Source organism: Coregonus lavaretus (assembly GCF_964263955.1).
Source record: "Coregonus lavaretus genome assembly, chromosome: 25".
NCBI classification, from domain to species: Eukaryota; Metazoa; Chordata; class Actinopteri; order Salmoniformes; family Salmonidae; genus Coregonus; species Coregonus lavaretus.
The window spans coordinates 36,792,095-36,936,273 of NC_140012.1; the positions used below are offsets into that span (position 1 = coordinate 36,792,095).

Genomic DNA, 144,179 nt, shown 5'->3' on the forward strand with positions numbered 1-144,179 from the left:
CACTGTCGGAACTAGAAGCACAAGCATTTCGCTACACTCGCAATAACATCTGCTAACCATGTGTATGTGACCAATACATTTGATTTTGATTTGGTGAGGTGTGAGTGTCATGGTAACTTAATGGCATGTCTCAGGCTGGACACATTGGCAGTCAGGATCTCTAGTCTCTACCGGGTGTTGTTAACACCTTATCCAACAGTCGGTGGAGAAACCAGCTTTTGAGTGTTCAGAGATAAAACACCTTAGTTCTTCCGACTGGCATGGAAGTGGCTAGAGACTTCAGAGGTGTAAGGATCATTAGCAGTCTGAAACTAGGGGATTTGGTGCCGTGTGCTCACTTAATGGCTCCAGGAGGAAACCTTTTCAATCGAAGGTCAACGGTGCATTTTGACTAAATGAGAAAAAGACAGTGGGTGCGTTTCATTTAGTTTGCCTGGCGCTTCAGCTTGGCAGAGTTCACAAAATCAAACTTGACTTTAGGTTAACAGATTTTTGTTGGTTATAAAACAAATCAAGATTACATCAAATATTTCTAGCTTTTTCAATCATTACAGGTGTACAAAGGCCTACATTGGCTTCTCCCAAATGTTTGTTTTAAATACTGAAAATGATGACATTTAAAATACCCCTATTGAAAAGTCTATACAGAACTTACAATGGCTTTCTCTCCTTTTGAAATAGTGCCTTTAACGGCTCTTTGAGTTTTCAGTTCTGAGAGCATCCCTGGGACTGTGAGAGTAAGAGAAGTGCCAGCAAAGGCATTTTAAAGAGTCAAGTATCCTACGTGTGCGGTAGCACAATCTCAGTGGGATATGATGAATAAAGGCTTCATATTTCTTCTGGTAGACCTTATTTATTGATCTAAACCGTTCTGCATTTAAGATGCCATCTGAGGGATCAAACACTTAAGCTATTGATTCTTTATTTAGATGTGGTTCTTCTCACTAATGTGTTGGGTAACACAATCTGGTGTTGTTCACAGAGAGTGACAGTAGACTCATTTCCTACAGCAAGTCTAGGTTGAAAAAATACTTTCGACATAGCAGCAAGTTTCTCCCAGTGAGTATTTGTTGTTGTTGTATCCAAATACAACGTGATGTATGAGTAGCCCTCTGATATATGGCTCTAGCTGCTCCTTCCAACTAATTTGCACTTCAAAACAATTTGTATCTCAGAATCAATCGCACATTTTCTCAACAGAACCTTTCATAGCACCTGCTTGCAATTCATTCTATTGCATTTTTTGTGAGTAATAAGATAAATAGTAAACTACAACAGCAAATGGGATTTGCTGATGCTATTGATCTATGCTGTATTGATGTTGTTAAAGTCATGATATTGATCAGGCTATCCAGCTTTCCATCCCTTAGTTTTCCATTTTTCATCATGCATGAGCAAGGAGGTTGTACACTATTAGAAAAAAGGATTCCAAAGGGGGTTCTTCGGCTCTCCCCATAGGAGAATCGCTTTTTGGTTCCAGGTAGAACCTTTTTTGGTTCCAGGTAGAACCCTTTAAGGTTCCACATAGAACCCTCTGTGGAAAAGATGGAGCCCAAAAGGGTTATACGGTACCTGGAACCAAAAGGGTTCTTCAAAGGGTTATCCTATGGGGACAGCTGAAGAACCCTTTTAGGATCTAGATAGTATCTTTTTTTCTAAGGGTGTATGGGCTCAGGCTCACTATGGCATTTCATTGAAATCATTGTGTAAGAAACTGAAAGCGAATCATGAATCATTGTGTCAAGATGAAGAATACAAAGGAACTGCAAGTGCGAGATACAGCACAGTTATTATGGAAACATTTTGAACCTTCAATGCACAACATCTGTACCCAGGCCACTATGAAATATGTGAAGTAGAGATTAGATAGTGTTCACCTTTTGGTTACTGTACCTTGCCTCTATGTTGTTATACTGTATACCACACACTTTGTTTGATGAACACACAAAATAGTTAAAATGATGAATGAACATCACATGTTAACTGTTCTTCAGCTCTTCTTCAGAGTCATCACAAACACACTGCTTCTTGAAAGGATAACAACATACCAATATTTTTCTATTTTCCCATGGCGTTCTTGTTGCTTTTCATTTCCGTGAAATTATCATTGGTGTGCTTTCAAACTTTTTCTTAACACGTATGTTTCATGTCGGTATGAGCAGAGATGTTTGGCCTTCGTACCCTAGATGGACAGATAGAGGATAAACTATGACGCTGATTACTATGATTGTTTACGCTGTAGAAGTCAGTGAGGATCATACATTCCAGGGAACCAAGTGGTCAGATAAATTAATTTAACTTCTCAATGCAGGGCTAAACTGTATCTCCATTAACCTTTATAACTAGCACAGAACAGCCTTGAAACAGTCATACCTAATTTCATAGCAGCACTAACAACACATGATTGAGTTATACACTTAAAATGTGTTTTAGAGTGTCACAAATCACATTCTAACTGCTGCATTCATATACACTATATAGACAAAAGTATATGGACACCCATTCAAATTAGTGGATTCAGCTATTTCAGCCACACCCGTTGCTGACAGGTGTATAAAATCGAGCACACAGCCATGCAATGTCCATAGACAAACATTGGCAGTAGAATGGCCTCACTGAAGAGCTCAGTGACATTCAACGTGGCACCGTCATAGGATGCCACATTTGCAACAAGTCAGTTCGTCATATTTCTGCCCTGGCCAACTGTAAGTGCTGTTATTGTGAAGTGGAAACGTCTAGGAACAACAACCTCTCAGCCTCGAAGTGGTAGGCCACACAAGCTCACAGAACAGGACCGGAACTACCGAGTTCCAAACTGCCTCTGGAAGCAACGTCAGCACAAGACCTGTTCGTCGAGAGCTTAATGAAATGGGTTTCCATGGCTGAGCAGCCGCACACAAGCCTAACATCACCATGCGCAATGCCAAGTGTCGGCTGGAGTGGTGTAAAGCTCGCCATCATTGGACTCTGGAGCAGTGGAAACGCATTCTCACCATCTGGCAGTCCTCGGGACGAATCTGGGGTTGGCGGATGCCAGGAGAACGCTTCCTGCCCCAATGCATAGAGCCAACTGTAAAGTTTGGTGGAGGAGGAATAATGGTTTGGGGCTGTTTTTCATGGTTCGGGCTAGGCCCCAGTGAAGGGAAATCTTAACGCTACAGCATTCAATGACATTCTAAATGATTCTGTGCTTCCAACTTTGTGGCAACAGTTTGGGGAAGGCCCTTTCCTGTTTCAGCATGACAATACCCCTGTGCACAAGGCAAGATCCATACAGAAATGGTTTGTTGAGATCGGTGTGGAAGAACTTGACTGGCCTGCACAAAGCCCTGACCTCAACCCCATCGAACACCTTTGGGATGAATTGGAACACCGACTGTGAGCCAGGCCTAATTGCCCAACATCAGTGCCCGACCTCACTAATGTTCTTCTGGCTGAATGGAAGTCCCCGCAGCAATGTTCCAACATCTAGTGGAAAGCCTTCCCAGAAGAGTGTAGGCTGTTAAAGCAGCAAAGGGGGGAACAACTCCATATTAATGCCCATGATTTTGGAATGAGATGTTCGACGAGCAGGTGTCCACATATTTTTGGTCATGTAGTGTACTTCTCCGAAAGGGAGGCACTGTTTAACTTAGTTTTACTGACAAAATAAGACATCTTCATTTTATTTTTCATCCCCTGATGCTTTATACAACAATAAACTGGGTAACGCACTGAGCCCTTTCCATCTACCGCTTATATGTCAGTTATATTAGACAGCATATGGGTTGGCTTTGAACAGAGTGTTTGTATATCAGTAGCTAACTGGTTTGCACACAGAAAATGTGAAAAACAATTATGCTTTAGGAAACAATGCCTTATCAAATTCCCTTGCAAGGCAAGGTGTTACCTTTCCTTCTCTTAGCTGTTTCTTTTTTTTATTGCTTCAAAGGAGAAATAATTTAACACAAAACAAGATACACAGCTTTTCAATGAGTAAATAGAACATGGGAAATGTTTTTGCCCTTGAATGTTTTGCCATAAATGGATGGACCATGGTCCATAGTGACTGCTGATATGCAATGTAGCGCTCTGAAGTAATAAACATTTGAATTTCAATTATCTCTGTGAGGTCTAATATCCTATTATATCCACATTTTCTTTCTTACCAGAGGCAATTATTAAACTCACTTTTACCAGGTAGCTAGCGCTGAAAATGATTGCGGGTCACAAAGGGCATTGGCTGGTCTGATTCCTGCAAGGCTGCACTCCCACTACAGCTGGTGGTGTTGGCACTTTTAGCCAAGAGCAACAGCAGGGATTATTAGCCCAAGCCTGTACTCTGAACCAGCCTAGATGCAGAAGTATAGCCCTGGCTCTTGACCATGTTGCTGTGATTCACAGCCCTATACAATGTAGGCTAGTCCCATTAAAACACCAGCGGAGACAGTGAGGAGCTTGATCGGTATACTGAAGTCTGTTACATTTCATATCACTTGGTGTGGCAAATACATTTATTTCATTGCAATGATTGAGTTGCAAAACATTAGCCATTGGTAGCTTACCCTGGATACTAATTGTACAATGCTGTTGATACAATACCTTAGTTCACTCCAGAAACCACCTCAGTGATTTAATCAAATCAAATCAAATATTATTTGTCACATGCTTTGTAAACCACAGGTGTAGACTAACAGTGAAATGTTTATGGGCCCTTCCCAATAACGCAGAGAGGAAAAAATTGAAATAATAAATAAATAAATAACACAAGGAATAAATACAGTTGACGTCGGAAGTTTACATACACTTAGGTTGTTTCTTGTTAACAAACTATAGTTTTGGCAAGTCGGTTAGGACATCTACTTTGTGCATGACACAAGTAATTTTTCCAACAATTGTTTACAGACAGATTATTTCACTTATAATTCACTGTATTCCAATTCCAAGCTTACATACACTAAGTTGACAGTGCCTTTAAACAGCTTGGAAAATTCCAGAAAATGATGTCATGGCTTTAGAAGCTTCTGATAGGCTAATTGACATCATTTGAGTCAATTGGAGGTGTACCTGTGGATGTATTTCAAGGCCTACCTTCAAACTCAGTGCCTCTTTGCTTGACATCATGGGAAAATCAAAAGAAATCAGCCAAGACCTCAGAAAAAAAATGGTAGACCTCCACAAGTCTGGTTCATCCTTGGGAGCAATTTCCAAACGCCTGAAGATACCACGTTCATCTGTACAAACAATAGTACGCAAGTATAAACACCATGGGACCACGCAGCTGTCATACTGCTCAGGAAGGAGACACGTTCTGTCTCCTAGAGATGAACATACTTTGGTGCGAAAAGTGCAAATCAATCCCAGAACAACAGCAAAGGACCTTGTTAAGATGCTGGAGGAAACAGGTACAAAAGTATCTATATCCACAGTAAAACGAGTCCTATATTGACATAACCTGAAAGGCCGCTCAGCAAGGAAGAAGCCACTGCTCCAAAACCGCCATAAAAAAGCCAGACTACGATTTGCAACTGCACATGGGGACAAATATCTTACTTTTTGGAGAAATTTCCTTGGGTCTGATGAAACAAAAATAGTACTGTTTGGCCATAATGACCATTGTTATGTTTGGAGAAAAAAGGGGGGACTTGCAAGCCGAAGAACACCATCCCAACCGTGAAGCATGGGGGGTGGCAGCATCATGCTGTGGGGTTGCTTTACTGCAGGAGGGACTGGTGCACTTCACAAAATAGATGGCATCATGAGGAAGGAAAATGATGTGGATATATTGAAGCAACATCTCAAGACATCAGTCAGGAAGTTAAAGCTTGGTCGCAAATGTGTCTTCCAAATGGACAATGACCCCAAGCATACTTACAAAGTTGTGGCAAAATGTCTTAAGGACAACAAAGTCAAGGTATTGGAGTGGCCATCACAAAGCCCTGACCTCAATCCTATAGAAAGTTTATGGGCAGAACTGAAAAAGTGTGTGTGAGCAAGGAGGCCTACAAACCTAACTCAGTTAAACCAGCTCTGTCAGGAGGAATGGGCCAAAATTCACCCAACTTATTGTGGGAAGCTTGTGGAAGACTATCCGAAACGTTTGACCCAAGTTAAACAATTTAAAGGCAATGCTACCAAATACTAATTGTATGTAAACTTCTGACCCACTGGGAATGTGATGAAATAAATATTCTCTCTACTATTATTCTGACATATCACAATCTTAAAATAAAGTGGTGATCCTAACTGACCTAAGACAGGGAATCCCCCATATGTTTTTTTCTCTCACAAATAGATCTATCTATCTCTTAACACCATCCATATTGGACTTCTATTTGCCATATATTTTTCACTCGTAGAAAAAAAGGTTCAAAAGGGTTCTTCCCCATAGTTGCGGTGAAGAGGTCAATGGAACTCGACCCAGACAATGGAAATGCATGGGGGAAAGATGCCGAATCTCCTCATTGCCCCCCAGCAAAATTACCCTACATTTAGGCTATTGTTTATATGTGTATTTCACACTATGTTGAGGTAAAAATCGGAGTATAATGCTTGTATGGATGTCAACCCCAATACAAGTTCTTGTCATTGTCACTAATCAACTTTGCAGTTAAAAATTACTTTGACTACCCTACCATCACTGATTTATGTATGCTAGTTATATTACTCGCTTATACTGTACGAACGGTAGTCAGCATTTAGCAGTCACTTCTTCTAGACCTGAAAAGGAACCACTTCTAAATGTTATGCAGTGAAAACAGCTAAATATATCCAAATAGGACTTACTAACCACATTGTGGGCCTTTTACAATACATAAATCATGACGGAGTTGACGAATATCCACTTTGTTAGATCAGATTTGTTGAATGGGCGCCAATCCGGCATCCTTCTTCTATCCCCCACGGTCTGCATTCCATTGACCTCTTTACTGCATCTATAGGATAACCCTTTTTGATTCCATGGTAGAACCCTTTTTGGTTCTAGATGGAACCCTTTTGGGTTCCATATAGAACTCTCTGTGAAAAGGTTCCTACATGGAACCCAAAAGGGTTCTACCTGGAACGAAAAAGGGTTCTTCAAAGGGTTATCCTATGGGGACTGCTGAAGAACTCTTTTAGGTTCTAGATAGCAAATTTTTTTCTAAGAGTGTAGGAGAGCCATTTGGTCTCACATTGACCATACCTTAATATTACCTTTCCTTCACTGAACCATTCTAGTTAATAATTCACACACAGGGATATTGGATTTCCACATTCTGGGTCCCTGCTAAAATAACAAATTCATCATCTCCTTTTCTGTTACATTCACACTGGATTTTTCATACACACTTAAAGTAGCACCAGGCTGCACCTACCCAGTGAGAGCGTTATGACATTACAGAGGATATAGTTATACTTCCAGATCTCATTATAAAATGTCATTTTGCAGTGCTTGTGATCATTTGAAATCTGCTTTGACATTTTTAAAAGTGTGCCATTTTGTATTTGCAATGACAGCAGATTTAATGTGAGGTGTCTTTTATATAATATAATGGAAATAAAATATGTGTTGAATCAGTTCATAATGTTCAGCTAATAGTAAAAAAAATTGGTTTGTCAAAGCAAATTTAAAATGATTTCAAGCACTGCAAAATGACATCTTATAATGAGATCTGGCGGTATAACTATAATACTGCAAAGAGGGGAAATGTCTTTCATGACAGTTTTAAAAGTGTGCCATTTTGTATTTGCAATAACAGTGGACTTTAATGTGAGGTGTCTTTTCTACAATATAATGAAAATACAAGATGTGTTGAATCAGTTCATAATGTTCAGCTAATAGTAAAAAAAATAGTAATTTGGTTTGTGATTTCAAAAATTCGCTGCTGACATGGTTCAGAGCTGTTAGTGCTGTAATTGCAGGCCACAAATGCATAAACTGCCTGTTTCTGAATCTTATTGACAATATAAATGCAAATCATCAATCAATGTGGACTGTCTGTCATGTTTGGACTCTGAATATGCAGTGTAATGTTTTGGCCACTAGAGAGCTGTAAGAATCCATCCATTTCATATCACTATGCAGCTGTGGCAAACAAAAAAATTACATAAATGCATTTAAGACTGTGGCAGTGTGAGTGATTTGTCCCATACTTTCATTATCTTATTCTTGGAATAACATCCATTAAAAAGTGTTTTTAAAGATAAAGTTTAACTTTAGTAAAGTATTTGCAATATGTCTGCAACCTCCCTGCCTGCCTGGGGCGGCAGGTAGCTTAGTGGTTAAGAGCGTAGTGCCAGTAACCGAAAGGTCGCTGGTTCTAATCCCCGAGCCGACTAGGTGAAAAATCTGTCGATGTGCCCTTGAGCAAGGCACTTAACCCTAATTGCTCCTGTAAGTCGCTCTGGATAAGAGCGTCTGCTAAATGACTAAAATGTAAATGTATGCCTAACCGGCATTTGAGGACACCACTGGAATGCTGAGATCATTGTTATACCTTGTGAAAGTTGCACCATAGCAAACCCTTTCAAGTATTGTGCTTTGAAAAAGGAGCACTCAATGTATTGTCTGATCAAAGTTCAAATAAATTCTTCATAAATGGGTGTTTTTCCTACTCAGAGATGGCTGTTATGGTCCCTTTTGCAATACTAGACCCTTTCCTCTAGTCTATGCATTCGTAAAGACCCAGTGCAGTCAAAAACGTTAGTTTCCGGTGTTTTATATATATTTCCACACTATGAGGTTGGAATAATACCAAATTATGATAATGCCATTTTAATGTAAGTAAGAGCTGTTTGAAAAGACCACCTGAAATTTCAGTCTGTTCTGGTGGGATGGAGTTTTGGCCTGCCTGGTGATGTCACCAGGTTAATAGACCAATAAGACAGAGAGTTCCAAACCCCTCTGCCAATAACAGATCATTTTCAGTTTTCCCCTCCCTTCTCAGACCACTCCCAGACAGTCCTAGCAAAATTCTTACTTGAGAAATTGTTCTTTGCTAAGAAGCTACAGTATTTTTGTTTATTTTTTGACCATTTGATTTGAAAACAATCACAGTAAGGTACTTCATTGTTACCCAGAAATTATTTGATATTGAGATAAAAACAGCTGCATTGGACCTTTTAATATATGTTGGTTCTGTTATTCACATGGTCATACATGTTTTAAAATTGAACATTATATCCCTCCTAACATATATCGTATCACTCTGTCTTTGGACTATACAACCAAGCAGATATTACACAGGGGAACCAATCAGAGAAAACATATCAATGTACTGTATATGACAGTGATATAGCATTAAGATTCCTCTTTCACTGGATCAATGACATGTAATCAGCTCATCTTCAAATTAATTAAAGCCTAAACGTTATTTGTCACAGACTACTGTCCGTACCATCAAAGTTTGAAAGAAAGCTTTGTTGTTCATGCACCATGAAGAAGATACCTCCTAAGTAAAGCTTCATTTTGTGAAGCCTTAATGTGAGAGAGACTGAGAGTGACCACTATTAGAGCTGGGACGATAAACCGAAAAGTATCGGCACCGACCATACAGGTCACCTATCGCATGCATTTTACTTATCGGTCATTACGATAAGTAGCCTATACTAGAAATGTAATGAGCTTGCTAATATGGGTGATTGTTAATGTAACAATTGATGTCTACAACCATCAAACTAGTACTAGTAGTTTAAAGGCTAATAAAACAAAAACTGTGGTGCACATTAAGGTTATAAACGTATCATTCTATTTATTGTTGTTATCGCATCAATTCAGGCAATTTATTGCGATATGGATTTCTGTCCTTATCGCCAGGCTCTAATCAGTACAATCTCAGCAGTCATCTCACAAAATCTTCATTTTTGAATGATGCTGACCATTATTCCTAACAGAATGTTAATTCCCTCAATCCCACCTGTGGATAATTCTAGAAATCACCAAATTGGCTATTTGTCTGCCTCCTTTGATGATCCTATCCACCAAACACAGAGCATCAACCAATATTCTAAACTTCTTAAGTTGCATGAGTCTGTCAGTAAAAACAGAATTGTTAATGTACAGTATTTCTCAGACAGGCAAGTCGGCATTCTGGTTCAGAAAGCATACAGCTTACAGTTTATACCGAAAAATGAAGATCAGTTGGGAAAAAACAACCAGTATTTTGTCAGTGCATTGAAAGACTGTTATCATTATAACAACAATGCAGGTTGCTACAGTATTTGTTTTACACAGGAGTATACAAACTACATAACAAATCGACTTAGTCTTGTCGTGCAAATACACATGATAACACTCACACTCTACACGCTTACACATGGATATTGTATTGTAGATGTGTGGTAGTAGAGTAGTGGCCTGAGGGCACACACTTAATGTGTTGTGAAAAGTGTTATGAAATGTAATGTCATGTAATATTTTTAATTGAATATAACTGCCTTAATGTTGCTGGACCCCAGGAAGAGTAGCTGCTGCTTTGGCAGTAGCTCATGGGGCTCCTTAATAAATACAAAATACACAATCTCAGACTCAAGGTGAATCTGCTCTATGTGTAAATGGTTGCTCTGTGTAGCCGTATGCTTTGTACTAAAGCTCTCACTAAGCTATGAGATCACAGAACCTTTGTGTTTTAGTGGGGATGTCTTTGTCCTTGGGTTATGGAACGTTCTCTCTTCCCCTCAGCCTCCCAGAGAGAGCACATCACGTCAAGAAACCAAATCCATTACGACTGAGCCCATCTTGTAATGGACATTGATATAAGCTGCTGTATATGTGTCCTTGTGGAGGACATGGATAGCTGTTGAAACACTAATGCTTCTACCATTTAGAATGTCTCTAAGTGTATCCTTTATTCTAAGAACCTGTAGGAGTATTTAGAATGTTTCATACTAGAAGAGTTGAAATGATATGACACAATATAAGTCAATATTAAGTGATTATGCTCAGTTACGTTCATGACACGCAGGTCTGTAATCTATTCAGTCATTAATGAAACGAGCTGGATTTATACACTGACTTAAGTGTGTGTGTGTGTGTGTGTGTGTGTGTGTGTGTGTGTGTGTGTGTGTGTGTGTGTGTGTGTGTGTGTGTGTGTGTGTGTGTGTGTGTGTGTGTGTGTGTGTGTGTGTGTGCGTGCGTGCGTGTGTGCGTGTGTGCGTGCCTGTGTGCATGTGATCTTTCTGTAGACTGGTTGTCACCACATTCTAATCCAACTTGGCAAGTAGAAGCTCGCAACAAATCCATTGATTAGTATTCACAGTCATACCAAAATAAGCTCACTCAAACCACAAGGCAGGCTTGAGGGAATGTTACATGCAACATTATTTTTCACGTCCTTCCCACACACTTAGAAAATAAAGTGCTATCTAGAACACAAAGGGGTTCTTCAGCTATCCCCATAGGAGAATCCTTTGAAGAACCCTTTTGGTTCCAGGTAGAACCCTGTTGGGTTCCATGTAGAACTAAAAAAGGGTTCTCCAATGGGGACAGCTGAAGAACTCTTTTGGAACCCTTTTTTTCTAAGAGTGTACGGATTGACAAAACAACTTTACCCAAATGTGTGCAGTATTTGGCCAGCATGTCCCGAGTATTTATGATATTTTCACAAATAGAATGGAGATGAAAACAAACACCTCTTCTCACTTTAGTGTTTCACTGCATTGGAACAAAACAAAAGTCACATTACTATTGTGACAATCAACTGTAATGGCTCGTTTATATTGTGTAAATTAATATCAGGAATGCCTTGAGATGTTTGATCTGTACCATTTCATTTATTTCTCTTTCAGACCAATTTGTGTAAAATGGCTCTTGCCTTACAGAAATTCAACCGAATTCCAGATTGACAGTTCTCACCTGCCACAAACGTATTGTCAAAATACTTTATGTCTAGTAAAAGGAATAGAGTAGTGACAATACATGGGCACTAATACATGGTAGCCTAAGATATGGCATTTCATTCATATTAAACAGGTGTATTGGTTGCCTAGCTATCTTCACTCTATCTGTGGGGCGGCAGGTAGCTTAGTGGTTAAGAGCGTTGTGCCAGTAACCGAAAGGTCGCTGGTTCTAATCCCTGAGCCGACTAGGTGAAAAATCTGTCGATGTGCCCTTGAGCAAGGCACTTAACCCTAATTGCTCCTGTAAGTCGCTCTGGATAAGAGCGTCTGCTAAATGACTAAACATGTAAATGTAAATCTGTGTCCCGTGTGGCTCAGTTGGTAGAGTACGGCACTTGCTAACGCCAGGATTGTGGGTTCGATTCCCATGGGCGACCAGTATGAACAAATATGAAAATGTATGAACTCACTACTGTAAGTCGCTCTGGATAAGGTCGTCTGCTAAATTACTAAAATGAATCTGCTTGCTTCCACATGTAAGAGATTTTCAGCACCAAGGACAGCGGCTGAGGGAGGAAAATATTCGCTGTAGCCTACTACAACATCTCATTATGATAACAGTGTTGAGATTTGTTGTTTGCGAATAGTCTGTCTGATATGACCAATCGTGTTTCAGAGGGGCGGGGAGCGCCACGCAGTCTCTCTTGCTAAGGTGGCCGATTCTCCAGGAGGGAGTCGCGATTGAGCGGGATTTGGAGAGATGTGTTTATAGCCCAGAATTCCTTTCAGTTCTCAGTCAAGCATTACGTGTAATTGGAGAGATTCCTTACGGCTTTTCTTGCGGTAGCCTACCTATAAAGATAATTACCAAGTGGAAGCGAGACGCGCATTCCGACGCTCATCACTTTTCTCGTCTCACCTGCACAAGCGGTGAACAGGAGAGATACCTTATCATGGATCAGGAGAAATGCTTACCGGAGCTGATGGCCGAGAAAGATACGCTGGACTCCTCATTTGTTCATGCAATGCGTCTGCTTGCCGAAGGTAACGTGTCATTGTGTTGGCCGGTCTTTATCGCTACAATTATCAATGAGTTGTAGATTATTTTATCGGTTTTGTCTACAAGTCCATTGTGTTCACAGGCATCACACACTGTATGTTGGGAGATGAAGGGGTGGAGACCTTTACTGATTAGCTACTGCGGGTTATTACGCACGAGACTGAAAAGTGCGGATTCACTGGTTCAAATTAATCAGACTAATGTAACCAAAGGTGCGTTAAAATACATTAAACCGAGCTATATAACTTATTTATTCAAAGGTTCCTCGTTGGTGTTGGCAGTGCCACCCAAGAGGAAATACAGGACACTTGAATCATAGCATGTGTTACTGGATTTGTAAGGGAGACCGATAGTCAGAGAAACTTTCCCCAATTAAATTCAGCCTCGAACTCAACTCCATTTTACTAAATAGTAGGCTACAAAAAAAAAAATCTAAAATAATGTGCCTGCTTGTCACTTCGTGTCAGACTATCATCACAGACACTCAGATGAAGATAAGACAGGCAATCGCATGCACACACACACACACACACACACACACACACACACACAAACAATAACCAATATTTAGAGATTTGACTGTTTGAAAAGCAGGTCAGGGTGTTCTTATAACTTTAAAGGGTGTTCCTACACAAAGCAAATATGACCTTGGTGATTCCTTTATAGTGGGGCTTTGCCATCCTACATTCCCATCCATGAGACCTGAAATAGCCTAACTATTGCCCCCAATCATGGAAGCCAAGCTTTTATGGTTCAGTGGTGCTGATGGTTAACTTTGGTATGCAGATAGCTGGTGGGAGAACAAATTATCTGTTTTAAACTAAATGGAATCGAAGAACATTTACAGAAATATATCAGGAGAGCTTCAGGACTGTATTTTACAGAGTGGTTTTGACTTCAGTGAAACCGGGCAAGAGGCCAACAAAAAAACTATTCAGCTTGTTCAGCAATTTAAAGGTGCACTATGCAGAAATCGCTCCACCATTTCCTGGTTTCTAAAATTCTAATAGTTTGCCTGTTCTGTTTAAACAAGCAAGTATAGTGTAGAGAATTATTGTACCAACCAAACCGCTGTGAAATATATTTTCCATAACCAAAAATATTGTATTTTCAGCTGTTTGAAGCTGGAGTACAAAGCCGAAAGAAAAATATGCAAAAACTAAATGGAAGCGTAGAAATAGCACACATAGAACATATCTACCTATTCTTCGACTTGCTTTCAATGAGAATGACAGATCTATAACTCACATTTCTATGTGAATTTGGTCAGGTCGCCCAAAAAAGTACATAATCAGACAAAAAAAGTTGATGCAATTCAGAAGCTGACAGCCAGACCTCTAAGCCGTGTGTCATTACTGGCTTTAAAAAAGGTAATGCCTCAGTTAACCATGGTACAAACGTGCTATTGCCTCCACTGCTACCACTGTACCAGAAAGCTGCCGCTGCTGCTATAACTGCACCACACCATAACCACAGCTGCCAATACGACTGAAATTATACCAATGATATCACTTATTCCTCTTCAGTTAGATGTTTTGCTTACATTTGTGTAATGTATGCATTACGAGTATGTGTAAATCATGTAAATCATTGCACATTTTTTTTAAATGCATGCCTCGTCTGAATAATCTATGGGAATTTTTATATTAGACTAGCTATTACTAATGTCTGAAGGGGAGAAAATAGTCCATATGTGTGTGTAAATAGCTAATTCCCATTAACTGGTAGAAATAATTAGCTAGTGATTGAGATGATATCTCTTCCCAAGTTGTAGTAATTTAAGGAATTCCACAAGGGTTCTAATCAGTAATTTAATTAAATTGGCTATGGACATTTGTCTTAAGGTGCATGTGATAAGAGTATATCTCATCATAATGTTTTTAAAGTTTTACTCAAAGGGATGTAGACATGTAGGGTTATCTGCTGGTGGAGTTGTTGCGTAGAGTACCTTAAAGGGTTGGTTTTGTTGTGCATGTCAGGTAATGGTAGATACTAGTGTCCTACAGATGAGAAAGCTGTTGCTTACCTGCCATGTATGTAGGATGGCTTTTCACCTGGACTGGTTCTGTATCAATGCTCACCAGTATTCTTCAGTATAGTCATAGATCTTGTGTGGTATACTTGTACTGTATCTAACTGTAAGTCGCTCTGGATAATAGCGTCTGCTAAATGACTAAAATGTAAATGTAAATGTAAATGTAATGTAAATGTATCTGTAACGGCCAGAGCCCTTGAGAAAATTAGCACTCACGTTGAGAGAGCCAATGTGCACTGTCAATTTCACATTCTCAGGCAAGAGGTCACCTACCTCTCACTGATGCAGCAAGTGTTTCTATGTTCTTAGCAGAGGACCTGGGGATAGTGTGACGAGTTATAGTGTATTGAGTGCACAGGAGGCTGGTGATGGGGAGGACGGCTCATAATAATGGCTGGAATGGAGTGAATGGAGGGGTATCAAACACATGGAAACTTTGGCTGCATTTATAGTGGTTGGCTGGCCTGGCATTCAACCCTTTGTGCCCCTATAGACGATAACAAACATAGTGAACCTCAATTACTTAAGGTGTAATATATGATAGTAAAAGTAATGATATGAATAACACTGTAGAGGTCAAAAGGGGAGCTTGCTGTGGTTCATGGGATGCTACTGGTGTGCATTTCTATGAATTAATAATACCAATTTAGTATTAATTATTGCATATTACCGTGTCGTTTAACACTATTATACATGTTTACAGTTATATGCATCATGCCAGGAGCTGCCGTTCCCTTTAGTTTGGTGGTCAATGTTTCAAAGAATTGTTGGAAAATGTATCGAGGAATTATTTACATTTTAGCAGACACTCTTATCCATTTACATTTACATCATTTAGAAGACGCTCTTATCCAGAGCGACTTACAAATTGGTGCATTCAACTTATGATAGCCAGTGGGACAACCACTTTCTTTTCCTTTTTTTTAAATGGGGGGGTGGGGGAGGGGGAGGGGGGGTAGAAGGATTACTTTATACTATTCCAGGTATTCCTTAAAGAGGTAGGGTTTCAAGTATCTCCAGAAGGTGGTCAGTGACTCCGCTGTCCTGGCATCGTGGGGGAGCTTGTTCCACCATTGGGGTGCCAGAGAAGCAAATTGCGGGAACTGTGCTTCCGTAGAGGTAGGGGAGCTAGCAGGCCAAAGGTGGATGAACGTAGTGCCCTCGTTTGGGTGTAGGGTCTGATCAGAGCCTGAAGGTAAGGACGTGCCGTTCCCCTCACAGCTCTGTAGGCAAGCACCATGGTCTTGTAGTAGATGCGAGCCTCAACTGGAAGCCAGTGGAGTGTGCGGAGGAGCGGGGTGACATGAGAGAACTTGGGAAGGTCGAACACCAGACGGGCTGCAGCATTCTGGATAAGTTGTAGGGGTTTAATGGCACAGACAGGGAGCCCAGCCAACAGCGAGTTGCAGTAATCCAGACGGGAGATGACAAGTGCCTGGATTAGTACCTGTGCCGTTTTCTGTGTAAGGTAGGGTCGTACTCTGCGAATGTTGTAGAGCATGAACCTGCAGGATCGGGACACCGCTTTGATGTTAGCGGAGAACGACAGGGTGTTGTCCAGGGTCACGCCAAGGTTCTTTGCACTCTGGGAGGAGGACACAATGGAGTTGTCAACCGTGATGGCGAGATCATGGAGCGGGCAGTCCTTCCCCGGGAGGAAGAGCAGCTCCGTCTTGCCGAGGTTCAGCTTGAGGTGGTGATCCGACATCCACACGGATATGTCTACCAGACATGCAGAGATGCGATTCACCACCTGGTTATCAGAAGGGGGAAAGGAGAAAATTAAATGTGTGTCGTCTGCATAGCAATGATAGGAGAGACCATGTGAGGATATGACAGAGCCAAGTGACTTGGTGTATAGAGAGAATAGGAGAGGGCCTAGAACTGAGCCCTGGGGGACACCAGTGGTGAAAGCATGTGGTGCGGAGACAGATTCTCGCCACGCCACCTGGTAGGAGCGACCTGTCAGGTATGACGCAATCCAAGAGTGAGCAGCGCCGGAGATGCCCAACTCGGAGAGGGTGGAGAGGAGGATCTGATGGTTCACAGTATCAAAGGCAGCGGATAGGTCTAGAAGGATAAGAGCAGAGGAGAGAGAGTTAGCTTTAGCAGTGCGGAGAGCCTCAGTGACACAGAGAAGAGCAGTCTCAGTTGAATGACCAGTCTTGAAACCTGACTTGTTTGGATCAAGAAGGTCATTCTGAGAGAGAAAGCAGGAGAATTGGCTAGAGACGGCACGCTCAAGAGTTTTGGAGAGGAAAGAAAGAAGGGATACTGGTCTGTAGTTGTTGACATCGGAGGGATCGAGTGTAGGTTTTTTGAGGAGGGGTGCAACTCTCGCTCTCTTGAAGACGGAAGGGACATGGCCAGCGGTCAAGGATGAGTTGATGAGTGAGGTGAGGTGAGGGAGAAGGTCTCCGGAAATGGTCTGGAGAAGAGAGGAGGGGATAGGGTCAAGCGGGCAGGTTGTTGAGCGGCCGGCCGTCACAAGTCGCAAGATTTCATCTGGAGAGAGAGGGGAGAAAGAAGTCAAAGCATAGGGTGTGAGCAGGACCAGCGTGAGCAGGACCAGCGGTGTCATTTGACTTAATAAATGAGGATCGGATGTCGTCAACCTTCTTTTCAAAATTGTTGACAAAGTCATCCACAGAGAGGGAGGAGGGAGGGGGAGGAGGAGGATTCAGCAGGGATGAGAAGGTGGCAAAGAGCTTCCTAGGGTTAGAGGCAGAGGCTTGAAATTCAGAGTGGTAGAAAGTGGCTTTAGCAGCGGAAACAGAGGAAGAGAATGTAGAGAGGAGGGAGTGAAAAGATGACAGGTCCGCAGGGAGTTTAGTTTTCCTCCATTTCCGCTCGGCTGCCCGGAGCCCTCTTCTGTGAGCTCGTAATGAGTTGTCAAGCCACGGAGCAGGAGGGGAGGACCGAGCCGGCCGGGAGGATAGGAGACATAGAGAGTCAAAAGATGCAGAAAGGGAGGAGAGGAGGGTTGAGGAGGCAGAATCAGGAGATCGGAGGGAGAAGGATTTAGCAGAGGGAAGAGATGATAGGATGGAAGAGGAGAGACTAGAGGGAGAGAGAGCGAAGGTTGCGACGGCACATTACCATCTGATTAGGGGCAGAGTGAGAGAGAAAAGGATACAAAGTAGTGGTCGGAGACTTGGAGGGGAGTTTCAATGAGATTAGTAGAAGAACAGCATCTAGTAAAGATGAGGTCAAGCGTATTGCCTGCCTTGTGAGTAGTAGGGGGGGACGGTGAGAGGATGAGGTCAAAAGAGGAAAGGAGTGGAAAGAAGGAGGCAGAGAGAAATTAGTCAAAGGCAGACATAGGGAGGTTAAAGTCACCCAGAACTGTGAGGGGTGAGCCATCCTCAGGAAAGGAACTTATCAAGGCGTCAAGCTCATTGATGAACTCTCCAAGGGAACCTGGAGGGCGATAAATGACAAGGATGTTAAGCTTGAATGGGCTAGTGACTGTGACAGCATGGAATTTAAATGAGGAGATAGACAGATGGGTCAGGAGAAAAAGAGAGAATGTCCACTTGGGAGAGATGAGGATTCCTGTGCCACCGCCACACTGACCAGATGCTCTCGGGCATAATTACAGGTACTCTTAAGCGTGAAATAACATTGGAAACAACTATCCACAGTTGCTAATATTTACCAGTAGCTACCCGCTAGCTAGCTAGCTAGCTAGTTTTATTGGTCCAGGTAGTGAGTTAGCTAGCCTCTTGCTTCACCGGGCTCAGCCGAATACAATAACCTACAATAACTACCTAGATAAACGACCTACAATACCTACCTACCTACCTACAATCTAAATACATGGTTTAAGCTTTACTCGACACCATATAAGCCAAGCTTACCTCCCGCCAGAGCAACTTACAGTAGTGAGTGCGTACATTTTCATACTCCCCCCCCCCATGGGAATCAAACCCACCACCCTGGCGTTGCAAGCGCCATGCTCTACCAACTGAGCCACACAGGACCGCAAGTTAAAGTACATAGGCCTTCATAGTAACTACCATACAGGAAATGAGTCAGGATCATTGTGAAATATGTCATTACAAACACTTTGATCTTTCATCTGACTCATGACATCAAGGCTGACGAGGTTTGATTATATTAACATGTTGTAACGGCAGAGAGAAATAGAGAACTGCACCTTCAGAGAAAACAGAGAACGGTCTGAAAGTGATGGATATTGATGCTAATTTTGGATGTGCATTTCTCAGGATTAGGAATATTAACCAAAGATCATTGGCATCCTGTCATTTGAGTGTTAGTAATCTGCATTTCTGCGTGACTATTATATTGTTGCAGGGAAAATGAAGGCGCAGCTTACCAGTAGCCAGTAATTATTGTACAACATTTGTATCAATTGAGGTATTAGCTGAATAATGCACTGTAATATTATCACCAGTCAATTGAAAGTGATAGCCAAGGAAATCATTGTAAGAAATAGTCAACAAACACCTCTAATGTTAAAGAGCACACATCATCTTTACATTAAAAAACAAAGAGGCATTATGGGTTTTCAACATAGACTCATATCCTTGTCACGACTTTAGTATGCTAACGTTTCAAGTCATAGTCTACCAATGTGTGAGCTGTATGTGCAGTAAACACTGTAGTATGAGAGGTTGTATTGTGCAACCTTGTTCATTTCCTCTGATCTGTAGCTAACTGCTTCAGTAAGAATACTGTAACTGGAGAAAGTTGTTGGTGCTCCATTTGGTCGACTGTGCATTATGGATTCAACGGGCGACTAGGAGTTATGATAGTCTGTTAAATATTCTGTATTTTGTTTAATTTAGTCTATATCTGCAGTGAAGATTAATCACTATGCTCCAGTGATACGATCCAGCAATTTTGTAATGCAGCATATTTTAGCAAACCATGCAGAATAATGATCATGTTTTGGGCCAAATTCACTTTCAGGTCCATAATTGTATAGAATGAGTCAGTGGTAAATTACAATCACTCAAATGTATGGAGTAGAAGGTACATGCTTTTCTTTAGGAATGTAGTGGAGTAAAAGTAAAAGTTGTCAAAAATATAAATATTAAAGTAAAGAAGAGATACCCCAAAAAACGACGTAGGTAGTACTTACTTAAGTGCTTTACACCACTGCTATAGGCTAGATGAAAATGTCACGTCCCTCCCGTTGCTCCCCTCTACTGAGCCACCGGTCTGAGCGCACCACCTCGGCAACACCAGAATGGAAACCCAACGCACCCTAATCACCTCCAGCGCACCTGCACCTCATCATCTCATCACCACCCCTATTTAGCCCTGGAATGTTCTGGATGATGTTGTGTGTGATTGTTTAGCTTCGTGTCGTTTACTCTATGTTTGTTATTTCTCTTGCTCATTGTTTAAGTAAACCTTGACCTTGTTAATTCCTGCGTCCTGCCTCTTTGTATACTCAGTACTCGTCACAGAAAATGAGATGAATAAGAATCCTCAGTAGTTAATTCACATTTGCACAACCACAAGTGGAATCACAACACCTGCCTCTCTAAAAGCAACAAAAAAAACAACACCCCAGACATACCCAGCCATCACTGTCGTCTTAAGATGTCTTGAGATGTCTTAAGACATACACTACCGGTCAAAAGTTTTAGAACACCTATTCATTCAAGGGTTTTTCTTTATTTTTACTATTTTCTACATTGTAGAATAATAGTGAAGACATCAAAACTATGAAATAACACATATGAAATCATGTAGTAACCAATAAAGTGTTAAACACATTTATATTTGAGATTCCTCAAATAGCCACCCTTTGCCTTTATGACAGCTTTGCACACTCTTGGCATTCTCTCAACTAGCTTCACCTGGAATGCTTTTCCAACAGTCTTGAAGGAGTTCCCACATATGCTGAACACTTGTTGGCTGCTTTTCCTTCACTCTGCAGTCCGACTCATTCCAAACCATCTCAATTTGGTTGAGGTCGGGGGATTGTGGAGGCCAGGTCATCTGATGCAGCACTCCATCACTCTACTTCTTAGTCAAATTGCCCTTACACAGCCTGGAGGTGTATTGGGTCATTGTCCTGTTGAAAAACAAATTATAGTCCCACTAAGCCCAAACCAGATGGGATGGCGTATCGCTGCAGAATGCTGTGGTAGCCATGCTGGTTAAGTGTGCCTTGAATTCTAAATAAATCACAGACAGTGTCACCAGCAAAGCACCCCCACACCATAACACCTCCTCCTCCATGCTTTACGGTGGGAACTACACATGCGGAGATCATCCGTTCACCCACACCGCGTCTCACAAAGACACGGCGGTTGGAACCAAAAATCTCCAATTTGGACACATTCCACCGGGCTAATGTCCACTGCTCATGTTTCTTGGCCCAAGCAAGTCTCTTCTTCTTATTGGTGTCCTTTAGTAGTGGTTTCTTTGCAGCAATTCCACCATGAAGGCCTGATTCACACAGTCTCCTCTGAACAGTTGATGTTGAGATGTGTCTGTTACTAGAACTCTGTGAAGCATTTATTTGGGCTGCTATTTCTGAGGCTTGTAACTCTAATGAATTTATCCTCTGCAGCAGAGGTAACTCTGGGTCTTCCATTCCTGTGGCGGTCCTCATGAGAGCTAGTTTCATCATAGCGCTTGATGGCTTTTGCGACTGCACTTGAAGAAACGTTCAAAGTTCTTGAAATGTTCCGTATTGACTGACCTTCATGTCTTAAAGTAATGATGGACTATTGTTTCTCTTTGCTTATTTGATCTGTTCTTGCCATAAGATGTACTTGGTATTTTACCAAATAGTTATATATTCTCTATGTATGTATGTATGTATGTATGTATGTATGTATGTTAGAATGTATTACAAATCAAAACATATAGCCCAACGTTTGTAGAATAACTAAAGTTACATGAATGGTCCTCTGTAGCTCAGCTGGTAGAGCACGGCGCTTGTAACGCCAAGGTAGTGGGTTCGATCCCCGCGACCACCCATACACAAAAAAAATGTATGCACGCATGACTGTAAGTCGCTTTGGATAAAAGCGTCTGCTAAATGGCATATTATTATTATTATAAATCGTTTGGAGAAAATATCCTTTATATTTTATTCAGCTTTGTTCAATTGTATTCTTCACACTATAAAATAATATAAAATAATGCCATGGATTTCTAACCAAATCTTTTCTGCTAAATGAACTAGTGTAGCCGACAGCCATATGGCATAGCCAGATCAGGGCCTAACATAAGGACAACTCAGAGTATGCTATTCTGTTCTTCTGAAATAGACTACATTTTCTTCATATCATGTTTCTTAAGACCGGTCCAAAATAAATAATGGATTTATTGTGATGGTGTAGGCAATATTGTGATGGTGTAGCTCAGTTGGTAGAGCATGGCGCTTACAACTCCAGGGTTGTGGGTTCGATTCCCACGTGGGGCCAGTATGAAAAATGTATGCACTCACTAACTGTAAGTAACTCTGGATAAGAGTGTCTGCTAAAATGTAAATTACATGGATTTATTAGACTTTTTTAAATGTAGATGTTCCAAAGTCCTGCATCAGTGGCTTGTAGGTTATGCGTAGAAGCCAGGAGATGCTAAATGTTTTTATGTTAATTAACGGTAAATTACCGTGAGACCGACAGTTATTTGCTTGACAGTCACCGGCTGACGAAATCTCATGACCACCACAGCCCTACTCATCACACAGGTGTGGTTCATCGAACCACCTCCGCTACACTTCCTTACCTGAAAATATAGTATAGTAGATATTGGAACTTGTCCACTGAAGCATGGCTCATGTTGCACATAGTGTTGCACCTATTGACGTGTATAGCCTACTGTTGAGAGGAAAGTTTTTTTTGTTCAGAGCTAAATATCATATGTTTTTCTGTAGTTTTTTCCTCTGCTACATAACAATGGTTGTATCAGATATTCATCAGGCCAGGAAGACCGCTCTTAGGATGTGTTCCTGCGTTGTTAAATAAATTATACAGCCGTAATGATAGAAGCTGTACACTGAAATCACACAGGAAAATCTGATCAACTGTCACACCCTGGCTCTGGGACTCATTATGTTGAGCCAGGGTGTGTTCATTTCTATGTGTGTATTTCTATGTTGGAAATTCTGTTGTGTTTAATTCTATGTTTGCCTGAGTGACTCCCAATCAGAGGCAACGAGTGTCAGCTGTTGGCTGGTTGTCTCTGATTGGGAGCCATATTTAACTGTATGTTTTCCCTTTGTGGTGGTGGGTTTTTGTTCCGTGTTCGGTCATTGATACCGTGGACGTCACGAGTCGTGTTTTGTTTTGTATTTTGACGCTTTAACTAATTAAAGTCATGTTTGTTCATCACGCTGCGCCTTGGTCTACTCCTTACCTCGACCTTGACAGAAAAACCCACCATGCAACGACCAAGCAGCGTGTCCAGGGGCAGTTCTTGGGCTGGACATGGGAGGAAGCGCCGGGAGAAGAGACGGTGGAGGCGCGCCGTAGAAAGGAGCTACGGCGTGATCAGGGTCGTCGTCGGACGGTCGTGAGGCAACCCCAGAAAATTTTTAGGGGGGGGCACACGGCATGGACGACGGGGCTGACAGAGGAGAAAAGGGGGCGAATCCAGAAGGCCACCAGGCCAGGGGTTCACCGCCCTGTACGTCCTGTGCGGATGCCTCACACAGAGTTTGTGAGGGTAGGCATTCAGCCAGGACGGGTGGTGGCCGCTCTTCACTCCAGGCCTCCTATCCATCTCCACAGCCCGGTTCGGCCTGTCCCTGCTCCACGCACCAAGCCTACGGTGTGCGTCGACAGCCCAGCCCGGCCTGTCCCTGCTCCACGCACCAAGCCTACGGTGAGCGTCGAATGCCCAGCCCGGCCTGTCCCTGCTCCACGCACCAAGCCTACGGTGTGCGTCGACAGCCCAGCCCGGCCTGTCCCTGCTTCACGCACTAAACCTACGGTGCGCGTCGCCAGCCCGGTCCGGCCTGTTCCTGCCACTCGCACCAAACCTACGGTGCGCGTCGCCAGCCCGGTCTGGCCTGTTCCTGCCACTCGCACTAAGCCAGGGGTGCGAGAAGTCAGCCTGGTAAGGCCCGTCCCTCTTCCACGCACCAAGCCAGGGGTGCGAGTCGTCAGCCTGGTAAGGCCCGTCCCTCTTCCACGCACCAAGCCAGGGGTGCGAGTCGTCAGCCTGGTAAGGCCCGTTCCTCCTCCACGCACAAAGCCAGGGGTGCGCATCGTCAGCCTGGTAAGGCCCGTCCCTCCTCCACGCACCAAGCCAGGGGTGCGAGTCGTCAGCCTGGTAAGGCCCGTTCCTCCTCCACGCACCAAGCCAGGGGTGCGAGTCGACAGCCTGGTAAGGATCGCTCCTGTTAAGTCCAGTCCGGCTCCAGCCGGCGGGGCCAGACTGGACCAGGGGCACTATGGGGGGTGTATTGGAGGGTGGTGGTCAAGGCCGGAGCCAGAACCGCCGCCGAGGAGGTATGCCCGCCCAGCCCTCCCCTGTTTTGTTTAGTTGAGGCGCGGTCGCAGTCCGCGCCTTTAGGGGGGGGGTACTGTCACACCCTGGCTCTGGGACTCATTATGTTGAGCCAGGGTGTGTTCATTCTATGTGTGTATTTCTATGTTGGTTATTCTGTTGTGTTTAATTCTATGTTTGCCTGAGTGACTCCCAGTCAGAGGCAACGAGTGTCAGCTGTTGGCTGGTTGTCTCTGATTGGGAGCCATATTTAAACTGTATGTTTTTCCCTTTGGGTTTGTGGGTTTTTGTTCCGTGTTCGGTCATTGATACCGTGGACGTCACGAGTCGTGTTTTGTTTTGTATTTTGACGCTTTAACTAATTAAAGTCATGTTTGTTCATCACGCTGCGCCTTGGTCTACTCCTTACCTCGACCTTGACATCAACGATGATGACAAACTCCCTGGATGTCCTTCCTACAGAAAGTAAAACACATTATGATCGATTCACTGTCTCTTTTGTTATAAAATACATGTACTGTTTGATATGAATGAATGGGAGGTAAATGAGACAATACTACCTCTACCGCTCCAATTGTTCAGAAAAGTGGTGTTTAGACCAAGATCCCCAAGCCAAAGGGTTCTTTGGCTGTCCCCATAGGAGAACCCTTTTTGTTTCCACGTAGAACCCTTTTGGGTTCCATGTAGAACGCTCTGTGGAAATGGTCCTACATGGGACCTAAAAGGGTTCTATCTGGAACCCTTTTAGGTTCTAGATAGCATCTTTTTCCGAAGTGTGTAGAACATTTTAACGTCGATATGTGAAGTTGCTGAAGTCAATTCACAGCAACTGAAAAGCTTTAGTAAGTGGATTAACAATATTGTTTGCTGAAAGCAGTGACTGAGTTTGCAGATTGCACAATTAAGATAATTATGAATTTTGAGAGATTTTTCATCCTCTGGTAAGCTACTGAACGGGAGAAAACAATGGACAGGGCCACATTTAAATGTTTCCAAGAGGAAAAATATGAGGAGCATATGCATAACCATGGTAGCAATTGAAAGGGAACAATTAGAAGATTATGGGGAAATTCTCAGAACAAAGGTGAGGACACAACAGTTCACCTGAAACAAGACCGAATTCAAACATTACACTGTTGATCTTATGTGCATTTTACCTTTACTGTACTTTCCGCAGCCATTTGTTGATTACGAAATCTGGAAATGTGGGGTAGATACAACATAAGACAAAACAATTACAAGGGCTTGAGCGAGTGGTCTAACTGATGTTTCTAAGTGGCCACCCACCTCTCCAAAGTGTGCACACTGCACAGCTCCTAAGTCATGTCAATACACTTGACTCAGTGAAAGGGCGTTCAACTATTAAGTGCTTTTTGGAGCGCTCTTGGCTTGTCCTTTGGAGGAACTGAAGCAAACTAATTTATAAAATACGATATTACAGTGATAGGCTTTCACAAGCCACTCCGGGTAAACATATTTTAATTTTGGTGCACATAGAAAGAATGTCATGAGTGAATTCAGTTGCGTCTTCCATGGCTAGTTTTCTTCTCTATATGGTAAACATAAGCTCATTCTGCTCAGAACAACCCTGTGTATGATGCCATGTCATCATTGTAACTGTGCACCAAACAAAGCTATAATAAACATTGATACTGTAAATTACATTAGTTTTATAATATGGAAATGTGAATTGCACATTTGGGCTAAGCGGGTGTGTACTTTGAATGTGAGTTTAAAGGAATATAGTACTTGGGGTAAGCAAATTGGCTTGTTCCAGTAGTGACCCAGTAGAGTTGTAGTGACATGTTTTGGGGATTTAGAGATATCTATTATTTTGAAAGCTAGAAAGTAAGCGAAAGTATTCAAAATATTGTATAAATTAATAAAAACATAATTATTTTCACTAGTATAAAGTCTGTCCCTAAGTTTTATGTCATTGGTGTTACCATCTTGAAAATCAGTCATTACAAAGATACAAGAACCGTGAAGATTTCCTCCAGTGGCAAACTGTTATCGGGGAGGGGTCTTTATTGAATAAAATTATTAGCTAATCATACCCTTTTAATATGTCATAGATTTGAGGATTCCATTGATAATTTGTTGTGTCTAAATACAAAGTGTAATTGGTGATCCTCAGTTTAAATGAAGGGAAATTACATTGTGAGCAAAATGATTAATCATATCACTTAAATAACATATTTTTAAAGGGTTAATGACCTTAGATTTGAGCATCTGTGGCCTCCATTTAAGAAAATCCTCAATTACCTAAAATGTGTCATTGGTGTTACCATCATTGGTCTTACTACTACTGGTGGCACAATGTCATCATAATGGTAAAGATAATTTAAAGTCATTAAGCTGACATATTTCAATGTACTCAATTACACTTAAATAACATAACAAATAGAATAATTAATAAAGTGCCATGCACAAATGCCATCGCAATTCAAGAACGACCCATAGATAATATTGTCCTAATGGTACGATATCTATCCCACCCAATAGCTTAGCACGTAAATCTGACTGACTAACATCATTAATTGTGGTAACTTGTGTTAATGAAACACCTGACTAATGTGTTGATAAAACACCAGAATATTCCTAATTTCAATTAAGAATGTCAGTTCCGATTTGATTTGATTTGAGATAATAATATATGTGATTTAGCAAACGCTTTTATCCAAAGCGGCTTGCTTTCATGAGTGCACAATGTTTTTCACATGGGTGGCTCTCAGAATCAAACCCACAATCCTGGCATTGCAAGCCCCACACCCTACCAACTGAACCATACAGGACCACCCAGGACCATAATTTGTCAACAACAGCTCCCTTTGCCAAATTTAGGCAAGGCTGTTTCATACGGAAGAGTGAGATCACACCCGTAGATAATGGTATCCTAATGGTGCTGCATATCTACCCCACCCAATAGCTTAGCACTTACAGTTGAAGTTGGAGGTTTACATACATTTAGGTTGGAGTCATTAAAACTTGTTTTTCAACCACTCCACAAATTTCTTGTTAACAAACTATAGTTTTGGCAAGTCGGTTAGGACATCTACTTTGTGCATGACAGAAGTAATTTTCCCAACAATTGTTTACAGACAGATTATTTCACTTATAATTCACTGTATCACAATTCTAGTCGGTCAGAAGTTTACATACTCTAAGTTGACTGTGCCTTTTAAACAGCTTGGAAAATTCCAGAAAATGATGTCATGGCTTCAGAAGCTTCTGATAGGCTAATTGACATCATTTGAGTCAATTAGAGGTGTACCTGTGGATGTATTTCAAGGCCTACCTTCAAATTCGGTGCCTCTTTGCTTGACATCATGGGAAAATCAAAACAAATCAGCCAAGACCTCAGAAAAACAATTGTAGACCTCCACATGTCTGGTTAATCCTTGGGAGCAATTTCCAAACGCCTGAAGGTATCACGTTCATCTGTACAAACAATAGTACGCAAGTATAAACACCATGGGACCACGCAGCCGTCATACCGCTCAGGAAGGAGACGCGTTCTGTCTCCTAGAGATTAACGTACTTTGGTGCGAAAAGTGCAAATCAATCCCAGAACAACAGCAAAGGACCTTGTTAAAATGCTGTAGGAAACAGGTACGAAAGTATCTATACCCACAGTAAAACGAGTGATATATCGACATAACCTGAAAGGTCGCTCAGCAAGGAAGAAGCCACTGCTCCAAAACCGCCATAAAAAAGCCAGACTACGGTTTGCAACTGCACATGGGGACAAAGATCGTACTTTTTGGAGAAATGTCCTTGGGTCTGATGAAACATAAATATAACTGTTTGGCCATAATGACCATCGTTATGTTTGGAGGAAAAAGGGGGATGCTAGCCGAAATACACCATCCCAAACGTGAAGCACGAGGGTGGCAGCATCATGCTGTGGGGGTGCTTTGCTGCAGGAGGGACTGGTGCACTTCACAAAATAGATGGCATCATGAGGAAGGAAAATGATGTGGATATATTGAAGCAACATCTCAAGACATCAGTCAGGAAGTTAAAGCTTGGTCGCAAATGTGTCTTCCAAATGGACAATGACCCCAAGCATACTTACAAAGTTGTGGCAAAATGGCTTAAGGTCAACAAAGTCAAGGTATTGGAGTGGCCATCACAAAGCCCTGACCTCAATCCTATAGAAAGTTTATGGGCAGAACTGAAAAAGTGTGTGTGAGCAAGGAGGCCTACAAACCTAACTCAGTTAAACCAGCTCTGTCAGGAGGAATGGGCCAAAATTCACCCAACTTATTGTGGGAAACTTGTGGAAGGCTACCCGAAACGTTTGACCGAAGTTAAACAATTTAAAGGCCATGCTACCAAATACTAATTGAGTGTATGTAAACTTCTGACCCACTGGGAATGTGATGAAAGAAGTAAAAGGTGAAATAAATCATTCTCTCTACTATTATTCTGACATTTCATATTCTTAAAATAAAGTGGGGATCCTAACTGACCTAAAACAGGGAATCTTTACTAGGATTAAATGTCAGGAATTGTGAAAAACTGAGTTTAAATGTATTTGGCTAAGGTGTATGTAAACTTCCAACTTCAACTGTACATCTGATTTACTAACAGAAGTAATGCTCCACTACCCCGTTTCGTTCCATTTTAATGTTATTGAATTCAAATTTGGATAGATTGTTATTAAATATCATACACTACCGGTCAAAAGTTTTAGAACACCTACTCATTCAAGGGTTTTTCTTTATTTTTACTATTTTCTACATTGTAGAATAATAGTAAAGACATCAAAACTAGGAAATAACATATATGGAATCATGTAGTAACCCAAAAATTGTTAAACAAAACAAAATATATGTAATATTTGAGATTCTTCAAATAGCCACCCTTTGCCTTGATGACAGCTTTGCACACTCTTGGCATTCTCTCAACCAGCTTCACCTGGAATGCTTTTCCAACAGTCTTCAAGGAGTTCCCACATATGCTGAGCACTTGTTGGCTGCTTTTCCTTCACTCTGCAGTCCGACTCATCCCAAACCATCTCAATTTGGTTGAGGTCGGGGGATTGTGGAGGCCAGGTCATCTGATGCAGCACTCCATCACTCTCCTTCTTGGTCAACTTGCCCTTACACAGCCTGGAGGTGTGTTGGGTCATTGTCCTGTTGAAAAACAAATGATAGTCCCACTAAGCCCAAACCAGATGAGATGGCGTATCGCTGCAGAATGCTGTGGTAGCCATGCTGGTTAAGTGTTCCTTGAATTCTAAATAAATCACAGACCGTGTCACCAGCAAAGCACCCCCACACCATAACACCTCCTCCTCCATGCATTATGGTGGGAAATACACATGCGGAGATCATCCGTTCACCCACACGGTGTCTCACAAAGAAACGGCGGTTGGAACCAAAAATCTCCAATTTGGACTCCAGACCAAAGGACAAAATTCCACCGGTCTAATGTCCATTGCTCGTGTTTCTTGGCCCAAGCAAGTCTCTTCTTCTCATTGGTGTCCTTTAATAGTGGTTTCTTTGCAGCAATTCGACCATGAAGGCCTGATTCACACAGTCTCCTCTGAACAGTTGATGTTGAGATGTGTCTGTTACTTTAACTGTGTGAAGCATTTATTTGGGCTGCAATTTCTGAGGCTGGTAACTCTAATGAACTTATCCTCTGCAGCAGAGGTAACTCTGGGTCTTCCATTCCTGTGGCGGTCCCCATGAGAGCCAGTTTCATCATAGCGCTTGATGAATTTTTGCTACTCCGCTTGAAGAAATTTTCAAAGTTCTTGAAGTTTTCCGTATTGACTGACCTTCATGTCTTAAAGTAATTTTGGACTGTCATTACTCTTTGCTTATTTGAGCTGTTCTTGCCATAATATGGACTTGGTCCTTTGTATGCCCCCCTCCCCCCTCCCTACCTTGTCACAACACAACTGATTGGCGCAAACACATTAAGAAGGAAAGAAATTCCACAAATTAACTTTTAAGAAGCACATCTGTAAATTGACATGCATTCCAAGGTGACTACCTCATGAAGCTGGTTGAGAGAATGCCAAGAGTGTGCAAAGCTGTCATCAAGGCAAAGGGTGGCTATTTGAAGAATCTCAAATATAAAATATATTTTGATTTGTTTAACACTTTTTTGGTTACTACATGATTCCATATGTATTATTTCATAGTTGTGATGTCTTCACTATTATTCTACAATGTAGAAAATAGTAAAAATAAAGAAAAACCCTTGAATGAGTAGGTGTCTAAAACTTTTGACCAGTAGTGTATATCTTACGTTGCCTGTAGATCAAAAGAGTCCGGTGGACAAATAGCAGTGTTTGATTTTTAACTTCAGTCTATTTAATTTATCTGTCAAAAATATGAATACATGGTTTGGATGAAATGTCAGTTCCGTTTTGTTTAATGGTTAAATGATGTTACAGAACTCTCACTGTGGTTAATGTAGCTGCTGGTGGAGTTATGAAACCAGGAAATTAAAGTGTGGATGTGGCTGTAACCTCACATCTGACAGGGGTACCACCTTGGATGGCTCTGGGCTGCAGGCTACTTCTAGGCATAACATAAGGCTCAGTAAAGCAGAGGCCACAGTAGAGATGTCTGCTGTGCAACACAGCCGGTTGTACGCTTAAATCCCTTAGCATGGTAATTTACCTCCAGGAGTATGACAGCTGCATATATCCCTCCCATCACCCATTCTCAGAGTGAAGCCCAAGGCAATGGTTCAATTAAGGAATTGTATTAACATGAAGGAAACTATTAGCTATTGTTGGAGATAGAATATAATGCTTTAAGTGGTATATGATATTATATGATTTGTTGTTATTCTTTGTCATACTTATGCAATATCGTGATTACATGAGTAGACATCCTATATTTATTTAAGTGTTGTGATGTATTCATATCAAAGCAGGTGTAATTTACAATTAAATCCAATCCAATATTGGCATCTACATTAAATGGTATATAATCAATGCTTATAAATCTGCACACCTCTACTTACATGCAAGGTAAATAAAATGCTTCAATGGCCTGTTGAATGATAATGCTCATTTGTAAGACAATTAACATATCAGGAGTTATATCTGAATAGAAGCGAGGGAGGGAGGCAGGGAGAGAGAGAGAGAGAGGGAAAGAGGGAGAGAGGGTGAGAGGTAACTCACATAAGATACATTTTCCACCCACAATAATGTCAAATTAATTATGCAGTATCTTGTTTATGTTGTACATAACTATTGCACGCACAGGTACAGTAATTCACTCAAGTCACCTTATTAGGGTTACTGAGGTTGTATTTACTGTATACTTTGACAAATTCATTTTGACCATGAATTGCTTCATTGTTGGTTTGGTGATCTGTTTTAGTGTGGATTCTTTCGTGAGACATAAAAAATAAAAATAAAAACCTGCATGCGTTTGACTTGTTCTGGCTGTGTTTGATGCATTAAGGCTGGTCAGATACCATTCCCTTGGGGTCAATTACATCGATTCAGTAACACGCACAAAAGACGTAGCACCATAATAAAAAATGACCTCCAGTAGGTAGGAGAGATCAGAAGGACGATACGACACTTTAATATGCAGCACAGTGGAACAGTAAGGTGAACTCTCCCTGTCGTCTGAAATAGATATTAGATTATACATATTCATGATTGGGGAAAGAGACTCTTAGTCAGACACTCACACACATGCCAAATGATTCACAGTTTTCCCAGTGAACATAGGAAGGATGCTTCAAGTGAGAAGAACTGTCAAACACACTATGGGTCTCCATTCTGACTGGTTACAGCTTAGTGTGTTTCTAATGCACATGTCAGTACTATGTCTGCAGTTCTATATTATAATGGTTAAGACGGAAATGGTAGATTGGAAATTGAGTAACTATCTGGCCTTCTGTCTGGTTTGGTGATTGGACTTATTATCTACAAAGATTGTAACGTTAATCCAGCATTTATTTTCACATTTGACACATGTAACTGCTGCACATGACCTTGTTTTATAAAAAGAACAGTGCAAGGCTTATTTGTGACAGTAACAGTTTGTTGCGTTCACATTGTGCTTTAAAAAGAGAATAGAGAGGCTACAATATTGTACATTCAGAACTAATCCATGTTAGGGTTGCACAATATATGATCGATATCGCAATGGTTGATGGTAAAGTTGTTTTCTATAAAACCAATATGACTCAAGAGGGTGGGTGTCCTTGTGTTTATTGTCGTTCAATTCAATGGCTCATATTCAATGGTTGTTCAATTCAATGGCTCATATTCAATGGTTGTTCAATTCAATGGCTCATAGGCAGTTAAAAGCAGTCATTGTTTTGACATTTTTCTTTTTCAGAGGGGGGTTACAGGTACAAAAACAATCAAATTAAATGCATACAAAGGTAACCCCGACCCATAAACCCGCCCGCATCCTCCCTCCCCACCCAGAAATCATGCTTCCCACCACACCTGGGTATATAGATTGTCCCTGCCCTCTTGCCGTCTAAGCATGCTTTTTCAATAATTTCAAAAGTTTGATTTCTGTGCGAGACCTTCCTGCCAGCGTGCTGGGGTCACCTGGCTACTTTACTGCATCCTCTAGAGAAGGCAGGTGTCACCGGGCCAGCCAGAGCATATGCAGTCAGCAGATGGTAGCGTTAAAGGGGCTAGAGAGGTCTTGGAGCAGTTCACCTGGGGGGGGGGAGGTCAGTAAAGAATCTGAGGGGTACAGACTGGCAGGTGTTGGAGTGTTCTGATTTCACTTAGCAGTGGGTTGCTCTATTCAGAGTCAGAAAGATTGGTGAGCAGGATGATGAAATCACTATCCTCCCTGTTCAAGGCTTTTCAACTAGGCCTCTGTACGTGTGTGCAAGTGGAGAGGAGGTGATTTAAAGTTTTTTTTACTGGGTACCTCAGCGCAATTTCATTTTTGTGGAAATTATCCTATGTGAGTCCCTAGCACAATAGAATTTTCACGGTGTTTAGAAATAATATTATGGACATGTCCCACTCCAAAGTAGAAAAGCTCTCTAAACCCTATTCAGTTGATACCTAAAGGCAGTTTATAATTGTGGTGTTTGCTGGAGCCTCAACACTCCTACAACTTGACACTAGCTTCACTGAATCAAATTCATAACATCATTATTAAGTGGCGTTTTCAAAGCGGCGCACACTGGAAGTGTCTCATTCTGAGTTCAGTTTAGCTCCTTTATGTGAGACAGTTAAAAGGAGTGAGATTGTGGGAACAAGACAGCACTGGCAGTGTGTTCCAATCCAAAGAATCTCAAAGGGATTCTGTCATGTTTGAAAGAACCATGCAGTTCAATCTGCTGAAAACCTCCCTGAATCAACCACGTTACTGGGACTTTTCTGTCAGTCTGGGAAACTCACTATCTGCAATGTCGGATAAATGCATTCAACTAAAATCTAAGTATTACCTACATTAAATCCACCCTGAATCCAGCCCTTGGTACATAGATGTAAAGCAACATCAGTATTTTTCAGAGGGCATTGATGACTGTAAAGGATCAAGGACTGAGGCAAAATGTAAGGATCATTAAGCCAGGATGTTTAATATGCAGGAAAGACATCAAGGAAACCCAACTTCCTTGGGACCAGTAGCTGGAAACAAATTGGACCATAATGAGTTGATTACTTTACAGCCAGACTCTTGAAATTCCATGTGGTTCCTTCTTCACACAGGGAACTGCGTAGCCTGAACTGGAGCCAATATTCCAGACTTTGTAAGCTTAGCTTGGCTGTCTCTATGGAGACACAATGTACAGCGCTCCCCAAAATACTGTTACACTCCCTAACAGTTAGGGCCACAAGAGGCGCAATTCAATCAAACTTGTTTTGCAGAATGTATGCAGTGCCATGCCCCGTGGTCAAACAAAATTACATTTTGAGAACACAACTAGGCACAGGTGCTTCTACTTTGTGTGTGTGCTGTGGGCACAGGTAGTTTGTGAACATTGGTACTGCATAGCATGACAGAGGCTTTGATTGAATCCATCCCACATGGTCATGCGGTACATGCTGTATTCCTCTCATGACCGTTGTTGTACCCTTACAAGCTGGTAGCCTAGCGGTTAAGAGCACTGGACCAATAACCAAAAGGTTGCTGGTTTGAATCCCAGAGCTGACTAGTTGAAAAAAGCTGTTGCTGTGCCCTTGAGCAAGGCGCTTAACCCTAATTGCTCCAGTAAGTCACTCTGGATAAGAATGTCTGCTAAATGACTATTTTACTTTGGGTATTATAACTATCATCCTACACAGAGTCTTAAGGCCTGAATGGAATGTAGAATGGGAGCAACTTTCTGTTGGAGAATTCCTGGAGTTCATTGAGAAGGAACAAAGCCTTTCAGGTTCGTCTGTAACTGAGACAAACACAGCAGCACATACATAACCAACCAACAGCCCCCTGCTGGGAAGCTCTGCCAACAGGATGCACTTTACCCTCGTCTTACTCACACCTTTGTTTGTCATAATGGTGTATAACTAGATGGAGCTGAATCGCTCTAGATCAGAACTGTTGAGGAGGAGAGGAGGGGGAGGGGGATCTCCGAGTGAGAAATCACCTCCCCCCCATGCTGCCTGGCTCTCTGAGTGAGAGATCACCTCCCCCCCATGCTGCCTGGCTCTCTGAGTGAGAGATCACCTCCACCCCATGCTGCCTGGCTCTCTGAGTGAGATATCACCTCCACCCCGTGCTGCCTGGCTCTCTGAGTGAGATATCACCTCCACCCCATGCTGCCTGGCTCTCTGAGTGAGAGATCACCTCCACCCCATGCTGCCTGGCTCTCTGAGTGAGAGATCACCTCCACCCCATGCTGCCTGGCTCTCTGAGTGAGAGATCACCTCCACCCCGTGCTGCCTGGCTCTCTGAGTGAGAGATCACCTCCACCCTGCGCTGCCTGGCTTTCTGAGTGAGAGATCACCTCCACCCCATGCTGCCTGGCTCTCTGAGTGAGAGATCACCTCCACCCGTGCTGCCTGGCTCTCTGAGTGAGAGATCACCTCCACCCGTGCTGCCTGGCTCTCTGAGTGAGAGATCACGTCCACCCCGTGCTGCCTGGCTCTCTGAGTGAGAGATCACCTCCACCCCATGCTACCTGGCTCTCTGAGTGAGAGATCACCTCCACCCCATGCTGCCTGGCTCTCTGAGTGAGAGATCACGTCCACCCCGTGCTGCCTGGCTCTCTGAGTGAGAGATCACCTCCACCCCATGCTACCTGGCTCTCTGAGTGAGAGATCACCTCCACCCCATGCTGCCTGGCTCTCTGAGTGAGAGATCACGTCCACCCCGTGCTGCCTGGCTCTCTGAGTGAGAGATCACCTCCACCCCGTGCTGCCTGGCTCTCTGAGTGAGAGATCACCTCCACCCCATGCTGCCTGGCTCTCTGAGTGAGAGATCACCTCCACCCCATGCTGCCTGGCTCTCTGAGTGATAGATCACCTCCACCCCATGCTGCCTGGCTCTCTGAGTGAGAGATCACCTCCACCCCATGCTGCCTGGCTCTCTGAGTGAGAGATCACCTCCACCTCATGCTGCCTGGCTCTCTGAGTGAGAGATCACCTCCACCCCATGCTGCCTGGCTCTCTGAGTGAGACATCACCTCCACCCCATGCTGCCTGTCTTCCTATCTCTCCCATACCCAGGTCTCTCTAGTATTGTTCTACAAGAGTGGTGCAGGTTCATAATTCTTAATTCTGCAGAGCATTAATTTGCCAGTGACAGAGGGGGATCCCCAGAGACGACAGGTGACAGCTTCATTGCCAGCTCCTTAATGTTTCGTGGCTGTATGCCTTTCAGTCAACTCTCCCAAGTGCTATAAAATGTATCAATCAACAAATATCACTGTTCGGCGCAGTGGGTCTCCAACTCATGACTGTTTCGTATGCTTGACCTGACAGCTCATGTCAACTACTCCTCTCACCATTTAGACACTATAAATAACTTTGATGATGATGTAAGGTATGCTTAGGGACTGAATTATCCTGATTACTCTGTCACAGACCTGGGTTCATATCATATTATGAATAAATGAACTGCACTAGATTGAGCTTGCCAGGCACACTACGCTCTTAGTAAAAAAAGGTGCTATCTAAAACCTTAAAGGGTTCTTCGGCTGTCCCCATAAGAAAACCCTTTGAATAACCCTTTTTGGTTGCAGATAGAACCCTTTTGGTTCCAGGTAGAACCCTTTTGGGTTACATGTAGAACCCTTTTGGGTTACATGTATGTAGAACCCTTTCTACAGAGGGTTCTACATGGAACCCAAAAGGGTTCTCCTATGGGGAGAGCCGAAAAACCATTTTTACTGAGAGTGTAGAACCACTGAAACAGTCCAATAAGAAAACAAATAAGCTAGCATATAAAACCGGATCTTCTCTGTCAATGATGAGGATGTTGAGGAACGTTGGTTAACCTTTCCGTTGAAGTTCTGTTTGCATATCTAATCATTTATTCTTGAATACCTTTTCCTACAGAAATCGAAAAGTATGAGGGGGATGAGTTGAGAAAAGACGGTGACGTGAAGAAATACCTCGATGTCATCAGTAACAAAAACATCAAGCTCTCGGAAAGAGTACTCATCCCAGTTCAACAGTACCCAAAGGTAAGACAACCACACCTGTACTGTTTTATTTATTAATCAAATTAAAACTGCAAACAAATAAAGAATACCGATGCTTTAAAGAAACACTAAATGCATATTTGTTAAAAACTCTATACAACATCAACATGGGGTCTTGGCAGTGGAAAGACACAGATGGAATTGGGACCATATCGGCCATCTTGGGGGCTGGCTGTGCTGTGGGATTGACTGGCCAGTGTGTGTGTGTGTTGATGATCACATTGCAGTCTTCTGTTAGGAGGAGTGGGACAGGGAAAAGCTCCAGGGTCTGATCCACCGTGTCCAGCCCCAGATGTTGGGTTTGTTAGGCACGGTGAGAGGAGCATATGATTGCAGCTGACTCATATGGGATCAGGGTGGTTCCTGCCTGCTTCCCTCTCCGCTGTCTGGTGCTGGAAAATAGAGCTCACTGACTGGGAGACATGCTGAGGCTATTCATTCATGAGTCATCATCATGTTTGTTTGTCGGTTATTGTGTGCTCACCCACAGGCATCATTAGTGTGCCGCTGAAAGGCATCGCTTCAGAGATAATGTTGAGAATTGATGTATCTGAGTCAGGGCCGGCTCTAGCCTTTTGGGGGCCCCCACACCAAGCAGGCACATTTTATTAGTGGCTCTTGACTGAAAATGTATGTTTTAAAGTACATTTCCTACAATTCTACACATTTTGCCATGGGGCATAGAGAAGATATTGCAGTTTTAAAGCAAGTTTTCTGACCACTTATGTCTCTTATGGGCTTATGCCCTGATTAGAGTTATGGTTTTAATCCCTTGATATGCATTTATTGTGTATTCAGCTGTGCATTTTTTGGGTAGAATATTGTCTATGCTATGGTCTATTAGAAACACTCAAGCCTTAGTGTTAATTGGGGAACAAAGAAGAATGAAAGTCAAACCCTGAAAACTGTGATCGCAGTCTGAAGTAAATTGGGATTTCGTTTTTTTGTTTTGTTTTGTTTGGCAAAGGATAAACCAACAATTTTAAAAGAACATCTTTGTTCTGATGTGCCACTTTGAGTCTCTGACAAAGAGATATCAGTGTAGTTACATAGCGCCTTTATGTTTAAAACATTCCAATCCTGCCCTACTTTTCATCTGTAGCTCAGCTCACCGGAATTTGCTGAAATAAGGCCCTACAGATGTAGGATCTTAATCCGATCAAACTTGTAGTGTATTTCAGTAAAAAGGCTTTTCAAGTTTGTTATTTCCACTTTTAAATGTCAGACTTGATTTTCCCTAATTATTATTTCATAATAATTAACATTTAATGTTGCTGCTGGATTATTTTATAACTGGCTGAAATTAAGATCCTACATGTGTATTATTTTGTGAAATTCATAGATTTGTACCATGGCAACTGTACATGCTGCACAGTATCAATACTCTAGCTTACATCAATGCACTCTCTACATATACTAAACAGTACATTTTTTAAAGTTGAAAATAGTAATTATTATACTTAAGTAGTTTGCTGACCATGATACATGCTTTTATGCTACTCTTCCAATATAGAATGAAAGGTAGAGGTGCTAAATGGTCACAGATTGGAAATAGAATTGATGCTATGAACCATTTTGACCATATCTTTAAGGACACCAGACAAAACAGCTTTACTTTCATGCTTTTCTTTGTCTGCAACCTGTGACCTGTGACTAAGGGGCCCTCATTCAACCAACTTCTGGGAACTACTGTAGCTGCTGGCAACCAAGATCTTAACCGACTGAAATGAGATTGAGAGGGGTGCATTGTGGGTTATCATTCTGTTGCACGTCTTGAAGGTAACTGTATTGAGAATTAAATAAGAAAATCCATAGAAAATGGCAATGATTGATGTTTTCCCTAAATTGAATAAATTCTGCATGGCGAATAAGGAGGAATAAATTACAACTTGTCCTTTATCATGTTGTATTTATCAAATTATGTCTTACTATAACTAACATCTTTCAAAATCGTGTATCAACCCATTTTAATTACCACAAGTCATTGAGCAATCTGTTGCCCTAAGGGTATGCACCTGCGCCTAGTTTTTCAAAGGTTATCTGGATTCCGCCTATCGGATAGGATTAAATGCATAGAAATCAGTGGCGGTCAATGCCGTTTAAGATGAGAGAGGATGATATATTTTTTAATGGGCATGGCCTTATTTCTATTATAGCATATTGGATGACTGTCATTCATATTCCATTCACCCAGTTCAATGTAACAGTGATACGTTTAGGCTACTACTACATTATACTCAAATTTTCACCTGTACCCATCATGAGGTTGCTACAACCTAGCCTATGAATGAAAGTTTACAAGGTGACAGACAGTGACACATGGACAGACAGTGACACATTCAATACCGCCTTGCATACTCTTGCCTGCATCTAGCTGATATAGGGTGTAATCATTAGTCCAACAGTTGCAAACAAGAGTTTCTATTGGACAAATTCAGGTATGTTTATCCCCGTTTTGTTCTTTTTGCTTCTGTTTAAGAAACGTTTTTCAACAGAATCGGCAGAATAAATACACCCGATTGCGCGTAAACACAGTTCACTTTCATAGCAGCCACATTGTATTTCTTCTCTGCACTCTCCTCCTCTCACCTTTTCCCTTCGCTTGTGGACTTCAATGTACAACACATCAGCTGTATGTAGCCAACCATATCATAACCGCTGTACACAGCCTACATCGTTGTCACCATATTAGCTAAAGTAACATCATAGTCATCATAGCTAATAGAACTAACGGTCTAGTAAACCCGCTACAATCATGCAGTAACGTTACAGTGTACAGTCAGTAAGCAGTTTAGCACTTACACCGGTGGGCCACGGTGGCAATAAATTAGTAAAACAAAATCTTACCTTGAATTGGAAGAGTTCCGAGTGTTGTGTTGAATAGTCATGCTAGCTAGCTAACATAGCATCCCTCTGTTTGAGCAGGGTGTTTGAGAAGGCTAAACTAGCTAGCTGCATTTGCTCGCTAAGTAAGTGAAACTGAAAAAAATACAATCTTTCTCTCTATCTCTCTCTTGCTTCCCCTTCATTTAGAAGACATTTATTTGTTCATGTCACGACTTCCGCCGAGGCTGCCTCCCCTCCTTGTTCGGGCAGGCTTCGGCATTCGTCGTCACCGGCTTACTATCCACTGCCGTTCCATATATCATTCCATTTGTCTTGTCTTGTCAATTACACACACTTGGTTCATATCCCCTCATTAGTCCGTGTATAAGTGTCCCTCTGCCCCCTTGTCCTTGTGGCTGATTGTTTTATGTGAAGATGAGTGTAGCTCGGTTGAGCTACCCGTACTTTGTATTGCCGGGATAATTTCTCCCCGTGTGCCTGTATTGTGTTCCAGTGCGCCTGTATTACGCCCTGTGTTGTTGACGCTATCCAGCGTAACTGTGTACTACGGAATAAACTCTGTATTCGGTGATTTACCCTCCTGCGCCTGACTCCTTCAAATCACATTCTCACAGATCAAAACTGTTCAACTATTGTCTTTCTCTCTCTTTGAGTCAACTACTCACCAATTTTTGCACTGCAGTGCTGGCTAGCTGTAGCTTATGCTGCAAGAGCTCTGATAGGTTGGAGGACGTCCTCCGGAACTTGCCATAATTTCTGTGTAAGTCTATGGAAGGGGGTGAGAACCATGAGCCTCCTAGGTTTTGTATTGGAGTCAATGTACCCAGAGGAGGACGGAAGCTAGCTGTCCTCCAGCTAAACCATGGTGCTAGCCTACAGAGTGCTGTTGAGGCTACTGTATACCTTCATTGCAAAGTAGTGTGTTTTAATCAATTATTTGGTCAAATGGGATTATATTTAGTATAGTTATATCTAAAAAGGACAACTTTAAATGTTTAACCATTTTTATTTTTATCAAATTCACTGAGGATGGTCCTCCCCTTCCTCCTCTGAGGAGCCTCCACTGATAGAAATGGAATGAATAGAATGGACGAATCATTTACTTGAATTGGGACTCTTGAAAAACTAGGCCCAGGTGATTTATGTTAAATTATACTGACTAACTGGAGCCAAAAATTATATTCCAAAACCATTGGCTCAATGACGTCAAAACGACATAGTGTAGATAGTAGTAGTGTTAGCATATGGCTCATCTATATTAGACACGGTGTCCTGCTATCCAAATCACTGGACCAGCTATTCAATTACCACACAGTTCACCTCTCTAATAGGGGAAACATTTATCAAAAACATTTATCAGTCTGAAGAATGGGAATATCATGCAGTAATAAAACACTGCATGATATGTAGGCCTATTGATAGGATTGACAATTAAAGCTGCTGGTGAAATATATTGAAATGTGTGGGTTAGGTTTTGAATAACTTGAAAACGTGCAGGGTCTAAATTATTATTTTCAATCAGTTCTGTGGAGTTGACAGTTGGGGCAGCTGACTAGCAGATCTCTATACTATCCTGACAGGGTGGCTCCTGCAGAGAAGAGGTAACGCTGTAGGACTGACCTGGCTCAGTGCTGCTGCTGGGGTCCTGCTCTCTTCTAGATAATTGGTGCCGCGAGACAGAGACAGGTGCTGAGGTGAAGAGGGGGAGGGAGAGACCCAGAGACAGCCAAGTGACCATCAAACACACACACACACACACGCACACACACACACACACACACACACACACACACATGCATGCAAGAACACACACACAGGCAGGCATGAATTCACACACACGATAAGGTGTATTTTTGCTGCATCGTAAGTCTCAACATTTGACACACTCAACAGCTGCTGGTTAATAATGTCCCTTCTTGCTTCCATCCTTGTGATAGTGCTTGAGTATTCCTTGAATGCTTTAAGGAGAGGCTTGACTGCAAATACTGTTATTAAAGAACATTATGGGTGATCCATTTAAACATAATGCGTATCCAGTAGATGGTTAAGGGGCCTTTTCGGAGTTACTTGGAATGTAATTGGTCAATGTATACAACATATGAATGGCTTTTTAGACCATGGGTTGATTTGCTTGGTGTGAGACCTTACAGTAACACAATCATGACTTAGTATAGATGCAGTGTTTCTCATCTTTGGGTTGATCATCTGTGAGAAAGTAAATTTTGGCTTGCTCAGGAACTCCTCTCTATTTAAACGAGTCTCAAATCTCTAGGAGTGGGATCGAAGTGGCCCTCTCTCAGGAAGTGTAAAATAGAGCGGGCTGTGGAGCAGGCTCTCTCTGGTTCGCAGTCAGCGACTCAGGCAGCGCTCCAGTTGCATGGGGACACTTCCTTTGATGTCCTCATTAAAGTAGGTTGATTTTAATTTGTGCATTTGCATAAAGTAGTGCAGGCTGTTCTTGTTCGGGACCCCATCTGAGATGTGCCAAACTGACCAGCTCCCCCACACTGTATTGTATTTCTGGACAGCTGTTTCCACTGAGACATCTTGACTAATTCAATTTAAAACGTCAGCTCTTTCGTTTTGTCCTTTCATTCATATTATATTACATAAAGGTGATAAACATAGCTTTAACATAAAGCATTTATACTCTTCACAAGCTGTATAATACTGTAGCTGTACAGATGTAGGATCTTAATTTGACCATAATGTTGCTTGATCGGTTATTAGGCTATTACATTGCCAAAAGTAGGCTACATGAAAAGTGCAATACTGTTAATATAACCGTGTGTTAGTGTGGGTTTTCAGTGAATATTATGTAAATCACAAAGCTCATCCGCATTTCCTGCGGTGCAGGAAAATTCTCAGCAACAAAAGAGTGATCAAATTAAGATCCGACACCTGTACATTGGAATCTCTGGAAAATAAGGTGGGATCAGATAGGCAATACATTGATGAGCTATTCACTAAATCCCAGACTGTCTCGAGTTACAGTGGAAAAGGAAATCATTTTGAGAATTATAAGTATTCCAATCATCTTGGCCAATGGCCAATCCTGCAGTAGATTTACACTCAGAATGAGATAATACAGAATGAATTGTCTGTCCTTACCTCCCTCTAAAGTAATCTGAACAGAAGCCCAAAGGAGGAATATGACAAGCCACTCAATACTAAACAGTAGCACAATATCAAATTACTGCCTCCCATTCACCGGCCACAATAGAAGATCAGATCTGACTTATTTTTTAACATCCCTCTTTAGCAGCAGCTAGTGTTAGGCTACTATTGCATGTTTTTTGCAGCAGTCTATCTTTCTAAGAATCCCCAAGAAGAATTCTAAGAATTTCTAAGAATTTGTGGTATGCCACCATCAGACCCTGCTCGCTACCACTGGAAAAGACGGTCCCTGCTGACACAGGCTCATATGGCCTCAGAGGACTTTGAGCAGAGATATAAGTAAAGGGGAAAGCTTTCCCTTAGAGCAGAAATATAAGCTTTCCTTTAGACTAAAACTGGGGCTGAGAAACGAATTGGGCGCACAAACAACTATCTAGTAATTTCAAGAGATAGGGTTTCCATGGAAACACCCATATTACGCTTGGAGATTTAAGAGTGTGTAAGGGGCATGGGGGCGTGGGGGAGAATCTATCAATCACTGGAGAAGTTCTTGAATATCTCAGTATTTTAGCCAAATTGTTTTATTGTATCGCGGTTTATCTCAATCCAGGGAAATGAATCTCCATTGGTCACAGTCAGTCGTCATATTTTCTGTGTGGGAGATAATTATCTATTTCACTTGTTTTGGCAATGTAAGCATAGTTTCCCATGCCAATAAAGCCCTTTGAATTGAATTGAATTGAATTGATTATGGGGAATCTCATTTTATGAACTAATTGCCATACTGTTATATGTGCCCTGATTGGTCGAGTGATAGAGTGATATAGAGTCTGGAGTATTTAAATGTATTAAGATTATTATGATACTGCAAGACACCACCACAAATGGAATTTGAGAGAGATTTTAGAACGTTATCTTTGGCAGTAGGGGTGGCATCAAAGATAACTGGGTGCCATCTATCACAATGGCTGCGTGTAGACAGGCAGCCCAATTCTGATATGTTTTACACTAATTGGTCTTTTGACCAATCACATCAGATCTTTTCACTGATCTGATAGGTCAAAAAAACAATAAGGGAAAAAAGATCAGAATTGGGCTGCCTATCTAAACGCAGCCATAGTCTCATCAGCTGTGTCGTGTTGAAAGAATTGTTCAAACATTCCCCATTACTCATTTTGTTAATGTTAGAATACATAATCAACCCTGATGGATAAAGTAGCATACAGTTCCTTCAGAAAGTATTCACACCCCCTGATTTTTTCCACAGTACAGTAAGTGTTGTTCCACAACTCTTCCGCAGTACAGTAATTGTTGCAAGACAACTCTTCCTCAATACAGTAATTGTTGTTAGACAATTCTATCAAGTGATCAGTCCCCTTGTAATGCACTGTGCTTGCTTACTTTAGGGACAGTAACTTTTTCTGCTTGGGCTTAGATATAATTCAGATGGTATTTTCAAGACTTACATAGCCTTCAGAAAGTATGAATACCCCTTGACTTATTCCACATGTTGTTGTGTTACAGCCTGAATTCAAAATGGATTAACCCTCCCGTTGTCCTAGGGTCAAAATGACCCGCCACTGTGTTGAACCAACTTTATTTAATTGTTATATTTTGGGGATCATTTGTGAGAAGGAGACAGTGAGACTTTAAAGAAAGTATCACTGCCTCCTCACAAATGATCCAAAAAATATAAAAATTAAATAAAGTTGGTTCAACACAGTGGCGGGTCATTTTGACCCTAGGACAACGGGAGGGTTAAATATAATTTGTGTAAAAGTTGTCTAACAACAATTGCTGTACTGCGGAAGAGTTGTCTAACAACAATTACTGTACTGTGGAAGAGTTGTCTAACAACAATGACTGTACTGCGGAAGAGTTGTCTAGTCAGGATATCAACTAACTTGCTGTACTGCAGCACTTTAAACATTTCTTCCTTGATGTCATAGTTTGAGATTGTTCATATCTCATCACTTCTCAGATTACTGTGAATATTTTGAAAGCAATCAATAGCTGTGGAAAGAGAGTGTTGTATTGACCTTTATCGCATCACCATCAAACCAATTGTTTTCAGAGGCCTTCCACATGATTGGCCAAGCTGTCAGATACACAGCGTGATCAACCCAAAGCCTTTGTAGCTAACGTAGTATGTTATTTCTTTCCACAACCTTCCCGCACAACAGCGAGAAACAATTATAATGTCAGTGTTTGACAGTCAATCTTCAGCGCGTGAACGGACCAAAATCGACAAATGAAGCACTTTTCTGTTCCACAAGTGACATCAGTCTGGGTCTTTGAGAGAAATGAATGACCACGTTAGCGACCCCTGATTGATTCACTGAAAGCCTATCTATAAGCCTATGGACAGAACTCCCTGAAGATTATGAAAAATAATACATCAATTTTACAAGCTGCGTCAGGCATAGCAGGCTTGTTTGACTCCTTTGCTGATGCTGCACGTTCCACTAATAAAGCCGCTGTAACTTTCTCATGAAATGTGCAGTCTTTTTACACGTCCCCGAGAGCCAATCCGTCCCATTTGTGAAGCGCTTTTTATTTGTCTTTTCTCTCCTCCCTGCTGGCTGTCGTCCAATCGTTTTACAGCACGCCCAGATGGGAGGATGAAGCTTAGGCTTTAATGCTGCAGTGCAACAAACAGTCACCACGTACAGATGCTCAGGGCTCTGTCTACACCGCATACCTTTGCCATGATTATTCAACAGCTCACTGGGCTTAAATACATTTTGAATGTTGATTATTTATTTCTACCATTGCTTGAATTGAGTTTGTTTTTATTTCCCTTCGCTGTCTTAATGAGATTTAATTGATTGACATCAAATACCCCCTGGGCTTGGAATAGATGTTCAGGGGCTCTGCTTTCCAAGAAATGCTCGATTCCTTATTGTTTTCTGCAGACAGGAAGAACACACAAACCTTGTCTGTCAAACCTAGTGTGACATAATATGCATGAAATAATTATGATTTTAAACACAATTTATTAATCAAATGTGGATAAATACAGTAAAACAACTGACAAGCGATCTGTATATCTATTTCCTCTCGGATTCAAAGTTGTAATAAACCCGTGGAGTTTTACTGTCATCCTGTATGCACTTTACATCACAGCAAGATCATCATAATACACTGTTAGCCTAATTGATACCATAGAAACTCATCATAACACACTGTTAGACTCATTGATACCATAGAAACTCATCATAACACACTGTTAGCCTCATTGATACCATAGAAACTCATCATAATACACTGTTAGCCTCATTGATACCATAGAAACTCATCATAATACACTGTTAGCCTCATTGTCATACACACTGCTTATTCTTCTCCATGTCTGTTCGGCTGGTTTATAATTGGCTTAAAAGTGCATATTCCTGCTTAGAAACATTCCATTGTAGAGAAATAGAATTATACTGCAGATTAAAAGACGGAAAACCTGCAATATCAACAAACGTAGTAGTAGTGATAAAACTGTAACAGCTTATTTCCCTTAAAGTTGTCACGCCCTGGCCTTGAGAGGCCGGTTGTCTTTAGTTGGTTTGGTCAGGGCGTGAGAATCTATGCTAGAAATTATATGTTTATGTTCTAGGTATTGTATTTCTATGTTTGGCCGGGTGTGATTCCCAATCAGAGACAGCTGTCGCTCGTTGTCTCTGATTGGGGATCATACTTAAGTAGCCTGTTTGCCTACCTTAGTTTTGGGATCTTGTTCCGTGTTAGGCTTGTATGTGTTTAGCCTGAGGACTTCACATTACGTTGTTTCTTGTTTTGTTTATGTTTAATTGAGTTACATAAACATGTTCGCATACCACGCTGCACCTTGGTCTGACCCGTCTCTCAACGATCGTGACAAAAGTATTCCCAGTCATGTGTTTTTGGCTTTTAAAGAGCCTTTAAAAGGGGCTATCTGCAGTTGCTACATCCATTTTTGGACATAAATTAATTATACATACCAATTGATTCTTGAAGAATATAACTAATAAATGCCTCACGAGCTTAGTTCAACTGGTTTTACTCCAATGTTTGTAAATGTAAACAATGTAAATATAAACAAACACTATAAAGCCTCAAAACCTGGTTAAAACTATAATTTTGATATCATTGATGGTCAGTCCTTGCATCCATAGCCCTGTCTGTGGATTTGAGAGTGTTTGCATTTATCCAGGCACATCCCTCAGCTTTATACCAAAACAGAGGCGGGGTGCCCACTTTGGTATTGTTTCAATTAAGGATTCTAGCTTTAAAAGACGTCAAACCTGCAATATAAACAAATGTGGTAGTAGTGATAAAAATTTAACATATTTTCTAAAAATTACCTGTGTGCCCTGATAAACAAAACCCCAGCTTCTTGCCATTAAAGTATTCCCAGTCATGTGTTTGGCTTAAAGAGCCTTTGAGGTCTTTTCCAAAGGAAAAGTCTCCCTCCAGGTACACATGCAATGACATTTGGTCCTGTGAGCCTCACTCATTCAGGCTTATCAGTCTTCAGTTCGTGTGACCTTTACATAGCAGTGTATCTGTACTTTGCACATAGAATAATCCCATTGTTGTCTTGCCAAAGAAATCCATTGTCCCAAAGGAGGACCGACCTTGTTGAAAGGTGTTAAACATAGATAAGGCCCTGAATAGGACCTTACAACACATTGTATGAAAAGTTAAGTGGATGTAAGATGGTATCTTCGGTTCTGCTTTGGAAACCTGCTGAGACAGACCTGTTGGTTACTTTGTTTTACACAGAGTTGTTTATTAGATAGTATACAAACGTAGTGCTAAAATGTTTTTTGCTTGCTGCAGAGAGGCTTCAGGCGTAAATTGTTTTCCTCCGAGAGCAAAGCAGAGGTCTTGAGTGTTTGCTTCTTCCTCCTAGTTTGTAGATAGCTCAGTTGAACATCTGCCTCCGGCGGAAAACTTGTACGCCCCCAAACATTCTGATCCATGGAGAAGGGTTGAACTGCAGAGTGTTATGTTTTGACACTGCGTAGGATGAATCATTAGTAATAGCCAGGCAGCTCTTTCTGGATACTAACAGCTTGTCAAAGAACTAGGGTTGCAAAGCTACTGGTAATTTGCCAAAGTTATTAACATAAAATCTATGGCAATCTATCATAACTTTGGTCATTTATACTTGAATAACTATTTTTTAAAATTCATATAAAGTATTCATTTATTATACCTGTAGCTCAGTTGGTAGAGCAAGGCGCTTGCAACGCCAGGGTTGTGGGTTCGATTCCCACGGGGGGCCAGTATGTAAAAGAAATTATGCACTCACTAACTGTAAGTCACTCTGGATAAGAGCGTCTGCTAAATGACTAAAAATTTAAAAATATTATCCATGAGTTTCTAGTAGATAGACCACATGGGTCAAGAAAAAATTGCCTAATTAATGAAAAATGTATCTAAATCAACAATGGAATTATTTTCAGTTAACTCTTCCATCTATTGACTTTTTGTCACGCCCTGGCTCTGGGGACACTGTTATGTTGAGCCAGGGTGTGTAGATCAATGTGGTTTTGTTTCTATGGGTGCTATTTCTATGTTGGCCAGAGTGGCTCCCAATCAGAGGCAACGAGTGTCAGGTGTTGCTGGCTGTCTCTGATTGGGAGCCATATTTATACAGTCTGTTTTTCATTCGTGTTTGTGGGATTTTGTTTCTAGTCTGTTTATGGTAGACCGTGAACTGTCACGTATCGTTTGTTGTTTTGATCGTGTCTCGTAATAAAGAGTATGTTTGCCTGCAACGCTGCGCCTTGGTCCTCATCTATTCCTGACGATCGTGACACTTTTGTCACAACTGCCACCAGTTTGACAACAAAACATTGACAACCAATACATATTGACATATTGAATAAATAAACATTTATTTTAAAAAAATATGAAGGATATTTAATGCTGAAACCCTCATATTAAACATCAATGGTATTCACAAAGTTGATGGTTTATATTTAGGATAATGTTTTACAGCTTTGTCATTCCATTTTTTTTAAATTAAAATGATCTTATTAAATATATATATATATATATATATATATATTTGACATGTGATAAGGCCACACAGTGGGCCAGAGATAATTACAGACACCTGTGATAATCTGAAGGACCCAGAAGGGCCACTAGATGTCTTATGATAGATTACATAAAATCCTTGAAAGATACCAAAATACTGGTAGTTTACTGGTAAAATTCAAAGGTTTCCAGTAATATACTTTCCCCTTACAACCCTACAAAGAACTAGCAAATATACCCAAATGTTGTGATAGAACAACAATTTATAGACACACATTTCATCATTGTGTTTTTTATTTATCTTTCAGAAAACTGTGTGACTGACTGCTGATCTTAAGACGTCATGCTTGACTCTGTTTCACGGTCCAGATTAATTTAGTCCAGTCAGACCGGGAGGCAGCAGCATTCACTGTTGGGTTGTTGAGTCTCATTTGTACGGATAATGGCTTTAATAACCTGTCAGCTTTTCTCCTTCACAGGAAGCAGTCCCAATGTCCTGTTTGTTTACACAACATCTGTGCTGCTTGCCCCCTGTACCAAGGCTCCATGTCTATATCTGTGCTGCTAGCCCCCTGTACCAAGGCTCCATGTCTATATCTGTGCTGCTGGCCCCCTGTATGTTAATGCACCAGATTCATCACAAACTTTTTCCTGCTGTGGCTGCATCTTTACATCCCTGTTTCATTGGGGAATGATGTGAGAAAACGCAGTATCCCCTGAATGTTAAACCACGCAAACACACACACACACACACAAAATCCCCATGATTGTTTAGTTTTTTCCATATGTTTTCCAAGGTCAGGATGAAAGGTCATTGCATGTCATTGATTTTCATGATTATTACTTGCACTAAGCATTACTTGAGGCGTTTCCAGGTGGCTTTTCTTAGTTGTCTGCAAATGGTTCTGTTGATAGAATTTAGCCTACAGTCGTGGTCAAAGGTTTTGAGAATGACACAAGTATTGGTCTTCACAATGTTCGCTGCTTCAGTGTTATGAGATATTTTTGTCAGATGTTACTATGGTATACTGAAGTATAATTACAAGCATTCCATAAATGTCAAAGGCTTTTATTGACAATTACATTAAGTTTATGCAAAGAGTCAATATTTGCGGTGTTGACGCTTCTTTTTCAAGACCTCTGCAATCCGCCCTGGCATGCTGTCAATTAACTTCTGGGCCACATCCTGACTGATGGCAGCCCATTCTTGCATAATCAATGCTTGGAGTTTGTCAGAATTTGTGGGTTTTTGTTTGTCCGCCCGCCTCTTGAGGATCAACCACAAGTTCTCAATGGGATGAAGGTCTGGGGAGTTTCCTGGCCATGGACCCAAAGTTTTGATATTTTGTTCCCCGAGCCACTTAGTTATCACTTTTGCCTTATGGCAAGGTGCTCCATCATGCTGGAAAAGGCATTGGTCGTCACCAAACTGTTCTTGGATGGTTGGGAGAAGTTGCTCTCGGAGGATGTGTTGGTACCATTCTTTATTCATGGCTGTGTTCTTAGGCAAAATTGTGAGTGAGCCCACTCCCTTGGCTGAGAAGCAACCCCACACATGAATGGTCTCAGGATGCCTTACTGTTGGCATGACACAGGACTGATGGTAGTGCTCACCTTGTCTTCTCCGGACAAGGTATTTTCCGGATGCCCCAGGCAATCGAAAAGGGTTTTCATCAGAGAAAATGACTTTACCTCAGTCCTCAGCAGTCCAATCCCTGTATCTTTTGCAGAATATCAGTCTGTCCCTGATGTTTTTCCTGGAGAGATGTGGCTTCTTTGCTGCCCTTCTTGACACCAGGCCATCCTCCAAAAGACTTCGCCTCACTGTGCGTGCAGATGCACTCACACCTGCCTGCTGCCATTCCTGAGCAAGCTCTGCACTGGTGGTGCCCCGATCCCACAGCTGAATCAACTTTAGGAGACAGTCCTGGCGCTTGCTGGACTTTCTTGGGCACCCTGACACCTTCTTCACAACAATTGAACCTCTCTCCTTGAAGTTCTTGATGATCCGATAAATGGTTGATTTAGGTGCAATCTTACTAGCAGCAATATCCTTGCCTGTGAAGCCCTTTTTGTGCAAAGCAATGATGACGGCACATGTTTCCTTGCAGGTAACCATGGTTAACAGAGGAAGAACAATGATTTCAAGTACCACCCTCCTTTTAAAGCTTCCAGTCTGTTATTCTAACTCAATCAGCATGACAGAGTGTAAAAGCCTTGGTTTCTTGCATGTTAACATCAGAAGCCTCCTCCCCAAGTTTGAGTTATTCACTGCGTTAGCACACTCTGCCAACCCTGATGTTCTAGCAGTGTCTGAATCTTGGCTTGGAAGGCCATCAAAAATTCAGAAATGTCCATCCCGAACTACAACATTTTCCATCTAGATAGAACTGCCAAAGGGGGCGGAGTTGCAATCTACTGTAGAGATCTATCATACTATCCAGGTCTGTGCCCAAACAGTTTGAGCTTCTACTTCTAAAAATCCACCTTTCCAGAAATAAGTCTCTCACTGTTGCCGCTTGCTACAGCCCCCCCTCAGCCCCCAGTTGTGCCCTGGACACCATATGGGAATTGCTTGCCACCCATCTATCCTCAGAGTTCGGCCAGCTTGGTTACCTAAACTGGGATATGCTTAACACCCCGGCCGTCCTACAATCTAAACTAGATGCCCTCAATCTCACACAATTTATCAAGGAACCTACCAGGTACAACCCTAAATCCGTAAACATGGGCACCCTCATAGATATCATCCTGACTAATTTACCCTCTAAATACACCTCCGGTGTCTTCAACCAGGATCTCAGCGATCACTGCCTCATTGCCTGTGTCCGTAATGGGTCCGCGGTCAAACGACCACCCCTCATCACTGTCAAACGCTCCCTAAAACACTTCAGCGAGCAGGCCTTTCAAATTGACCTGGCCCGGGTATCCTGGATGGATATTAACCTCATTCCGTCAGTAGAGGATGCCTGGATGTTCTTCAAAAGTGCTTTCCTCTCCATCTTAAATAAGCATGCCCCATTCAAAAAATTCAGAACTAAGAACAGATATAGCCCCTGGTTCAGCCCAGACTTGACTGCCCTTGACCAGCACAAAAACATCCTGTGGCGTACTGCATTAGCATCGAACAGCCCCCGCGATATGCAACTTTTCAGGGAAGTCAGGAACCAATATACACAATCAGTTAGGAAAGCAAAGGCTAGCTTTTTCAAACAGAAATTTACATCCTGTAGCACTAACTCCAAAAAGTTTTGGGACACTGTAAAGTCCATGGAGAATAAGAGCACCTCCTCCCAGCTACCCACTGCACTGAGGCTAGGAAACACTGTCACCACCAATAAATCTATGATAATCGAGAATTTCAATATGCATTTTGCTACGGCTTGCCATGCTTTTCACCTGGCTACCCCTACCCTTGCCACCAGCTCTGCACCCTCTGCTGCAACTTGCCCATGCCCCGCCGCTTCTCTTTCACCCAAATTCAGATAGCAGATGTCCTGAAAGAGCTGCTAAATCTGGACCCTACAAATCAGCTGGGCTAGACAATCTGGACCCTTTCTTTCTAAAATTAGCCGCCAAAATTGTCGCAACTCCTATTACTAGCCTGTTCAACCTCTCTTTCGTATCGTCTGAGATCCCCAGAGATTGGAAAGCTGCCGCGGTCATCTCCCTCTTCAAAGGGGGTGACACTCTAGATCCAAACTGTTACAGACCTATATCCATCCTGCCCTGCCTTTCGAAAGTATTTGAAAGCCAAGTTAACAAACAGATCACCGACCATTTCAAATCCCACCGTACCTTCTCCGCTTTGCAATCTGGTTTCCGAGCTGGTCATGGGTGCACCTCAGCCACGCTCAAGGTCCTAAATGATATAATAACCGCGATCGATAAAAGACAGTACTGTGCAGCCGTCTTCATCGACCTGGCCAAGGCTTTTGACTCTGTCAATCACCGCATTCTTATTGGCAGACTAAATAGCCTTGGTTTCTCAAATGACTGCCTCGCCTGGTTCACCAACTACTTCTCAGATAGAGTTCAATGTGTCAAATCAGAGGGCCTGTTGTCTGGACCTCTGGTAGTCTCTTTGGGGGTGCCACAGGGTTCAAATCTCGGGCCGACTCTATTCTCTGTGTATATCAATGATGTCGCTCTTGCTGCTGGTGACTCTCAGATCCACCTCTACGCAGACGACACCATTTTGATACATCTGGCCCTTCACTGGACACTGTGTTAACAAACCTCCAAACAAGCTTCAATGCCATACAACACTCCTTCCGTGGCCTCCAACTTCTCTTAAACGCTAGTAAAACTAAATGCATGCTCTTCAATCGAACGCTGCTTGCACCCGCCTGCCTGACTAGAATCACTACTCTCGGTGGGTCTGACTTAGAATATGTGGACAACTACAAATACCTAGGTGTCTGGTTAGACCGTAAACTCTCCTTCCAGACTCACATTAAGCATCTCCAATCCAAAGTTAAATCTAGAATTGGCTTCCTTTTTCGCAACAAAGCCTCCTTCACTCATGCTGCTAAACATGCCCTCGTAAAACTGACAATCCTACTGATCCTTGACTTCGGCGATGTCATTTACATAATAGCTTCCAACACTCTACTCAGCAAATTGGATGTAGTCTATCACAGTGCCATCCGTTTTGTCTCCAAAGCACCATACACTACCCACCACTGTGACCTGTACGCTCTTGTTGGCTGGTCCTCACTACATGTTCGTCGTCAAACCCACTGGCTCCAGGCCATCTATAAATCACTGCTAGGCAAATCCCCGCCTTATCTTAGCTCATTGGTCACCATAGCAGCACCCACCCGTAGTCTGCGCTCCAGCAGGTATATCTCACTGGTCATTCCCAAAGCCAACACCTCCTTTGGCCGCCATTCCTTCCAGTTCTCTGCTGCCAATGACTGGAACGAATTGCAAAAATCTCTGAAGCTGGAGACTCTTATCTCCCTCAATAACTTTAAGCATCAGTTGTCAGAGCACCTTACCGATCACTGCACCTGTACACAGCCCATCTGAAATTAGCCCACCCAACTACCTCATCCCTATATTGTTATTTATTTTGCTCTTTTGCACCCCAGTATCTCTATTTGCACATAATCTCTTGCACATCTAGCATTCCAGTGTTAATACTATTGTAATTATTCTGCACTATAGCCTATTTATTGCCTTACCTCCATAACTTGCTACATTTGCACACACTGTATATATATTTTCTGTTGTATTTCTGACTTTATGTTTTTTACCCCATATGTAACTCTGTGTTGTTTTTATTGCACTACTTTTCTTTATCTTGGCCAGGTCGCAGTTGTAAATGAGAACCTGTTCTCAACTGGCTTACCTGGTTAAATAAAGGTGAAATAAAAAAATAAAAAAATAAAATAAAATGACTGGAACGAACTGCAAAAATCTCTGAAGCTGGAGACACTTATCTCCCTCACTAACTTTAAGCATCAGTTGTCAGAGCAGCTTACCGATCACTGCACCTGTACACAGCCCATCTGTAATTAGCCCACCCAACTACCTCATCCCCATATTGTTATTTACATTGTTATTTATTTTGCTCATTTGCACCCCAGTATCTCTATTTGCACATCACCTTCTGCACATCTATCACTCCAGTGTTAATACTAAATTGTAATTATTTAGCACCATGGCCTATTTATTGCCTTACCTCCATAACTTACTACATTTGCACACACTGTATATAGATTTTCTATTGTTTTATTGACTGTACGTTTTGTTTATTCCATATGTAACTCTGTGTTGTTGTTGTTTTTATCGCACTGCTTTGCTTTATCTTGGCCAGGTCGCAGTTGTAAATGAGAACTTGTTCTCAACTGGCTTACTTGGTTAAATAAAGGTAAAAAAAATAATAAAGAGTGCTCTCCAGCCTTGTCCTCGTCAACACTCTCACCTGTGTTAACGAGAGATTCACTGACATGATGGCAGCTATTCCTTTTGTGGCAGGGCTGAAATGGAGTGGAAATGTTTTTGGGGGATTAAGTTCATTTTCATGGTGTCACGACCGTTTAAGGACGGGTCAGACCAAGGCGCAGCGTGAAAGGCATACATGTTTATTATAAAGATAAACACACGAACAAAACAACAAACTAACGAAACGTGAAGTCCTAAGGCTAAACACAATACAAGCCTCTAAACACGGAACAAGATCCCACAACTAATGATACAAACAGGCTGCCTAAGTATGATCCCCAATCAGAGACAACGAGTGACAGCTGTCTCTGATTGGGAATCACACCCGGCCAAACATAGAATTACAACACCTAGACTGAGAACATAGAAAATACAACATAGAACTCCACACCCTGACTCAACATACAAGAGTCCCATGAGTCAGGGCGTGACACATGGCAAAGAGGGACTTTGCAATTAATTGCAATTCATCTGATCACTCTTCATGACATTCTGGAGTATATGCAAATTGCCATCATCAAAACTGAGGCAGCAGACTTTGTGAAAATGAGTATTTGTGTCATTCTCAAAACTTTTGACCACGACTGTACAACTCTCCTTTCCAAATGAATTCCAAGTATACATTTCAAATATCGAATTGCAGATGCTCCTTTAAAATGTTTACTCATATTCACGATGAGATCAAGCATTTATACTGTCAAGAGTCTTCAGCTCAAGACAGCCATTGACACACTGGAGAAGCACTGATGGTATTCACTCCAATTAATTACTCATCGTCTACACCAAAGATATTTGCTCTTGTTTGTTTTTCTCTATTGGTCTTTACATGCCTCACGATATGTACATAGATTCATTTTTCTTGGAATAAACTGGCCATCTTTACGGCAGGTTGACCCTTTATTGTCATGAGTCTTGTCCTGGAGGCAGAACTGAACGATTTCCCCTTAGATAGGCCAGCTGCAAAGTCAAAATTGTCTATGTTGTAAAAATGAATGAAAACAAAAATGTAGTCATCCTCATTAGGGTTAGCAGTGTGGTTAGGGTTAGGTAAGAAATCTTTTTTTTATTTTTTTATTTTTTTATTTTATGACTTTGTGTCTGAGCCAGCTAGTGACCACTCTGCAGAGCTGCCTCCAGTACATGATTCCAGACTCCAATGTCTGCAGCATTACCTTGTGGTATTGAGTAAATAGGGTAATTACTGAATTTGTGGATAAAAGCTCATCAGACTGACATTCCTCAATCCCAAGACATTTCTTCCTGGAGGCTCATTAGCCCCGTAGCCTCAGCCATCTCTTCCTGGCCTCCACTTAGCAGAGTGCTTTAGTCTCTACCTCTATCTCTATCTCTCTATCTCTCTATCTCTCTATCTCTCTATCTCTCTATCTATCTATCTATCTATCTATCTATCTATCTATCTATCTATCTATCTATCTATCTATCTATCTATCTATCTATCTATCTATCTATCTATCTATCTATCTATCTATCTATCTATCTATCTATCTATCTATCTCTCTCTCTGTCTCTCTCTGTCTCTCTCTGTCTCTCTATTCTATTCAATTTAAGGGCTTTATTGGAATGGGAAACATATGTTAACATTGCCAAAGCAAGTGAAGTAGATAGTTAACAAAAGTGAAATAAACAATCAATATTAACAGTAAACATTACACTCAGAAGTTTCAAAAGAATAAAGACATTTCAAATTTCATATTATGTATATATACAGTGTTGTAACAATGTGCAAAGAGTTAAAGTACAAATGGGAAAATAAATAAACATAAATATGGGTTGTATTTACAATGGTGTTTGTTCTTCACTGGTTGCCCTTTTCTTGTGGCAACAGGTCACACATATTGCAGCTGTGATGACACACTGTGGTTTTTCACCCAGTAGATAAGGGAGTTTATCAAATTTGGGTTTGTTTTCGAATTCTTTGTGGATCGCTGTAATCTGAGGGAAATATGTGTCTCTAATATGGTCATACATTTGGCAGGAGGTTAGGAAGTGCAGCTCAGTTTCCACCTCATTTTGTGGGCAGTGTGCACATAGCCTGTCTTCTCTTGAGAGCCAGGTCTGCCTACGGCGGCCTTTCTCAATAGCAAGGCTATGCTCACTGAGTCTGTACATAGTCAAAGCTTTCCTTAAGTTTGGGTCAATCACAGTGGTCAGGTATTCTGCCACTGTGTACTCTCTGTTTAGGGCCAAATAGCATTCTAGTTTGCTCAGTTTTTTTGTTTGTTCTTTCCAATGTGTCAAGTAATTCTCTTTTTGTTTTCTCATGATTTGGTTGGGTCTAATTGTGTTGTTGTTGTTGTTGTCCTGGGGCTGTGTGGGGTCTGTTTGTGTTTGTGAACAGAGCCCCAGGACCAGCTTACTTAGGGGACTCTTTTCCAAGTTCATCTCTCTGTAGGTGATGGCTTTGTTATGGAAGGTTTGGGAATCGCTTCCTTTTAAGTGGTTATAGAATTTAACGGCTCTTTTCTGGATTTTGATAATTAGCAGGTATTGGCCTAATTCTGCTCTGCATGCATTATTTGGTGTTTTACGTTGTACACGGAGGATGTTTTTGCAGAATTCTGCATGCAGAGTCTCAATTTGGTGTTTGTCCCATTTTGTGAATTCTTGGTTGGTGAGCGGACCCCAGACCTCACAACCATAAAGGACAATGGGTTCTATAACTGATTCAAGTATTTTTTGCCAGATCCTAATTGGTATGTCAAATTTTATGTTCCTTTTGATGGCATAGAAGGCCCTTCTTGCCTTGTCTCTCAGATCGTTCACAGCTTTGTGGAAGTTACCTGTGGCGCTGATGTTTAGGCCGAGGTATGTATTGTTTTTTGTGTGCTCTAGGGCAACGGTGTCTAGATGGAATTTGTATTTGTGGTCCTGGCAACTGGACCTTTTTTGGAACACCATTATTTTTGTCTTACTGAGATTTACTGTCAGGGCCCAGGTCTGACAGAATTTGTGCAGAAGATCTAGGTGCTGCTGTAGGCCCTACTTGGTTGGTGACAGAAGCACCAGATCATCAGAAAACAGAAGACATTTGACTTCAGATTCTAGTAGAGTGAGGCCGGGTGCTGCAGACTGTTCTAGTGCCCTCGCCAATTCGTTGATATATATGTTGAAGAGGGTGGGGCTTAAACTGCATCCCTGTCTCACCCCACGGCCCTGTGGAAAGAAATGTGTGTGTTTTTTGCCAATTTTAACCTCACACTTGTTGTTTGTGTACATGGATTTTATAATGTCGTATGTTTTTCACCCCAACCCCACTTTCCATCAATTTGTATAGCAGACCCTCATGCCAAATTGAGTCAAAAGCTTTTTTGAAATCAACAAAGCATGAGAAGACTTTGCCTTTGTTTTGGTTTGTTTGTTTTTCAATTAGGGTGTGCAGAGTGAATACGTGGTCTGTCGTACGGTAATTTGGTAAAAAGCCAATTTGACATTTGCTCAGTACATTGTTTTCACTGAGGAAATTAACTAGTCTGCTGTTAATGATAATGCAGAGGATTTTCCCAAGGTTGCTGTTGACGCATATCCCACGGTAGTTCTTGGGGTCAAATTTGTCTCCACTTTTGTGGATTGGGGTGATCAGTCCTTGGTTCCAAATATTGGGGAAGATGCCAGAGCTAAGGATGATGTTAAAGAGTTTAAGTATAGCTAATTGAAATTTGTGGTCTGTATATTTTATCATTTCATTGAGGATACCATCAACACCACAGGACTTTTTGGGTTGGAGGGTTTGTATTTTGTCCTGTAGTTCATTCAATGTAATTGGAGAATCCAGTGGGTTAGTCTTTAATAGTTGATTCTAAGATTTGCATTTGATCATGTATATTTGTTTGCTGTTTGTTCTCTGTTTATAGGGCCAAAAAGATTGGAGAAGTGGTTTACCCATACATCTCCGTTTTGGATAGATAGCTCTTCGTGTTGTTGTTTGTTTAGTATTTTCCAATTTTCCCAGAAGTGGTTAGAGTCTATGGATTCTTCAGTTACATTGAGCTGATTTCTGACATGCTGTTCCTTCTTTTTCCGTAGTGTATTTCTGTATTGTTTTAGTGATTCACCATAGTGAAGGCGTAGGCTCAGGTTTTCTGGGTCTCTATGTTTTTGGTTGGATAGGTTTCTCAATTTCTTTCTTAGGTTTTTGCATTCTTCATCAAACCATTTATCACTGTTGTTACTTTTCTTTTGGTTTTCTGTTAGAGATTTTTAGATTTGATAGGGAAGCTGAGAGGTCAAATATACTGTTTAGGTTTTCTACTGCCAAGTTTACACCTTCACTATTACAGTGGAACGTTTTGTCCAGGAAGTTGTCTAGAATGGATTGAATTTGTTGTTGCCTAATTGTTTTTTGGTAGGTTTCAACACTACTTTCCTTCCATCTATAGCATTTTTTAATATTATCCAGTTCCTTTGGCTTTGATGCCTCATGATTGAGTATTGCTCTGTTCAAGTAGACTGTGATTTTGCTGTGGTCTGATAGGGGTGTCAGTAGGCTGACTGTGAACGCTCTGATAGACTCTGGGTTGAGGTCAGTGATAAAGTAGTCTACAGTACTACTGCCAAGAGATGAGCTATAGGTGTACCTACCATAGGAGTCCCCTCTGAGTCTCTCTCTCTCTCTCTCTCTCTCTCTCTCTCTCTCTCTCTCTCTCTCTCTCTCCCTCTCTCTCTCGAAGTAATGCCGCTGTCCACTGACGCCCAGTCATCCCTCAGCCATTAAAGCGCAGACAGACCTCAGGCTATAATCCCTCTATCAGGCCAGAACTAGGTTTACCCAATAGCACAGCTGGCTAAACTGGCAGGGACTGTCTCAGACCATCTGCAGAGCTCCTCTGGCCTCACAGAACTGGAGTGGGGGGCTAGGGTGCGCAAACACAATCCTGAAATCCATCAAAGAGGGACTCCTTTTTTGAGGTGTAACCCTACGTTAGGATTACACCTCAAATTGTCTTCTGGTGTACTGCGTGAAATTGTGTTGTTTATGCGTATTCTTTATTTACCTACTGTAGCCTAAGTGTGTTGTAGACTGTGGCTCTCCACAGTTTTAGCTGTCTTTAAGGAGCGAAATGACAGTTTTAACTGTCTTTAAGGAGCGTAATGACAGTTTTAACTGTCTCTAAGGAGCGTAATGACAGTTTTAGCTGTCTCTAAGGAGCGTAATGACAGTTTTAGCTGTCTCTAAGGAGCGTAATGACCGTTTTAGCTGTCTCTACGGAGCGTAATGACCGTTTTAGCTGTCTTTAAGGAGCGTAATGACCGTTTTAGCTGTCTTTAAAATAGCCTCCGCCAAGGACAATACTCTCTAATGTTGCTTTGATCTGTCAAGTGTTTCATAGGGTTTCCATTTTTAATAGTTGTTTCTTAAAGATGGCATTTGCAGTAGGGGGAAACAGCGCCACTGGCTGACCCCACCCCCGTAGTTATTGTTTTTGTTGCCGAGCTGAGGAGCGTCAAGCAGCATGGTACATTTTTTAAAAACATATTGTGTTCTTCTATCGTGCATGCAAGTGGCATTGCAGTGCTAGCTGTGCCACCAGAGATCCTGGTTCAAATCCAGGCTCTGTCATAGCCGGCCGCGACCGGGAGACCCATGGGGCGGCGCACAATTGGCCCAGCGTCGTCCTGGGTAGGGGAGGGAATGGCCGGCAGGGATGTAGCTTAGTTGGTAGAGCATGGCGTTTGCAACGCCAGGGTTGTGGGTTCGATTCCCATGGGGGGCCAGTATGAAAAAAATATATATATAATTATAATGTATGCACTCACTAACTGTAAGTCGCTCTGGATAAGAGCGTCTGCTAAATGACGTAAATGTAATGTCAGAGGGGAAAAAACTGTGTTCGTTGTTTGCATAACTTTTTTGTTGTTATAATATCGCAAATGGACGTGGCTGTTTCACCATTAAAAGTCCCCTGTAGCTCAGTTGGTAGAGCATGGCGCTTGCAATGCCAGGGTTGTGGGTTTGTTTCCCACGGGGGGCCAGTATGAAAATGTATGCACTCACTAACTGTAAGTCACTCTGGATAAGAGCGTCTGCTAAATGACTAAAATGTAAAAATGTACTCCAGTCTCCTTTTCACCTCATTTAACACCTGTTTTACTTAACAAAAGTCACATCTCAATAGGTGGTCCAGGTAAGTCATGACATAGCACACGTGGGGGGGGGGGAGGGGGTTCCTTTGTTGACGTGCCTCTTCTGCTGTAAACAATTTGTAGTCTACACAAAAAGCATAATTTGCATTAATACAGCTGTAAACATGGGCAATGAACAACAACATGGAACAGCTATTCAGTGAGCAGCAAATACACGAAAGGCAAAGACAGCAGTTTACTGCAGTGGGCTAAACCAGAGTGATTCTTGTTAGCCTTAAACAAATCTACATTGAAACAAAAGTATACACCTCACACACATGGTTGTATTACACTGTATGTACATCACAAAAGAGTGAAATATAACAAAACTGTTTGACGTAGAAACACTGGAATTTCTGCGTAAAAATTAAATAAAACGTTTTTTAATTATGAAAAATATGAATAACATTCCACCCATGAGGCCACTAGGTCATTTGACTGCAGGAAAGGGCTACATGCAGATGGAGAATAATGCATTTCAAATAGTCCAAGTGTGAAGCGGTGAAGTTGGAAGACAAATGTGTGAAAGGCTGAATAGATTACAGCCATGTAAACCTCCTTTGTGAGCTGCATGACAAGACAGTCATTTGCATCCGATTCCGTTCAGTGTGACATTCAGTGGGAAGGTTGCCACAGTGTTTATTGAAGACGTTTCACCTTTTGTTTTATTGAAATCTCAGGGCTCGTCTCTAAGGAGATGTGTTCTAGCTGGTAGTGATTGTCTCGGTTATGTCACTGTGATTATTTGTCTTCATATTTCAAGTGTCTGGGAGTGTGTTTAAAGGCCACGTCAGAGAGCATACATCTCAATCCAGGATCTAAGAGCAATTTAAACCTGTGACATGACACTTGAAAGATTCACTTTTGTGTTAGATGAAGAGCATACAGACATTATACCAATTTAAATTACAAAAATAAATATAAGTGGTGTATTAGCAAGTAGACATTGGATCTTCAACCAAACATTGTTTTTGCAAGAATTCTGAATGGGCTACTTGCATTTTTAAAGATGATCATCTGCAAAGTAAATTCACAAAACCTGACCAGACAAAGGTTTAGAAGTTGATCTTTCAAAGTATGTTTTGAAATAGGTAAGCCAGTAATTCATCAATGGTGTGGCATTGCCTATGTGAACAGAGCACATCTCCCCTCAAAGTGATTTTGTAGAGCAGGGCGTGCTGGGGACACTGTGGGATGTGAAACATATTAGTCCCAGAAAACATGCCCAATCAGATTATGTTTAACCAGAGATGGTGGATAAATGAAGATGTCTTACTGAGGCCGTTTACCATTGAAACAAATTGTCACTTCCAGTCTGCTTAACGGGGTGGCTCTCCCATAGGCACCAATGTGATAGCAGCTGGGTCTGGTCTGCTTAGTTCATTGACTGTATATGAACCAGAAGAAATGAGGGAGTGGGATGTCTCGCTTCCTCTTCCTTCTGTGGTTTAACCATTTGTACAGTAAATGGATTGTAATAGATTTGAAAGAAAATTGGCCTGATTCGAGTTGAGTGGTCAAAGTGGCTTGCAGCTTACCGTCTGTAAAAACATTATGAAAAAAATCTGTCATCCACTTTTAAAAAAAACATCTGCACTCGGAGCAAGGGAGCAGTTCTCCATCACAGAGACTTGTGTAAAAATTCATTTACTCACACATTCACATGTACTCAGATTCACAGGAGCACATCGGCTCCGATGCTCGTCGGATGTGGCAGGGCTTCAAACTATTACAGACTACAAAGGGAAGCACAGCTGCGAGCTGCCCAGTGACACAAGCCTACCAGACGAGCTAAATTACTTCTATGCTCGCTTCGAGGCAAGTAACACTGAAACATGCATGAGAGCATCAGCTGTTCCGGATGACTGTGTGATCACGCTCTCCGTAGCCAATGTGAGTGAGAACCTTAAAACAGTTCAACATTCACAAGGCCGCAGGGCCAGACGGATTACCAGGACATGTACTCCGAGCATGCGCTGACCAAGTGGCAAGTGTCTTCACTGACATTTTCAACCTCTCCCTGTCTGAGTCTGTAATACCAACATGTTTCAAGCAGACCACCATAGTCCCTGTGCCCAAGAACACTAAGGTAACCTGCCTAAATGACTACCGAACCGTAGCACTCATGTCTGTAGCCATGATGTGCTTTGAAAGGCTGGTCATGGCTCACATCAACACCATTATCCCAGAAACCCTAGACCCACTCAAATTTGCATACCGCCCCAACAGATCCACAGATGATGCAATCTCTATTGCGCTCCACACTGCCCTTTCACACCTGGACAAAAGGAACACCTATGTGAGAATTCTATTAATTGACTACAGCTCAGCATTCAACACCATAGTGCCCTCAAAGCTCATCACTAAGCTAAGGACCCTGGGATTAAACACCTCCCTCTGCAACTGGATCCTGGACAACACATCCGCCACGCTGATCCTCAACACGGGGGCCCCTCAGGGGTGCGTGCTCAGTCCCCTCCTGTACTCCCTGTTCACTAATGGCTGCATGGCCAGGCATGAATCCAACACCATCATTAAGTTTGCCGATGACACAACAGTGGTAGGCCTGATCACCGACAACGACGAGACAGCCTATAGGGAGGAGGTCAGAGACCTGGTCGTGTGTTGCCAGGACAACAACCTCTCCCTCAACGTGATCAAGACAAAGGAGATGATTGTGGACTACAGGAAAAAGAAGAGGACCGAGCACGCCCCCATTCGCATCAACGGGGCTGTAGTGGAGCAGGTTGAGAGCTTCAAGTTCCTTGGTGTCCACATCACCAACAAACTATCATGGTCCAAGCACACCAAGACAGTCGTGAAGAGGGCATGACAAAACCTATTCCCCCTAAGGAGACTGAAAAGATTTGGCATGGGTCCTCAGATCCTCAAAAGGTTCTACAGCTGCTCCATCGAGAGCATCCTGACTGGTTGCATCACTGCCTGGTACGGCAACTGCTCGGCCTCCGACCTCAAGGCACTACAGAGGGTAGTGCGTATGGCCCAGTACATCACTGGGGCCAAGTTTCCTGCCATCCAGGACCTCTATACCAGGCGGTGTCAGAGGAAGGCCCTAAAAATTGTCAAAGACTCCATCCACCCTAGTCCAGCCACCCTAGACTGTTCTCTCTGCTACCGCACGGCAAGCGGTACTGGAGCGCCAAGTCTAGGTCCAAGAGGCTTCTAAACAGGTTCTTCCCCGAAGCCATAAGACTCCTGAACATCTACCAGTCAAAAGTTTGGACACACCTACTCATTCCAGGGATTTTCTTTATTTTGACTATTTTCTACATTGTAGAATAATAGTGAAGACGTCAAAACTATGAAATAACACATATAGAATCATATAGTAACCAAAACAAGTCTTAAACAAATCAAAATATATTTTATATTTGAGATTCTTCAAAGTAGCCACCCTTTGCCTTGATGACAGTTTTGCATTCTTCATGAGGTAGTCACCTGGAATGCATTTCAATTAACAGGTGTGCCTTGTTAAAAGTTAATTTGTGGAAATTATTTCCTTAATGCATTTCAGCCAATCATTTGTGTTGTGACAAGGTAGGGGGGGGGTAAAAGACCAAATCCATATTATGGCAAGAACAGCTCAAATAAGCAAAGAGAAACAACAGTCCATCATTACTTTAAGACATGAAGGTCAGTCAATCCGGAAAATTTCGAGAACTTTTTTCAATTTTCGCCTAAAATGACATACCCAAATCTAACTGCCTGTAGCTCAGGACCTGAAGCAAGGATATGCATATTCTTGATACCATTTGAAAGGAAACACTTTGAAGTTTGTGGAAATGTGAAATTAATGTAGGAGAATATAACACATTAGATCTGGTAAAAGATAATACAAACAAAAAAGCATGCGTTTTCTATTTTTTGCAATACTGGACCATTTTGTATCAAGTCTTCCCAAATGTGCTGAATTGGTCAATTGGTACATTTTCAAGTACATAACTATAGAGAACGTACAAAAATGATATGGTAATACAAAATGTAAGTTTACACACTCCCAGGAATGTCATACATGATGGATCATTAGCTTATACATTAACTTTAACACATCTAGATGGCCGGGCGGGGTGGGTGTGGAGCCAGAGACAGCAAGGGTTCAAACTGTAGAACCCAGTTCCTACATTTTAATATAAAAATTGATTTTATCAAACAAAACTATGCTACATTTTATCTCTGTGTCACGGTTTCGGCCGAGGCGGCCTCTCTCCCTTGTTCGGGCAGGCTTCGGCGTTCGTCGTCTCCGGAATTCTAGCTGCCACCGTTCTATGTTCTGTGTTTCCTGTTTGATTAGTTTTGTCTGTTAGCCACACCTGTTTTGTGTTAGGTATCATTATGCACCCTATTTAGTTCCCTGTTTGTGTGTATAGTGTTGTGTGTAATTGTCGCTTGTCAGATGGTTGCGTAGCTGTGTTATTTTCCAGTACGCCAGTATTAGTAGTGTCCTCCTCTGTTGAGGAGAGTTTTGCGCACTGTGTTTTCGTGCGATCGTGTGTTGACGCCTGTGCGCGTCTGTTTGGCCTCCTGCCGTTTGTGGATTATTTTGCATAGTAAAGTCTTGTTGGACTGTACCTCTGCTTCTGCGCCTGATTCCCCACCACACCATCACTACATCGTTGACACTCTGGGACCCTTAGGATGACAAATCAGAGCAAGATTACTGAATGTAAGTACATTATTTACCTTCAGAGGTGAATGTATCAAACCAATTGCCGTGATGCGTTTTTTGTTGTTGTGCACTCTCCTCAAACAATAGCTACTGTAAATTGGAAAGTGCAGATAGATTAACAAGAATGTAAGCTTTCTGCCCATATAAGACATGTCTATGTCCTGGAAAGTTTGCTGTTACTTACAACAGTCATGCTAATCACATTTCGCACATTAGCACAACCGTCCCGTATACGGGACACCGATCCCGTAGAGGTTAAAACTGCATTGTTGGTTAAGGGCTTTTAGGTAAGCATTTCACTGTTGTATTCGGCGCATGTGACAAATACAATTAGATTTGATTTGATTTGATGACTGACCTGAGCTGTACACTCTTAGAAAAAAAGGTGCTATCTAGAACCTAAAAGGGTTCTTCGGATGTCCCCATAGTAGAACCCTTTGACAAACCCTTTTTGGTTCCAGGTAGAACTATTTTGCGTTCCATGTAGAACCATTACCACAGAGAGTTCCACATGGAACCAAAAAGGGTTCTACTTGGGACTAAAAAGGGTTATCCTATGGGGACAGCCGAAGAACCCTTTTGAAACCCTTTTTTCTAAGAGTGTAGATGCAACACATCCTGATTGCCTAGTCACGTTTACCCCTACCCACATGTACATACTGTATTACCTCAATTATCTCAACTACCTCGTACCCCTGCACATTGACTCGGTTCCGGTACTCCTTGTATATAGCCTCATTATTGTTTTTATTGTGTTACTATTTCCTTTTTATTCTATTTGGCAAATATTTGTCTTACTTTTTAAACTCTGTATTGTTGGAAATGGGCTCGTAAATAAGCATTTCACAGTAAAGTCTACACCTGTTGTATTCGGCACATGTCACCAATACAATTTGATTTGATTTGATATATAGCCTTACAGGAGGATTAAAGAGGGGCTGACCTCACCGGTTTTGGCTTTTCTGCTACTCATTATAAACAAGATTTGCATCTTGGGGTTGTGGTTCGATGTGGGTGTGTTATGTTCGCTATATTGTACCCTGGCAGTTATTGTTGTTTGTTCCTCTTTAGTCACCCTAGTTGAAATATCCCAAAAAGGCCACCATAATTTGTGTGACGAATGGCCACCAACCTCTTAATAAAAAGCATGTCTGAAATTGATTTTATTTGATTTTCCCTTACAAAAAAAATATAAACCCCTACAAAAATGTCCATTCATTATAATCCACATAATAATTAATTTCCTGTTGCTGCAGGATTATTTTCCTGCTGTAGCAAACTGGCTCAAATTAAGATTGTACATCTGTATGTTGTCTCAAGTAAACAAGTCAGTGGCGCTGCATGCTATTGGGTATTGTAAAGAAATGGGCAGGTCTGTCTGTAGGTTGATTCTGCTGCTACGATTGGATAGAGCGCACTCAGCGCAGCTGTTTCTCCGTGCATGACCATTCCCTTAAGGCTTATCATCCCGTGTTAGTGGGCAAGTGGCCATGACTGGGCATGATTGAAATCAAAACCCAATCATCAAATATCCAATGATTTAGGAACGTCATAGTTTTCCATAAATCTTGCAAATCTCTGTTTTGGAAGATACTGACTTTATGCCCAAAATTATTCTATTTACTCTTTGTAGTAAATTCTGGCACTAGAATCGATGTTTCTGACTAATATCGATCATAGGCCACTTTCAACCAGATACGTCGTTTTTTTTATTCAGCTTCTCTTTAAAGGAGTCCAACTGCTGTGTCCCTATTATTTGGTATTTATAATTTTGAACACAGGATTTGAACACAAGATTTGAACACAGGATTTGAACACAGGATTTGTAACGAGACCCCAAGTCTGTCCTAGCAAGTGGACATAATATTTGTTTTTGTTTTTCTGCATCAACAAACTTCAGATTCTATGTTCACAAAAACAATCATACTCTTGATATAAACACAAATATTCCCATAATTTATTTTCATTAATGCATGCGGTATTTCCATAAATTAAAAAAAATCCCAATACATAATTGCTGCATTAGCAACACACCCAGTTTCTAACATCCTCAGCCTTATCGGTGTTGGGACTGCAGGGGGTGGCTTGCATCATTTCAAACCTCATTTAACACTGAACCATGCCCCCTTCTAAAGCCTAAATTACCCACCACGGAGCCTAAGAGTGGCTCCAGACATTCATTAGCGTAATGAGAACAGGCCACTGTTCTGCTGCCGCCTAGTGAGCTAATTCTCAATGTAGCCGTGGCGACCATCTGCTCAAGGGCTCCCAGCCAGCTGTAGGATATTTCCTGTCAAAGCAGCCCCAGAGAGGACAGAATACCCACCAGGGTGCTCAACTCAATCACCTCAGAAAGAAGGGATGGATGGAGGTAGAGTGGTGCTCTGTTGACGATGTACTGTTTGTTGGACTTCTCTGAACCGTATCCCTTTGCTATTCATGCGGTCCTTCATGATGTCAGAGATAAGATAAGATGAGCACGCAGCCATGTGCCACTTCGGTATCTGTCAGTTTGCTGCTGCAATACAGAAAACAGCTGGCCATGGCTCCTAGTGGCTGAATAGGCTGCAGCGCCTCAGTGGAGGGGGAGGGGAGGGGGCTCGTGTAGTGTTGTGAATAGGTTATAGTAATTCATGAGGCCAGGGCAGATTATGTCTAGATGGGTAGTTGACCAACTGTTCACCTCTAGAGGAGGTTGAGTTATCAGCTGGTCACACCAAACGTTTGAAGGTCAAGTCATTCATTTGAAAATGTTGGCAAATGAATGAGAATGGGAGAGACCTCAGCAGGATTTTTGGGTGACGGCAGTGGTAAATCTAAATGACTTATTAACCCATGGGGTGTTTCAAATTGGTGTTCTGATTGTGGTTTTATTGCATGAATAGTCCTACAATAATTACTTTTCCATTAGCAAATTACTCAACTAAATGACTTCTATTATGATGTTGAGGGTCACCATTTAAACAAATCAAATCAAATTGTATTTGTCACATGCGCCGAATACAACAGGTGTAGACCTTACAGTGAAATGCTTACTTTCAAGCCCTTAACCAACAATGAAGTTTTAAGAAAGAATACCTAAAAAAAATCACATAAAAAGACAATATCAAATAATAAGAAATAACAGTAAAAGATAATGAAAGAGCAGCAGTAAAAATAGTAGGGAGGCTATATACAGGGCGTACCGGTACCGAGTCAATGTGCGGGGGCACCGGTTAGTCAAGGTAATTGGGGTAATATGTACATATAGGTAGAGTTATTAAAGTGACTATGCATAGATAATAAACAGAGAGTAGCAGCAGCGTAAAATAGGGGGTGGGGGGTCAATGGTCAATGCAAATAGTCTGGGTAGCCATTTGATTAGATGTTCAGGAGTCTTATGGCTTTGGGGTAGAAGCTGTTTAGAAGCTTCTTGGACCTAGACTTGGCGCTCCGGTACCGCTTGCCGTGCGGTAGCAGAGAAAACAGTCTATGACTAGGGTGGATGGAGACTTTGACAATTGTTTGGGCCTTCCTCTGACACCGCCTGGTATAGATGCCAAATCTTTTCAGTCACCTTAGGGGGAATAGGTTTTGTCGTGCCCTCTTCACGACTGTCTTGGTGTGCTTGGACCATGTTAGTTTGTTGGGGATGTGGACACCAAGGAACTTGAAGCTCTCAACCTGCTCCACTACAGCCCTGTCGATGAGAATGGGGGCGTACTCGGTCCTCTTCTTTTTCCTGTAGTCCACAATCATCTCCCTTGTCTTGACCATTGTGGTCACTGCCAATCTCCAACAGTGATAAAGAAAAAAGACAGTAACAGTAATAACCCAAAGGGCTAGTTTTTTGTCCAACAGCAAGCCTACAGTCTGTGAGATGTGTTCTGTTAGCCAGTGCCTGAAGGCAGGCATTTGATAGTTCCTCATCTGGATAATGATTCCTTGATATCCCATTGGGAAGAAAATCATTTTTTCTCTCTTCCCGGCTCTGACCTCTGGATCATTCCCAGGACTTTTATTGGCTGGTGCACGTGTTTTATTTCCTCTCCGTACAACATTGATGACCCTGAGCAATAATAAGACATGACTGACTAAGCCTCAGCGGTTTAACTAAGGGATGGAGCTGATAACTGCCTGCGTCTCAAATGGCCCCCTATTTCGTATGTAGTGCACTACCCTATGGGCCCTGGTCAAAAGTAGTGCACTATAAAGGGAATGGAGTGCCAATTGGGACACAAACCCTGTTACGTTCTACCTCAGATGAGATTAAGACCCATTCACCTGGGTATTGTGCAGCACACATGGCTGAACATTGTTGAATTGTTGCAGTTTTTTCCAGGTCTTTTTTTGTTTTGTGCAGCAATTGTGAATAGAATGGTAAGATTTATTTAAAAAGGTTGATTGTTAGCCAACTGTAATATATATGTTTCTCTAATCTTTCTTTCCCTTGCAATATGTAACCTAATTTCCATTTACTTCGGTATATAATAGGTATATAATTGAAAACTGTCAAGGATGCTGTTTTAGAAACATTGCTTTTCCTCTCCTCTGTTGCAGTTTAATTTTGTTGGGAAGCTGTTGGGTCCACGGGGCAATTCCATGAAAAGATTACAAGAAGAAACAGGAGCAAAGATGTCCATCCTCGGAAAAGGCTCCATGAGGGACAAAGGAAAGGTATGATGACAACACCTCCTTGGAATGTAATCAAATCAAATCAAATAGCAATGCAAATAGTCTGGGTAGCCATTTGATTAGATGTTCAGGAGTCTTATGGCTTTGGGGTAGAAGCTATTTAGAAGCCTCTTGGACCTAGACTTGGCGCTCCGGTACCGCTTGCCGTGCGGTAGCAGAGAGAACAGTCTATGACTAGGGTGCCTGGAGTCTTTGACAATCTTTTCAGTCTCCTTAGGGGGAATAGGTTTTGTCGTGCCCTCTTCAGGGCTGTCTTGATGTGCTTGGACCATGTTAGTTTGTTGGTGATGTGGACACCAAGGAACTTGAAGCTCTCAACCTGCTCCACAAAATAGCCCCGTCGATGAGAATGGGGGCGTGCTCGGTCCTCTTCACCTTAAATTAAATACCTACTGTTCTATTCTTTTTTTTTGACAGGGAGTCATGTTGAGACCAATGTCTCTTTTTCTACTGAGCCCTGCAGAATACTAAAATACAGGCATCAAATACGAATATGAAATGCAATCAACAAATAGGAAATACAGAAATACAAAACACAATCATAGAAAACAAACATATTCAAAACATTTATTACATTTCTGCTATTTACTCATGGTCAAAAAGGGTCAAAACGAACATCTTCAGAATTTTCTGAATGATGCATCATTTGAATGAGGCACAATTGACATTAATTACATATATCCCTGTATTTTGTCAAGTGGTAGCCTGATGCACAACAGTTTTCAGTGAAAAGTCAACCTTAAATGCATTCAAATACAAAAACATGAAAGTAACTAAAAGAGGTTCACGGCTGTTCCACAGTATGTTCGTATGTTAACGCTACTATAGCCAAGATAAATATAATAGGGCTTTATGTATAGAGAGCATTTTGCTTCCCAGCCAGGCTATTCATTCTCAGTGACTCGTGGTCCCCTGAAACCAGCCTTATCTGAGGATCAACACCGGCCCCGAGAACAAAGTCAAAGGTCTGGGTGGTCCCAGTAACTCATTCAGGACATTACTGGAGCTTCAGTAGGTCCCAGTGTACTGCTGCTGTATAACGTTACATTGCTATTGTTAGACCTGGACACATGAATACACACATCTACAGAGGATGATAAAAGACCTGCTGAACTGTACAACCTCAGTGATGGAAAGGGAGAACTATGTTCTCTAACACCTCACACAGCAGACACTTTAATTCTGGTAGCTGTCAGATTTATTGGGCAATAACTTCTTTCTACTGAGTATTGACCCTTTAAATGTTTTACATTTAGTGAATGTTGGCTCCTTTTTTACTAGCATTTGGTATTTAGAGAATGTGCAATAGTCAATGCATTTCATGAGAGGTTGCTTTATCAGCCTTCATTTAGAGTGTCCGTTATTTGAGACATACTGTACAAACACCTCATGGAGTTATCTCCTGTATTTGTTACATTTCATATTATCTTACATCTTGTGTAGACGACCGTACTGTATCACCATGGATACACACACAGTAAACATTCCTATAAAACAATACACCTCTAGTTACTATTTTCAGTGGTGAACAATTGACATTGTAGCAAGGCAATGATGATGCCTCAGAGTAAACATGTTTTGCTCTATTTGGAACTAAATCAAATGTCGCTTTTTTATAAGGCACAACATTGCAATAACCTTGCAGACACATTTACAATTGAATTTATATGAACTGAGCGTGAATAGAAATGTCTGAGGGAAGGAGGTGAATGGGATTGCGAAAAGCTCACATCTGATATGCTCATATTGCAACATAAACATCCTTGCAACATCATTATGTTCACCAAAACTCCAACAATAAGATGATGTATGAATACTCTGAAGATTATCTTGGACTTGATCCATCGTTTTGGCCACAATCAAATCGACAACCTTGATCTGTATTTTTCTGGTGTTTTTTCATGGCAGGGCTCTGGAAAGCATGCCATGCGGTAGGTCATCCTAAAATGTCAACACAATGTTTCCTGTACTTGAGACTCGATTTGAACACTGATTTATGTATTCAAAGGAGATGCTGCTTCTTGCCTTCCTACAACACAGTTTGACATTTCTCCGACTCCCGTCTGCATTGATGCGTGCAGTAGGAAGAGAGAGAGGTAGAGTAGATGTGAAAGATAACATCAAGGCATAACATCTCCACCCATCTCCACCCATCTCCACCCATCTCCACCCATCAGTCCTTGTGTATAAACATGTTGGTTTTGCTAGCTTCTAAGATCAGTTCAGCTCTGCAACAGAACTTCACAGACATTTTTATTTCATATCTAATTTGATTATTGAGGCTGCACTTGCATATTTTTGCATATATTACCCAGAACAGATCCAGTATCAAGTCGTATGACTCCAGATCAGTTAATTTTGAAAACTTCATACCATGCGTACAACAGCGGTGTACTGATTCTCAAGGTGAATATTTGAGCATGCATATATTTGCATAAATAATTATCTTGGGGAATTTCAGACAATCCAACTGACCCTTGTTTGAGTCATGTAATACAAACTAATTTGATTTCAACATAGACCATTGAGCAATTATGTTCAAATGGATGCAGAAAACTATATCAGCTACAATAGTTTTCTTGAATATGTTTTACAACTATTTCAGGCAAAGTAAATCCAATAGTGGTCCAATAGAATCATGAGGACACTATTTTGATTGAGTCAATGTAAATGGGTCATTCTATAAACTAGGGCACCAGTGAGGATTTCTTACACTGGACAACTTGTTACAGCTGTTGATAAGTCATTGATAATAATCTGGCAATTCATTTCATATCATTACATTAAGATACAAGGGGGGATCATAGCTATATTCAATAAAATTCACGAGTCGATTTAAAACCTATGTTTAACCCTTTATCATGGTAGTGTCTGGATGGATTTGTCCAAAATCACATTGAGATAGAACATTACTTTTCTGTCCTTGCATTTATGGCAGTGTAAGTTGTTATATCATATATTAAGCATTAAATCAGTTAACCTCTTAAGGATCTGACCCTTTTTTTCAATTTTTGCCTAAAATGACATACCCAAATCTAACCGCCTGTAGCTCAGGAGCTGAAGCAAGGATATGCATATTCTCGATACCATTTGAAAGGAAACACGTTGAAGTTTGTGGAAATGTGAAATTAATGTAGGATAATATAACACATTAGATCTGGTAAAAGATAATACAAACAAAAAAACATGCGTTTTCTGTTAAATATTTGGTTCAATCATCTTTCAAATGCAAGAGAAAGGACACAATATAATATTGCAGTTTAGGCGCAATTTAGATTTTGGCTACTAGATGGCAGCAGTGTGTGTGCAAAGTTTCAGATTGATCCAGAGAAGCGTTGCAATACTGGACTATTTTGTATCAAGTCTGCCCAAATGTGCCGAATTGGTCAATTGATACATTTTCAAGTACATAACTATACAGAACATACATAAATGATATGGTAAAACAAAATGTAAGTTTACACACTCCCAGGAATGTCATACATGATGGATCATTAGCTTATACACTAACTTTCACACATCTAGATGGCCTGGCGGGGTGGGTGTGGAGCCAGAGACAGCAGGGGTTCAAACTGTAGAACCCAGTTCCTACATTTGAATATAAAAATGGATTTTATCAAACAAAACTATGCTACATTTGATCTCTGGGACCCTTAGGATGACAAATCAGAGCAAAGTTACTGAATGTAAGTACTTTATTTATCTTCAGAGGTGAATGTATCAAACCAGTTGCCGTGATAATTTTGTTGTTGTTGTGCACTCTCCTCAAACAATAGCATGGTATTTTTTCACTGTAATAGCTACTGTAAATTGGACAGTGCAGATAGATTAACAAGAATCTAAGCTTTCTGCTCATATAAGACATGTCTATGTCCTGGAAAGTTTGCTGTTACTTACAACAGTTATGCTAATCACATTAGCACACGTTAGCTCAACCATCCCATATAAGGGACACCGATCCCGTAGAGGTTAAATTAGACATTGAACTTGAACCCTGTAGAGATCTCAGAAATGTAGTGTAACAACGTAACATTTCAAACCATTTTCATGGGCACACAAATCCGAAATAATGTATGCATTGCAAAATTGAATGCTTCTAACCGAAATAGTTACCTTACCTTGATACTTAAAACCTAAATCGATACTGTCATTAACGTGGTTCTTCAATAATGATGCATAATACATGTTGGATGCACATTTGGTGTCCAGCTGATTAGTTATAAAGAGAGTCGCACACTCTATGTACTGTATAAACTCCCCGTAATTTATTGGGTAAAAAACCACCAACGTTTCGGCATCAGGTCTGAAGTGTCACGATCGTCTAAGGAAGCGGACCAAGGCGCAGCGTGTTTAGCGAACATGTTGACTTTATTTATTTAAAGTACCACGAAAACAACAAAACAAATGACGATAGTGAAGTCCACAGTGACAATGACTGAACATGGAACAAAAACCCACAACCCCAAGGTGAAAACACACAGTATAAATATGGCTCCCAATCAGAGATAACGAGCCGACAGCTGACACTCGTTACCTCCGATTGGGAGTCACTCAATACAAACATACAACAACCTAGAAATAGACACAACAGAACTACCAACATTGAAATAAACACATAGAATGCACACACCCTGGCTCAACATAACGAGTCCCAGAACCAGGGTGTGACAGTACCCCCCCCTAAAGGCGCGGACTGCGACCGCGCCTCAAAAACCCCAAACAGGGGAGGGCTGGGCGGGCATACCTCCTCGGTGGCGGTTCTGGCTCCGGCCTAGACCACCACCCTCCGATACACCCCCCACAGTACCCCTGGTCCTGTCTAGCCCCGCTGGCCGGAGCCGGACTGACGACACGCGCCCCTGGCTTGGTGCGTGGAACAGGAATGGACCGGAATGGGCTGGCGACGCGCACCACAGACCTGGTGCGGAGAGCAGGAACGAGCCGGACAGGGCTGACGACGCACCCCGTAGGCCTGGTGCGTGGAGGAGGAACGGGCCTTACCAGGCTGACTTCTCGCACCCCTGGCTTAGTGCGAGTGGCAGGAACAGGCCGGACCGGGCTGGCGACGCGCACCGTAGGCTTGGTGCGAGTGGCAGGAACAGGCCGGGTCGGGCTGGCGACGCGCACCGTAGGTCTGGTGCGAGTGGCAGGAACAGGCCGGGTCGGGCTGGCGACGCACACCGTAGACTTGGTGCGGGTGGCAGGAACAGGCCGGACCGGGCTGGCGACGCGCACCGTAGGTTTGGTGCGCGTGGCAGGAACAGGCCGGGTCGGGCTGGCGACGCGCACCGTAGACTTGGTGCGGGTGGCAGGAACAGGTCGGGCAGGGCTGTCGACGCACACCGTAGACTTGGTGCGGGGAGCAGGACTGGGCCGGACAGGGCTGTCGACGCACACCGTAGACTTGGTGCGTAGAGCAGGAACAGGCCGGGCAGGGCTGTCGACGCACCCCGTAGACTTGGTGCGTAGAGCAGGAACAGGCCGGGCAGGGCTGTCGACGCACACCGTAGCCTTGGTGCGGGGAGCAGAAACAGGCCGGGCAGGGCTGTCGACGCACACCGTAGACTTGGTGCGGGTGGCAGGAACAGGCCGGACCGGGCTGTGGAGACGGATAGGAGGCCTGGAGTGAACAGCGGCCACCACCCGTCCTGGCTGAATGCCTACCCTCACACACTCTGTGTGAGGCATCCGCACAGGACGTACAGGGCGGTGTACCCCTGGCCTGGTGGCCTCCTGCATTCGCCCCATCTTTGCCTCTGTCGTCCATGCCGTGTGCCCCCCCCTAAAAATTTCTTGGGGTTGCCTCTCGTCCTTCCGACGATGGCCCTGCTGACGCCGTTGCTCCTCTCTCGCCAGGGCCTTGATCCTCCCCCAAGGTCCCTTGCCCCCGAGCATGTCCTCCCAGGACCACGATTTGCCCACCTGGGCCATCGCCAGCCTCTCGATCTCCTTACCCGGCGCTTCCTCCCATGTCCAATCACCTTGCTCCTGGACACGCTGCTTGGTCCTTTTGTGGTGGGTTTTTCTGTCACGATCGTCTAAGGAAGCGGACCAAGGCGCAGCGTGTTTAGCGAACATGTTGACTTTATTTATTTAAAGTACCACGAAAACAACAAAACAAATGACGATAGTGAAGTCCACAGTGACAATGACTGAACATGGAACAAAAACCCACAACCCCAAGGTGAAAACACACAGTATAAATATGGCTCCCAATCAGAGATAACGAGCCGACAGCTGACACTCGTTACCTCCGATTGGGAGTCACTCAATACAAACATACAACAACCTAGAAATAGACACAACAGAACTACCAACATTGAAATAAACACATAGAATGCACACACCCTGGCTCAACATAACGAGTCCCAGAACCAGGGTGTGACATGAAGAAGGCACAGTAATGCCGAAACGTTGGTGGTTTCTTACCCAATAAATGACTGGGAGTTTATACATAGAGTGTGCAACTCTCTTTATTTGTTTTTACAGCTTACAGTTTATTCTCCGTTGGTCAGCACCTCTACACTACATTTTGTGATGTTCTCTAGGTGTGCGCCAGCTCATGCTTTTTATTAGACAGCTGATTAGTTATGCCATGATATTTTCACACTTCATCATCTGATCCAGGAAGGAATTTTCTGAATAACAGTCAAGTGGCGAACAGCTGTTGTGATAGTGCATGCAATCAGCCCAAGTGCTGGAAAAAAGGTGTTTGTGAGGCATGTCCAGAATATTTTGCTGTCTCATTAGTTATGCCGGTGAAGACAGTTGTGCCTGGTAGTGGTGCTCGGGTCAGCTGTTTGTTCACCCGCACCCAATGTCTAATAACCCATCCTAATAATCCATCTGCAACCGCCAGACTATATAGTGCATTCAGAAAGTATTCAGACCCCTTCACTTTTTCCAAATGTTGTTACGTAACAGCCTTATTCTAAAATGGATTTTAAAAAAAAACTGTTTTTTAGATATTTTAGCAAATGTATTAAAAAAATAAAAACAGAAATACCTTATTTACATAAGTATTTAGACCCTTCACTATGAGACTCGAAATTGAGCTCAGGTGCATCCTGTTTCCATTGATCATCCTTGATGAGTCCACCTGTGGTCAATTCAATTGATTTGACATGATTTGGAAAGGCACACACCTGTCTATATAAGGTCCCACAGTTGACAGTGCATGTCAGAGCAAAAACCAAGCCATGAGGTCGAACGAATTGTCCGCAGAGCTCCGAGACAGGATTGTGTCGAGGCACAGATCTGGGGAATGGTACCAAAAAATGTATGCAGCATTGAAGGTACCCAAGAACACAGTGGCCTCCATCATTCTTAAATGGAAGAAGTTTGGAACCACCAAGACTCTTCCGAGAGCTGGCCACCGAGCCAAACTGAGCAATCGGGGGAGAAGGGCCTTGGACAGCAAGGTGACCAATAACCCGATAGTGACTCTGACAGAGGTCCAGAGTTCCTCTGTGGAGATGGGAGAACCTTCCAGAAGGACAATCATCTCTGGAGCACTCCACCAATCAGGCCTTTATGGTAGAAAGGCACATGACAGCCCACTTGGTGTTTGCCAAAATGCACCTAATGGACTCTCAGACCATAAGAAACAAGATTCTCTGGTCTGATTAAACCAAGATTGAACTCTTTGGCCTGAATGCCAAGCGTCACATCTGAAGGAAACCTGGCACCATCCCTACGGTGAAGCATGGTGGTGGCAGCATCATGCTGTGGGGATGTTTTTCAGCAGCAGGGACTGGGAGATTAGTCTGGATCGAGGGAAAGATGAACGGAGCAAAGTACAGAGAGATCCTTAAATAAAAAACCTGCTCCAGGACCTCAGACTGGGGGCGAAGGTTCACCTTCCAACAGGATAACATCCCTAAGCAAACAGCCAACACAACGCAGGAGTGGCTTCGGGACAAGTCTCTGAATGTCCTTGAGTGGCCTAGCCAGAGCCCGGACTTGAACCCGATCAAACATCTCTGGAGAGACCTGAAAATAGCTGTGCAGCAACACTCCCCATCCAACCTGACAGAGCTTGAGAGGATCTGCAGAGAAGAATGGGAGAAACTCCCCAAATACAGGTGTGCCAAGCTTGTAGCGTCATACCCAAGAAGACTTGAGGCTGTAATTGCTGCCAAAGTACTGAGTAAAGGGTCTGAATACTTATGTAAATGTGATATTTGTATATATATTTTTTATATATATTTGCGAAACATTCTAAAAACCTGTTCAGGGTGACAGCAGAACGATTTTTTGACAGTGGGTGCAGGATTTCTTTTTGCCTGATTTAGATGTTTCTGTTTATAATTTCCGACATTTTGGTAGGCTATTTGTTAGTCAACTTGTCTGTAATTAGATACATTTAGCTTCTCTTCTGTCATTATATGTTGCCCCAGAAGACTAAATAAACCCTTGCTCACCAGAATAATGTAATAGATCGATAGAATGAATGCTTCAATCTAGTTGACATCGGTAAAGTTTTCGATGTCGTCTTTCGTGAAGCAAAGACTTTTATGGATTGGGGAGAAAATACAATAACACCAAAAAATAAATAATAAATGGAACATTTTATGTGCAAAATGGCCAAATGACATCAGTTTGACCGGTTGTAAGGAAAAAGAAAGCTGTGAAAACAACCCAATGTGTTTCTGATAAGATGCACATTGCATATTTTATGTGATTGAAATACTATCAGCTTTTATGATGAAGAAGCACCTCTACAGATGGTATTTAACTGAGCTTTGCATTCTCTCAAGATGCAGAAAGAGAGGAATCATATTTCTCCACTCCTGTTCCCAAGTCCAAATTTTGCCTACATTTGGTGTATCATTTTACTGCAAGAAATTCTTCATTCTGCAGGAGTTATTATTAAGGCTATGTGCGAGGTTATAGACCTACAGTCACTGTCCAGATTTCAGTTTCCACTTAACCCATCTGAACAGTAGGCTACAGTTAGTTCCCTCGACATGCCATAGGCCTATTTAAAGTCCCGTCTTGTGACTGTCAAATTTGTATATAGCCTCACAACAGCCGGCACTGCTGTCATCCTCTTTTACCACTTCACCAAATCTTATCCAAAAATTACTTTTCTGGCCCTCCCTTCTCTTTATTTTCAACTCTCCTTTTGCAGCTTTTGTCTTATTGAGTTAAACTTCGACAATTTCCTTTTTGCCTCTGTGGATTGGCGTTAACTTTTTCTGCCCCTTCCCAAAAGCATTATTTGGTGATTGGCTGTGTAGGCTATTTGTCGCGCGTACAGTTAAGCCCTAAAGTTTAGGCTTATGCACTAATACCAGATAGCCTAAAATATTGAAAGAAAAACCTCAATATATCACATAGATATAAATTGCACAAGAATGATACATTTATGGATTTTTTAAGGTATTGTTTTCTCTATATTCAACCCACCCGCCACCCACCCGCCCTTCAGCCACACAATATTTAATGACCCTAAACCCGTCCGCCCCACGGATATAACCGAGGGGACTGCGGGTTGTGAGTCAACCCACACATCGCTAGTGCCTGGATCCAGGTTGGATCTAATATCCCTAGCGAATTGATGTTGATCATCTGTTGTTTTCTGCTTGATTTACAGCAGGGTCTCGTTAGATTTAACAGACAAAGCATCAATGTAATGAGTTCATGTTTTCATATGTTTTTGTGCCTCAGAGTCTACAGTGTAGGATAGACTATTGCGCAACACCCAACCTATCCCATAGATTATTCTGGATAGAATGACAACAAATTGCATTGCCTAATAGGCTTCTTCACACTATGATCTGGTAATGAAATAACATGACAAATACATTTTGTTTTCCATGTTACACCTGCCATTTTAAAACCATACTAGGGGCTTGAAATAGCCTACTTGAACATGAATCACGCCCTGACCTATAGAACTCTAGTTAGTTTGGGGCTGCATGTTTAGTATCTATGTTATGTTTTCTATGTGTAGAATCTAGGTATTGTGTTTCTATGTTTGGCCGGGTGTGATTCCCAATCAGAGGCAGCTGTCGCTCGTTGTCTCTGATTGGGGATCATACTTAGGCAGCCTGTTTGTATCATTAGTTGTGGGATCTTGTTCCGGTTTGAGGCTTGTATTGTGTTTAGCCTTAGGACTTCACGTCACGTTGTTTTGTTGTTTTTGTTTGTGTGTTTATCTTTATAATAAACATGTACGCATTTCAAGCTGCGCCTTGGTCTGACCCGTCCTTCAACGTACGTGACAATGAATTAGGAGCTCAGAAATTCAAGTACTGAAATAGGCCTACCTTGTAAATCAGACATTTCCTCAAGTTGGTGCTTGAAAATATATTTTAATTAGTGTAGCCAATTTATAAGTTCTCCTGCTTATAATGATCTGTGATTTCATGTTTGATCTGTTTTTCTGAGAGATGTGGCCACTTTTGTTAGTTTTGTGACACTTCATTTGAAGGGTGGTGTTGTGCTACTCTGTTGAGATAAAACCACATGTGGTTATTATGAGGAAGACATCTAATGTTGGCTTCAACTTGGCTTTCCATGCAAATCCTTCCATAAAAATAAAGGAACCCGTTTTTTGCTCGCTTTCTCATTATAAAAACAGTGATGGTGAGATTCAAATATTGAGATTAATGCCAATGCTATTCATAGGTCTTTGTTGTGTGTGCCTGCTTCTGCTACAGAAAAATCTCCATGCATGCATCCAATCTATTTAGTCACACAATGTCCATATTATTCTCACATATTTTAGAATGTAATAATAAGTTGAATATCAATGCATTGGCAAAGCCAAAACAATGCATTATTCTTAAAGTGATAATAGCCTACTTTTTTAAAAACACTTTTTGCATGCTTTTGGGGGGGAGGGGGGATTCTATATTAGGCTTTATATGTACAATTATATAAATGATCCAATTGTATAACATTTATTAAAGTGGTAATGGGGGGGGGGGTTCTATATTACAATTGTATAACATTGAGGTCCTTGAAAATTACAATTGTGCTTGAAAAAGTCCCTGAAAGTCCTTGAATTTGACTTGCCAATGCCTGTATGAACCCTGCTTAAAGGATGTATAGTCCTATGTTGTTGTATAGGTGGAGTTATGGGCCAGTTTGCATATATTCCCTTTTATTCCTCTAAGTACACATGTGGAACAGCATGAACATTTTGAAATGTTGATCCCAATGTCACACATTGACCCCATTATTTATAGAAAGACCCAAATCTGCAACACCCTGCAGATACATAATCTCTTGTTTTTTTCTCTGGGGTAAATACCGTTACTAGGATGATAGTGTACTGCAGTATCTACAGTATCTACAGTATCTCTATTTCTAGTACTTCTCTGGTAACATGAGACAAGCTTATGCTTATTCTAAAGGGAGGAAATCAAAACAGCATGACACTGTAGCCTATCTCAAAACCTATGGGCAGCCACACAAACAGCTATTTATGCTTTGTGCTAATAATAATGACTACACGTCAGGGGATTCTATGGTGTCTTGTTTGGTTTTGAGGAATATTCCGCAATGAAAGCCATTTTTAATTCCAAACAAGCTGCATGATTTATGCTTAAAGTCTTAGGGAAGCATTTTCAAACACTACTCACCGAGGAGGACTAATTTGCTATACATTGGATGTCTGTAGCGTAGATATTTAAAGGTCAGCTGTCAGCCCACATGTTATATCGATGTATGAAGTCTTACTACAGATGTAGGATCTTAATTTGAGACAGTTTGCTACAGCAGGAATATAATCCTGCAGCAACAGGAAATGTTAGTTATTATGTGGATTTTAATTAATGGAAATTTTTGTAAGGGTTGATACATTTTTTCATAAGGGAAAATCAAATGGAAATTAAAAACTTCAGAAGCCTTTTTAAACTTCAAATACACTACAAGTTCTCCTGCAACAGGGTGATCAAATTAAGATCCTACATCTGTACTTTTCCTTTATGTCATACTTTCCAATAAACTCCTCTCTCCTTTCAATTATTGCTTATAATTGTAGGACAAGCATTTTCTACAATGACCAAACAATAAGCCACCTTTTTCTGATTTTAATGCATTCCAACTATAGTGAAACTCTTGAGGATTGTGTAAGGAAGTGATTCCAGAGTTTAATAACTAGTCCTACAAGTTGTCACACCATGTTCTGTCATATTAATGAGAAGAACCCCAGTGCCAGCAGGGAATCCTGAAAGAAAGGGGTCTCTGGCAAGTGGCACTTGGGGAGCTGCTACTGAAATTGGGTCATATAAGATTCTATTGAACTAAGAAAAAAGATTATTCACTCCATTGGTGTGTTTCTATGAGTACAGTAGAGTAGGCAACATCAAATGTACTTCTCTGCATTCCTCAGAAACATGTGCCTTTTTCTGATATAAATAGTCCCTGGCTGTCAGAGGAGAACTTCCAAATGCAAAAGGATTTCCACAGTTCTCAGATATACTTTGACACTGTGTTTGACTGAACGTTTGTTGAAGGTGTGCTTCTCAACAGACCTGTCATACCAGTGCTATGCACCAGTTTAATTTTAATGACACTATTTTACAGTTCCATAATGCTAGCTATTAACCTAGCTGTCTATTGTTAATTTGTGTAACTAACTTGTGGAAGTTGATTTTTTTGTAATCAAAATAAGTGTGCAATTGTATTTAATAAGTGGTGTCTTTAATCAGTTTTAATAGTTACTTTAATTAGCTAGATTAATTTGTTACATTTATAAAATGTTAGAGGGTTGACTTTCTATTTTGCTCATTCCTGTAATGTTGCATATCAGATCACCAGTCATCCATGTCATACAGTCATATTTGTTTGCGCCATTGTCTACCTATGAGACCTATTCATATTGCCTTCAACTATCTTCAGCTTCAGCCATATCCTTAGAGTCAAGACGAAAAAGCTCCCTCTGAAAACTTGTAATTTTGTCATTTCTAAAAGGATTCTGCTGTACTCATATTGAACCACAAAAACAAACAAAAAAGACATTCATGTTGAATGACAGGCCCCGGCTTTTAAAACAACAAAGCATTTTGCTCATCGGATTGTCATAAAAGGAAAGTCAAAGCTTTCAGATAAAATACAGAACAAATGTCACCCAGTTCTTCCTCCATTCATAAGATGAATCACCGGAAAGGTTTTCAATTGTCTGTTCGCTATTTACATTTTAGTCATTTAGCAGATGCTCTTATCCAGAGCGACTTACAGTTAGTGAGTGCATACATTTCATACTGGGGGGGGGGGGGGGCAGTATTGACTTCAATAGCAAAATACCTATCATTTTATCTGTTTGTCTGGATTTATTTGAGCACAGGCCTAGACCAACCCCTTACATAAAGACACATATTGACTCACTAATTTAAATAGTGATTACTGTACTTTCAATGACCAATCTGAGAAAGGAGGTATAATTTCTAACCATCCAGCATCCATAAATTCAATTCTAATTAAATTCCCTTTCCTTGTAAATTCCATTTAATTCAATTCAAATTCCAGGTCAGTCTTTGAATTCAGAGATACAGTAATTCAATTCCTCTCAATTCCAATGTTAGGTAAATTCCCAAAATGTAATTCTCAATTCAATATTATCCCCCAAAATTCAAATTTGAAGGCAATTCATTCAGGCTTTCAGGCTGATCATGTCACTGTTCAGGCAGCCTACTGGAACTATAGAAGTACAAGTTGAATGATTTAAAACAAATCCTGCAGTCCATGTTTGATACTAAGTGCATTAATTCCATTAATTGGGAAGTGTAAGAATATTGAATTCCAATTCAATTTCAAAGTTGAATGTTTTTACAATTGAAATTCCAATTCAAACAGTCCAAACAGTCTAATTCCAATTCAATTCCAATTCCATAACTTGTATGGAGGACTAAAAGTGCCACAATTAAATAAATAAATACACCATTAAATAATTACTTAAATGTGTCATTAATTAATTAAAATTAGAATTAAATACATAAATGTGTTATTAAATGTGTCATTAATTAATTCAAATACCGATTCATTTTATGTAAAATACATATATAATAATTTCACTATTTACATTTACATTTCATGGTCCTGCGTTGGAGTGCTTCCTGAATTACTTAAAACTGTCAAACTGACCCATCAAAAGTTGGTAGGCGGAACCTAACGCCTGATTGGTTACCCTCTGCATCAAGCCAAGACAAATCAATTCCGGATAATGTCAGCAGGTCCTGCTTCTACATCCTCTGCTAAGTTTAAAATGTCTCTAACCAACTCCCTGGAAAGTTCACGGAGATCCTCCATTGTCTCTATCCAGGTTGGCCTACTCTACTTCAGACCAAAGCAATGGATCAGACTAGATTCGCGTTAGCCCCGCCCACTGACTTTGATGGGTCAGTTTGACAGTTTTAAGTAATTCATGAATCACTGCAATGCAGGATCATGAAATGTAAATGTAAATAGTGAAATAATTATATATGTATTTTACATAAAATGAATCGGTATTTGAATTAATTAATGATACATTTAATTACACATTTATGTATTTAATTCTAATTTTAATTAATTAATGACACATTTAAGTAATTATTTAATGGTGTATTTATTTATTTAATTGTGGCACTTTTAGTCCTCCATAAACTTGAAGATTGTTGAAATTCAAATTCAATTCATAGTGAATTCTAGAATTGAATTGGAACTTCAAATTCAATTGGAATTGACCCCAACCCTGCTAACCATTGTAGTTGGAAATATACTGATTTTTCATTGCCAATTGCCATTGTTGTTAGATGTCTCTTTGCACATGATCTGTGGTAAAATAGTGTATTATAGTGTTTTCATATAGGCCTATACAGTCATTATACTTTCTCATGTGTGCTCTACCTGTGTAGAATACAGATAATTGTAGGAGTTTATGTCATTGCCAACCCTACAGTAGCTCTATATGTATATACTTTCTCATTAATTTTAAGTTTGCCCCATTGACTTAGCAATAGAGACCTTCCCTTCAGGGAGGCTATGGGTTTCAAGAATATTGTGATTGCTCAAGTGCCTCTTCCACCTTGGAACCAAATGAGGTTGTCTATACCGTATAATATATAGCCTGTCATGTCGTACGGTCTGGAGAAGAGGGTTGATGGGATAAGAGGAGTGCACCACACCACTGATCAAGCTTCTGGGAGAATCACTCTCATCAAAGTATCTCCAGTGTTTGAATGTGTGCCAGAGCCCAATGTAATCAACATAAGAAGGTAATGCTGGCTGTCGTAATTACCGGCTTTCTGAAGAACAGTTTCTAGTGGCGACCTTTAGCAATCAGGCCACTTTGTAAATCTTACCTGGTGTGTTTGCATTGTTACACACACACACACACACATTTGTTTTACTATCCTTGTTGGAACCAAACAATTGATACCCATTCAAAATCCTATTTTCCCTAACCCCTAACCCTAAACCTAACCCCTAAGACTAAAATAGCCATTTTCTTTGTGGGGGCCAGTGAAATGTCCCCACTTGTCCAACTTTTCCTTGTTTTACTATCCTGGTCAGGGCTTCTGGTCCCCACAAGGATAGTAAAACCAAAAAAACACACACACAAATTCCAAGTTAAAAACCACAAATATGGCTCACGGTCCGTGTACTTTTTGGCCAATTGTTTTCTGAGTTAAAACTGACAAATCAGCAACATGAAAATGGACCTTTTTTTAAATATTTTTTTAATGGAAAAATTGCTTGTTTTTTGTTATCTCGTTTTTTGTATAAAACCCACCTAATATTTCTATTTTCACAAGTGGGTGGGGTTAAATGTGGAATGCCTGTCATTGGCCAAATGCACAGCCAACCCTTCCTGTGCCTTCAAAATAGGAGTTCACCTTTCTAACTTGATTCTATTCCTCTACTATCTATTAGGTAATCTATTAATAGCTATTCATTCATTTATTAATGTCAAGATACGGTGATATTTCTCCATTCCTCCATTCCTCACCTCTCTCAGACACAACCCCTAGCCTGAGAGGGATTGATGGGTGATGACATGGTGAGAGCTCCACCTTACCCTCTAATAGGCTTGGTGGAATTTTGTCCGTATTGCTTACACGTGTCCAATCCTCTCAGATCTCCACAAGTGTCTAGGGTGTTGGCTAGGGGTTGTGTCTGGACAGGGCCTGGGTATCATCGCTACTCACTCACTCAGGCAGAGACAAAAAAAAATTACTAGCTGTCAAACCCTTGCTTCCTCTGTCCTTATTTCTTACGTAAAATGTATTCACGCATGACTGTAAGTTGCTTTGGATAAAAGTGTCTGCTAAATGGCATATATTATTATTTTATTATTTCATTCATTCCTCACCTCCCAAAGCACATTGGTGTAGAGGATTGAAGGTTCCTCACCTCGGGCCTCCTCCTCTAATGTTCTTTGAAAGAGAGATGAGGAATGGAGGAAACAAGGACGGAGGAAGCAAGGATTTGACAGCAAGTGGGTGGGTGGGTAAAATGCAATATAACCATACAGAAAGCATGGTGATACAAAAGTCTGACTGCCTCTCTTTTTAAAGATGTGTGTGTGTGTGTGTGTGTGTGTGTGTGTGTGTGTGTGTGTGTGTGTGTGTGTGTGTGCGTGTGTGTGTGTGTCACTCCTAATTATCATCTATCATTTCAAAGCTGTAAATACCAACACAGTTCAAGTAGACTCCAGGGTTAATTGCTGCTCATTACTGCCATCTCGTGGAATTGAAAATGCAACTACATACAATTCAATTTAATTAAATAGGCCTCTTTCTGAAATGTTAATAAGAACCCCCAAAATCATTGTTTATATCCATGAAAGTACATCTCTGATTGCCAATACTGATGAGTTTTAGGTCTGCATGATATATAGTGCCATATATAGTTACATGATATTCCCTTTTTATAAAATGTTATACACATTTTGGACACAACAATTCAAAATAAAGACAAATAATCTTCACAATAATTCATTAAATGGGCCTTTTCCTATAATGATGACTCAAACAGGGGACCAGTCCTCAGTGCTGAAATAGGGGCTGCATCTGCTGATTACATGGACAAGGGGAACCTGATCAGTAATCCTAGAACAGCAATGCTACTCTGAGACCCTTTGTGAATACAGCCCTAGATCTTCCCTAAATGTTAGGTGTGTGAGTGGGTACATGGCAGGCAGGAGAAGGGTGCGGGGAGAGGAATGTACTGCAGGTGTGTGTGTGTGTGTGTGTGTGTGTGTGTGTGTGTGTGTGTGTGTGTGTGTGTGTGTGTGTGTGTGTGTGTGTGTGTGTGTGTGGCCTGGCCAGTCATTTGTAGGTCGTCTCTCTGTAGCCTCAGGCGTTTTGCTCTTAATCTGAATCTCTCACCCTGTTTTACCTCTTCATTGTCACTCTGTTGAATGATGTCATTCTCTGGCCGCTCCACTCACCTCCTTTCCCGAGCCCATGCCCTCAACAGACAGAATAGCAACCCCAGTCATTCTCTGACCACTCCACTCACCTCCTTTCCCGAGCCCATGCCCTCAACAGACAGAACAGCAACCCCAGCAGGGCTACAGTACCCCTCATTCTGAAATGACAACTCTTCAGAAATTACATAGTCTAAGATGCTCATATTTCCAATGGTTAATGAGGGAGTTAGGATATATCAGTTAGCTAACCATTTACAGTAACAGCAGTTCATTAATAGGTTGATAAACACTATCATTGTTGTGATCTTATCTTAAATATAAATAGATACATATCACAATATTGTAATTAAGAGATTAATTAATAGCTATTAATAGATTGCCTAATAGATAGTAGATAAATAAAATTAGGCTAGAAGGGTGAACTCCTATTTTCAAGGCACAGGTAGTGTTGCCTGTGCATTTGGCCAATGACAAGCATTCCACCAGTGGAGGCTGCTGAGGGGAGGACGGCTCATAATAACGGATGGAATGGAGTTAATGGAATGGTGTCAAACACATCAAACGTGGTTTCCATGTGGTTGATACCATTCCATTGACTCCATTCCATGCGTTATTATGAGCCGTCCTCCCTCAGTAGCCTCCAATGCATTCCACATTTAACCCCACCCACTTGTGAAAATTGAAATATAACATTTTTTTTTATGTTGCATTGTTTATATGTAAAAAACTAGATAACAAAAAAAAACAAGCAATGTTTCAGGATTTCTGTAAAAATAATAATTTAAAAAATGTCAGTTTTCACGTTGCCGATTGCTCCGTTTTAACTCAGAAAACAATTGGCCAAAAAGTACACAGACCGTTCACACATCATTCAACTTTGTAGTATCTTATTTATAATGTAAACCAAAACCATCAATATGATTCAGCCACAGCTTCATGGTGTAAATCCCAGTGGGTGGTTACAGTCTGACAGGCAAGCTGGCATCCAACAGGGATGTCTCACTCCCAACTTCCCCAATTCTTGAGGGAGGAAGTCAAGACATGCTGATGAGATTTAATTTATTAATAGGCAGCTGTGGGCTACAAATTATTCTTGTTAACCCTTCATGCTTCACTTGATATATCCATCATACCAACTGTACTGTTTGATATCACTTTCACTTTCTCCTTTCAGGCCCAACAATAATACTTTACCTGGTTTTTCCTTCTCTTTTTTTCCTCAGGAAGAAGAGTTGAGGAAAAGCGGAGAGGCCAAGTATGCCCATTTGAGTAACGATCTCCATGTTTTAATTGAAGCCTTCGCTCCTCCTGGAGAGGCCTATTCCCGCATGAGCCATGCCTTGGAGGAGATTAAGAAATTCCTAGTTCCAGTAAGTTCGTTTAAACCATATCATTTACTCAAATTGTACATTGAGATGGGTCTGCGCACCTCTGCTCTCGTGGATTCCTCTACCGGGTCTTATTTGCACTCTCAGATGTAATTGAACGTTTCTACAAGGTTAAGCAAGTGATTAAAACAGTTCCAGACAGACTGATTGAATGTTGGATGGTCGACACTAACACATTTTGTTACAACCCCAACTGAGAAATCGCTCAAGAATGACAATGTAGTACTTTTTTCACATAACTTGTTATATTTTCTGGAAGGTTGCGATAGTACATTTTCTATATTACAATGTAAATAAAGCTTTTGCTTTGCTCTGTAACCCCCCCCCCCCCCATCTAGCTAACGAGTGAGTTAATGTATTCCACAATTAACAAGTCCAGTATAGAGCCACTTGCAAGGCTCTGCCGAATTTGAGCCTACAGCAGTTAGCAGTAATTAATGTGCGTACTGTGTAGGCATGCTGAGGCTGAGCTGTAAATATTAATAAAGCTTTGCAGCATCTGCCAATCCCTCAGGTAGAGGGGCTGGATGAGTCTCCTCATGGCGTTCCTTGTGCTTCCTGCCCTAGGTTTTACATAACAGAGTCTTTGCTTCGCTGGATATGTTTCAGCTTCGACAGCTGCACTGATCAGGTCAAGGTACCCCCCAGCCCAGTCCAGACTATATGTAAAATCTCAATTTTGTTCATAATGGCCACCAGACTATAATTGCAAGTAGAAGGACACCTGTGTCTAACCCTGAACAATGTTACCTCTAAGCTGCGAGCTCCCCGGGACTGCCATGCAGAATAAATATCAGCCCGGGCAGAGAAGCACGAGATTGAACTTCACTCAACTTTCTAGAGTTTTTCCTATTAGTTAATACTATCAACGTTTCCCTTTACTGTGGTAATTGTGATCGAATTAACGCAATATTAGCCACTTTCAGTGCAACATACCGAAACAAAATGAACTATGCAAGACTTCGTATGCAAAACCATGCAGATATTTTGTTGTAGGCAGAACGCATCGGAGTAGGATTCTATTGCATTGACAGGCATGACTCAGGTCATACTCTACACAGACCGGTGCGCCATAACCAATCAGAGCTGCAGTAGGGGAGCATAATTTGTCTGGTTCTCTGTAATAATGGTAAGGGAATAATGATCAATTGTATTTTGTAAAGTGTTTTCTTGCATCAAACAACACAACAACATTTTCAGTCACCTCCTTGTCTGAAAGACAAGTGGATAAACAGGTTAATGTCAAGCCCTGCATGTTTTTTTCAAAAGTCTCATGGAATGTAGGCCTACATTGAACACATTGGCTGCTACTGTAGGCTGAACGATAGAACAGCTATTTCCATGTTAAAATGTTATGTGATGCATTCTCTCCATTGTTTTTGATGGTAGGCCACTCTGGTAGGCCTACATTATGATCAAATAGCCACAGTAGCCTACATAACCACTGTTAAAACTAAATTAAAGCGGGCACAGCCTCAGTGTTCACAGTAAAAGCGCAGCAGAAGTTGCACAGAATTTTCACAACGTTCTAATTTGCGCTCAGTGACGGGAAAGAAAACAAGGGGACATTGCCCCTGAAGTATTATAGCTTGAAAAGCTATTTTGGGGATTTGTTTTTTCCCAGTGTTGCCTATTATCTCCCACATATACTTATGAGAGACTTGCAGTCATTCAAGGATCCAGAGCCTGATGATTAACTCACCTAAATGCAACCAGGTTGGAGGAGGATTTTTTGTTCAAATGATGTTTGGAGGAGGACCAAAGTAGCCAATCCAACGCTTGGCATTTTCCTTGGCATGCCCACCCACTACAGCCTGCCAAAGCATGAGATCCTGTTATTCTCTGTATTCATCTGTCAAGTTAGACTCAATGGACTTCTTCCAAAACTCGCCTTGCAAGCAAACAAAATGTCATGGTAGTCAGACAATGTGTCGTCTGGTCCAGAGGTTTTTTTCCCAATAGGGGCATGCGACATCTGTGAAAAGACCATTCACTCTGTGTGAGGAGTTGGGACTTGGACCACATACTGCCAACTAGTACCAGGAGAGTAGTGATTCAAGCAGCACAATGTGCAGTATTAAAATATACTGAACAAAAATATAAACGCAACATGCAACAATTTTACTGAGTTATAGTATATATAAGGAAATCAGTCAATTCAAATAAACTATTAGGCCCTAATCTAGGGGCGCAGCCATGGGTGGGCTTGGGAGGGCATAGACCCACCCACTGGGGAGCCAGGCCCAGCCAAACAGAATTAGTTTTTCTCCACAAAAGGGCTTTATTACAGACAGAAATACTCCTCAGTTTAATCAGCTGTCCAGGTGGCTGGTCTCAGACAATCCCGCAGGTGAAGAAGACGGTGTGAAGGTCCTGGGCTGGCGTGGTTACACGTGGTCTGCGGTTGTGAGGCCGGTTGGACGTACTGCCAAATTCTCTAAAACGACGTTGGAGGCGGCTTATGGTAGAGAAATGAACATTAAATTCTCTGGCAACAGCTCTGGTGGACATTCCTGCAGTCAGCATGCCAATTGCACGCTCCCTCAAAACATGAGACTTCTGTGACATTGTGTTGTGTGACAAAACTGCACATTTTAGTGTGGCCTTTTACTGTCCCCAGCACAAGGTACACCTGTGTAATGTTCATGCTGTTTAATCAACTTCTTGATATGCCACACCTGTCAGATGGATGGATTATCTTGGCAAAGGAGAAATGCTCACTAACAGGGATGTAAACACATTTATGCAACAAATAAAATAGAGAAATAAGCTTTTTGAGTGTATGAAAAATTTCGGGGATCTTTTATTTCAGCTAATGTAACGTGGGACCAGCACTTTACACGTTGCGTTTATATTTTTGTTCAGTATAACAGGTGTGTCTGTACTGTGCCTCAGTCATCAACAGCATGGACCACAGAAGAGTTGTTATGGAGGCGACTGGCAGTAGAGACGCTCTCGCTTGCTAATGCAGACCCCAATGAGAGGGTGCTGTACACCACAACCCACCAACCCCCAATGTAAGAACGCTGAAATGATGTATTTCACTGCAAAGTCTGACTCCCCTGGTATTATACAGGAATATTACCTCCACTATTATCTAAAAGTGAAACAATGGATGAGAAATCTTCCAAAAATTGTTATGATGATATTGTTTATCAGGTATTTTGGTCGTCATATTATAGTGGGGAGTTGAGCCTCTTTCTTTCTGCCAGTGTTTCATTATCTTCTCTGGAAATAGGCTTACAACCGGAGCTTAATCACAGTTTTTCTCAAAGTTGTTGCCTCCTGGTTCAGTTGAAAGCATTTTGCCACCAGTTTTCATTCAGAGGCTAATTAGTGATCCCATCAGGCTAGCCATTACATCTATTCATCGCCAAATACATGTATATTCTGAACCAATTTAACCCCATCAAGTGTTGGCTATGGGGAAACTTGGTGCAACTGCAATACAATTATTTCACTTGAAGCTATTCAAGACATCGTTTGCTGTTTTGCAGAGCAAAGCATTTAGGAACAGACTTTGCATTTACTTCATTCACTCGCTAGAATACCGCCATTTTGATTACGTCTGATTGTACACAAGTCACTGTCAATCAGGTAATGCTGACATTATACATGAAATGTATCACTGTTTAAAAGGAAAGGCATGAATGAGTGAATCTCATTGACGTCGCAAACTTGGTCTGTGGGACAATGTTAGCATTTCGTTTTCAGTGTCCATAAGAGTAGCCAGTGGCCATCGGTATTGTTCACAATCAAGTGACTGAAAAACAAGTTATTATATTCTATAAAGTCTCTCTGCTGTGTGCGCTGTTGTACACCCATCTACTATATGTGACTCACCACCTGGATTTGGTCTTATATAGCAACATTTGAAATGCTGTTTTTTACATTGGATAAAAGTCGAGACTCAGAGCTACAAAATTGTATGTCATACTGTCACGATCGTCATAATAATTGGACCAAGGCGCAGCGTGATATGAGTACATACTTTTATTTTAATTCACCACACGAACAAAAACAACAAAATGATACGTGAAGTCCTCAGTAACATACACAAACCTACACGGAACAAGATCCCACAAAACACAAGTGCACAACAGGCTGCCTAAGTATGGTTGCCAATCAGAGACAACAAGCAACAGCTGATTCTCGTTGCCTCTGATTGAGAACCACCCCGGCCAACCTAGAAAACACATGAACTAGAACAGAACATAGAACACAAAACATAGACCCTACACACCCTGGCTCAACATATAAGAGTCCCCAGAGCCAGGGCGTGACAGTACCCCCCCCAAAGGCGCGGACTGCGACCGCGCCAACATAAACCCAACAGGGGAGGGGCCGGGTGGGCATTCCGCCTCGGAGGCGGATCCGGCTCCGGGCGTGACCACCACCCTCTAACAACCCCCCCGTAGCGCCCCTGGTCTGGTCTGGCCCCGCTGGCTGGAGCTGGACTGGACATCGGTGGAGCAGATTGCTTAGGCTCCGGTGTGGAGCAGCTGACCGGTACCTGACCAGGCACCGGTGAAACAGGCACGGGCTGTGCCGGACTGACGACACGCACCACAGGCTTGGTGCGGAGAGCAGGAATGGACCGGGCTGACAACGCGCACCACAGGCTTGGTGCTGGGAGCAGGAATGGGCCGGACCGGGCTGACGAAGCGCACCACCGGCTTGGTGCGGGGAGCAGGAACAGGCCGGGCCGGGCTGACAACGCGCACCATTGGCTTGGTGCGGGGAGCAGGAATGGGCTGGACCGGGCTGACGAAGCGCACCACTGGCTTGGTGCGGGGAGCAGGAACAGGCCGGGCCGGGCTGACGACGCGCATCCTTGGCTTGGTGCGGGGAGCAGGAACGTGCCGGACCAGGCTGACGAAGCGCACCACTGGCTTAGTGCGGGGAGCATGAACAGGCCGGGCCGGGCTGACGACGCGCACCATTGGCTTGGTGCGGGGAGCAGGAATGGGCCGGACCGGGCTGACGAAGCGCACCACTGGCTTGGTGCGGGGAGCAGGAACAGGCCGGGCCGGGCTGGCGACGCGCACCATTGGCTTGGTGCGAGGAGCAGGAACAGGTCGGGCCGGGCTGGCGACGCGCACCATTGGCTTGGTGCGAGGGGCAGGAACAGGCCGGGCCGGGCTGGCGACGCGCACCATTGGCTTGGTGCGAGGGGCAGGAACAGGCCGGGCCGGGCTGGCGACGCGCATCACAGGCTTGGTGCGAGGGACAGGAACAGGCCGGACCGCACTGGGAACACACACCACTGGCCTTGTGTGGGGATCAGGAACGGGCCGGACCGGACTGGTAACACACCTCAGTACCTCTCGCCGTGCCTCTACACTTTCCTTCCCTCTAATGACCAATGGCCCCCATAACCTGGTGGCCTTCTCTCCTCGTCCACAAACTCGCCCTTTATCTGCCTCCAGCAGCCCCGTCGTCCATGCCATGTGCCCCCCCAAAAAAATGTATTGGGGGTGCCTCTCGCCTGTCCCACGACGGCCCGGTTGGCGCCGTACCTCCTCTCCTGCCTGGGTCTCCCCCTTCATCGCCCTCCGGTAACGGACGGCCTCCTCCTCCGTGATCTGCCCCCAACCGAGGAGGACATCCACTAACGTTACCTCCGGCGTTTGCTCCTGGGCATGCTGCTCGGTCCTGTATTGGTGGGATCTTCTGTCACGATCGTCATAATAATTGGACCAAGGCGCAGCGTGATATGAGTACATACTTTTATTTTAATTCACCACACGAACAAAAACAACAAAACGATACGTGAAGTCCTCGGTAACATACACAAACCTACACGGAACAAGATCCCACAAAACACAAGTGCACAACAGGCTGCCTAAGTATGGATCCCAATCAGAGACAACAAGCAACAGCTGATTCTCGTTGCCTCTGATTGAGAACCACCCCGGCCAACCTAGAAAACACATGAACTAGAACAGAACATAGAACACAAAACATAGAACACACCCTGGCTCAACATATAAGAGTCCCCAGAGCCAGGGCGTGACACATATGCTGCATTTGAGGAACAATGGGAAAGTAATTCTGCTTTGAAAAATGGCATTTGAATGTTTTGGTATCTAGTGAAGAGCTCTTCTTTGTCTACACCCATTCAGCATCGTTCACACCCTCTTAAGCTTTAGCCCCGCCCATCTCGTTTCGCTCTCGGAGAGTTAAGAGCGCACACTTGACGCTCTGGCCGATGATTCGTTTACTTCTGGATAACATGAAAACAGCCTAACCAGCTCCGCTGGCAACAATTTACACCGGCCATATTCAACGGGTGTTGTACACTTTAGCTTAAGACATGTAGCTAGCTAGCTAGGTAAACAATGAACCTAGCTAGGTAAACAATGTGTAAGATCACACACGTCACGTAACATTAGCTAACGAGCCAGCAAGCTAACCTTAGCTAGTTAAACAACAATGAACATAGTGCCAAATCATGTTGTTACTACCCTGCATTAATCTGCTGGGAGCTAACCAACCAGGTTCAATGTTAGTTAGCTAACATTAGGCTCTAACTAGCTAAGCAAATGTTTCTGGGATAGAAATAATAAAGTCATACACGTAACGTTAGCTAGGGAGCCATCCAGCTAACGTTAGCTAGCTAGCTAGCTAACAGTACACTTTAGCTTGAAATGAAATGTGTAATATCTGAAAATGTTGTTAGCTAGACTATCTTACCCCTATACATCATTATGCATGATGGACGCGTCTCCCTCACGGATGCCATCTCTTTAGCTATCATACTCTAATTCCACTGATTTCAAAACTCGATCCTCCAGAAAGTGGAGAGCAACACTTATGCAGCTCCACTACACTATACATTTTTTAAAAAGCTGCGTTCGACAGGATTACCAACACAGACTGACCAGCTCAAATAGACAGAAGCTGTCTATATGGCAGACCAATCCGAACTCCTCTCTCGGCATGTCCAGCCCACTCATTATTTCAGCCAATCATGGCTAGTGGGAAGGTTGCTGTCTTTTTCTGTGGCTTAACCAACAAGGCTCGTAATTTAACAATTTTATTCGTATTTACAAATGGCATACAAGTTTGTTATTAAGACACATGAAAGTTCACATGTTCCAGAAGGCATTTCTGCCAAAAATAAAACGTTCAAATGGCTCTCCTGTGAAGTTGTAACTTGCGATATACGCCTAGTTTCCTGAAACGGGTCACATATAGAATACCATACCACCACCACAGGGGTCCTTTCCATACCAACAGAATGAATAAAAACATCATACATCACTCAATATCTGCTTTTAAATTAGCATACATCCAGGGTAGATGGGTCTTTAGGGAGAAGGAGACAGAGCCCCAATAGAAAAGCTGTCTTGTCCCATTTGCTGTAAGTGACATTCATTCAGGTCTGTCTATGGCATCTGTTATGCTACATGTATGCCTCAACTGCTACAAACCTGGAATATACAGTACCCGTCAAAAGTTTGGACACACCTACTCATTCAAAGTTTTTCTTTATTTTTACTATTTTTTACATTGTAGAATAATAGTGAAGACATCAAAACTATGAAATAACACATATGGAATAATGTAGTATATATATATATATATATGTGTCTGAATACACTATATCTATTCCAGGTTTGTATACAGTATATATACATGTATATATAGTGTATATATAGAGAGTGTATATAAGTGCCTTTCCGAAGGCACTGTATATATACTCTATATATATATATATATATATACAGTATATATACAGTGCCTTCGGAAAGTATTCAGACCACATTACCTTATTGGCCTTATTCTCAAATTGTTTTTTTAAAAAGAAATCCTCAGCAATCTACACACAATACCCAATAATGACGAAGTGAAAACAGGTTTTTAGATTTATTTGCAAATGTATTACAAATAAAAAACAGAAATACTTTATTTACATAAGTATTCAGACCCTTCGCTATGAGACTCGAAATTGAGCTCAGGTGCATCCTGTTTCCATTGATCATCCTTGAGATGTTTCTACAACTTAATTGGAGTCCACCTGTGGTAAATTCAATTGATTGGACATGATTTGGAAAGGCACACAGCTGTCTATATAAGGTCCCACAGTTGACAGTGTATGTCAGAGCAAAAACAAAGCCATGAGGTCAAAGGAATTGTCCGTAGAGGTCCGAGACAGAATTGTGATGAGGCACAGATAGGGGGAAGGGTACCAAAAAATGTCTGCAGCATTGAAGGTTTTTCAGCGGCAGGGACTGGGAGACTAGTCAGGATCGAGGGAAAGATGAACGGAGCAAAGTGAGGAGAGATCCTTGATGAAAACCTGCTCCAGAGTGCTCAGGACCTCAGACTGGGGCGAAGTTTCACCTTCCAACAGGACTACGACCCTAAGCACACAGCCAAGACAACGCAGGAGTGGCTTCGGGACAAGTCTCTGAATGTCGTTGAGTGGCCCAGCCAGAGCCCAGACTTGACCCCGATCAAACATCTCTGGAGAGACCTGAAAATAGCTGTGCAGCAACACTCCCCATCCAACCTGACAGAGCTTGAGAGGATCTGCAGAGAAGACTGGGAGAAATTCCCCAACTACATGTGTGTCAAGCTTGTAGCGTCATACCCAAGAAGACTTGATGCTGTAATCGCTGCCAAAGGTGCTTCAACAAAGTACTGAGTAAAGGGTCTGAATACTTATGTAAATGTGATATTTCAGTCTTTTTCTTTTAAATAAATTAGCAAACGTTTCTAAAAACCTGATTTTGCTTTGTTCTTATGGGTATTGTGTGTAGATTGATAAGGGAAAAAAACGATTTAATCAATTTTAGAATTAAGCTGTAACGTAACAAAATGTGTTAAAAAAGTCAAGGGGTCTGAATACACTATATCTATTCCAGGTTTGTATACAGTATATATACATGTATTTATAGTGTATATATAGAGAGTATATATAATATACAGTTAAAGTTGGAAGTTTACATACACTTAGGTTGGAGTCATTAAAACTTGTTTTTCAACCACTCCACAAATTTCTTGTTAACAAACTATAGTTTTGGCAAGTCGGTTAGGACAACTACTTTGTGCATGACACAAGTCATTTTTCCAACAATTGTTTACAGACAGATTATTTCACTTATAATTAATTGTATCAGAAAAAAAATGGTAGACCTCCACAAGTCTGGTTCATCCTTGGGAGCAATTTCCAAACGCCTGAAGTTACCACGTTCATCTGTACAAACGATAGTTACGCAAGTATAAACACCATGGGACCACGCAGCCGTCATACCGCTCAGGAAGGAGACGCGTTCTGTCTCCTAGAGATGAACGTACCTTGGTGCGAAAAGTGCAAATCAGTCCCAGAACAACAGAAAAGGACCTTGTGAAGATGCTGGAGGAAGCATGTACAAAAGTATCTATATCCACAGTAAAACGAGTCCTATATCGACATAACCTGAAAGGTCGCTCAGCAAGGAAGAAGCCACTGCTCCAAAACCGCAATAAAAAAGCCAGACTACGGTTTGCAATTGCACATGGAGACTAAGATCGTACTTTTTGGAGAAATGCCCTCTGGTCTGATGAAACAAAAATAGAACTGTTTAGCCATAATGACCATCGTTATGTTTGGAGGAAAAAGGGGGTTGCTTGCAAGCCGAAGAACACCATCCCAACCGTGAAGCACAGGGGTGGCAGCATCATGCTGTGGGGGTGCTTTGCTGCAGGAGGGACTGGTGCACTTGACAAAATAGATGGCATCATGAGGAAGGAAAATTATGTGGATATGTTGAAGCAACATCTCAAGACATCAGTCAGGAAGTTAAAGCTTGGTCGCAAATGGGTCTTCCAAATGGACAATGACCCCAAGCATACTTCCAACGTTGTGGCAAAACGGCTTAAGGACAACAAAGTAAAGCTATTGGAGTGGCCATCACAAAGCCCTGACCTCAATCCTATAGAACATTTGTGGGCAGAACTGAGTGGCTCAGTGGTCTAAGGCTCTGCATCCTGGTTCGAATCCAGGCTCTGTCGTAGCTGGCCGCGACCGGAAGATCCACGGGGCGGCGCACAATTGGCCCAGCGTCGTCCAGGGTAGGGGAGGGAATGGCCGGCAGGGATGTAGCTCAGTTGGTAGAGCATGGCCGTTTGCAACGCGATGGTTGTGGGTTCGATTCCCACGGGGGGCCAGTATTAAAAAATAATGTATGCACTCACTAACTGTAAGTCGCTCTGGATAAGAGCGTCTGCTAAATGACTAAAATGTAACTGAAAAAGCATGTGCTCTGTGAGTAGGAATGGGCCAAAATTCACCCAACGTTTGACCCAAGTTTAACAATTTAAAGGCAATAATACCAAATACTAATTGAGTGTATATAAACTTCTGACCCACTGGGAATGTGATGAAAGAAAAAAAGCCTTTAAATTGAAATAAATAATTCTCTCTACTATTATTCTGACATTTCACATTCTTAAAATAAAGTGGTGATCCTAACTGACCTAAGACAGGGAATTTTTACTAGGATTAAATGTCAGGAATTGTGAAAAACTGAGTTTAAATGTATTTAGTTAAGGTTTATGTAAACATCCGACTTAAACTGTATATATATATATATAACCCTCTTTTGAAGACTACAAAATTACTGCTAAGTATTCTTATCATGTACAGACTTTGTTTTTGTTTTTCTCAAAGTCAACACCCAACCTTTACAAGCACAATCAGATGTTTTGTGCTTTGTTTAAACTGCACACTTCCAATTTAGAGAAATGCTACATGTCCCTACACAGCAAGAGGTTGCTTAAGGCCATGTGTTTATATATACTATGAATCAATGGGGGTGCTTGTGAGCAATCCTTTTTTGTACCTGTCACGCTCTGGCTCCGGGACTTTGTATTTTGAGCCAGGGTGTGTTCGTTTTGGTTGTGTTTTGTTTGGTTGGGTTGTCATTGGTTGTGTTTTCCTTGTTTGGTCAAATGACTCCCAATCGGAGGTAACGAGTGTCAGCTGTCGGCTCGTTATCTCTGATTGGGAGCCATATTTAAACGTTCTGTGTTCACCTTGTGTTTGTGGGTTTTTGTTCTATGTTCAGTCGTTGTCACTGAGGACTTCATGATCGTGTTTTGTTTTGTATTCTCGTGTATTGCATTAAAGTCAATATGTTCGCTACCAACGCTGCGCTTTGGTCCTACTTCATAGACGATCGTGACAGAAAAACCCACCAAGACCAGACCAAGCAGCGTGTCCAGGAGCCATCGCTAATTGATCTCCGTGGCAGCTTCGACTGGGTCAAGCCCATTGAGGAGCTGAGTGAAGAGGGTTGGAGACAGAGGAGCGAGAGGTGGGAGAGAATGTTGGAGGCCTGGTCCACGGGGAGGAGAGACCCCCAGAAAATTTTTAGGGGGGGGGTGACGACATCGGGGCAGCAGGAGGCCGCTATGGAGCGGTCCAGCGGGGTTGCAGAGGAGGCCGCCAGGTTACGGGGGCCACTGGTAGAAGAGGGGATGGAAGGTGTAGAGGCACGGCGAGAGGTACTGGCGGGTGTTGCCAGTCCGGTCCGGCCCGTTCCAGATCCCGGTGTAGAGCCAGTGGTGTGTGTCCCCAGTACGGTCCGGTCTATTCCTGCTCCCCGCACCAAACCTACGGTGTGCGTCGACAGCCCAGCCCGGCCCGTTCCTGCGCTCCGCACCGAGTCTGTGGTGCGCGTCGCCAGCCCAGCCCGGCCTGTTCCTGCTCCACGCACAAAGCCTACGGTGTGCGTCGCCAGCCCAGCCCGGCCGGTTCCTGCTCCACGCACAAAGCCTACGGTGTGCGTTGCCAGCTCAGCCCGGCCTGTCCCTGCTCCACGCACAAAGCCTACGGTGTGCGTCGCCAGCCCGACCCGGCCTGTTCCTGCCACTCGCACCAAACCAGGGGTGCGCGTCGTCAGCCTGGTCCAGCCTGTTCCTGCTACTCGCACCAAGCCAGGGGTGCGAGTCGTCAGCCTGGTCCAGCCCGTTCCTGCTACTCGCACCAAGCCAAGGGTGCGAGTCGTCAGCCTGGTCCAGCCTGTTCCTGCTACTCGCACCAAGCCAAGGGTGCGAGTCGTCAGCCTGGTCCAGCCCATTCCTGCTACTCGCACCAAGCCAGGGATGCGAGTCGTCAGCCTGGTGAGGTCCGTTCCGGCTCCACGCACCAAGCCTAGGGTGCGTATCGTCAGCCAGGTCCGGTCCGTTCCTGCCTCACGCACTAAGCCAGGGGTGCGCGTCGTCTGTCCTGATCCAGCCAGCTGGGTCAGATCGGATCGGAGCCATTACGGGGGGATTGAAGTAGGGTGGTGGTCAAGCCCGGAGCCGGAGCCGCCTCCGAGGAGCAACACCCACCCAGCCCTCCCCTATTTGGGGTTTTGAGGCGCGGTCACAGTCCGCGCCTTTAGGGGGGGGTACTGTCACGCTCTGGCTCCGGGACTTTGTATTTTGAGCCAGGGTGTGTTCGTTTTGGTTGTGTTTTGTTTGGTTGGGTTGTCATTGGTTGTGTTTTCCTTGTTTGGTCAAATGACTCCCAATCGGAGGTAACGAGTGTCAGCTGTCGGCTCGTTATCTCTGATTGGGAGCCATATTTAAACGTTCTGTGTTCACCTTGTGTTTGTGGGTTTTTGTTCTATGTTCAGTCGTTGTCACTGAGGACTTCATGATCGTGTTTTGTTTTGTATTCTCGTGTATTGCATTAAAGTCAATATGTTCGCTACCAACGCTGCGCTTTGGTCCTACTTCATAGACGATCGTGACAGAAAAACCCACCAAGACCAGACCAAGCAGCGTGTCCAGGAGCCATCGCTAATTGATCTCCGTGGCAGCTTCGACTGGGTCAAGCCCATTGAGGAGCTGAGTGAAGAGGGTTGGAGACAGAGGAGCGAGAGGTGGGAGAGAATGTTGGAGGCCTGGTCCACGGGGAGGAGAGACCCCCAGAAATTTTTTAGGGGGGGGGTGACGACATCGGGGCAGCAGGAGGCCGCTATGGAGCGGTCCAGCGGGGTTGCAGAGGAGGCCGCCAGGTTACGGGGGCCACTGGTAGAAGAGGGGATGGAAGGTGTAGAGGCACGGCGAGAGGTACTGGCGGGTGTTGCCAGTCCGGTCCGGCCCGTTCCAGATCCCGGTGTAGAGCCAGTGGTGTGTGTCCCCAGTACGGTCCGGTCTATTCCTGCTCCCCGCACCAAACCTACGGTGTGCGTCGACAGCCCAGCCCGGCCCGTTCCTGCGCTCCGCACCGAGTCTGTGGTGCGCGTCGCCAGCCCAGCCCGGCCTGTTCCTGCTCCACGCACAAAGCCTACGGTGTGCGTCGCCAGCCCAGCCCGGCCGGTTCCTGCTCCACGCACAAAGCCTACGGTGTGCGTTGCCAGCTCAGCCCGGCCTGTCCCTGCTCCACGCACAAAGCCTACGGTGTGCGTCGCCAGCCCGACCCGGCCTGTTCCTGCCACTCGCACCAAACCAGGGGTGCGCGTCGTCAGCCTGGTCCAGCCTGTTCCTGCTACTCGCACCAAGCCAGGGGTGCGAGTCGTCAGCCTGGTCCAGCCCGTTCCTGCTACTCGCACCAAGCCAAGGGTGCGAGTCGTCAGCCTGGTCCAGCCTGTTCCTGCTACTCGCACCAAGCCAAGGGTGCGAGTCGTCAGCCTGGTCCAGCCCATTCCTGCTACTCGCACCAAGCCAGGGATGCGAGTCGTCAGCCTGGTGAGGTCCGTTCCGGCTCCACGCACCAAGCCTAGGGTGCGTATCGTCAGCCAGGTCCGGTCCGTTCCTGCCTCACGCACTAAGCCAGGGGTGCGCGTCGTCTGTCCTGATCCAGCCAGCTGGGTCAGATCGGATCGGAGCCATTACGGGGGGATTGAAGTAGGGTGGTGGTCAAGCCCGGAGCCGGAGCCGCCTCCGAGGAGCAACACCCACCCAGCCCTCCCCTATTTGGGGTTTTGAGGCGCGGTCACAGTCCGCGCCTTTAGGGGGGGGTACTGTCACGCTCTGGCTCCGGGACTTTGTATTTTGAGCCAGGGTGTGTTCGTTTTGGTTGTGTTTTGTTTGGTTGGGTTGTCATTGGTTGTGTTTTCCTTGTTTGGTCAAATGACTCCCAATCGGAGGTAACGAGTGTCAGCTGTCGGCTCGTTATCTCTGATTGGGAGCCATATTTAAACGTTCTGTGTTCACCTTGTGTTTGTGGGTTTTTGTTCTATGTTCAGTCGTTGTCACTGAGGACTTCATGATCGTGTTTTGTTTTGTATTCTCGTGTATTGCATTAAAGTCAATATGTTCGCTACCAACGCTGCGCTTTGGTCCTACTTCATAGACGATCGTGACAGTACCCTTCCTTGAAGTTACAGTAGATATGAAAATAATGGACCTTAATGATCTCATGCCATATGATGAGCATATAAGATAGATGCTTGTGGTATAAAATACATTTGTTTATGCATGATATCACAAGTTAAATAGTGTATTACCTGGCAATGCATTGTGTTCAAACCCTATCTCCATAATCATTCTCAACACAAACTCGCTTTGAAAATGCAACACATTTGATGATAAATAGCCCGCAAAATGACAAACTGAAAATAATAAAATGTGTGTCAACCACATCATTCAGCAGTTTAAGCCAAGTAGAGGCTAAATGCTGTACTCAATGCCACCTCTCATATTTGTTTTAGCCTAGCTGTCATTGCAAACAGGATGAGGATAAGTGGTTGGAGGAAATGAGAACTGTCTAAGCCCGTTGACAAGATAATACAATATGTTTGATCCAGTCTGTTATCTGGCCTGTGATTCAGATCATTGTCATGTTCAATGACTGGCTGAGAGAAACATGTACGAATCAAGACACAACAATGCAATATTTCCACATCAGGACAATGTTATTGACGCTTTCAATATGAACTCCCATGCCCTCCCAACCCTGTCTTAGTGCAACTGTAAGTTGTTTTCCCTGGTTCCTACAAATGTAGGATCTTAATTTGAGCCAGTTCGCTACAAAAGGAAAATAATCTTGCAGGAACAGGAAATGTGAATGATTATGTGGATTATAATTAATGGACATTTTTGTAGTGGCTGATACATTTTTTGTAATGGAAAATCAAATATGAACTTTCAAAGTGGAAATTACAAACTTCTGGAGCCTTTTTAAACCTCAAATACACTACACGTTTTACTTTTACATGTTCTCCTGCAACAGGGTGAACAAATTAAGATCCTATATATGTAATGGCAGCTTTAAATATGGCCTCCCATGTCCTCCTTCCCTGGGTCCTTACATTAGTTGTTTTCCTTACGTAAGTTGTTTTCCCTGGTTCCTTACGTGACCCTCCGAAAAGACTGGGGAGGTGAAAACCATGTAGTGAAAACCATGTAGTAAAATCCCCACAGTTGTTTGTTTTTTTACCCATCCAGCCCTTTTATATAATAATAACAACAATAATAATAATAATTATACATAATTATAGATCAGTGGCCCTGTTGAGGGAGTAAGGACATGATGTAGCTAACCAAGGCCATGGACCTTGGATGACTTATGGGGCAGATACATTAACTTATAAGGCATTAGCTATGTGTTTATGACTCATTGAAAGTGTTACTACATTTCCACTCCGTTTTTTCTGTGTGGATGTGTTTTGGAGGACAGTCTGGCGTTATCTTTTTAGACACTGACTATGAATGCTGCAATTTTTTTTAATGTTCTTGAATCTCCCCTCGTCTATGAAATATTCTAAGAACTGTCAGTATACTGAGACTTGTACCTCTACAGTACTCTGACTAGAACATTCTCTACATTAATATTCAGTGTTAAACTAAATCATGCATTTCCTGTGCATATCAGGATCATTTTTATTTAGGAGAGCTTTGCTGCAGTTGCGAACATCTGTTGCGGTCCTAAGAAAAATGTCCTATTTTATTTAATGTGAGAACTGTTGTATTCTGTTCCACAGGACTACAACGATGAGATCAGACAGGAGCAGCTGAGGGAGCTCTCCTACTTGAACGGAGGATCAGAAGACACCAGCAGAGGGAGGACTGTTCGTGGGCGGGGCTTACGGCTGGCTTCCACCACAACCACACGGTACCTATTTAGATGATTACCATTTGCCAAGATGAGCCATGAGCCATCCCAACTGATTAATGGTCATTGATTGGGCATGTGTGTGTGTGCCTGTGTGTGTGTGTGTGTGGGGGGGGGGGAGGGGGGGAGTGCTTTTGTGTGTCGGTGTATGTGTGCGTGTGCGTGTGTGTGGTTTTGTTTTGCATCCATGTGAACTTTAACTGCGATCATAATCAAAATGTGATCTTGGCTTTATTGCGTTTAATACTCATACCCCGTTTGATGAATGATTAATATTTTGTTTCAAGCACATATAGTTAATTATGTAACGTTTTCATAAATATATAATATTTCATATCTCAGACAGTGATACAGTGGGGAAAAAAAGTATTTAGTCAGCCACCAATTGTGCAAGTTCTCCCATTTAAAAAGACGAGAGAGGCCTGTAATTTTCATCATAGGTACACGTCAACTATGACAGACAAAATGAGAATTTCTTTCTCCAGAAAATCACATTGTAGGATTTTTAATGAATTTATTTGCAAATTATGGTGGAAAATAAGTATTTGGTCGATAACAAAAGTTTCTCAATACTTTGTTATATACCCTTTGTTGGCAATGTATGGTATTTTGGCCCATTCCTCCATGCAGATCTCCTCTAGAGCAGTGATGTTTTGGGGCTGTCGCTGGGCAACACGGGCTTTCAACTCCCTCCAAAGATTTTCTATGGGGTTGAGATCTGGAGACTGGCTAGGCCACTCCAGGACCTTGAAATGCTTCTTACGAAGCCACTCCTTCGTTGCCCGGGCGGTGTGTTTGGGATCATTGTCATGCTGAAAGACCCAGCCACGTTTCATGACCATATGACATTCTCCCAATCCTCTTCTGGATCATCCAAATGCACTCTAGCAAACTTCAGACGGGCCTGGACATGTACTGGCACTGCAGGATTTGAGTCCCTGGCGGCGTAGTGTGTTACTGATGGTAGGCTTTGTTACTTTGGTCCCAGCTCTCTGCAGGTCATTCACTAGGTCCCCCCGTGTGGTTCTGGGATTTTTGCTCACCGTTCTTGTGATCATTTTGACCCCACGGGGTGAGATCTTGCATGGAGCCCCAGATCGAGAGAGATTATCAGTGGTCTTGTATGTCTTCCATTTCCTAATAATTGCTCCCACAGTTGATTTCTTCAAACCAAGCTGCTTACCTATTGCAGATTCAGTCTTCCCAGCCTGGTGCAGGTCTACAATTTTGTTTCTGGTGTCCATTGACAGCTCTTTGGTCTTGGCCATAGTGGAGTTTGGAGTGTGACTGTTTGACGTTGTGGACAGGTGTCTTTTATACTGATAACAAGTTCAAACAGGTGCCATTAATACAGGTAACGAGTGGAGGACAGAGGAGCCTCTTAAAGAAGAAGTTACAGGTCTGTGAAAAGCCAGAAATCTTGCTTGTTTGTAGGTGACCAAATACTTATTTTCCACCATAATTTGCAAATAAATTCTCGATTTTCTGGAATTTTTTCTTCTCAATTTGTCTGTCATAGTTGACGTGTACCTATGATGAAAATTACAGGCCTCTCTCATATTTTTAAGTGGGAGAACTTGCACAATTGGTGGCTGACTAAATACTTTTTTTCCCCACTGTATATACCGCAATAATTCATATTTTATACACCTCGACCATGTCTTCAGTGTGACAGTCCCTCAAGGATTTTGAGCATACTTTGACGACTTGCACTATACTACCTCAGCTGTTAATGAAGCTTAAACACAGCCCCTGTTCTCACATGATTCTGATTCTGCCCATTTAGAATCACAACCATGTCCCTCCTCTGATTCACTCCTTATGCCATGCTCCTTAAGCCATTACTGTAAATCTCCATGAGAAATATGCACCGGTAATGTGGCCGTAATTCTCCTTGGAGTCTTTGTATTTTCCGATCATAATGGACTGCTAGCTTTAGTGAAGGATCTGCAGTACCAGAAGACTGTGTAGCTTCTGCCTCCTCTGTCTTGCTAGTGTTAAAACGTCTGGATGTTCTCCAGATGTAGACAGCTTTAGGACCTTAAGTCCACACTGGACTCTCTGTGGTGCTCATCTGGCCCTTCTAGGCAGTACCGAAGAAAGCACCTCAGTATCCGTCTCCCAACACCCTAATTTCAGCTCAGACACACCAGGGCCCATTTGCCTTTTGGTCTGTTACTGTTGGTGCAAGTTATGTGCACAGTCAAATAGCTGTTAGTGCACCCTAAACATTATAGTCTCCCTCACTGGGATAAGCACAGGGAGTCAGAGGGAGACGGGGCATTTCCCTGCCAGGGCGCAGGTTGACGTTCTGGAGGCAGAACTGAGCGATTTCCCTGCCAGGATACAGGTTGACGTTCTGGAGGCAGAACTGAGTGATTTCCCTGCCAGGATACAGGTTGACGTTCTGGAGGCAGAACTGAGGTATTTATGCCAAATGGGCCAGCTGCAAAGTCAAAATTGGCTAAATCGTAAAAATTCATGAAAACAAAAAGTAACTTTTTGGTCTTAATTTAAGGTTAGGGTTAGGCATTAGGGTTACCAGAGTGGCTAAGGTTAGGGTTAAGGTTAGGGTTAGGTTTAAAATCAGATTTGATGTCTTGGTGGCCAACTAGTGACCACTCCGCAGAGCTGCCTCCAGTACATGAGTCATCCCAATAAACACCAACCTGCTGCCAGGGCTGCTTCTGTATGTGACACAGACTGACATGAGGATTCTTTACAAATGCAGGTAGAGCCGCTTCCCCGGGTCATTGGAATAACAGAGCAGTGTCCGAATGAATAGCTTGTCTGGGAGAAAAGCGATATGATGACTGTTCTTCTTCAAACATCATTATGACTGTATCTGTCTAAGCAGAAAAGGTTATGCTTCTCTTCCACAACACTCAAGCTTGTGACCACCACCAGCTGAGGCAGTCTGTATAATATCTGCCCACATTAGAAACAGATCAGTTACCATTCCACTTTTGCACATAGTTGTTTGAAATCAAGAAAGGAGCATTTCATTTCCACATTGAATAACAATCATTTTTGAGATGCGATCAATACCATAGTGATGTTTTTTGGTCTATGTTGCTCAACATACAGTACTCAGAGTATGCTACCATATAAATGTACTTAATTCACAAGGGACAATGTCAATGTTCGAGATGGCCAGACTATGTAATATCATGCTGGGATCTCATCTATGTTTAAACAGGGCACGGGGCGGCGCGGCCCCACCCCTCCCACCAGTCAGGGGGGCAACTGCACCCAGGGGGACAGCGGGTAAGCGGAGTGCCCTGCCACAAGCCACATTAACGAGAGGAGTACCCACTCCCAGGGCCAGGGGAACACCAGGGAACCCCGGATACAGACCCCCACTGATACCCGTCACACACGAATCATACGACGACTACGTAAGTCTGACTCACTTTGTCCCAGTTGTAATGTTTTATGTTGAATAAGTACAGTGCCTTCAGAAAGTATTCATACCCCTTGACTTTTTCCACATTTTGTTGATTTACAAAGTGGGATTAAAATTGATTTAATGTTTATTTTATATATGTCAACGATCTACACAAAATACTCTAACAATTTGTTTTTTTTTTAAAGAAAGAAAACATGAAAAATAAAAAACTGATATATCATGGTTAGATAAGTATTCAACCCCCTGAGTCAATACATATTAGAATCACCTTTTGCAACGACTACAGCTGTGTGTCTTTCTGGGTAAGTCTCTAAGAGCTTTCCACACCTGGATTGTGTAACATTTTCCCATTATTCTTTTCAAAATTCTTCAAGCTCTGTCAAATTGGTTGTTGATCATTGCTAGACAACCATTTTCAGGTCTTGCCATAGATTTTCAAGAGATTTAAATCAAAACTGTAACTCGGCCACTCAGGAACATTCACTGTTGTCACGGTTTCAGCCGAGGCTGCTCCTCCTCCTGGTTCGGGCAGGCTTCGGCGGTCGTCGGCCCCGGAGTACTAGCTGCCACCGATCTATGTTTCATGTTCGTTTGGTTTTGTCTTGATGTTGTACACCTGTGTCTTGTTAGTCCTCGTTAGTGTCCTATTTAGTTCTCGTTGTGTGTGTTTGTCTTTGTGTGTGATTGCTCTTCTGTTTTGTGTTGGAGCTACGTACTTCCCTCCAGTGTTTTGGAGAGGTTTTCGCAAATGTTAGTGCGCCGTTTGTTTGACGCCTGTGTGCGCCGTTATTTCGCCTTCGGGCTTATTGTGCTTATTTTCTAAATGAATATTGCACTAAAGTCTTTTGGACTGAGCTTCTGCGTCCTGCGCTTGATTCATGCACCACACCCACCTTCAGCACCCCTTGACAACTGTCTTCTTGGTAAGCAACTCCAGTGTAGATTTGGCCTTGTGTTTTAGGCTATTATCCTGCTGAAAGGTGAATTCATCTCCCAGTGTCTGGTGGAAAGCAGACTGAACCAGGTGTTCCTCAAAGATCTTGTCTGTGCTTAGCTCTGTTAGTTGTTTTTTTACTCCCTAGTCCTTGCCTATGACAAGCATACCCATAACATGATTCAGCCACCACCATGCTTGAAAATATGAAGCGTATTACCCAGTGATGTGTTGTGTTGGACGCCTGTATCTTTAGTGACTGGGTGTATTGATAACTGCACCATGCTCATATGGATATTCAATGTCATATACACTACCGGTCAAAAGTTTTAGAACAGCTACTCATTCAAGGGTATTTCTTTATTTTGAAAATGTTCTACATTGTAAAATAATAGTGAGGACATCAAAACTATGAAATAACACATATGGAATCTTGTAGTAACTAAAAAAGTTAAACAAATTAAACAAATTAAAATTTGTTAAACAAATTAAAATATATTTTATATTTGAGATTCTTCAAATAGCCACCCTTTGCCTCGATGACAGCTTTGCACACTCTTCCTGAAAACTTGATGTCCCCATCCACAAGTAAAAAGTAGCCAAGTGTGCGGATTGCACACAAAGCATCCAGGTAAAACAACAACATCATAATGATCATTGCTTGCTTGCGCGACCATGCCATGCTTGCCAACTTAGTGACAAAGTGAAACTGTTTTCAACTGTGATGAGTGATTTCGAAAGAGTCAGGCGCAGGAGGGTAAATCACAGAATAACAGGATTTATTCCGAAACACAGAGTTACGCAGTAATGCGTTAAAACACTCCAGTGCGCAAAACAGGCGTACTGGAAACAACAAGGCACACGGGGAAATATCCCCGCGATACAAAATACAAGGAGCTCCACCGAGCTTCTCTAAACTCCACAATAAACAATCACACACAAACACAAGGGGGCAGAGGGAACACTTATACAGGTACTGATGAGGGGATATGAAGCAGGTGTGTGTAATAAACAAGACAAAACAAATGTAATGATGAGATGAGGAGCTGCAGGGGCTAGAAGGCTGGTGACGACGAACGCCGAAGCCTGCCCGAACAAGGAGAGGAAGCAGCTTCGGAGGAAGTCGTGACAGAACCCCCCCCCCCCCCCCCCCTTTGACGCGCAGCTCCAGCAGTGTGCCGACACCGGCCTCGGGGACGGCCAGGAGGACGCGGAGCAGGGCGAGCCGGATGGCGACGGTGGAAATCCCGCAATAGGGAGGGATCGAGGATATCCCTCACCGGAACCCAGCACCGCTCCTCCGGACCGTACCCCTCCCACTCCATGAGGTACTGAAGGCCCCCTACCCAATGACTAAAATCCAGGATGGAACGGACGGAGTACGCCGTGGCCCCCTCGATGTCCAGAGGGGGCGGAGGAACCTGCCGCACTGAACGGCCCCACAAACCGCGGGCTCAGCTGATGGCAGGGCAGGCGGAGGGGCAGATTCCGGGTCGAGAGCCAGACCCGATCACCCGGTACCAAGACCGGGGCCTCACTGCGGTGACAGTCAGCGTTGAACTTCTGCCGATGCGCGGCGTGCTGGAGGTGGACGTGAGCAGCGTTCCACGTATCCTCTGCGTGCCGAAACCAGTAATCCACCGCAGGAGTTTCGTGCTGGCTCTGATGCCACGGTGCCAGAACCGGCTGATAACCTAAAACACATTGAAATGGCGATAGGTTAGTGGAGGAGTGGCGGAGAGAGTTCTGGACATATTCTGCACATGGCAAGAACACCGACCACTCCCCCGGCCGGTCCTGGCAGTAGGACCTCAGGAACCTACCCACATCCTGATTCACCCATTCCATCTGCCCATTACTCTCGGGGTGAAACCCAGAGGTCAGGCTGACCGAGACCCCCAGACATTCCATGAACGCCTTCCAGACCCTGGATGTAAACTGGGGACCCCGGTCAGACACTATGTCCTCTGGCACCCCTTAGTGCCGGAAGACGTGAGTAAACAGGGCCTCCGCAGTCTGCAGGGCCGTGAGGAGACCGGGCAGAGGAAGGAGGCGGCAGGCTTTTGAAAAGTGGTCCACAACGACCAGGATGGTGGTGTTACCCTGAGAGAGGGGAAGATCAGTGAGAAAGTCAATACACAGGTGGGACCATGGCCGTTGTGGAACTGGTAAGGGCTGTAACTTACCCACTGGGAGCTGCCTAGGTGCCTTACTCTGGGCGCACACCGAGCAGGAGGAGACATACACCCTCACGTCCTTAGCCAAGGTAGGCCACAAGTACTTTCCGGTCAGGCAGCGCACTGTACTGCCGATAACTGGGTGACCAGAGGAGGGGGATGTGTGTGCCCAATAGATCAGACGGTCACGGGCAAGAGACGGCAAGTACTGCAGCCCAGCTGGGCACTGAGGTGGAGATGGCTCTGTGCGTAACGCCCGCTCTATGTCCGTGTCCATCGCCGACACTACCAGCATCACAATGCAGGAAGCCGGGAGTTTGGGGGTGTTGTCTATGGGCCTCTCCTCTGTGTCGTACAGCCGTGACAGTGCATCTGCCTTCACGTTCTTCGTACCCGGGATGGCAGGCAGTGTAAAATCAAACCGGGTGAAGAATAGGGCCCACCTGGCCTGGCGAGGGTTCAGCCTCCTCGCTGCCCGGATGTACTCCAGGTTACGGTGGTCCGTCCAGATGAGGAAAGGGTGTTTCGCTTCCTCGAGCCAGTGCCTCCACACAGTCAGGGCTCGGACAACAGCCAACTGCTCCCGATCACCAAAGTCATAGTTCTGCTCTGCTGGGCTGAGCTTCTTGGAGAAGAAGGCACAGGGGCAGAGCTTGGGTGGCGTGCCTGAGCATTGAGATAGTACAGCGCCTATCCCTACCTTGGACGCATCCACCTACACTACGAACGGTAGTGATGGATCGGGATGGGCCAGTACCGGGTCCGAGGTGAGCAGAACCCTCAGGTTACTGAAGGCCCTGTCAGCCTCAGCAGACCAGCGGAGCCGGGACGTGTCACCCTTTAACAGAGAGGTGATGGGAGCTGTGACCTTGCCAAATCCCCGGATAAACCTCCGATAGTAGTTGGCAAAGCCAATAAAGCGATGCACCTCCTTTACCGTGGTTGGAGTCGGCCAATTACACACGGCTGAAATGCGATCTCCCTCCATCTCCATACCTGAGGTGGTAATGCGGTATCCGAGGAAGGAGACGGACTGTTGGAAAAAACAGACACGTTTCTGCCTTGGCATAAAGGTCATGTTCCAACAGTCGGCCCAGCACTTTGCGAACCAGGGACACATGCTCGGCGTGCGTAGCGGAATACACCAGAATGTCATCGATGTAGACCACTACACTGCGACCAAGCATGTCCCGGAACACCTCGTTCACAAAGGACTGGAAGACGGATGGAGCATTCATCAAACCGTAAGGCATCACCAGGTATTCGTAATGCCCCGTGGTTGTGCTGAATGCTGTCTTCCACTCGTCCCCCTCTCGGACACGCACCAGGTCGTACGCACTCAGGAGATCTAATTTGGTGAAGAAGCGCGCCCCATGCATTGACTCGATCACAGATGGAATGAGGGGTAGAGGATAACTATAACGTATTGTCCCCTTGTTCAGGGGGACGGGGCGCAGATCTCCGTCTTTCTTCTTCACAAAAAATTAACTCGAGGAGGCGGGCGAAGTGGAGGGATGTATGAACCCCTGGCGCAGGGACTCGGAGACGTATGTCTCCAACGCCTCCGTTTCAGCCTGCGACAGGGGAAACACATGACTCCTGGGAGGCACAGCATCTACCCGGAGGTTTATTGCACAATCCCTCGCCCGATGAGGTGGTAATTTGGTCACCTGAATTTTGGAAAATGCGTGCGCCAAATCAAGGTATTCGGGGGGAATGCGCACGGTGGAGGTAGTGTCTGGACCTTCCACCATGGTTGCACCAATGGAAACAGCTAGAAACCTACCCTGACACTCTCGCGACCACCCCGTGAGAACCCTCTGCGGCCATGAAAAGGTGGAGTTATGTAGTGCTAACCAGGGAAGACCCAACACAACAGGGAAATCAGGAGACTCAATAATAAAAAAGGTGACTTGCTCTCTATGGGTGTCATGCATAACCATAGTGACTGGTGCGGTAACTTTCCTAACAAACCCAGACCCTAATGGTCGACTGTCAAGTGCTCTGATGGGGAGTGGAATGGATAGGGGACCCAATGTAATACCTAGACTAATACCTATACTATATGCTATATGCTATATGCTAACGACCCGTCCATAAAGGTCCCAGCTGCGCCTGAATCGACCAGCACCTTACACTGGGGAACTACCGTGTAATCAGGGAAGTGGATGTGTAGGGTACAGTGCGCAGCAGAGGGCTCTGAACGAGTGTGGGTGTTCAATACCTGGGGTGACACGAGAGTGCCCTGCCTGCCGCCTCCAGTCCCAAAAGAACGGTGACGATAGAGTGCAGTAGAATGTCCTCTTGTGCCACAAGAGTGACACTGGCGCACTCGTCCTCCGCTCTCCCGGATCGCCGCACCACCCAGCTCCATCATCTCGTGATCCGGGTTGGGGGGGGGGGGGGGGCGGGGGTGGTGAAACGGGCATGCCCCTTCCAGGACGTCCTCTAGAAGCCAGCAGGTTTTCCAACCGGATGGCCATGTCCTGCGTGGTCCTCGTCCCCTGCCTCAGGTGGACCAGCCGCTCGCCCGCCTCTCAACCCTCGGCGGGTGAACGAAGACGGCCCGGAAGAGGCGAGCAAACTCCCTGTAGTTGTCCAACGCGGCTCCTCCTTCACTTCAGACCGCGTTGGCCCACTCCAGGGCTTTCCCCAAGAGGCAGGAGACGAGGGTGGACACCTTCTTCCGCTCCAATGGAGCCTGGCTGATGGTCGAGAAGTATAGATCCAGTTGCAGGAGGAATCCCTGGCAGCGGGCAGCAGTCCCGTCAAAATCCCTTGGTCGGGATATATGAATCCCTCTGGGTGCTGGGGTGTGGGTGGCTGGATCCGGTCACTCAGCTGGTCCCGAAAGATCGGGTCCTCTCCTCTCTAGGCGTTGGATGACCTGGAGAACCCGATCCATCACTTCTCCCAAGCTGGCTAGCATCGTAGAATGCTCCCGGACCCACGCCACGACTCCAGGCATTTGCTCCTCTCCTGTTGACTCCATGTCTTGGTGTGTGATTCTGTGATGAGTGATTTCGAAGGAGTCAGGCGCAAGAGGGTAAATCACAGAATAACAGGATATATTCCAAAACCCAGGTGTGTGTAATAAACAAGACAAAACAAATGGAATAATGAGATGAGGAGCGGCAGTGGCTAGAAGGCCGGTGACGACGAACGCCGAAGCCTGCCTGAACAAGGAGAGGAGGCAGCTTCGGAGGAAGTCGGGACATCAACACAACTGTTTAAGACCCCAAAAATTTACCAAGCAATAAAAATAAACTTTCAATCAGTACTGAGTGAATGAACAACAAAAACATTTTGGAATGTACGCGTGCTGTCATCACCACACTGTCCATTTAAATAGCGTCAATTTGACGTATCTATAACAAGGTTCATAGCGTAAAGGGTCTATCACAGTACTAAACATGTACACATACGCATAGCAGTGTTCTAGAATATTGAACCGTTGGCTTTCATACTTTTCTAATTCTCAGCTCAAGCTCTTTCTCCAACTGTCTACACATTCAAATGAATGCAGGACGCGTACCAGAGTTGTAGGGAGGTGCGTGTTTCGTCTGTGCATGCGGATGGTGTTCTAGCTATGTCACAATGGTACGACAGAGTATCGCGTCTCAGCATCTTTGTTTGTGGACCGAGTTGGGTTTGTGGACCGAGTTGTAACTCATTTCAAAGCAGGTGAAGTTTGAAGGGCGCAAGAGAGGGTGTGTGGTGTGCATCCGGAGTCGATGCAGGGCAAAGAGTGGGAGATGTGTAGAAACCCCCTTTGGGTGCTGTACGTGTTCTGTGCCACTTTGCAGGATGGGTCCTTGCTTCCAGTGTAGATATAGAGGTCTATAGAGCCTGTCTGCATTCCTTATTTATGTAACTGTTAGCTTACATGTGTAATATCGACATGAGCTCAGAACCACATTTTTCAAACATGGTCCTGTTTTATCAATTGCAGTGCTGAACAATGGACAGTTCATTACCTCTGTCAAATGACTTTATGTGTGTATTTGTATTTTTTTATTGCAATAAAGATGATGACACTACATAAAACACATTTACAATAGGCCTCTATCTACAAAACACAGTACATACAGCCTAATGATATATACACTATTTTAATAGCAGGACACTGTAAAGTCCATTATCCCTGTGAAGAGTTTGAATTAGGCTGCTTGAGAAGGTTTGAATCCTAAGCAACCTTCCAACACATTGTTGGAAGTACAATAGACAAACATACTGTAGTAGGTCAAAGCTGTGTGCTGGAAAACCTTGGTAGAGCATGGGTGAAATACGCATTGTGGTGCTCATTAATTTCTTTTCTTTTTTGGCTTCAGACCAGTGCCTACTTCTCACTTAAAACATAGTTCTTTGTTTTTAATAGAATGAAACAACGATGAAGCATAGACTTTAAAGGGTAGACTTTAAAAACACAGTTCATTCAACCCCATCCTTGCTGTGTGCTGTGTGCAAGTTGTTTTCAGTTCATATAACTGAAATCACATAAACAAAATTAAACAGCTCTTGTTTTATTTCCACTCGATTAAATAGAAAATATATGTACTTTATAAAATATAATGATAAAGAGTACATAGGCCTACAGATGAAGAACAATTCTCATTTTTATATAAAAGAAATCCCTCCGATTTCGGGGACATTCAAGGGTGAACACTGAATTGTGACCTAATGAAAAAAGCTACATTTTTACCAGTCAATTTCCACCGAGCTTTCCCGCTATGCAAAGTCCTTGTGTGTGCTGGCAGTTGGCAGATTGGCCTGTTTGCATGGGGAAATGCACAAGCACAGCCTCATTACCAAAACCGAATTGAGTTCTGACAGAGAGCCTGTGTATTTCTTGAGAGGCAAAAAGCTGGATGATTTTTTTCCCAGTAATTGGGGGTTGGGAGCGAAGGTGGGAGCGCAGTGACAGATACCAGGGGAATAAAGAATGAAGGAGTTTGTCCTGAAAATGTTTTCCTCCTTTTTCCCACCCATGAATCTCACCTTGCTCTATCCTCTACACCAGTACTCAATTTTCTCATAGAGTGTTCTTCCCAGAGTGTAGGCAGACCTCTCTCTCTGTAAGGTCGAATTATTTTTCCCCCACTGAAGTATACATGATGCTGTGATACGTCACACTACCTCCTTCTCCTTGGTGCGGGTGCAGAATATAGTCACGGTCATGAGGAATCAACAACAAGTATTGTGTTATTTTTTTTCTGTCTTTACTTTCTTCTATATATCTTTGTGAAGACATACTGTATATGCTGAATATTGAATATACACAAAGAACACAGAGCACGCTCCTCGTGGTGTAACAGGAATTTCTCCAGAGGAAGCTATGATTGATGGCTTCTGTCAAATTGTCAGTCTCCCTCATGAAACTGATACTGTTAAAATGACCAGGATCGCACCTGTTAGGGATAGTATTGATTCACAGCTGCAATGCATAGCTACAGAGAGAGAGAGAGTTGTTGAATTTCAAGGTACTATTATTGCTCTTTATACCATGGCATTGTTGAATACTAATTTTTTATTGGCTTGATAATAGACCCCTTGAGACCGAGACCCACACCAGTACCAGACACAACAAGATCTAGAGCGTTTTTTATTGGCTTGAAGGGCATTTTAGAGCATGCATTATTTCCCTATAACGCACAGTATGTCGGCATGGTAGAATTACATGGATATACTGTATATAGTTAATTCTTACATGTTTTGATTTAGCTGCTTTTGAAAGCAAAAGTCGAATTGAAAACATTATTGGTATTGTTTGATTTGACTTTCATAATAGCAAGCTAGGACTGATGGGTTTGGTTAGCTAAACTAGCAAGTCTGTTTGGTTACCACGGCAGCTACTGTAGCTATGTAGTAAACTTGCTAGCTACTTCAGTGGATGTTGGACACATTTCTTACGGCAAATGAACACATATTTCTAGTGACATGTGTTAAATCATAGCCATGGTATAAAAGGGATAATCAACTCGGGGCTCTATGCGTTCTCTGGAAAATAATGCCTACCTATGTCTGGCTAGTTTCCACCGTTGCAAAAAAAACTAATCTAGCGGAATCGAAGCTTGACACGCTGAAATGGGAGTCGACACCGGGGGTCGACGGGCAAGGAGTCGAGGAATATTTTTTTTTGGAGTTGACTCCCAACTATTACGTCGTGGAACACACCTTCCACGTCGTTCATTATTTTAAATAGAATCCATAGCCCCTCGTTGATTATCCCGTCCATATTTTGCAACATTATATATAGTGTGTATAAAGGATTGAGAAGTTTACAGGAAGTGACAACACAGACATTCCCTCATTGTTGTGCTTTGTATTTCAGTGCTTTTCTCGAGTGTCAGTCTATTTAATCGATCGGCATATGTCACGGTTTTCTAAGCCAGAACCCAGAAGCAGACCAGGACAAGGTGAGTTGAACGAAGGTGAGTATTTATTAACAGATTCAAAAAAAGATGTAGAATAATCCAGGAGACGGAGCGGGCGGCGGAGATGAGTTGGTGGAGGTGAAGTGGCAGATCCAATGATGGCACGGCAGCCGCCGACAACCAGGCAGGGGTTGGGTGAAAGTTCCCGGGAGAATGACTGTAGACAGAAAAAAACGGAGGTAAGTACACGGCAAGCCAACAAGGTGCAAAACAACAAAACTAACGCTAGTAACTCAGAGGCTGATACGCTGACAAACATACTGTTCATGGCTAACGATCCGGCAGGGAATGGATGTCAGGTCAGAGCTTATGAAGGGATGATGATCAGGACCAGGTGTGCCGAAGCTGATGAGAAGCAGGTGCGGGTAATCGAGAGATCACCCGCCTAGCTACGTCGCCCGGCAACCGGACAGGGTGCGTTCAGGAACCTTCGGGAAACAGGAGATTCAGAGCAGAAAAACGGCAACACAGGCAGGAACAGACTCAGGACGCAGGGTTCATGACAGTACCCCCCCTCCGATGAATGCCACCGGGCGGACTACCCGGAGCACCAGGATGGAGGCGGTAGAAGTCACGAAGGAGGTCAGCATCAAGGATCTGACGCCGAGGAATCCAACTCCTCTCCTCAGGACCATACCCTTCCCAGTCCACGAGATACTGGAAACCCCGGCCCCGCCGTCTGGAATCCATGATGCGGCACACCGTGTAGACAGGACCTCCTCCGATCATCCGAGGAGGAGGAGGAGGGGGCGGAGGGGGCAACAGAGGGCTGAGGAGAACAGGCTTGAGGCAGGAGACATGGAAGGTGGGATGGACTCTGAGCGTACTCGGCAACTTGAGTCGAACCACAACAGGATTAATCACTCTCTCCACCACAAACGGACCAATGAACCTCGGCGACAGTTTCCTTGACTCAGTCCGCAGAGGAAGGTCCCGTGTAGCCAACCAGACCCTATCTCCGATGGCATAAGCGGGGGCTGGACTACGGCGACGATTCGCCTGGAGCTGATACCGGTCAGAAACTCTAAGGAGGGCCTTTCTGGCCCGATGCCAGGTCCGGTGGCAACGACGAATGTGGGCCTGGACAGAGGGAACCGAGAGATCCTTCTCCTGAGAAGGAAACAAGGGGGGTTGGTAGCCGTATAGGCACTGGAAGGGAGACATCCCAGTGGCAGAAGTAGGGAGAGTATTGTGGGCATACTCAACCCAAGGCAACTGAGAGACCCAAGAGGTGGGGTTGGAGGAAACAAGGCAGCGCAGCGTGGATTCCATCTTCTGGTTGGCTCTCTCCGCCTGTCCATTAGATTGGGGGTGAAATCCAGATGTGAGACTGACTGTAGCTCCAATGGCCAAACAGAAGGATTTCCAGACAGCAGAGGTGAACTGAGGGCCACGGTCGGAAACTATGTCACTAGGCAATCCGTGGACCCTGAATACCTCCCTAACCAGGATCTTGGACGTCTCAGAGGCAGAGGGAAGCTTGGAGATGGGCACAAAGTGGGCGAACTTGCTGAATCTGTCCACAATAGTCAGAATGACCGTGTTCCCCTCAGAAGAGGGCAACCCAGTGACAAAGTCCAGGGCCAGATGCGACCATGGTCGCCGGGGGATAGGTAGGGGGTGAAGAAGTCCAGAGCTGGGCCGATTGGCACTCTTATTCTGCGCACAAACTGGACAGGCAGCAACAAACCTCCGAGTATCTTCTCCCATGGCAGGCCACCAAAATCATCTGCGTAGAAGCGCCATCGTCCGAGCCATGCCAGGGTGACAAGCCATCTTGCTGGCGTGGGACCATTGGAGGACAGCCGAACGGACCGACTCAGGCACAAACAACCGACCGGGTGGACCGTTACCGGGGCCGGGCTGCGTCCGAAGGGCCGCCATAACCTCCTCCTCAATCCTCCACATAACGGCTCCCACGACAAGGTTCCGGGGAAGAATCGTCTCAGTCTTGGCCCCGCTCTCCACCGTCTTGGAGAACATCCGGGACAAGGCGTCCGCCTTGCCGTTCTTAGACCCCGGATGGAACGTCAAGGAAAAATTAAAGCGTCCAAAAAACAACGACCACCTGGCCTGACGGGAGTTGAGACGTTTAGCCGATTGCACGTAAGCAAGATTCTTGTGGTCAGTCCAGACAACAAACGGTTGCTCCGCCCCCTCCAACCAGTGGCGCCACTCCTCCAAGGCAAGTTTCACCGCGAGAAGCTCCCGGTTACCCACATCGTAGTTCCTCTCCGCAGACGAAAGACGACGAGAGTAGTAGGCGCAGGGATGGAGATTACCGTCAGTGGAGCATCGCTGGGACAGGATGGCGCCAACCCCCACATCAGACACATCCACTTCAACGACAAACTGACGGGCAGTGTCAGGTTGAGAGAGAATCGGAGCGTTGGTGAATCGCCTCTTCAAATCCAGAAATGCTCGGTCCGCCTCAGGATTCCAACTGAAGGTTCTGGTACTAGAAGTCAGGGCAGTTAAAGGATTACAGAATGAGATAACCTCAGGCTGTAATCACGGATAAATCTCCGATAGAAATTCGCAAACCCCAGAAACCTCTTTGCGCTGCAATCTCGTACTGGGCTGGGCCCAATCCAGAACCGCCCTAACCTTCTCTTGGTCCATCCTAATCTCTCCCCTGGAGATGATGTACCCGAGGAAGGATGTAGTGTGGGCGTGAAATTCACACTTCTCGGCCTTCACAAACAGGCGATTCTCCAGCAATCGCTGCAGAACCTGCTTGACATGCTGGACGTGGCTGGAAGGCTCCTTAGAGAAGATAAGAATGTCATCCAGGTAAACGAACACAAAAAGACCAATCATATCTCTCAGGATGTCATTCACCATACTCTGGAACACTGCTGAAGCATTGGTCAGTCCAAACGGCATCACCTGATACTTGAAATGACCCATCGGTGTATTCAAACTAGTCAACCACTCGTCCCCCTCTCTGATCCGGACCAGATGATACGCATTGCGTAGGTCCAGCTTGGTGAAAACAGTAGCACCCTGTAAGGAGTCGAAAGCAGAGCTCATCAAGGGCAGGGGATACTTGTTCTTGACCGTGATATCATTCAACCCCCGATAATCAATACAAGGTCGAAGAGAGCAATCCTTCTTACTCACAAATAAGAATCCTGCCCCCTTTATGTAGGTCTCCAAAGCTTCACGTTCAGGTCGGGAGATGCTGTATAACCGTCCCTTGGGATAGGCAGCTCCAGGGAACAGGTTTATGGCACAATCATATGGTCGGTGGAGAGGGAGTGACAGAGCCCTCTGCTTACTGAACACTTCCCCCAACTCGTGATATGTTTCGGGAACCAGGGACAAATCTGGGGGGTTAGCCTCAATGACCTGACTGGGAACAGAATGGGAACAGGCAGTCTTGAGGCAGTTAGCATGACAATCAATGCTCCAACTAGTTACCTTGCCAGTCACCCAATCGAACGAGGGATTGTGTTCTTTCAGCCAGGGGTATCCAAGGACAAGAGGAACATGGGGAGAAGGCAGAATGAAGAATGAGATAACCTCAGAATGATTCCCTGACAACAGCATGCTAACCGGTTCAGTCCTCATCGTGATACGTGCCAGACTACTGCCGTTCAGAGTGGTAACTTCAATGGCTTCCGGTAATCGCTCCTTGGAAAGCCCCAGCTGTTCCACCACGTCGGCATCAATAAAGCTGCCATCGGCACCTGAATCGACGAAAGCGTTAATCGCTAAACTCTGATTCCTGTTCATGAGGGTAGCCGGGAAACGGGGTCTGACGGGGGTATTGAGAGGTTGAAACTGGCTCGCTAAAAGTCCTCCCAAACTTAGCGAGCCGGGCAGTTTGACGGCCGCTGGGAACAAGTGGAGATGTAATGTCCCGAACTACCACAGTAGAGGCAGCGATTGGTCTCACGTCTATGTTGGCGCTCCTCCTTGGTTAACCCGTGCCGCCCCACTTGCATGGGTTCAGAATCTGGAGGCAGGACCTCTCCACTAATCCCGTGTGGTGGACAATGATCAACGCGTTCTGGTCCACCTCCTGACCCGACTGGGAACCGAGAAGCTGATTGATTGGACGGGCCCCATTGCTTCTCCCTCCTTCTCTCTCGAACTCTGTTATCCACCCGAATAGACAAAGCTACCAAACTGTCCAGGTCACTAGGCTCCGGATAGGAGATCAGCTCATCCTTGAGTTGCTCCAACAACCCCTGATAAAAGGCTGCTTGCAGTGACTCTTCATTCCACCCACTCTCCACAGCCAATGTCCTGAATTCGATTACGAAGTCGGCAACGCTGCGAGCTCCTTGGCGAAGAGAAAACAGGCGCTTAGCTGCGTCCTTACCTCGGACTGGATGGTCAAACAGCTTCCTCATCTCTGCCGTGAACTCCTGGTATGACGCCATGCAGGTGTCCTGTCGTTCCCATACGGCTGAAGCCCACTCCAGGGCTCTACCACACAGCAATTCAATAACAAAGGCTATCCTATCGAACACTAATCCACACTGCATAAGAAAGGAACGGAATCTTCCCAAATCCCCTTCATACTTGCGTCGGAACCTTGGGCTCACGGAAGGGCACAGCTCCAGAAGCGGCAGGCGAAAGGGGTGAAACCGGTGGTGGATTCTCCACCGGCAAACTGAGCTGAGCCTGGATCTTCGTCAGACTGGTCGAAAAGTTCCGAACCGACAACGCTATCTCCTGTAGCGCCGTGCTGTGTTGTCCCAACATCCTTTCCTGATGGGTAATGGCATGGCGAACAGAGTCCAGGTCCGCTGGGTTCATCTCTGGCCAGATCGTTCTGTCACGGTTTTCTAAGCCAGAACCCAGAAGCAGACCAGGACAAGGTGAGTTGAACGAAGGTGAGTATTTATTAACAGATTCAAAAAAAGATGCAGAATAATCCAGGAGACGGAGCGGGCGGCGGAGATGATGTTAGGCCTACTGCTGCTAGGTAGCTCTCTCTCTCTGCTCTCCCCCTCCCCTCTGTCTGTTCTTAATTGCAGGAGTGAAGTCTGGTGTGCGGGAGTCAGGGTTCCAGCTGCAGCTCATTCACCATAATCACCTCAGCCTTAAAGACCCGGTCAAACTTGCCACTCATCGTCAGATCATAGTCAAGACGACCATATTATTGGAACCTGACTCCTGCCTCCGCTTCACTCCTGCCACCCCCATCCTGCTTTCCACTACTGGACCTCACATTTGGACTCACTACGGACACTAGGACGTTACGGTACCACTCCTGCTCAGAACTCTGGATCTGTTACCCTCCCTGTAGACCTGGACTTGCTCTTCCCCTATTTTTGGAAACCTGGACAATTTAACTTTGAAATAAACCTGTTAAACCTTCTCTGGCTCGGTGTAGTTGTCTGCATTTGGGTTCATATTCAGTTTAAATCGTGACAGTATGATCTGACCTAACATGAACCCAGCAGACAGTAGCTCAGATACCACCCCAGAGTTCACTCAAATTCGGACTGCCATAGCCAATCAGGGCATTTTACTTGGCCAACATGATACTTTGTTTATGACTATTTCTGAGAACAGTCAGATGCTGCTTAATCAGGTTAAATTACTCACCAATCAAGTGTCTGCCCTTACTACCCAAGTTAATACCGCACCCCTCGTTCATGGCATACAAACTGCTCCTTCTCCCGCTCCGCCTGTTTTTCCTGCTCCTCCAACACAGATCAGAGAGCCTTTTGTTCCTGCTCCAGAGCGCTATGACGGGAACATGGGAACCTGTGGTGATTTTTTTACTCAATGCTCGTTAGTGTTTGAACAACAGCCACTCACCTACGCCTCAGAAAGATCCCGTATTGCCTACCTTATCAACTCTACTAGCGGTTCCGCTCGTTCTTGGGGATCAGCGGTCTGGGAGAGTCAGTCGGACGTTTGCAACTCTTACGTTGCCTTCACCACTGAGATGAGGAAGGTTTTCGACCACCCCGTACGGGGCAAGGAGGCTGCTAAACAGTTGTTTTCTCTTCGGCAGGGGTCTCGCAGTGTGGCGGAGATGGCAGTGGAGTTTCGGACTTTAGCGGCAGTGAGTGGTTGGAATGACGAGGCATTACAAGGAGTGTTCATTAATGCTTTGTCTGAGACTTTGAAAGATGAATTGGTGTCATATGATGAATCGCCTATGCTGGATAATCTTATTTCACTCACCATCAGGTTGGATAATCGGATTCGGGAGCGCCGCCGTGAGAGGAGTGTTAGTTCCAAGCAACCTGTCTGTCGTCAACCAACTCCGTCAAACAACTCTTCCCTACGGAGAAGGCAGAGTCTTCCCGAGTCAATACTAGGAGCACTGAACCCGAAGCCATGGAGGTGGGTCGTGCACGGTTGTCCTCAGAGGAGCGTGCACGTCGAATTCAGGCTCGTGTCTGCCTGTATTGTGGAGAAGCTGGTCATTTCGTTCCTTCCTGCCCAGTTCGTCCGGGAAAAGGGCCGGCTCATCATTAATGGGAGAAGTTTTGGTGAGCCGAGCAGCGGATTCTTCCTCTTCTCCCCGCATTCTGCTCAAGGCATCCCTCCGGTGGCAGTCCCAGAATTTCCCTGTTGGTGCGCTAGTTGACTCTGGTGCCGATGAAAGCTTTTTAGATCGAGAGTTGGCTCAACAAATGGATTTAGAGACTGTTCCTATGGACCGTCCGCTGCAGGCTAAGGGTCTAAATGGACAATTGTTGACCCGTATTACTCATCAGACTGTCCCTGTTTGTCTCAGAGTGTCGGGTAATCATAAGGAGAACATTCAATTTCACATAATTGACTGCCCACAGACCCCCCTGGTCCTTGGTATCCCCTGGCTCATAAGACACAATCCACACATTGATTGGGTGACAGGTAGAATTGTTTCATGGAGCACATTTTGTCATGTTAACTGTTTGTGTTCTGCTCAGACCCCTGCCAGCACTGTTCCTCAACCTCCACTGGAGTCCATGGATCTCTCTGCTGTCCCTGACGTGTATCATGACCTGGCATCCGTTTTCTGCAAACACAGAGCTACTTCTCTTCCTCCTCACCGGCCATACGACTGCGCCATTGACCTCCAGCCAGGAGCCCCTCTACCTAACAGTCGCCTGTACAATCTCTCCCGCCCGGAGACGGAGGCTATGGAGAACTACATTCGGGACTCCTTGGCGGCAGGTATTATTCATCCTTCGTCATCACCTGTAGGAGCGGGATTCTTTTTTGTTGGGAAAAAGGATAAGACCCTCAGACCCTGTATTGATTTCCGTGGACTTAACAACATCACCATTAAGAACAAATATTCTCTGCCTTTAATTAATTCTGCTTTTCCCCTCCTTCATGGTGCAACTATCTTTACGAAACTGGATCTACGAAATGCGTATCACCTGGTGCGCATTCGTAAAGGCGATGAATGGAAGACTGCCTTCAACACACCCTTGGGACATTTTGAGTATCTGGTTATGCCTTTTGGTTTGTCTAATGCCCCTGCTGTTTTTCAGGCACTAGTGAATGATGTCCTTCGGGACATGTTGAATCGTTTTGTTTTTGTCTATCTGGATGATATCCTGATTTACTCAAAGTCCTCCCAGGAACATGAACTGCATGTGCGCCAGGTGTTGCAAAGGTTGTTGGAAAACAAACTATTTGTGAAGATGGAGAAATGTGAATTTCATGTGTCTGAAACCTCTTTTTTGGGTTACATAATAGCTCAGGGGGAGTTGCGGATGGACCCAGCTAAGATCTCTGCTGTCACGGACTGGCCAGCCACCTCCACCCGCAAACAACTTCAACGATTCCTGGGGTTTGCAAACTTCTACAGGAGGTTCATCAAAGACTACAGCCGCATTGCTGCGCCACTCACCGCTCTCACCTCCATCTCACTACCGTTCGCTTGGAATGAAGGGGCTGAATCAGCGGTCAAAGAGCTGAAACATCGCTTTGCCTCGGCTCCCATTCTGATGCAGCCTGACCCCGACCGCCTGTTTGTCGTGGAGGTGGACGCATCCGACACTGGGGTAGGTGCGGTGTTGTCACAACGTTCACCTGAAGATAACAAACTGCATCCCTGTGCTTTTCTTTCATGAAAACTTTCTCAGGCAGAGAGGAATTATGATGTTGGCAATCGTGAACTGCTCGCCGTTAAGCTGGCTCTCGAGGAGTGGCGGCATTGGTTGGAGGGGGCGGAACAACCCTTCATCGTTTTGACGGATCATAAAAATCTTGCATACATCCAGTCAGCGAAGCAGCTCAATCCCCGTCAAGCCAGGTGGGCACTATTTTTTGGTAGATTCAATTTTTCCCTGTCTTACCGTCCTGGGTCACGCAACGTCAAGCCTGACGCCCTGTCTCGTGTTCATTCTGCTGTTGATACTGGTAGTAACCCTGAAACCATCTTGCCTCCTACCTGCAGTATTGCTGCCATTACATGTGACATCGAAGGGATTGTTAGACAGGCTCAACATCTACAAGCTGACCCTGGGAGCGGTCCTCCTAACCGGTTGTTTGTCCCTGAGTCTGTTCGCTCCCAGGTACTTCAGTGGGCTCACTCGTCTCCCCTTACCTGTAAAATATGTTTTGGGGTGAAACAAACAAGAAATAACACAAGAAAAACAGAAAACTATAGCATGCATAACTATTCACCCCCCCCCCCCCCCCCCCCAAAGTCAATACTTTGCAGAGCCACCTTTTGCAGCAATTACAGCTGCAAGTCTCTTGGGGTATGTCTCTATAAGCTTGGCACATCTAGCCACTGGGATTTTTGCCCATTCTTCAAGGCAAAACTGCTCCAGCTCCTTCAAGTTGGATGGGTTCCACTGGTGTACAGCAATCTTTAAGTCATACCACATTTTCTCAATTTGATTGAGGTCTGGGCTTTGACTAGGCCCTTCCAAGACATTAAAATGTTTCCCCTTAAACCACTCGACTGTTGCTTTAGCAGTATGCTTAGGGTCATTGTCCTGCTGGAAGGTGAACCTCTGTCCCAGTCTCAAATCTCTGGAAGACTGAAACAGGTTTGCCTCAAGAATTTCCCTGTATTTAGCATCATCCATCATTCTTTCAATTCTGACCAGTTTCCCAGTCCCTGCCGATTAAAAACATCCCCACAGCATGATGCTGCCACCACCATGCTTCACTGTGGGGATGGTGTTCTCAGGGGGATGAGAGGTGTTGGGTTTGCGCCAGACATAGCGTTTTCCTTGATGGCCAAAAAGCTCATCTGACCAGAGTACCTTCTTCCATATGTTTGGGGAGTCTCCACACATGGCTTTTGGCCATCAAGGAAACGTGTTTGCTTATTGTTTTCTTTAAGCAATGGCTTTTTTTCTGGCCACTCTTCTGTAAAGCCCAGCTCTGTGGAGTGTACGGCTTAAAGTGGTCCTATGGACAGATATTCCAATCTCCACTGTGGAGCTTTGCAGCTCCTCCAGGGTTATATTTGGTCTCTTTGTTGCCTCTCTGATTAATGCCCTCCTTGCCTGGTCTATAGTTTGTTAACAAGAAATGTGTGGAGTGGTTGAAAAACAAGTTTTAATGACTCCAAACTAAGTGTATGTAAACTTCCGACATCAACTGTACATGCCAATACTTTTGCAAATTATTTCCTAAACCAATATTCAACTACTTGTATTCTTCAAAGGAAAAATTGTCCAAATACTTATTTTGAAATGTATGTGAAAGTAATTGTCCAAATACTTATTTTGAAATGTATGTGAAAGTATTTGAACCCAGGTCTGATCCAGACCTAAACTAAGATTAACACTTGTGTCCAAGATCCATAGCCAAGACCCAAACCACAACCACAAGTATAACCTACACTGAGTGTTCAAAACATTAAGAGCACCCCCCCCCCCCACCCTCAGAACAATTAGTCGGGGCATGGTCTCTACAAGATGTCGAAAGCGTTCCACAGGGATACTGGCCCATGTTGACTCCAATGCTTCCCACAGTTATGTCAAGTTGGATGGATGTCCTTTGGGTGGTGAACCATTCTTGACACAAATGGGAAATTGTTGAGCGTGAAAAACCCAGCAGCGTTGCAGTTCTTGACACAAACCAGTGCGACTACTCCATTCAAAGGCACTTAAAACATTTGTCTTGCCCATTCACCATCTGAATGGCACACATACACAATCCATGTCTCAATTGTCTCAAGGCTTAAAATCCTTCTTTAACCTGTCTCACCCCCTTCATCTACACTGACTGAAGTGGATTTAACAAGTGGCATCTATAAGGGATCATAGATTTCACCTGGATTCACATGGTCAGTCTATGTCACGGAAAGAGCAGGTGTTCTTAATGTTTTGTACACTCACTGTTAGATTCATGTGTGCTTGATAAGTCTTGAGACCAAAACGAAATCTAAAATTCTGTCTCTTATGGCAGACCACCTAAAAGAAAAAGGATGAAAGAATATGTATTGAGGGCCTCCCAAGTGGCGCAGTGGTCTAAGGCACTGCATCGCAGTGATTAAGGCGTCACTACATACCCGGGTTAGATCCCAAGCTATGTCATAGCTGGCCGTGACCGGGAGACCCAAGCGGTGGTGCACAATTGGCCCAGCGTCGTCCGGGTTAGGGGTGGGTTTGGCTGGCTGGGACTTCCTTGTTCCATCACACTCTAGCAACTCATTGTGGCGGGCCGGGCACCTGCAAGCTGACTTCGGTCGCCAGCTGGACGTTGTTTCCTCCGACACGTTGGTGCAGCTGGCTTCCAAGTTAAGCGAGCAGTGTGGCTTGGCAGGGTTGTGTTTCGGAGGATGCATTGCTCTCGACCTTCGTAGGGGAGTTGCAGCGATGGGACAAGACTGTAACTACCAATTGGGGAGAAAAAGGGGTAAAATAAATAAAAAATGGGGGGGGGATATGTATTGAATTTCTTAGTCTTAAACCTGAACACACCGACTCTACAGAGGCTACGCAGACAGAGAATGGTGCCGTAATGTGATTAAATGCAGGGCTTTGAAGAAAATATATATTTTTCCAGAACAGAATAGATATAGCACAAGGTCACACTGTGGAAGTGGTACAGATTCTTAGCTCGAAATCAAATCAAATTATTTTTGTCACATGTGCATACCGTGAAATGCTTACTTACAAGCATTTCTCAACAATGCAGAGTTGAAAAGTAAGAAACATTTGCAAAAAAATTAAAAAATTAAATAGTAACATAATAATATAACAATAACGAGGCTATATACAGTACAAGGAGTACCGGTACCGAGTCAATGTGCAGGCGTATGATGTGTTGAGGTTATTGAGGTAATATGTTCATGTAGGTCGGGGTAAAAGTAACGAGCCAATCAGGATAGATAATAAACAGAGTAGCAGCAGAGTATGTGAAGAGTGTGAAGGAGTTTGAAAGTGTGCATGTGTGTGTGTTGGAGTGTCAGTGTAGTATGTGTGAGTGTATGGGTAGAGTCCAGTGAGTATGCATAGAGCCGGTGCAGGAGAGTCAATGAAAAAGAAAGGGGTTCAATGTAAATAGTCTGGGTAGCCATTTGCTTAACTGTTCAGTAGTCTTATGGCTTGGAGTTACAGTGGGGAGAACAAGTATTTGATACACTGCCGATTTTGCAGGTTTTCCTACTTACAAAGCATGTAGAGGTCTGTAATTTTTATCATAGGTACACTTCAACTGTGAGAGACGGAATCTACAACAAAAATCCAGAAAATCACATTGTATTATTTTTAAGTAATTAATTTGCATTTTATTGCATGACATAAGTATTTGATCACCTACCAACCAGTAAGAATTCCGGCTCTCACAGACGTGTTAGTTTTTCTTTAAGAAGCCCTCCTGTTCTCCACTCATTACCTGTATTAACTGCACCTGTTTGAACTCGTTACCTGTATAAAAGACACCTGTCCACACACTCAATCAAACAGACTCCAACCTCTCCACAATGGCCAAGACCAGAGAGCTGTGTAAGAACATCGGGGATAAAATTGTAGACCTGCACAAGGCTGGGATGGGCTACAGGAAAATAGGCAAGCAGCTTGGTGAGAAGGTAACAACTGTTGGCGCAATTATTAGAAAATGGAAGAAGTTCAACATGATGGTCAATCACCCTCAGTCGGGGGCTCCATGCAAGATCTCAACTCGTGGGGCATCAATGATCATGAGGAAGGTGAGGGATCAGCCCAGAACTACACGGCAGGACCTGTTCAATGACCTGAAGAGAGCTGAGACCACAGTCTCAAAGAAAACCATTAGTAACACACTACGCCGTCATGGATTAAAATCCTGCAGCACACGCAAGGTCCCCCTGCTCAAGCCAGCACATGTCCAGGCCCGTCTGAAGTTTGCCAATGACCATCTGGATGATCCAGAGGGGGAATGGGAGAAGGTAATGTGGTCTGATGAGACAAAAATATAGCTTTTTGGTCTAAACTCCACTCGCCGTGTTTGGAGGAAGAAGAAGGATGAGTACAACCCCAAGAACACCATCCCAACCGTGAAGCATGGAGGTGGAAACCTCATTATTTGGGGATGCTTTTCTGCAAAGGGGACAGGACGACTGCACCGTATTGAGGGGAGGATGGATGGGGCCATGTATCGCGAGATCTTGGCCAACAACCTCCTTCCCTCAGTAAGAGCATTGAAGATGGGTACTGGCTGGGTCTTCCAGCATGACAACGACCCGAAACACACAGCCAGGGCAACTAAGGAGTGGCTCCGTAAGAAGCATCTCAAGGTCCTGGAGTGGCCTAGCCAGTCTCCAGACCTGAACCCAATAGAAAATCTTTGGAGGGAGCTGATAGTCCGTATTGCCCAGCGACAGCCCCAAAACCTGAAGGATCTGGAGAAGGTCTGTATGGAGGAGTGGGCCAAAATCCCTGCTGTAGTGTGTGCAAACCTGGTCAAGATCTACAGGAGACATACGATCTCTGTAATTGCAAACAAAGGTTTCTGTACCAAATATTAAGTTCTGCTTTTCTGATACTTATGTCATGCAATAAAATGCAAAGTAATTACTTAAAAATCATACAATGTGATTTTCTGGATTTTTGTTTTAGATTCTGTCTCTCACAGTTGAAGTGTACCTATGATACAAATTACAGACCTCTACATGCTTTGTAAGTAGGAAAACCTGCAAAATCGGCAGTGTTTCAAATACTTGTTCTCCCCACTGTAGAAGCTGTTCAGGAGCCTTTTGGTCCCAGACTTGGAACTCCGGTACTGCTTGCCATGCAGTAGCAGAGAGAACAGTCTATGACTTGGGTGGCTGGAGTCTTTGAGAATTTGTAGGGCCTTCCTCTGACACTGACTGGTATAGAGGTAAATAATAATAATATGCCATTTAGCAGACGCTTTTATCCAAAGCGACTTACAGTCATGCGTGCATACATTTTTGTGTATGGGTGGTCCCAGGGATCGAACCCACTACCTTGGCGTTACAAGCGCCGTGCTCTACCAGCTGAGCTACAGAGGACCACAGAGGTCCTGGTTGATGTGTTTGGACCATGATAGGTCCTTAGTGATGTGGACACAGAGGAACTTGAAGCTCTCGACCTGCTCCACTACAGCCCTGTCGATGTGAATGTGGGCATGCTCGGCCCTCCGTTTCCTGTAGTCCATGATCAGCTCCTTTGTCTTGCTGACGTTGAGTGGAAAGTTGTTGTCCTGGCACCACAGTGCTAGGTCTATGACCTCCTCCCTATAGGCTGTCTCATTGTCATCGGGGATCAGGCCTACCACTGTCGTGTCGTCGGCAAACTTAATGATGGTGTTGGAGCCATGCAGTCGTGGGTGAACAGGGAGTACAGGAGGGGACTGAGCAGCAACCCTGATATGCCTCATTGTTGAGGGTCAGCGTGGCTGATGTGTTTTTGCTTACCCTCACCACCTGGGGGCGGCCCATCAGGAAGTCCAGGATCCAGTTGTAGAGGGAGGTGTTCACTCCCAGGGTACTTAGTTTAGTGATGAGCTTAGAGGGCACTATGGTGTTGAAAGCTGAGTTCTAGTCAATGAACAGCATTCTCACTTAGGTGTTCCTCTTGTCCAGGTGGGAGAGGGCAGTGTGGAGTGCAATAGAGATTGCATCATCTGTGGATCTGTTGGGGCGCTATATGATCTATTTAATGGTTTCCTAAGATATGTGAAATTCTAATAGTTGAACCAATGTGTGTATTTCTCAAATGTGGTGTCAGATATTGATGTAGCTCTTATATGCACTCTATGTTGTAAGCTCACTGTTCTACATACGGAAAAAGCAAGCTCGCATTCTTGAAACACTGTGCATGACAAAATGGAACAAAATAGCTTTTCTTGGGCTACCTAAGGATGGCATGCACATCTGGAGTAATAGTTTTTTAAACATTTACATTTTAGTAGACGCTCTTATCCAGAGCGACTTACAGTTAGTGAATGCATACATTATATTTTTTTTTTCCAACCGTCTGTGGGAATCGAACCCACAACCCTGGCGTTGCAAACGCCATGCTCTACCAACTGAGCTACATCCCTGCCGACCATTCCCTCCCCTACCCTGGACGACGCTGGGCCAATTGTGCACCGCCCCATGGGTCTCCCGGTCACGGCCAGCTACGACAGAGCCTGGATTCGAACCAGGATCTCTAGTGGCACAGCTAGCACTGCGATGCAGTGCCTTAGACCACTGCGCCACAACAATAGGCTTGGTTACACTGCTGAGTTCCCATTTGTGAGATTAACTAATTATGGAAATGGGTTTCTCCATGCACAACTCCCCTGTTTAATAAAACACAAGTAAGACACACCTCAGGTAGATTGTTTAATAAAACACAAGTAAGACACACACCTCAGGTAGATTGTTTAATAAAACACAAGTAAGACACACACCTCAGGTAGATTGTTTAATAATATACTGATTTAGAAGTAGACGGAAGACCCAAAAGCCTTTGTGTCAGTTGTAATCTAAGGGATTCCTAACAGCCTTAGAAGAGTAGGAAAACGACAAAAGAAACCTAACAAATATGCAAATACGGCATATTCCATTTTCTCTATGAGACCAGTTCTGACCCTATTTGGTTATGAGAATAGTGCTCTTTAAGGACCTTCATTCAGAAGGTGTTTTAGTCTTTGTTATTATGTTACTTTATATTACTCATTTGATTCAAAATTCTCACACTGAATAACAGCTTGTGAAGTACTGCCTTTTTGTGGGCTCTTTTTATGTCTTTCACATGCTGCAATAAAAGTGAAATGCGTAAAGCGGGGTGTGTCGCTTGAATATGCATAGGAGTAAAATCAAGTCCGTGCAGCCACAAAAAAATGTATTGCAGCAGAAAGACAAAAGGAACCCACCACTAATTTGCCCTCCTTTCTCCCCGTGTAAAGATCAGTCACTGTCAGGGGACGTACTGGTTGTCAATTGAAAGTGAAGCATAGAGCTGAAGGCCTTTATCTTCTAATTACAGTGAGCCAGGACTCTCCAGCCCATTGGTTAACACTTGATTTATTTCCTCTTGGCCTGTTCAATAGCACCCGCGTTAATTGGTTTTTCGAATGAGTGTTGAAATATAAGGATCAGGTTTCATTAACTAGAGGGCGCGGCCGACCACAGCACCCATTATGCATGGCGCCTTGTAAGACATGTTAAGGTCAGCGAGGTGAAAATCCAGGGCTCTGTAAACAAACATCTACTTTATAGATAAGTGATATTGACACAGTATACTGTAGCAAGACAGTAGCCAATCAAAGCTGCTAGACCGTATCTCAGCTTTGACATCCAGCGTAGCTAGTAACAGCTCACAGATAAGGCCACAGTTTCATTTTTTATTGTGTTTTTTCCTTTGAAAGAATTCAACAATAGTTTGTTCAAACTAAATAAGTATTATATTATATTATATATTGTATTATACTGTATGTAATGAATGAAAATAATTAGTCACCAAATCATATTTATTTATTTGGACCTTAGCATGAAAATAATGTCTGGAGAATGTACGGACAATTACGTTTCATTTTCTTACAACGCAGATACATGATAACCTTGAAATTGCGGTAATATGTCATTTGCAGAATTCTCATATATTGACATGATCCTGGACGTCTGTCTCCCCTGACTGGTTTACATGTCAGCAGCAGACAGTGCCGAGGCGATGTGGAGTATTCTGTCAGTCGGGAACGCTAATAAAACGGTTAATTAGTGAGATAGATAGGCCTCTGACCCTGTCATTATGGGAAAAGACTCATAGAGAGAGGAAGTGGCATAAATTCCCCTGAACAACTTAATCCCTGACACAATCCCTCACTTTAATTAAGTTAAATCCATGTTCATACTCTTATAAAGCCACACGAGTTCAAAGCAGAATTGAAATCGGCTTGAGCCAACAAAAGAGACAGGCAGGTATCTCAGTAGCCTATAGCTTCATTTGGCAACTTTTACCCTCATAACAGTGCATTGGCCAACAACACCAAATAGAGGATGTTATTTCATATGTATTACAAGCAGCTGTGAGGGAAGGGAATTATTTAATTTGTTTTATGATGACTGTCTGTCATAAGGCAGCTGTTGAGTATTTTAGAATGGAAGTCTTGGCAGAAATTGTGTTTTCATAACAATAAAGTATTCATACCCCTTGACTTATTCCACATTTAGTAGTGTTACAGCCTGAATTCAAAAATGATTTAATTTACATAATACCCCATAATGAAAAGGTGAAAATATATTTTTAGAAGTGTTTGCTAATTTATTGAAAATGAAATAAAGAAATAATTAATTTGCATAAGTATTCTCACCCCTGGGTCAATACTTTGTAGAAGCACCTTTGGCAGCGGTTTCAGCTGTGTGTCTTTCTGGGTAAGTCTCTAAGAGATTCCCACACCTGGATTGTGCAACATTTGCCCATTATTATTTTCAAAATTCTTCAAGCTCTGTCAAATTGGTTGTTGATCATTGCTAGACAACCTTTTTCCAAGTCTTGCCATAGATCTTCAAGTAGATTTAAGTCAAAACTGTAACTCGGCCACTCAGGTAAAATCACTGTCTTCTTGGTAAGCAACTCTAGTGTAGATTTGGCTTTGTGTTTTAGGTTATTGTCCAGCTTAAAAGTGTCTGTTGGAAAGCAGACTGAACCACGTTTTCCTCTAGGATTTTGCCTTTGCTTAGCTCCATTCCATTAATTTTTTATTCTGAAAAACTCCCCAGTACTTAATGATTACAAGCGTACCCATAACATGATGCAGCCACAACTATGCTTGAAAATATGGAGGGTGGTACTCAGTAATGTGTTGTATTGGATTTGCCCCAAATGTAACACTTTCTATTCAGGACAGAAAGTTAATTGCTTTGCTCAATTCTTTTGCAGTATTTCTTTAGCGCCTTGTTGCAAACAGGATGCATGTTTTGGAATAATTTTATTCTGTACAGGCTTCCTTCTTTTCACTCTGTCAATTGGGTTAGTATTGTGGAGTAACTACAATGTTTTTGTATCTTCAGTTTTCTCCTATCACAGCTATTAAACTCTGTAACTGTTTTAAGATCACAATTGTCCTCATGGTGAAATCCCTGAACGGTTTCCTTCCTCTCCGGCAACTGAGTTAGGAAGGATGCCTGTATCTTTGTAGTGACTGGGTGTATTGATACACCATCCAAAGTGCAATTAATAATAATAAAATGCCATTTAGCAGACGCTTTTATCCAAAGCGACTTACAGTCATGCGTGCATAAATTTTTGGTTATGGGTGGTCCCGGGGATCAAACCCACTACCTTGGCGTTACAAGCACCGTGCTCTACCAGTTGAGCTACAGAGGACCATGCTTCACCATGCTCAAAGGGATGTTCAATCTCTGTTTTATTTTATATACTTTTTTAATCTACTAATAGATGCCCTTCTTTGTGAGGTATTGGAATACCTCCCTGGTCTTTGTGGTTGAATCTGTGTTTGAAATTAAATTCTCGACTGAGGGACCTTACAGATAATTTTATGTGTGGGTTACAGAGATGAAAAAAATCAATATTAAACACTATTATTGCACACAGAGTCCATGCAACGTCATTGTGATCTCTACAGTGCCGTTGGCTGGTCGTCATTGACCTTGGGCAGGCTTAAACACTGGTATACACTGATTTATAAGGCCATACTGGGTAAAATGCCACCTTATCTCTGTTCTTTTTTAATCAGGTCAGTAAATAAATATCAATTACGGTCCCATTCTCATTTGCTTTTAACAATATCAAGAATTAGAACAGGTCATAGTAGAAATCGTTTTAGTTACTCAGCTCTGTGGTCCTGGAATTCTCCCCTGAACATTTAAAAATGTGATGATCTAGTTACGTTGGTGGAGTTTAAACACTTGGTCGATTTAAATATCATAGAAGAGTGTAATTGTCTTTAGGACAGCTGTTTTTTAGTTATGGCATTCGTGTTTCTTTACGTAATATGTCATTTGTGTACTGTATGTGTGTCTATAGTTTTGTTCAATGTTGTCTTAGTGTATGTAAGTTGTTTTGTCTGAAACTTTGTTCCCACTGCTGCTGTTGGACCAGGTCTCTCTTGAAAAATAGATTTTATCTCAATGAGAAAAACCTCTATAAATAAAGGTTAAAAAAATAAAAAAGTAAAATGTGACTTGTTAAGCAAATATTTACTCCTGAACTTATTTAAGCTTGCCGTAAAAAAGGGGTTGAATACTTATTGACTCAAGACATTTCCGCTTTTCATTTTTTATTAATTTGTTTTGAAAGGAAATCGAAAAACATAATTCCACTTTGACATTATGGGTTATTGTGTGTAGGCTAGTGACCCATAAAATCTCAATTTAATCCATTTAAAATTCAGGCTGCAACACAACCAAATGTGGAAAAAGTCAAAGTGTGAAAAATTTCTGAAAGCACTATAGTTTTAGAGTATTGTTATTAATATCTTTGGAGAATATTATTGAAGAAGAGTATTGCAGGATCATTATTGCAGCACCAAACCCTTGTACTGCATTTTCTGATAGGTTATTAGAACGGTCAGATGATGCTCATTACTTTCTATGATTAAACTTTGTACTGACAGTGACAAACATTTGCTGTTAATTGTCAGTTGAATTTGAATAATTATATTTATAATAGATCTATAACTACTGTAATAGATCCTCCAACTTCTATGAATATTGAAGCTATTAATCAACCAAAAGGAAGAGAAAACGATTTTACTGCGATGGCAGACTATGTTTCGCAATGTCAGACATTTTCAGTGTACAAGGATTAGAAGACCGGGAGATTACAGAATGATGACGATTGACAGGAATTAGGCACTTTGAACACCAAGCAAAAAGCTTAAATAAGCAAGATCCAACGATTAGAGTGGCTTCACCTTCAGAAATGTGACAGAGGAGATAGCAGGGCCAAAAATAAACATGGCAGTGACAGCAGAGAGGATTAAACAGCAGCTTTGAAATGAGTAGCTCAGCCTGGAGCCTGGGTCTGCTACAACAGACGTGTCAGAACATAAACACTGACTGACTGCAGCTAGGCTCATTAAAGGAAGATATAATGTATGCCTATTTCCCGGTCTTCCGCAGTGTCTAGGGGGACTTTACGTATACATGATCATATAGATATTAGAACTAAAATATGAGGACTGTCGCTGAAACAATCGCTCTCTGGGAATTGTGTGTGTTTTAGACAGTGAAGTCTGAGGAAAGTGTTTCACAATCATGACTCAAGGATGGCATGTGTTGTTTTAACAACTACAGAAACAGAAAACTGAGTTCATACTGTGTTGTAGTATGGACTTTACCTAAATAGTAATGAAGCAAATAGCAGTAGATTCCTCCTTGTATATGCTGGGTTTTCCCCATTCCTTGGATATATATATATATATATATATATATATATATATATATATATATATATATATATATATATATATATATATATACTGTATATTGTTATTTTTACTACAGTATTACTGTGTACTTCATTGACGAGCAGCAGGTCTATAGAGAAGTTACTTTTTTCTCTGTGTTGATCATTACAATAGTCACTGATCAATAGTAAAGGTTGTATTAGTGTTTATTTTTTGTTGATCATTACAATAGTCACTGATCAATAGTAAAGGTTGTATTAGTGTTTCTCTGTGTTGATCATTACAATAGTCACTGATCAATAGTAAAGGTTGTATTAGTGTTTCTCTGTGTTGATCATTACAATAGTCACTGATCAACAGTAAAGGTTGTATTCGTGTTGGATCACAGTCAGAGGAGAACATTGTCTGCTACACCCTGCTAGCAAGACAGCTTCCCTGCAAACCTTAATCAATAGTCTGTGTTAGACATGATTTAACGTTGTCACCCCTCCCATTCAGGGGCTCTATGTGTAACAGAGATCTTTTGCCAATGTAATTAAGCATAGATTTTTTTAATGTCCCAACCCTAAACAATTAGACTCCTGCTAGGTTTGAAAAAAATCTGCTTGCACATAGTCTGAGTTTTCTTAGGTAGCATGTTTTGCTTTTTCTTTGACCTGCAGGGCTATGATGATGGATATGATGGTGAATATGATGACCAGAGTTATGATGGCTATGAGGAGAACTACAGCAATCAGTCAAAGAGGTGAGTTAGCAAACAGAAGCCTTGCTTTGCTTACTAAAGGCCCAGTGCAGTCAAAATCCTGTTCGTCTTGTGTTTTGTATTATATTGTACAACAACTGATGAAACTAACAATGTAAAAATGTGAAGAAATGTGATCAGTGCTTTTTCCTGATAGTTGCTGGTTGAAATACAATCTACACAGGACCTTCTAATGAGCAGGTTTGCATGGGCGGGATTTTCGGCTTTCTATGGTGACGTCAAATCAAAATGTATTGGTCGAGTACATATATGTTGCAGATGTTATCGCAGGTGTACGCTTGTGTTTTTCTAGCTCCAACAGTGCAGTAATACCTAACAATACAAAACAATACACACAAATCCATGAGGTAAATTGGTTAATAGACCAATAGCAAAGAGATTTCCAAACCTCTCTGCCAATAACAGCTAGTGTTCAGTTTCCCCCTCCCCACTCAGACCACTCCTAGGCAGTCCTTGCAAAATTCTTGCTTGAGAATTCGTTTTTTTGCTAAAAAGCCATTTTTGTCCATTTTAATGGAAATCTATTACAGTATGGTACTTAATTGTTACCCAGAAAGGATTTGATAATATGATATAAAAATGGCTGCATTTGGCCTTTAAGCATTCCTCTTATTGCAAGATCAAATTTATTTTGATGAAGTATGAAGCTCAGTTGCATACACATGCACATACTGGGTACACAGACCATTCTCATCCATTTAGAACGTTGTCCATTTCTCAGTCTTTGTCGATCCTCTTCCCCAACATATCGATTTTTGTTCTTAGCTGCAGTATTTGCAATATTACTGTGAAACAACATCTCCAGAGGGCACTTTGTTTTATTCAGAAGGTTTTTAGTGAAGTTTGGCGTTTCAGATAAGCCCTTTTAGCACTTCTTAACTTATTGCATACTAATAGGGTTATACCTGCATGTGTTTCCTTTATATTTTTTGTATATCCATATACTGTTCTTCACACATCGCTTCAAATTAAATCTACAGTACAAACTCATTCATGGTGATTAAAGAATGAACACTATGTACAGTCCATTTAATCAGAATATTTTTTCTTTTTTAACTTTCGATTCCATCTGTAAATATTCAAATAAAATCAAATCAAATTTTATTCGTCACATGTGCCGTGAAATGCTTACTTACAAGCCCTTAACCAACAATGTAGTTCAAGAAAGAGTTAAGAAAATATTTACTAAATAAACTAAAGTTTAAAATATATATATATATATATATACAGTGGGGAGAACAAGTATTTGATACACTGCCAATTTTGCAGGTTTTCCTACTTACAAAGCATGTAGAGGTCTGTAATTTTTATCATAGGTACACTTCAACTGTGAGAGACAGAATCTAAAACAAAAATCCAGAAAATCACATTGTATGATTTTTATGTAATTAATTTGCATTTTATTGCATGACATAAGTATTTGATCACCTACCAACCAGTAAGAATTTCGGCTCTCACAGACCTGTTAGTTTTTCTTTAAGAAGCCCTCCTGTTCTCCACTCATTACCTGTATTAACTGCACCTGTTTGAACTTGTTACCTGTATAAAAGACACCTGTCCACACACTCAATCAAACAGACTCCAACCTCTCCACAATGGCCAAGACCAGAGAGCTGTGTAAGGACATCAGGGATAAATTTGTAGACCTGCACAAGGCTGGGATGGGCTACAGGACAATAGGCAAGCAGCTTGGTGAGAAGGCAACAACTGTTGGCGCAATTATTAGAAGTTCAAGATGACGGTCAATCACCCTCGGTCTGGGGCTCCATGCAAGATCTCACCTCGTGGGGCATCAATGATCATGAGGAAGGTGAGGGATCAGCCCAGAACTACACTGCAAGACCTGGTCAATGACCTGAAGAGAGCTGGGACCACAGTCTCCAAGAAAACCATTAGTAACACACTACGCCGTCATGGATTAAAATCCTGCAGCGCACGCAAGGTCCCCCTGCTCGAGCCAGCGCATGTCCAGGCCCGTCTGAAGTTTGCCAATGACCATCTGGATGATCCAGAGGAGGAATGGGAGAAGGTCATGTGGTCTGATGAGACAAATATAGAGCTTTTTGGTCTAAACTCCACTCGCCGTGTTTGGAGGAAGAAGAAGGATGAGTACAACCCCAAAAACACCATCCCAACCGTGAAGCATAGAGGTGGAAACATCATTCTTTGGGGATGCTTTTCTGCAAAGGGGACAGGACGACTGCACCGTATTGAGGGAAGGATGGATGGGGCCATGTATCGCGAGATCTTGGCCAACAACCTCCTTCCCTCAGTAAGAACATTGAAGATGGGTCGTGGCTGGGTCTTCCAGCATGACAACGACCCGAAACACACAGCCAGGGCAACTAAGGAGTGGTTCCGTAAGAAGCATCTCAAGGTCCTGGAGTGGCCTAGCCAGTCTCCAGACCTGAACCCAATATAAATTATTGGAGGGAGCTGAAAGTCCGTATTGCCCAGCGACAGCCCCGAAACCTGAAGGATCTGGAGAAGGTCTGTATGGAGGAGTGGGCCAAAATCCCTGCTGCAGTGTGTGCAAACCTGGTCAAGATCTACAGGAAACGTATGATCTCTGTAATTGCAAACAAAGGTTTCTGTACCAAATATTAATTTCTGCTTATCTGATGTATCAAATACTTATGTCATGCAATAAAATGCAAATTAATACTTCTTCTCCCCACTGTATATATATATATATATATATATATATATATATATATATATATATATATATATATATATATATATATATATATATATTCTAATAATAACTATAACAAGGCTATATACAGGGGGTACCGGTTAGTACATGTAGGTAGGGGTAAAGTGACTATGCATAGATAATAAACAGTGAGTAGCAGCAGTGTGAAAACAAAGGGGGGGAGGTCAATGTAAATAGTCCGGGTGGCCATTTGATTAATTGTTCAGCAGTCTTCCCGTCAGGAAGTCCAAGATCCAGTTGCAGAGGGAGGTGTTTAGTCCCAGGGTCCTTAGCTTAGTGATGAGCTTTGTGGGCACTATGGTGTTGAACGCTGAGCTGCAGTCAATGAACAGCATTCATGCATAGGTGTTCCTTTTGTCCAGGTGGGAAAGGGAAGTGTGGAGTGCGATTGAGATTGCGTCATCTGTGGATCTGTTGGGGCGGTATGCGAATTGGAATGGGTCTAGGGTTTCTGGGATAATGGTGCTGATGTGAGACATGACCAGCCTTTCAAAGCACTTCATGGCTACCGATGTGTGTGCTATGGGGCGGTAGTCATTTAGGCAGGTTACCTTCGCTTCCTTGGACACAGGGACTACGGTGATCTGCTTGAAACATGTAGGTATTACAGACTCGGTTAGGGAGAGGTTGACAATGCCAGTGAAGCCACCTGCCAGTTGGTCTACACATGCTTTGAGTACACATCCTGGTAATCCGTCTATGGAAGTTATTATGCTCCTATTTGTCTCAACATTGTTTTTGAATGATCTTTTTATCTATTTCAGCATTTCTGAATATTACGAATATGGCCATGGAACCAATGACGAAGCCTATAACAATTACGGTAAAAGCATAATGCGTTTTACTTCTTTTATTTACACTGTTCTGAAGCCCTGAAATGAAGGACACAAATATCCCTGTGTTATTCCCAAAGCTTGAATATTCATGAGCCCTCTTTAAAACCAAGGCTCTCATGGCCTCAATCCACCTCCATTATAAAACCTCTATCGCTTCTCTTTTCCTTAAAGGGGCAGTGCAGTCAAAAACTTGATTTTCCCATTTTTTAAATAATATTTCCACACTTTCTGAAATGGTGAAAATGATGATAATGCCCCTTTTAGCTTCTCTGAGAAAAAAAACCGGCTAGAATATTTGTGTGTTCAGAGATTTTTGCCCACAGCATGACATCACAATCTGATCTGATTATTCTGACCAATGACCATTCATCCTTTATCTGTATATATATCCTCCTACTTTTAAGGGGGTAAGTGGGTGGCTCTAGAGTCTAGACGGTCCTATCCGCCAATCAGGGCTGTGTATGTACATACTGTATATTTAAATTTGCATCAACACGCCCACACGACTGAGCATTTCAATGGCAAAAGGAGGCTCAGGAAAATAAATTATAAACAATATATTTGGAGTTATTTTCGTTAAATAAACACATACAGACGTACAGTAATGATTTCAAAATACAATTAAAAAGACTGCATGGGGGCTTTAAATTGGACTACCTGCCAGGCTTTGATGAAACACAGTCATGGCTCCCAGCCCTCACTAGACAATACTGGCAGCACCTCCATCACTAGAGGAGATAATGAATGTTTCACAGCTGAGAAATAAAGAAAGATGCACCCTAGTTTTGGCCTAGGCCTGGTCATTCAGGTCCAAGGACCAGCTTTTGTATGTATTGCCCATTGTACCTTTTGGCTAGCTAGCTAGCTACAGGCCAGGGTTTGATTGGAGATGAAGCACAGCACAATGTGTGTCAGTGATTGCCCAGAGGCCTGACTGATGCCTACCTATTGAAAAGATGGAGGTGGACGTCCCGCCAGCGTTATGCTTTTTGAACATGTGCCCTCAATGTGGATTAGATTGGATACCAGACCAGGGATGCTGCTGCTCTTGGCTCTGAGCCCTCTGCTCTCCACTGAAGCTGGTTCTCTGAGCCCTCTGCTCTCCACTGAAGCTGGTTCTCTGAGCCCTCTGCTCTCCACTGAAGCTGGTTCTCTGAGCCCTCTGCTCTCCACTGAAGCTGGTTCTCTGAGCCCTCTGCTCTCCACTGAAGCTGGTTCTCTGTGCCCTCTGCTCTCCACTGAAGCTGGTTCTCTGAGCCCTCTGCTCTCCACTGAAGCTGGTTCTCTGTGCCCTCTGCTCTCCACTGAAGCTGGTTCTCTGAGCCCTCTGCTCTCCACTGAAACCAGTTTCCACTGTGGGTCTGCTACAGCACGGTCATTCATTATCAGCACCATGAATTGTGCACCGGGGTGCTGAAGAAAACCAAAAGGGCAATTATTTGATTTTCTGCTCCATAAACACTTTGTGACATGGAACCAGCGCTCTGCACAGTGAAGTGCTCTTTATATAATTACAAAAAAGGAGCTACATCCTGAATGAGCCAGAGCTCCGTTTTCAGCCGACAGAGGACAGAACACTCATGTCATTCATTTACTGTGCTGAGAACAGTAGCCCCAGTGGTAATGGCAGCAGAAAACAAGGACCTGAGAATGCTCCCATGGACATGCATGCCCTTGTTTAGAAGGATTAACGCCCGAGATATGACAAGGATTTTCTATGGTTTGAACAGCCTGCATTAGTGTAAACCATTTCCAGCTCCACCAGCAGCTGTAACCCGATCCCTTGTGACAACAAGTTGCATGGTATTGCCTTATACACATAATAGTCTCATGTGACGACGCAGTATTGCCCGTAGAAATAGAATGACATGGTCTTATTACTTGGTATGAAATGTGGATAAGTCAAACAGGAGTGTCTAGGGGCACACTGCTCTGTATCTTATGTTCTGCAAGCTTCATGAAGCATTGATGGAGCTTCATGGA

General features: G+C 43.2%; 1 protein-coding gene across 1 annotated transcript; it reads left to right on the plus strand.

Moving 5' to 3' along the window:
• Nucleotides 1-12,539: 12,539 nt before the first annotated feature.
• On the plus strand, nucleotides 12,540-108,455 carry LOC311100505 (KH domain-containing, RNA-binding, signal transduction-associated protein 2-like; the record flags this gene model as incomplete). The annotated part of the gene is made up of 6 exons (XM_084141427.1): nucleotides 12,540-12,840; nucleotides 36,805-36,932; nucleotides 70,255-70,371; nucleotides 88,981-89,127; nucleotides 105,054-105,140; nucleotides 108,384-108,455. Exons 1-6 carry the CDS (start codon nucleotides 12,750-12,752, stop codon nucleotides 108,453-108,455), a joined length of 642 nt encoding a protein of 213 aa, XP_083997553.1. The 5' UTR covers nucleotides 12,540-12,749.
• Nucleotides 108,456-144,179: the final 35,724 nt, after the last annotated feature.